The sequence below is a fragment of the Ostrinia furnacalis genome, unplaced genomic scaffold (genome assembly GCF_004193835.3).
Source record: "Ostrinia furnacalis isolate ACB-3 unplaced genomic scaffold, ASM419383v2 OfSCF3264, whole genome shotgun sequence".
Classification (NCBI taxonomy): domain Eukaryota; kingdom Metazoa; phylum Arthropoda; class Insecta; order Lepidoptera; family Crambidae; genus Ostrinia; species Ostrinia furnacalis.
In genome coordinates, this window is record NW_021133503.1 from 45,793 (window position 1) to 189,971 (window position 144,179).

Below are 144,179 nucleotides of genomic sequence, written 5' to 3' on the forward strand. Positions count from 1 at the left end.
CGATTTCACCCCCATGTATGTTCTACGATTTTTCGTAGTTTAGAAGTTATCGTTAATTTAGTGATTTTTTTCAAATTTTATGACCTAGTTAGAATTTCGATAACGTTTGAGTAAGAAGACCCGACTTAGTCGCAAAAATGTACAGTGAGCATATAGTTCGTGACATCCAAAGTTGTCAAAAAGTTGACAACACAACCTTATTCCAATTGTAACAAAGACGTGTTGCGAACTTTTGGCTACTTTGGGTGTCACGAACTATTTGACGCTGACTGTACAGTACAAAATCAACTCCAAAAGAGCTGTAACGTACGTGATGTGTACCAATAAATAAAGTATCAAAAATGCTGACGAATAATATGACAGAAAATGCTTGGAACGTGACTGCACCCGACATTCCAACAGCCGTGTAGCGAAACTGATGGTCTACAAAAGTAGGCCACACGCATCAGAACTTATATTTCAACATTGACTTATCTAACAAATTGGGCAACAATATCTTGGACAGCACACAAAATGTCTCATTTCCGTACGACTTTCACAATGACCCTAAAAACAATGTTTCGAAATGCATAAATTAATTAACAATGATATAACTGTATAACGTTGCATTACGTTACAAAACTCACCCTTAAAAATTCCTTTGCACACGTCCTTTTTGCACGAAAAAATAGAACACTGGCACACAAATAAAAAAACACTTCTGTCAGTGTCAGATAGTGAAAAGCGCGCGAACCGCAGTGGTCATGGCGTGGTACTATCGCAACCTCAAAATATGAGGCCAAAATGTAGTTGCATAAGATTATTACAGCGTATTACATAAAAAACGCTTCGGGCTACGTGTTATGCAAAGAGAAAGATTTTAGGTTATCCGTATCGTCCTTTTTCGTTTGACCTTGAAAGAAATAGGTTACGGTTTTGGCGGCAACTAACGGTTACGTTTTAACTGCAGTTAGTTTGGCATTCCTTCGCGGTTAAATATAGGCATCTATTGAAATAGTTTCTTACTATCAGAAAATAGAGCAATTATTTGGAACATGAATTGCTAATTACTTAACTGTTTATTTTTGATTACGCGAGTATAGAAAATGTTTAAGCATAGCATCTAGATTTATACGTCTAGTTATTTATACGTTTAATCTACTTAGTTAATTAATCACTCTGAATTTGCTATTATTAGTTTATTTGGAAAAATGCATGCAAACTTTTCCGTAACACAACTTATTTCGTCGACCTTTTTAACCAAAAAGTTCTAATTTCACACGTAACCCACAAAAAAGTAACACACACTGTAATAATTTTAGCAAATACACTTTTAAAAACTGAAGACTTGGCTCTATATATTATGCCTTTGGAAAGAATCAAACAAAAAAAAAATCAAGCTCACTTCACAAAATATCTTTCACTGCACGCAAAAGTTGGGAACTCGCGTACCGAATGAATGACAAAACGTAGCTGTACTGTCCGATTGTCCATCCCCACTTACATAGAAGGGGGGTGGTCAACTCAGCCGAGCGATTTGCAATGAACATTATAGACTAAGAGCTGGTGAACGCCAGCCCCACGTCATTTTATAAATGACTAGCGTCCGCCCGCGACTTGGTACGCGTGGATCCCGTTTTACCCCCTTAGGGGTTGAATTTTGCAAAATCCCGTCTTAGTGAGCACCTACAAGAAACCCCCATGCAAAATTTGAGACTCCTAGCACTTGTAATTTCTGAGATTTCGATTGATTGACTGATTAGTCAATCAGTGACTTTTCATTTTTATAGATGTAGATGAAAGTTTGTCAGCGTATGCTCCCAATATAGATTAGAATGTTGGTGCATCATGCAGTTTGGGTCATCGTGGCTTTGGTAGCACCCTCAAAAGACTATCTGGCAAGGAGTTGGAACTGTTAAAACTGTCTGGATGATGAGGAAACTACTTCTAATTATTGCCCAAATATTATTATAAATATCAGCTTTTAATACGTAAGTTGACAAACTTTCAGCTTTTATAATGACGTAGGTCTGGCGTTCACTAGCTCTTAGTCTATTAAGGTCGCATGCGGAATACCGCATTCAATATTGCGAAGAATTTGTTGTTTAGATTTACACGTACGAAATACCTGTACCTACCTTAATTTTGGTGAATTTTCTAATAAATAGGAGAAAGTGAAAACTACTCAGTTAGATATTTAACTAGGTACCTACCTACTGTCCTTACGTTGTCTGGTAGAGATAGCTTTATAGCAATAAGACCTAAATCTTTTATTATTGTGTATATTTATTATTCTGTGTATATTATACCAAATACGAGTATCCTAAAATACTCTTATCCTACTATATCATAAGTGTTGAAGCCATTTCACTGAATAAGTTTTATAGACGCTACACTAGCGCCTCCAGCGGCGTATTCTACCTGCGATATTCCCATAAAACGACATCTATGTTTTTAATATGAAAGCCAGTGTCTGCGTCTGTGGCCCGTGCTGATGCTTTTTGCAAAAAGAGGTAGTTTGTAAATCAAACAATAGATGGCACTGTTATAATGTCAAATTGATGATAAGCTGTTTTCATTTACAAATGTTAACTTGCTCTGTGATTGGTCAGAAAACGAATTCTTTCTGAAAATTAGCCAATCCCCTTGTTTTCAAGTGACATTGACAGTACCGATTAACATTCGATAAAACAAAACGTACTGATTTCGCGTATTGATTTTGATTTGGCTCCAATGTTGTTACTTGTTTTATTTTGAGAAATTATTTTGCTATTTTCTCGACTAACTAGCTGTTTTGAATTGAAATAAACAAGGTAATACACATAGCTTGATATTGTAAGTATTCTAACCATTGTAGACTTTCTAAATAAAACCTTTGTCAATATATAGGTACCTACTATATTATGTTATTGTATTGTGTAAAGTTCACGGGTTGCTTACATTATAATATTATGCATGCTGTGGTTATCGTTTGTGTGGGAGCAGTTAGCTAGAGACCTTTGGCTTAATTTTTTTAATTGTGTATAATACTGTATCTCATGTTGATAGCCCAATAAAATAAATAAATAAATAAATGAAACTGATGTTTATAAATTGCAAGTGGTTCTTCCACGGTTTTTACCCAAAATTAACCTTATTTTTTGTCTTTTCAGTACTTAAACGACAAGAAGATGCTTCCCCGCACCTACTACAACGACCAAGATATCCGAAAACGCCAAATCGACACGTTAAAAATCTTCAACGACAATGTCTTAGAAGTCACTGAAAATTCGGAATACAAGATCGAATTTTCTTCTGAAGGGAAGAACATGAGCCTCAATGTGGTCTTAGGGCCTGAGTTTCCTAACGAGAAGCCTTCGATATTCGTCAATCCAGTGATACCTCACCCGTGGATTGCAGAAAATTCAAACGAAGTCATTAGAGCTCCTGGTTTAGTCAATTATACGTTGCATTCCGACTTAGGACGCATAGTACAGGCTATAATAAGGGAATTTCAAAGAGCGTTACCTCATCTAGCCACTAATGATGACACACCAAGCGATGCGAGTCCCCAATCGCAAGTTATATCGCTGTCAATGTTGCAAGAACTGAACAATTTGTCTATCGATGAGCTTAAGGAAATATTGGACAATACTGACTTACAGGTATGTTATTTATTGGTTTATTCTTTGGTCCTAATAAAATTGCCTTTTTATTTGATTGCACCAGAAGGAGGGCTATGTTTTTTAAAAGTTTTTGTTGCTAAAAAAATATTAGAAGGCAACTACATTCTACACAAACATGATAAAAGTCACATACTAATATTATAAAGAGGAATGATTTGATTGTTTGTCTTTATTGATGAGGCTCCAAAACTACTGACTGATTTGAAAACTTCTTTCACCATTTTAATGCTTCTACGGTTCTAACCCAATTTTTTTTCTAATGAACATAGGCGATACAAGTTTGCCAGCTCAGCTAGTAAATTATAAATATTATCTTATTTCAGGACAAGCTCTTAGAAAACAACCCGCAACTCATAAAACTAGACTTAGAAACAGAAGAACTAATGAACAGCATCGAAGAAATCGCCCAAGACAACATCGCAAAGCAACAAATGCTGGACGAACTAAAGACAGATGTCATTGACCGTATTTCAACAATTGTTCAGATGAAGATGAGCTATGAAGAGTTGCATCGTAAACACCAGAAGTTGGCAGAGATGTACGATCCTCATCGGATTAGGGATTGTTTGAAGGAAGCTGCGTTGAAAGCCGATGAGGATGCAGAAGTTATAGCAGAGATGTTTTTGCTAGGTTCGTATAAAGATACTTAAAATATTTCTACTTTAAAGGGCTTCTGATTAATTTCGTTGCGGGTCCAATGACAGTTTAACATTCCCCCGGGACAAACTTGACCTTCACTGGTTGGGTTGTAGGCAGTCAAGCTGTAGATCCTGGCTACACAGGAGTTGCAGCGGTGGGAACGAGAGGTGGGAATAGTCCCAACAAATTCTGTTTATTGTATTCATATTACTTGATTGTTGTTGTAAATGATTCTGTTTACATGACATGTAACAAAGTTTAAAGTCAAGTTATGAATAATAAAATAGCAGGCATATGCATTTATTAATTGTAAGAATACACAATGAGTTGTTGTTTTTTTCCAAATTCTGTATTAATGTGCTTGAAAATTATATTTATTATTAATTGCATCTCTGGGAGTTATCATTACATGTTGAACTGACAGTAAAAGCCACAATCCTACTAATATTAAAAATGCGAAAGTTTGGAATTGGATGTCTGGATGTTTGTTACTCTTTCATGCAAAAACTACCGAACGGATTTTGATGAAACTTTACAGTATTATTGTTTATAACCCAGAATAACATATAGGCTATAATTTATGATGATCTGTGACAAACGAAATTTCGCGGGCCAAGCCGCGGGCAAAAGCTAGTGTGTACATAATCACCTAATGGCCTAGAGGTACTTGAAAATTATATTTATGAATTGCATCTTTGGGAGTCGTCATTACATGTTGAACTGACAATAAAAGCCACAATATTCAATAATTTCTTTTTTGTTACAGGTAAACTACCAGTAGAGAATTTCATAACAAAATTCGCGGAGAAACGTGCTTTAGGCCAAGCTAGACGCGCGAGAGAAGAGAGGCTAGCGCACCAACTAGCACAGTTGGATAGAGCGACCACTTAACTCGATCGTCTAACGCGTTGTGACAGAAACCGAGCTAGAAAGGGGTGGGGATATACTTATAGGTGGCGCAGTGAGAGTTGAGACCATACAGGCAAAGATTGTATCGATGATTAGGTACAACGTTGGTGGCCTTTTTTTCGTCCTAAAAAACCGCAACATAAAAAAAGCGACACATTACGTCGATGGATAGTTTTTCGTCCCGGGCCACAGCAGATATGCAACTATTAGATTGATATGCGATATTGCGACTGTATCGATGCAGTATCGCGACTTCGCGACTTCATGCGTTCAGAATTGCGCGTTTTAGCTACAGCTGCGTTGAGCTTTCGAAAAGCGACTCAATTGCCGCGTTGCGCGAAAAAGTTCTGAAAAAAAAGTAGCTAAATCGCCGATGCTGAAACTTGCGTATTCTGACTGATAAGTGTTTTGTCTCGCTTGCACACTTTTAGCAAGAGCGAGGTAGGTGTATTTGATATTTGAACTTGAATGTGTAATGTTTGTATTCTGTTCTGTATTAGAAATATTACATCAGCGTGAGTATGTGCTTGCCTCAACTTTTTTTACGCGATCTATACGCGCGGTTGCTTCAGAAGTATTGTAGATAAATGTATTGTTGAGATGAAAGGAAGTTGAGTAATGCAGTCACAGGCTTGTCAAGATGTTTGTGATGGTGTGTGGGCTGTTATTTGCAAATATATGTACAAATATTTTAAACTTGTGTTCTGTTGATATTGTAGTATAAATCTTTACAAAATTTGTTCAAAAATATTTGCGTAATCTACATGGAAGTCGTATTTACAAAGAATACTAACTTTCGATGGGGCAGCAAGGTTCTAAGTATAGCCACGTATCGGAAAACGCAGCGTGGGACGTCCACCCACAAGGTGGACCGACGACCTCATAAAGGTAGCAGAAAGGCGCTGGATGCAGGCCGCTACCAACCGTGCGATGTGGATATCATTGGGGGAGGCCTATGTTCAGCAGTGGACGTCCTGTGGCTGAAATGATGATGATGATGACTAACTTTCCTTTTAAACATTTGTACAAATCTGTGACTGGTATTAGAAAAATGTATTATTGAGATAAAAATTGTTTTATGAATTGAATAGGTCGAAAGTGTGAGACTCGCTCGTATTCACAAACGATTCTTGCTTAAGTGAAGCAGCAAATCGAACGCACAGCGTTGAATAGAGCTCTGTGATTGGTTCGTGTGTGACCCTGTGCGTCCACGCGCACTGTGAGACCTCATAGTAATGTTTGTGAATACGGGCGTTTATGTAAGATATTTAAAGATGTATTGTTCATACACTGATCTCGAATTGCGGACCTTTTAAGGTCATAGCAGACTTATCAACTCGGAAAGGGATCAACACCGTATCGCCTTTCGCGCGCTGTCAACCGCGAGGCGAGGCGTTTACGTTACGGTACGGATAATGTGCGTTGCAGTATGGAGTTTCATACAAAGAATACTGACCGCCTCCAGTTGATACGGTTACGATCCCTTTCCGGGTCGATTAATGTAGCTATAGTTCCAAAATAGTGAACTGTCCTATCGATGACACTGACAGTGGGGCGCCACCGTCAATACCGGATCGCTGGTTCCGATTTTTGCCATGTTTGGAAACCATATAGTTGAACGATGGTAGCGCCCCCCTGTCATTGAGTTTGGTGGGACAGTTCAGCGTGGGTCATCTCCATGAAGCTACAGATAAAAATGGAGGCCACACTCCGAATACCTACTTGAAGCACAAACTATGTATCACTATCTCGCTCTCTGTGGGCAGACTCTCTCTTTCTAAATAAACAAAAAATATAAATTTGCTCAAATTCAATGAAACTCAATGTAAAATCTTTATTTCTTGACATAGGTATCATTAAAAATGATAAGTGTAAATACTGGTAAAACATTTTAGGAAGAAATTATAGTAAAAAATGTGAAAAATGTTTACAATGATCCAATGTCGGAAATCACGAAATAAACACTTACGCGTGGAATCTTATGTCACTTCCAGGACACCACGTACTACCGCAACCACGCACTACAAAATTTTGCACCATTTCTTGTGATAAAACAATGATTATTTCCTGTAAACAATCTCAAACGAAATTAACTGCAAAATAAACAAAATAGTAAACAACCGCCATGATGGGCCGGATTGGGCCGATGTTGCCACATGGTACCGATTCCCCAGGAATTGGGATTTTAATTCCCTGATTCGCCAACACATTAAACCTAAACGGCCGACAATTTTGTGATTTTTAATTCAACTAGGTAATCGTAGTTCAAATATTTAATTATTTATTTGTTTAACTTCTGATTTGGTTAGTGAATTGGCTATTTCGAAGAATTTACTAGGAGATTAAAATCAGGAGATAGCAATACTACAGTCCACACTAAAAAGAGAGGTCGGCCCACAGAAAGCGAGATAGAGATAAGTAGGTATTTGACTCAAGTTTTTGTTCCAAGTCTGGCCTCCATTTTTATCTTTAGCTTCATGGTCATCTCTACGTCTTTTTGACACTATAACTTTTTAAACATTCGGCTGTTATTTAAACAAATACTTATTTTACGTTTTTATAAAGATTTAAATTTTATTTATTTGTTGTTCGTTATTTTACATTCCAATATTATTCAAATATAACGGTTTTTGGTCTGTGGTTTAAAATGTATCTACCGCGAATTATAATGTGGATAACAATAATAATTCTATTTAAAAATATTTATTAAAATCACAAAGAAAGTATAAACTTAAATGTTGGTATTTGTACTGTTTATAACTTTATAATCTTCATATCAAAATAATAATAATAAATGTAATCATAATGAAAATATTTTTATTTATTTCTCTTTTCCTAATTTTACAACAAAAATTAATAGTTGAATATGCTGTCGACTATAAACATCATCATCAGGTCATGTAGTCTCCACTGCAGGAGCACGACCCTCTAATTGACCAGAGGCAAGAGGATTTGTCCTACACTCCCCACGCTGGCCAGACGGGTTGGGGAGGCCTGATGTTCGCATGTTTGTCCCTTAAGGCCGATTCACACATATCAGTAAAGTCACAGTTCAGGCTCAGTACCGGCACAGTGCGAAATAATCTTTCATACAGTTTCGATGAACGCATCCCCACTTGTCAGTGTCAGTGACGACACGGGCAATCACGGATGTATAGATGACCCACGCTGAACTGTCCCGCCAAACTCAATGACAGGGGGGCGCTACCATCGTTCAACTGTATGGTTTCCAACATGGCAAAAATCTGAACCAGCGATCCGGTATTGACGGTGGCGCCCCACTGTCAATGTCATCGACAGGACAGTCCAGTATTTTGGAACTATATTCGTTGACGACGATATTTTTGTCGAATCTCGGACGCCGCCGCGGCATCAAAAACAAAAGAACTTACTTCATACATAGTTTCTAAACAAGAATATTGAAACAGCTCTCTGACATTTTAAAATATTCAAAATATTTCACTGACGCACTGATACTGAACTGAGCCACTGAGCGGACACTGTGACGGAACTGTGGCTTCACTGATATGTGTGAATCGAGCTTTAGTCGCCTTTTCCAATATCACAGGAAGTGTGGAATGGAAGTGGTCCTATTTCAACTCTGCCAAAACCACCCTGAACGTCGTTTGGTCCAGTGGTTCAGAACTGAGATATACTACATCAGAAGTCACAGATTCGATGGCTACTCAGTACAATATTTGTTTGATAATGTCAAAGTCGTTAAATTATAATTTAAAGCTGCACGTGCTGGACCGATAATAATAAATTTTAATTTGCTTAATCTACCTTAGCTTTTAATGATGCGATTGAATGGACAAGTTTTTCCTTATTGAGCCGTTGTTCCCACAGAGACATGCAAGAACTGTTTATTGCAGTATCCCGTTTAAGGCGCGTCCCGCAAAAAGCCGATCCGTTCGAATTTGAAATAAACACGTGTGTGTTGTATTACACACCAGTCCAGTTTTGCGGGATCCTACATTACCTACTATCCCGCAAACCTTTGTCACATCTGTCATCCGCTTTGCAATGGAGGGAAGTCGAACCTTAACTTCGAACTCCTCCTATATTCTTCTGATTAATTTCGTTGGTCCAATGACAGTTTAACTTTCCCCCGGGACAAACTTAACCTACATTTGTTGGGTTATTGGCGGTCAAGCTGTAGATCCTGGCTACACAGGAGTTGCAGCGGTGGGAACGAGAGGTGGGAATATTTAGTCCCGTTATCCCGCAAAACTGTATCTATTACCGAGGACCCTTAGGTTAAAGACCCGGGAATCGAACCCAGAACTTGCCAAGGCACGCGTTATTGTTGATCGCCATAATTAAATGCATCGCCACAGTTCATACAACGCGGAACAACGATGTAGAACTAGTACGGTTCTAATTCGCATATTCAATAAACCGGTCGGGTTTCAGTCACACCGAATGGTAATTTTAAAGAATATTTAGGGAAGTTTCCTGGGCAAAAAAGCAAGAGTTTTAATTAGTCCGTCAGTTAGCTTATCAAAAACTACTCGACACGTATTTTTCACTTTTTAAAACTAATGAAAATGTAAAGAGATAAATCGTGCCAAAGTTCTAAAGAAAAGGCCCGTGACGTCAGTGAGTGCGTAAAAGTGCAGCACTTTAGGACGTCACGCGGAACTTTAACGCACTATAACTTTGTAATTATTTCTTTGATTTACAATGAAAAATATACGTCTCCAATATTTTTTATACTAAAATTGACGGACTAAAAAAATTTCCTCACCATCAATCCCTAATTTTTAAGTGACCTCTATGAAAACAAATTTCATATTATTTGTTACCATAGGAGTCACTTAAAAATTAGGGATTGATGATGAAAACAGGCATTAGTCTACTACTAAAAAATGTAAAATAAAATAATAAAATACTTTGTTAAAAACAAGCTTTTATTCTGAAATGCAGTTGTTACTAAAACGAAAAAAATAATTGTATGCAAGGTTCAAATCATTTCGAAAGCTTGTAGCGCAAACATCATAAAAGAGGAATAAATTCCGTGCGCGATACAAGCTTTTGAAATTATTTGAACTTGCATACAATTATTTTTTTCGTTTTATTATCATGTGTTAACGGATTAACGATTAACGTTAACTTGCGTTAAATCTTGCTGAATGTAACGTTTTAACGTTTATCGAAGTTATTTTTTTTATTAACGGTTTAACGATTAACGAAGTTAACTATTTGATTAACGGTGCCCAGCTATGCTAGTAAATAGGAACAAGCTTTGCTTAGTTTGGGACTAAAGGCGCAGTGTATTCAAGGATATTCAAAAATTTCTTTAAAATTGGATTACTGAGGCCCCCGTGGACCCTTGGGCCAATGACCCGGATCACACCCAGAACTTTACTTGCCCAGGACGTTATTTTTGATAACCATAATTAAATACATCGCCACAGTTCATAGGGTCATTGCGCTGGTTTCCGTCCAGCTCCTGTTTTCGTCCATTTGACCGAGTTGCCACAACTAAGTACCTACGTAAAACTAGAATATTAAACCTACCTTTCCGTGCAAGTTTGGATTTGTTGCAATTTATAAGTTAACGTTAATCGTTAATGCGTTAACACGTGATAATAAAAGGAAAAAAATAATTGCACATGGAATTTATTCATCTTTTATGTTTGCGCTATAGGTGTACCAGAATCTCATGGCAAACAAAAATATTGGAAAAGTGTGTTTTTCATATGGCCATTGTCTATGGCTTTATTGTCACCTGTCAAAGTAAATCAAGAGATCTGTCAGCCGCTGCAGAAATTTTGTAATCTCTTCATGCCTATTTGTTATTTTTGTGAAAAAGACGAAAAAACTCAAGCAAGTCATATTGTTTCCAAAGTGTATTGTAAAATAAGGCATAATTCAAAGTCAATCTTGATTTTAAAGCGCGTCGTTGAGTTGACAGTAAGTTGGAGTGAAATGTTTTGATACTTACCTACATTTAGTTTATTACCTAACTGCGTCAGAAGGAGGGTTATGTTTATTTTTATATTATTCTTACCTAATAGCTGCTTTATCGGGGTTTTCAGGTGTATCTATTTCATGAATTGGTGCAGAGGAATGGTAAAAAGGTTATGACCATGTAAAGAAAATTGAAAAAGATTTCATCAAGCAAGTTTGAGTAATTGAAATGCTGAAAAAGCGATTTATATTATATTAATACCTCTTTAACTTGATCATCTATTTGAAGAACAAGAAATGCAAGTGGAGTTCTTAGAATCGTTTTCTAGTTCTGAATGAAGTGATAAGTTATAAGTATGATACTTAATAAAATTATTTACAGCAATATACGGTTTACTTATTTTTCAAGACATGTTCCTATGTTAAAAACCCGATGTATAACAACATTCTTCATACACATACATAAAATGTATAGGTAGGCATTCGTACTTCATGTTCATTAATATTAGTCATAAATAAAAATTAAACAGTATCAAGATCGTTTAATCCAATTTCCCCAGTATTGCACTCAACAAAGTTTATTTTCCCCATTTGCCATGAGATTCTGGTACACCTATACAAGCTTTCGAAATTATTTGAACCTTGCATAAGAACAATTATTTATTTCGTTTTTTAGAATAAACGCTTGTTTTTTAAAAAACGTTTTTTTTTTAATTTTATTTTACACTTTTTAGTTGTATCTCAATCTCAGAGCCTTGGTACAATGAGGGTTTTCGCGATTGAAAAATCCGCCAGATGGCAATACGTAGTCGCGAGGTCCAAATGCTGCATGATTGGTTATTTTTGACATGACATTGACAGATATGTCAAAATCCACCAATCACGAAGCATTTAGACCTCGCGTCTACGTATTGCCATCTGGCGGATTTTTCAATCGCGAAAACCCTCATTAGTCCTCATTCATCAGCTCAATGGTACCATAACATTGCATTGTCATCGTACTTACATAAGTATACCAAATTTCAGCTCAATCGGTTGAAGAGAACTCTGGACTTAAATTCAGTTGCAAGATTTGTCCCACACATACTACTTAACAAGTGAAGTCAATAATAAAAATATCATTTTTTATTTGCGTTAGTGATCTTGTTACAAAAAACTGTTGTTTTGGGTTCTGGAAGTTCTGAAAACCCAAACGTACTTGTCAGAACGCGTTTTTCTAGCGTTTTTCAGCGTGCCTGCTGTATCATTTTGGTAAATGCAGGTACACTGGATTAACGATTAACGGACTTAGGATAATTTAACGGAAATTAACGAGTCCGTTAATTTTTTTAAAGCTAACTTAAAAGTTAATCCGTTAATAGAAATGTTAACTTCGTTAATTAATGGTTAACGGATTAACGAGTTAATGCCCAGCTATGCATATCACCCACAAAAGAATTAGATAGTCATTGATGCCTCCGACTGCATTTGTGAACACTAAGGCTTGTTTTCATCTTTTTAGTTCATTTTTACGCAGTTGGGTTTTTTGTTTATTCAATAACTAGCTGACCCGGCGAACTTCGTACCGCCTTAGCGTAGAGATTTTCTTAATATTTTTTTCCGTAAGAACCATCCTTGGACTTCCACAAACATTCAAAAAAAAGAATTATCGAAATCGGTTCAGCCGTTCACACGTGATGCCGTGACAACGCGAAACGGGTTTCATTTTTATATATATAGATAATTTCTACACATGGCCATACTGTTAACTATCCATTTCCTTTTTGCTCTCGCTCTCATCAAATGATGATTCTTTGCGATAGAACGAGACGACATGACAGTAATGGATAGTTAACATTGTTGCCGATGGTATACCAGGACGAAAACCATTTTTTTTTTACGAAAACTAGCGAAATCGCCTCTTTTGCATAAAATATTTTTTATAAAACAAACCGTGATATTTACTTATTCTCATGTAATATTAACGTAAACTTGTCATCATGTGGTTAGACGGTGGGCGGGAGTTTGCATCGTGCGGTCTACACAGCTTATTTATTTATTTATTTATACAGGGTGTTAGGTAAATGGGTATATGAGCCGACACTAGCCCATGTTAACATGGGCATATAAATAGTATGGTGAAGTCAGAAAATTGATATCTTCATTTTATTTTTTTTAATTTTCATACAAAATAAATTTTGTAAAATCCGATTGTATGAAAATTAAAATAATTAAAATGAAGATATCAATTTTCTGATTTCACCATACCATTTATATGCCCATGTTAACATGGGCTAGTGTCAGCTCATATACCCATTTACCTAACACCCTGTATATTATGACCGCAGTCTGTCGAGGAACACTATCTGTGGTCGCGATCCTCATCAGTGAGGGACCGAGGAAGAAGAAGAATCAACGTAAAGTAGACTATATAAGGACTAAAACAACAAAGGATACATATATGTAAAGGTATTTCAAGATATTCATTTCGCATCACAAAGCTGGCAACTTCGCTAATTGGACGAGAACCAGCGAAATGACCCTACAACCCAAAACAACGATGTAGACCTATTACAGTTTCAATTCGCTTATTCAATAAACCGGTCCGGGTTCAGTCACACCGAATGGTAATTTTAATTATTATTCATTAAGGACTGTAGAAGAAAGGGACGTTGATTTTAAATTCTCAGCTTCTCAGCAGCTCACTGGCCCATTTATTGTCCTGAAGCAGTGGTAAGGTTAGTACTGGGACGTGTAAAAGTGCTTTTTTAAAGCCTACTTACAGAAATAAATGAGTTTTATCAACTACTAGCGGCCGCCCGTTACTTCGTACGCGTGGACCCCGTTTTACCCCGTATTAACCATTGGTACACTGTAATTTAAATACATACAATGTATAGCCTGACCAGGAACATAAAAACCCTCGCCATGTTGCGGAAAACTAATGGTACTAATTTCTTTTAATGGCAACAGTAACTGAAAACTTCATTGACATGTCACCTTGCATGTCAGTCTATTGTTGTCAAAGTGTAAACAAACTTTATTTTAAATGTGTGCAATTGATTTTGTGAATTAAATTGCTAAAATATTTTTATAGTCGTGAAAGAAAAGTGGTTCACGGTGTGTTAATGTATTTGTCGAAGAGAAATACTAAGGGTTCGGACAATATTTTCATTGAATAATGTTTCCGACAAAGGTTGTCAAATTGACTGACATGTTTATCATATAGTACAGTCCACTATGAAAATTAGCTGTAGTCTGTTTCAACTACCCATTTTAAAGTTTTTTGTTACTTTCTAAGTTTTGAATTTTATGGAATTGGGAAAGAAGTACCGAGTTTGAAGCGTTCATGAGCAGACATTGCAGTTGAATATTCAAGTTCTGAATTTGATTATTGATGAATAATAAAATAAATCCTACTAGCTCGATTGATGGTTTCATTTAATTTATTTAAACCAGGTTACCTTTAATAATATTTTTCGTTCATTTATGAAAATATCAAATTAGCCCGTAATCCTGAATCCTGATACATAAATTTAGCCTATTAATTTAACACATGTACGACTGTACTCAGTGTTGCACTATCAAATGCAATTGAAGCGCCTCTATGCCAGGGTTTTTATGTTCCTGGTCAGGCTATACTTACCTATTTAATAAAATTTCAATATTATTATTTACAAACGTCAAAAGCAGTAGTTTGAACAGTGCTTGATAGATGGCGTTGTACGGCTTCTTCGTTACGAACGTCAAAAGCAATATTGATAGATGGCGTTTTTTTGTAAATATTTCTCACGTCTTAAATACTGTAAAGTTTCGTCGAAATCCGTTAGTTTTTGCGTGAAAGAGTAACAAACATGTTGACATCCAGACATCCATACAAACTTTCGCGTTTATAATATTAGTAGGATTATAATCTACAACTTTAGTTTTTCTTACACTACGTGTCATTCCCAGCATGCTTTTTTCTTTCTGGTTCATTAACCTACGTTAATTAACTGCATACATGCGTTAGCCACACGTGTTTCCAGTGCATACTTATCTATGTTCTTGATAACCTTTCTGTCTGCCGCTGCGACCGTTGGATCTATGTGAACTCATAAGGTGACATACCTACTATAACTTAGCAAGACTTCTAAGTCTTGAGGAACATAATAAGAAGAATAGAATCTGAGAAATAACCCGTAGGAACTCGAAACGAAACGGCGGAATCGCACCGAAATTGGGTTCGTTGGATTTGTCTTTTCGAGCACTTTAGTGATAAATAATATAAATTAAAATCGAATCATTAATCCAGCTTAGGGCCGGGCCCGGAGATTGAGAAACCACTAAAAATTGTAAAATAAAATATAATAAAATACCCTTTTTTATAATTTTTCATTTTCTCTCGACTCTTTATTGGTGGAAATAGATAATTTATGAATAAACGGAGTCTTTATTGGGCTTAGGGAATGCAGAATCGGTTCTGGTTTGAGGAACCGGGTTTTTCGGGTCTGGTGGTCATAAGAACCGGGAGCCCCGGTTTTTTCGGTTCTTTCGGTTCCAAAAAAACAATATTTTGATTATGTTTTTTTTATTGAAATAACACTTCTTTGAATAGACTAGGAATAATCAACAAACATGATTTACAATATTTTTCTATTTTTACTAAATTCTACTCCCAAAAATAAAAAAAAAGTAAAATAATTAGTTTTCAATTGAGGTATTACACCACAATCAGTCTTTTTCATCCAACTTATCGATATATTTGACTATTTATATATTGACTGTCAGATGCAAAGCAAATAAAAGAGAAGGAGTGTTGCCAACTCTCACACAAAAATATCATCATCATCATCATTTAATTTTAAACCATAGGATAGGACGTCCATTGCTGAACATAAACCTCCCCCAATGCTTTCCATGTTGATCGATTGGTAGCGGCTTGCGTCCAGCGCTTCCCTGCTACCTTTATGATGTCGTCGGTCCACCTTGTGGGTGGACGTCCCACGCTGCGTTTTCCGGTACGCGGCCTCCATTCCAGGACCTTCCTGCCCCATCGGCCGTCAGTTCTGCGTCCGCGTCGGGCTATGTCCGCTGAGTCCGCTGACATAGAAATGAGGAGATCCGTAAATGAACTAAAGTCGCTACTTTAGTTCATTTACGGATCTCCTCATTTCTGATTCGATCTCATAAAGAAACACGCTGTGCAACTTTGAGCTTCTGTATAAGGCCTATAGTGAGAGGCCACGTTTCCGAGCCATAAGTCATCACTGGTAACACACATTGGTTTTAGACTTTCGTCCTCAGGCACTGAGGTATTTTGGATGAAAAGATGTTGCGTAGTTTCCCGAACGCTGCCTAGCCGAGTTGGATTCGACGATTGACTCCCTTTTCTAAATTGGACCTACCTAGCTGGATCGTCAACAATCTCGAGGATTGAGCTCCCAACCGAAACTGGGTAGGGCGCAACATGGACATTGGACATAAGCTTTGTTTTGTCCATATTCATCCTCAGGCCTACCTGTTAGGAAACTCGATTAAGGTCTTTGAGCATTGTGCCAAGATCTTACAACGATTCTGCCATGACCACAATCAGTATCGTGGGCAAACCGAAGGTGAGTGATGTACTCGCCATTAATGTTTATGCCGAATCCTTTCCATTCAAGGAGTTTGAAAGCGTCTTCCAATGCAGTGGTGAACAGTTTAGGAGATATAACATCTCCCTGCCTAACGCCTCACTGCAGAGGAATCGTCCTCGTGCTCTGCTCCTGTACTCGGACCGACNGTGTTCTAATATGTTATATTCGCATATATCTACCTAAACAAATAAGAAAATTATATCAGATTGTATGCTATTTAATAGAAAATGTATAATGTCATACAGGTATTACACTGGGCTCTGTCAGTTTACACTAGTAATTGGGACCTCATGTAATACCTGTATGACATTCAGATTTCACCATGGTTTTCGTAGTTTTCATACGTATTTCCACAATCAGTGATACTCAGATAATAAAACAGTTCAAATCCCAAAACGAATAATAACAAAGGCTTATAGAAATCGTTTATATTTTAGTAAAAATTTCATTATTACTAACCACTTGTTCCCGGTCGCGGCGCCGTCGCTAGTTCAATTAAAGATAAAAAAATATAAATGTCACTTCACTAGCCAATCACAGCTAAGAATGATGGACAGATGCACCATCTAACTAACTAACGTAAAAGTTCTGGTAAATTTCAACAGATAGCGTTGATTTATATTTTTTTGTTTTATGTAATAAATATATGACGCCAGGCCCCAGGAGGTTAAAAAATGTAAGAAAAATGCTTCAAATATTTACATATTTCATAAAAAAAAACAAAATACAAAACCAATAAGTAGGTAATCTTTATTAGTAGCTAATCTGATATCTTTAGGTTCTCTATACGTTCGCAATGTTCTTGTTACGACTCATGCCTAATACCTATAACAGATTTTTAGATAAATATGCAAAACCCGAAAGTACCGAAAGAACCGGGTTTTGAATTTTTAAAACCCGGTTCTTAAGCTGTCGAAAAAACCCGGGTTTTCCCGGTTCTTTCGGTTCCGGGATTACCCGGGTACAAACCCTAATTGGGCTCGCTCCGCTCGCAGTGGAAAACCCGCTTTAGAACGAGCAGTGATTTTAGTACTTGTACATGTATACCTCTATTTTGCAACAACATATAAATTGTAATGTGACATGCATTATACATTTGAATTTGAATTACTTTTCTTTAGTCTCCGGTCTTTGCCAATAAAGTAACTTTGTTTCTTGAGAAAATTTAGAAATGTTACCACAATGAGGGCTATCGTTTTTATACTGAACAGTTGGCACCCCTGACGATTGACAGGACCTTACTCTACAGGTGGCGCCAACTGGTGAGCGCTAAAACGATAGCCCTCATTATGCTGAATTGCACCACCTTACTTTAAACATTAACGGCTAATTTTTGTATGGAGTTTGACAGACTTTTGAAGTTTGTTAAAGTTAAAGTAGATGTTGCAACCCAGTCACCTTCTTACCTGATGGAGATCCAAGGGTAGGCGAGCTTCACCCGGAATCCACAACACAGAACTGGCCATCTACCTGCCAAAACACATCAACAAACAAGGAATTGTACTTATTAGGGTTCCATACCCAAAGGGTAAAAACGGGACCCTATTACTAAGACTCGCTGTCTATTATAAATGTCAACCCCCCCCATCCCCCCCCATCCCCCCCTCCTCTAAAAACTAAACTGTTAGCTTGAAAAATATGGAAAAATTCATAATAATTCTGCTTTTCATGAACTTTCAAGGAAAACTATAACGGTTAAGATAGATCAGTTCCTTAGTTTAAGAGTCATTTAACTCATGTATTATAAAATTTCTTANCTAAACTGTTAGCTTGAAAAATATGGAAAAATTCATAATAATTCTGCTTTTCATGAACTTTCAAGGAAAACTATAACGGTTAAGATAGATCAGTTCCTTAGTTTAAGAGTCATTTAACTCATGTATTATAAAATTTCTTAACTAATAAAAATTCCTTAGAAGAAAATATTAAAAGTGACTTTAGATGAAGTACCTAATTGCTTGCTTCTGAAATATATTGTGTTAACGCCGGACAACTACGGAACCCTACACTGCGCGTGGCACGACACACACTTGGCTAATTTTTTGCTTATTAATAACGGTACCAAACAGGTAGACGCTTGAAAGAAATAATCCCATACAACTACAAAATTGTCATACGGAACCCTTCGTGCGCAAGTCCGACTCGCACTTGGCCGGTTTATTGTAGCGAATTAGGTTAGTAAGAGGTCAGTCAATAATATGTAAAGTATTTTGCATTATTTTGGATGGCAGCGTTACTCAGTATTTATAAATAGGTACCTACCTAAGTAGGTCTAGGTCAGCGGTTCCCGAAAGGTGGTCCGCGGAACCCTGGGGTTCCGTGGAAAGGCCCCAAGGGTTCCGTAAAAAATATTATCCCAGGTTTCGTGACCGACGTTGTTCGCTCGCACCGACTTGTTTACGCACAAGGGAGGGGCAGGGCGTGCGGGCGGAGTAGTACGGGGGTTCCGCTAGGAAAAGTATAATCAATTAGGGTTCCTTGGCAAAAAAAAATTGGGAAACTCTGGTCTAGGTACTTACTCGAACTCAACCTATTATCATCATTTCAGCCACAGGACGTCCACTGCTGAACATAGGCCTCCCCCAATGATTTCCACATCGCCCGGTTGGTAGCGGCCTGCATCCAGCGCCTTCCTGCTACCTTTATGAGGTCTTCCCCCTTGTAGGTGGACGTCCTACGCTGTGCTTTCCACGTGGCCTCCGCTTCTGAACATTGCTCTTTCTCGACTCTCAATTCACAAACGATGCTTGCTTAAAAGAAGCAACAAATCGGACGCACAGCGTTGAATAGAGCTCTGTGACTGGTTCGTGTGTGACCCTGTGCGTCCACGCACGCGTACTGTGTGACCTCATAGTAATGTTTGTGAATACGGGCATTAAAATCTCAATTTTTTATTTTATAGGTATAAATAGAGATTGTTATTTTAAGTTTTATTGTTATCTAACTGCGATAATGGTTCATTGGCATTTTAGATAAGGTCGATTCAGATTTCATCACTCGTGTATAATTAATTTTATTGTATCGTTGACGTGGTTTTATTTGTTACAATGACGTGTCAGTTTCGCGGTCCCGACCTTTGAGTCCTCAATAACAAGATTTGCACAATGACTATTAAATAATTCATGATTTTTTATCCACAACAGGGAAATTCTTGGCCTATACGGGATACGGAACTATTCCCACCTCTCGTTCCCATCGCTGCAACCCCTGTGTAGCCAGGATCCACAGATTGACAGCCAATAAAAACCCCACCAGTGAAGGTCAAGTTTGTCCCGGGAAAAAATTAAACTGTCATTGGACCCGCAACGAAATTAATCAGAAGAACATAGGATAGTGGTGTTCGAAATTAAGGTTCGATTTCCCTCCATTGCAAAGCGGATGACAGGTGACAAACAAAGGTTTATAAACCTTTATGAAAAGATATTATGCATGCACCACGGACAATACTACGGTCAATGTTGCATTCTTCTTCTTGTCGTGTCGACAACAAACCTACACAGCGTCGGTTGCATTAAAATAATAATTAAAAACCTTGTTATAATTTTGTGTAATTTTTCTAATTATCTGATTAAAAAACTCGTATCAATTAGAAACAAAATACAATCGATCGTTGCTCAACCAGTCGAATGTTACGATTCGGTGTGAACGGTGCCTCGCAGTTCCTTTTTATCGTTTTGCGGTTTACGAAACGTGCAGATCGGATCAGCGAGACGTAATCAGTCTTGCTAAAGTTGCAGTTCAGTACGTCGCTTCCCTGAATAATAATAACAATTGATTCTATGCGCAAGTGATAAAAAAATAAGTTGTCAGTGTCAAAAATGGCGGGAAAAGTTTTTTCGTCATTTTTTATTTGTAATCTCGCAGTATTAGTGGCCAGTTACGAGTTGCAGCAAGTTTTTGTTCTAAGTAGGCATAATATTAGAGCTCCACTGTCGGAAGATCTACAGACGGTGACTACGTTGAAATGGCCTGAGTGGAACGTGCCAGCTTCATTTTTGACTGAAAAAGGTGTTGAAATAGAAGAAAAAATGGGTAAATACTTCTATCAGTGGCTGAAAAGTACTGCATTGTTAACAGACGAGTGTCCAAGTGATGAATCAGTGTATATTTACCCGAATAAAGTACATAGAACAATAGAGACTGCTGAGGCGTTCGCGAGGAGTGCATTCATGAACTGCAATGTTGTACACTATAAAAAAAATAATCAAAAAGAATTCATGTTTTTACCGATTGTAAGAAACACTACAGACTCTTTTAGAGAAGATTATGTTTTTCATATGAATGAAAAATTAGACAATTTGAAATTGAAAGACGCGTATCAAATTTTGAACCGAATAATGGACATGGAAAATTCGGATATTTGTAAACAACAAAAGCTATGCGATTTCATGGCAAAGGATTCTATTGTTTACCAAGTCGGCGAAGAGCCGAATGTTAATGGGCCTTTGGCTATAGGAAATTCTGTAGCAGATTTCTTCTTGATGAGTTACTACAATGGCTCGCCGATGGAAGACATCGCATGGGGGAAATTGGACCAAACAGACTTTGAAACTCTATTGAAATTGACTAGAGAAAACCAAAACGTGCGATTCAATCAGTCGTACTTATCAAGAGATATTTCTCGGCCGATGCTGAAATACATGCGCGACAAACTTTTGGATTCCCCCGCGTCTAAATTCACTATGTTGGTAGGACATGACTCGAATCTAAATAGTGTGATGGCGGCCTTGGGGTTCTCTCCATACAGTTTGACAGGTCAGCTGGAACTGACGCCGGTTGGCGGGAAAATTGTTTTTCAAAAATGGCGCGGCGATGACTCAAATTTGTATTTGAAGATCGAATACGTTTATTACTCTATGGAGCAGTTGAGAAATGGCGTCGATTTAGAGAAGCCTCTTTCAAAAACTATGGAATTGAAAGACTGTAAAGTGAACACAGAAGGTTTTTGTCCGTGGAGTGACTTTGTAAAGGTGCTTAATATAATGTAAACTAACTGAAAATTCTTAAAGAAATTATTAACCCCTGCAACTATGTAATTAGGATAATGTAGAAAATTATGTTTTAGAATAATCTAAGCCTAAATAAAACCTACCCAAGTACTACTACTACTACTACTTCCATGAATCGAACTAATTCCTTTTTACTCGACTACTACGGAAGGAGGGTTATATTTTTGATTCGGCACATACCTACCTACATTCCAGCCCCCATCGCATCTTGATATTACAACATGACCGAGTAAACGAGAAGGCATTAAATAAGTAGGTACCTACTTTTATTTCGAGCTAAGTAGGTACCTACTTAAGAATTCCAATAAGTTATTTTACTGTACTTCCACAAAACTTGGTGGGAGAGTTACAGGAAACAAAAGGTTGATATTTTACTTAATAACTAGTCACTTCCTATTTATAGTATCGTGTCGACAACAAACCTACACAGAGTCAGCCCAAAACTCAGCCAGAAGAGTGGCATTGTCAGTAGCCTTCATTAAATCTTTTTGCGTGCAGTTGTTTGAGCACGCAGGGCACGACATCTTAATCACTGATTTTCTATTAATATCAAGTCTAGCCAGTCGGTCATGAACTTGCTTGCACGTTATCAGTGGAAACGTGACGAAAGGCAGAGCTATATTATTTTAATAGTTTGCAAAATTAAATGTACATAGTTATGCAAATGATGTCGTGCTGCAAACTCAGTCAAATAATTTGTGTATGATCATTGCCCCTTGAACCCAATGGGGTATTTGTTTGTTTACTTGCCATAAAATCAGTGGCGTCTAAATAAACTACAATCCGAGGCCCGTGGCCAATTTTTTGCATGGAGCCCGTGGCGTACCAAGTCTGGGGCTATTTTTCAGAGGGGGGCCATGTGATGGACCTTGGGGAGGGTATATTTGTTCTGTGGGGAGGAGGGTTTAGGGTCTTAAGCCGTGGCATTTGCCAGATTGCCGTGGTATCTTGACCATAATAGATACTTCAATATCGTGTAATACAAGTGAAAAGATGTGACCTTGTTAGTCGCATTTGTAATTGAATGCGAAGGCAAATTTGGGACAGGATGGATCTATGCGAACCGTGCAGAAGCTAAACATGCTCAAAATGCAAAAAAAAAAATACCGAATACCGTTATTGCGTTATTTTAACGTTAACGCTGACCTGACAGACACTCGTAGCGCAGTGACAGTCGTTAAGATAAAAAAGTTGACATTTCATCGAATGTGTTGTGCTATGTATTACTTTTCTCTATGGTGTTGTGTTTTGTTTGTAAACTTTACGATTTTGTTTTCACTTTCGTTTATTGTTTTTCTTAAAGGTGATAGTTAATTAAAAGGTCTAGTTATCTTGAAGAATAATCATTAGGTAAGCAAACGTAGATTAAGTTATACATTGTAAGTGGCCGTTGTCCGTTATGCCTAAAAGTGTTACTTATGCAATCTACTCAGCTATACTTGTTTCTATGATGTAATATTTTATCAATCTCTCTTCGTATCTTCACTGCAGTTCTTTGTCTTTCGAATTTAGAACGCATATGTTATAAAAAGTTCTGTGTACTTTTACCTCTTTAGTATCTTAAAATGGGTGTAAAAACTTTTTGGTGTTGTTTTTTGCTGTTTGTGAGTTTTGTGCGTACTCGAGAGACCCAAGACCAAAGATTCAGTCTTCAACAAGTAGTGATATTAAGCAGACATGGATTACGAACTCCATTGTCTAAATATTTGGCCGATATGACTCCGAGAACTTGGCCTACATGGAAAGAAAAGCCTGGGTATCTAACTGCTAAAGGAAAGATTTTAGAAGGATATATGGGAAGATTTTTCTCTGTCTGGTTGTCTCAAGAAGGTCTACTAACCGAAAATTGTCCGTCCGAAGATATTTTCTATGTGTACGCTAACACAAAACAAAGGACACGAGCTTCAGCTTTGGCATTCGTAAAAAATGCTTTCCCAAAATGTAATATTACGATTCACACATCAAATACTGAAGTTGACCCAGTCTTTAACCCAGTTATACATAATAAGTCTGCGATTTTCAGAGATATTGTCATAGACGACATGAAAGCTCAATTTAAAACGTTATCTTTAAATAATTCATACAAAGATCTAGACCTTATTTTAGATTTTAAGAACTCTGAGATATGCAGAGATGAGCATAAATGTAATCTGGCTACGGACAAAAATAAAGCATACGTTGTGAGCGGAGAAAAGCCAAACATATCTGGGCCGTTGAAAATAGGGAACTCTGTTGTTGATGCATTTGTTATGCAGTATTACGAAGGGTTTCCGTTGAATGATGTCGCTTGGGGATGTCTTAAATCGCCTAAAGAATGGCAATCTTTGATGCGATTAAGTAGAAGCTACCATAATATAATTTTTAATTCAACGTTAGTTGCAAAAGATATCGCACAACCTCTAATAAAATTCATGTCCAATATTTTCCTCAACGATAGCGTCCCAAAGATTTCACTATTAATGGGTCACGATGCAAATATGTATACCGTCTTAAATAGCCTAGATTTCAAACCATATTCGTTGGAAAACCAGCATGAATTGACTCCAATAGGCGGTAAAATTGTATTTCAGAAATGGTTTGACAACATCAAAAAGGAGGAATTATTAAAAATCCATTACGTTTACCAATCATATCGATACCTCTGGGCTCAAAGGTCGTAAAGGACAAAGTACGACTTTTCAGGAGAAGCAAAAAACGATTTTTTATTTTTTTATTCGACAATAACTTTTTTGTTTTTTGAGCTATTAAAATATGACCTAAGAAGAAAGTGCTTAGAATTCACAGCATTTTCCGAGGAAGTATTGAAAAACTGGACTAGGGCAGTATTTACTGAGATAGATTTCCTTTACGCCCTCAAAATTACAATAAAAAGACCTTTACACCCCTCAAATATTCGTCCTAGGCAAGTTACTCAGGGCGTAAGTCTATTTTTATTTTACAAAACTACAAAATCAAGGTAATAAAGGACAATTTACAGAGTTTTATAGGTTTTCATAGGTCGTAACGGAACACCCAGGTAAGGTATTATGCAAGGGCAAATTGATAATTTAGCTTCAATATTTAATGTGTTATGGTATTTGATATGTAATATACCATTTCTTCACATATTTTTAATGAATTATAGTATTTTAAATGAAATCAAATTATTTTTCGTGGCTTCAAAATTTAATGCACACAATTTATGAAACTATTATTTAAGCAAGCAGAAGTTTTGATATCTTCGAACTAGAAGATACCATTTCCGATATAAGAGCGATTTTAGAAAATAAATATTATGACGTTTTTAAATAAAACTTCATAATAATGTCTACTTTACACGAAAAGCCGAAACCAATTTAATTTTATTTATTTATTTAATCATTATTATTGTTTCGAAAAACTACAAATGGCGGACTTAATTCTATAGGGCAGTCTGTCAACCAGTTGAACTTATGATACTGCAGATAGGATAGAATTATTAAGGACAAACGAAAACCAAACTATGATTATTCTAAATAGATTAAACATTGTTATTCATAATAGCTTGAAATTATGTCATTGTACTTGGTACAAAAGTAGAAATGTTAGGTAAGTAAGTTTACAAGTAGGAAGTTTTTCATTCCAGTAAAGTATATCCACTTACTTTACTCTTACATAATACAGTTTTTAAAAGCCAATTATTTTTATTATAAAAATATAACTTCGAAAAAAAGTGCATTCACGCTTTTTAGTTCATGAAGTCTCAACTGACACTATAGTACATATTTTCCCATGTTAAGCGTAAATATTTTTCCTACTAGTTATACTTTATTAGCTGATCCAAATAACTTTAGAAACTAGACTTATTTATTATAATTGTTACAGTCAAAACTCTAAAGAACGTTAGTCAAAATTACTAGGAAATCATTAAAAACAATTGTAAAGCGTAGCATTTGTGTGATTTATGCATACAAAACATACATACACTCGAAAAAACATAACCCTCCTTCTGCAGTCGTGTAATAATGACACCTTATGGTACTACAGTAAGGTGACTTCTTTTTCTCATCTAGCTTTTTCATTTTTCAAATTTGTATGATGACTATCCTAACTTAATTAGATAATACGTTATTTTATAGCATGTTTTCATTTTGTTAAATTATCTTTTACCTGACAAGTACTTAATTTCGTCATATATCATTACTTTACCCGATGTGGATAGATGTCATCATTTTTTAATGTACAAATCACATAATCGTTACACTCTAAAATAGTTTTATTACATATTTTTGATGATTTTTTAGTTCTTTCGTTTTTTCTAAACGCACATACTTAAATACAATATAAAACGTCTATAAAATTTACCTACTCAGTTGTTTTAATATCCTCTCTTTGTAGATTTAAAAAATATTTGTTTAGATAATCTAAGGGCGTAAAGGACAAATTATTTAGACTTTGGTATGAAAATTTGGGTTGTATAGGACAATAGATTATACTACATGTACATTATACGCCCAAAAATTTGTGTTTACTTGTTCTTTACTACCATGCCAACTGTACTAAAAAATCAAATGGTATTTACATCCCAATTTTCACGATGAATTCTGTTTAGCTTATCAAATATGATGGGTCGTAAAGGCACTTTTTTTGAGAATTTCGACAAACTAAATATACAGATCGATAGAGAATTAAATTCTGAGCACAACTGTATAAATAACTCATTTTCGGTATTTTGTCCTTTACGACCTTTGAGCCCAGAGGTATCGATATACGCAGCTAAGACAATCTTCAGAACTCAGTTTGGAAAACCCACCGCAGTTCAAATTACTGGAATTAAACCAATGTGAAATCGATGAAAATGGTTTTTGTTCTTGGAGTGACTTTGAAAAAATAATTGAGAGTTTAAAAGAATCTTAACAAAATAATTCTTTAATCCACAAAGAGGAAGCTCATGGCCTGCATCTCACCTGATGGAAAGTGATGATCAGGCTGAAGGTGGAAGTGAGCTTCACCTGGAATCCTCAACCACAGAGGAACTGGCTATCTTACCTCTAATAATATTTTATTCTTTACTACACTACAGATTTTTTGAGGCTTTACTTGTGTTTGTATATTACCTAACTAATGTATATTGAATTCATACACAAACCTGTTATGTGTAAATAATCAAACGAGTTGTAACAGTTTATGAGATTAATTAGATAACTTTAGTACCTTACTAATATAAAACTAAATTTTTCATTATGTACTAAAACATTTTACTTTTAGGTATTGTAAATTCTTAAAAGTTAAATAACGCAAAAAAATACATTGTGATTATCATCTATAGTTACCATTTGTTATTTTTATTTTTACAATTATTTTGGTACAATTTTCTAGTCAATGAAGAACAATGTTTGTGAATTTGTCATATTAATAAAAGTAACTAAATTACATTTTTTTAAACTTTTACATAACTTAAAAATACACTCAGCGGCACGGAATTTGGCCCAAGCCTAAACAACCAGATATGAGGCCAAATAGGTGTTGTATACCTAAGTTTCGTGTGACATGTTAACAGAACATTTGTTTTTGTTAATTTAAGAGGCTAGATTTATAAAAAAATGCGTCTGTTTAACTTTTTTGACTCAAGAAACGCATTTCGTTGTTGGAGCGTAAAGAGTACGGGTAAGTTTAAATTTGATATTAAATGTTGTAAGGGTTTGGCGTTTTGTTTTTTGTTTTTAAATTAATCTTAGGATTATTCTCGTTTCCATAATTTGAGAATAATGGCCATTACTCCAGCTCAAGTTGCTCAAATAGTGTTGCTTGGAAGTCAAGGGCGTATGCAGCGGGAGATGGCTAAAACTTTCAATTTATGGCGTACAAACTTAAGATACACGTTAAAAAGGCATGACCACACCGCCTTTTACCCAAGAAGACCAAGAAGTGGGGAATTAAGGTGTAAATCAGCGCGCGACGACCCGATTATCCTGCTTGCAATATCAAGAAATCGGGTTCTCACTACGTTTGAGATACGCCAGCGTTTACAAACAGCAAGCCCAGTGAATTTCAGTGAGCATACAATAAGAAGAATGATGGAGGGTCATAATCTGCATACTCCAAGACCAGCTAGAGGACCAGAACTTCTCCGATACCTTCGCGAAGTGCGACTTACGTTTTCTAGAGAACATGCAAAATGGACGCAAGGCTAATGGAGTAAAGTTCTATGGATCGATGATTGCAGAGTCACCTTAAGAGCTCCAGACGGCCGTGGAAGTGTATAGAGAAGGTGCGGAGAAGAGTTACTACGCAAACAGACAGTTTTCATAAAGAGTTTACTCCATTAGTCTAACGTCCAATTTGCATGTTCTCTAGAAAACGTAAGTCGCACTTCGCGAAGGTATCGGAGAAGTTCTGGTCCTCGAGCTGGTCTTCGAGTATGCAGGTTATGATCCTCCATCCTTCTTCTTATTGTGTGCTCACTGATATTCACTGGGCTTGCTGTTTGTAAACGCTGGCGTATCTCAAACGCACTACGTTTCTTGAGAACCCGATTTCTTGATATTGCAAGCAGGATAATCGGGTCGTCGCGCGCTGATTTACACTTTAATTCCCCACTTCTTGGTATTCTTGTGTAAAAGGCGGTCTGGTCATGCCTTTTTAGCGTGTATCTTAAGTTTGTACGCCATAAATTGAAAGTTTCAGCCATCTCCAGCTGCATACGCCCTTGACTTCTAAGCAACACTATTTGAGCAACTTGAGCTGGAGTAATGGGCATTATTCTCAAATTATGGAAATGAGAATAACCCTAAGATGAATTTAAAAACAAAAAACAAAACGCCAAACCCTTACAACATTTAATATCGAATTTAAACTTACTCGTACTCTTTACGCTCCAACAACGACATGCCTTTCTAGAGTCAAAAAAGTTAAACAGACGCATTTTTTTATAAATCTAGCCTCTTAAATTTACAAAAACAAATGTTCTGTTAACATGTCACACGAAACTTAGGTATACAACACCTATTTGGCCTCATATCTGGGTGTTTAGGCTTGGGCCAAATTCCGTGCCGCTGAGTGTATTATGCTACATTTTGCTATGATTTTGTACACTTTGTTAATAAAGCAATAAACTAAACATTTTTTGTACTGATTATTTTGTAAATTCCTTACACTTAAATTAATAAAATAATTTTGTTTACATAATATTGGTTAGTTTAACTTACTCCTATTACACTTTGGACGGGTCTTTAATCAGAGGGCCTAGTGTGAGTTTTTTTCAAACGCGCTCACTAGTGAGTGCGTCAAAAAATGACATTAAATGTATGACGGATTGTACAGCGCCCCTAGCGGGAAACTTTCAAAAACTAAAATTTTCATACATTTTTTAAACGCGCTCACTAGTGAGCGTTTGATGTAAACTCACACTCAGCCTGCAGTATGAACATTTCATACATGTTCATTACACTTTACACACTTTTCACTTCACTGCAAATTACATACCTACCTACTGTACGGCTAGCACGAAAAACTTTCGAGTTCGAATGCGTATTCGAATCGCCTTTAAAAGATTTAGTACGAAAACTACACCAGCGCCCTTGTGAACGTGTCGTAAAGTGAACTTAGTATGAGAAATGGTTGCACGAAACTTATTTAGAGAATCAAAATTGGCACGTTATCATTTAATTCGAAGGTTGACTATGGAATTTTGTCGAATACGCTAACGATTCGAAGACGAAAGTTGTTCATGCTAGAGGTACTGGTTTGTTATCGGCCGATTCCTCATACAAATTGGAAGCCTATCAAACTATCGGCCGACTAAACCTAGGCACAGACCACCGATTTTACGTCGGCCGATAGTCGGGCAGTTAATCAGTATGGGCATGTATGGAAGTGCGCACATTACACCGATTTGGTATCGGCCGATTCTTCATACAAATTAGAATCGGGCGATATAGTTAGATAGTCTACGGTACGAGAAGTCTTAGGCCTTGTGCAGAGTTCAGACACGCGTGATAACCGCGCGGTTTCTTATTGACGAGGCACTAAGGCAGCAATCATAAGGTTAGGGCTTGTTCCCACGGACATATCCCGTTTTTTGCAGGATCCCGTTTAGTAGTGTTTTAACGTTAACATTCAAACAAATGTCCCGTTTGCATTGTGCCGAAAAGAACTGATCAGTTTGAATTTTAAACACACGTGTGTGTAGGCACACACGAATGCGCAGTTTTGCGGTATCCAGTAATACCTGCAAAACTGGATTGCCGTGGGATCGAGCCCTTATGTACGTTTTGAGGCAAATGTACGAAGCCAGAAAACGGCTTTTCTTCCCAGCAACCGCGCGGTTATCCCTCTGTCCATACCAGGCTTTACTGTATTTCACAAGCATCAGTGCCAGCTAAAAACGCAGTGGCATACAAGCAAATACGCCGACGCCACGATCAAATGCCCGATCATGATCGGCAGCCCGACCCTAAGGAACCGCCCGAAGCTGAACTTGTAGCCGTGCTGTTCCGCCACTCCTGCGCAGACCACGTTCGCGCTCGCGCCTATGAGTGTGCCGTTACCTGAAACAAGACATATTAGTAGGTATTCAACACATACTCGTACCACCCACAAGGTGGACCGACGACATCATAAAGCAGGAAAGCGCTGGACACAGGCCGCTACCAACTGGTCAACATGGAAATCATTAGGGCAGGTTCAGCAGGTGACGTCCTATGGCTGAAATGATGATTCAATACATAAGCGGTTCAGTAGGTAGTTTTTCAGAATCCTAAAAATGAGCAGTTGCTAGGTAGGTATATTGATTTTTCTGACTCCATCTTTGAGTAGTTTAAAAACCAATGTCTCCAAGAAAGGACTTTATGAGGTAGGTAGGTTCTTTTTGTCTCAAGTCTGGCCGACTGGCCAAATGTAAAATGACGTATTACACATTTAAGACGCTACGCCTTTTTCGACTCTACCAAATGCCAATGTTTCTTCAACCTTTCTTCAGAATATCCACCTATAGCTATAATAATAGCGTACCTCCCAAGCAAGCTCCATAAAGTAACGCCCAGATCAGCGGCCCCATGGGCAGATTGAGTGCAGGGTTGGACCCTATGGAGACCACCACGCGAACCATCATGGTGGTCAGCGGTATGTTGTCCACGCACGCTGAGATCACCCCGGAAACCTGGGGCAAAGTTCAATTGATGTAGGCAGTCAGCGCCAAATAGTTCGTGACACCACAGAATAATAATAAGTACTGTAACACCCAAAGTAGCCAAAAAGTTGTCAACACAACCTTATTCCAATGAGGGCTATCGTTTTAGCGCTCACCAGTTTGCGCCACTGTAGAGTAAGGTCCTGTCACTTGCTAGTAGCGAAGACAGTGGCACCATCTGGTGAGTGCTAAAGTGGTAGGAGGACTATCGCATTTGCACTCATCAAGATGGCGCCACTGTAGAGTAAGGTCCTGTCAATCGCCAGGGGTGCCATCTGTTAAGTATAAAAACGATAGCCCTCATTGTAACAAAGACGTGTCATGAACTATTTGACGCTGACTAGTGACTGTACATCAAGCATAGCTTCTGATCAATTTAATAACAGGCTAGAATGTTTTCTGTAATATTTTTCTAAGGAAATCGAATGTTTTAGAACAAAATGAAGAGCTGGTTTTAATCAAAACGATGTTAAGAAACTACATCTACAAACTACTCTTTTATGTTACCAACTTACCCAAATAACAAGCAAGATGGCTACCGCCAGCCGGGACTCTTCGTTCACCCTTATGATCAGCTGTTCCATCAAGCCTCCAATGTATAAGATCAATCCGAGCTTAGAGAGAGCCTGAAATAATAACATAATCATCATCAGGTCATTTAGTCTCCACTGCAGGAGCACGACACTATAATTTCGTTCGTTTCAGCCAAATGACGTCCAGTGCTGGACAAAAGACCACAAATTTGAGAGGAGAGAAGAGGAAATGGAGGATTTGGGCCTACATTCTCCCAACGCTGGCCAATAGGAGAGACCTGAATGTTCCTGATATGTATACTTTAGTCGCCTTTTACGACAGCCATACAGGATGCACTAAAAACAACTAACGCCCGTATTCACAAACATTACTATGAGGTCTCAAAGTGCGCGTGGACGCACAAGGTGACACACGAACCAATCAAGAAAGAAAGAAAGACACATTTATTACAATGGACATCACACAAATACAGGCAATTACATAGACATGACAGTGGCACATAATAATGGAAGAAGAAAAAATAAAAACAAGAGTAAACTGAGCAGTGCCACCCATCCACCAACAAGATGCCCACTGCAACGGGACCCCACTCAGCATATGCCGTGGCCCACGGTGACGAAGGCCACGGCGCTGGTTTTCAGTGTGCCCCAAAATCACAGAGCTCTATTCAACGCTGTGCGTTCGATTTGATGCTTCAGTTAAGCAAGCATCGTTTGTGAATACGGGGGTTAGTATTCCAAAAGACTGGCACAATGCTTGTGTTCATTTTAGTTTTCCATGTATAGCCTGACCAGGAACATAAAAACCCTGGCATAGAGGCGCGTCAATTGCATTTGATAGTGCAACACTGAGTACAGTCGTACCTGTGTTAAATTAATAGGCTAACTTTATGTATCAGGATTCAGGATTACGGGCTAATTTGACATTTTCATGAATTAACGAAACAAATTATTATAGGTAACCTGGTTTAAATAAATTAAATGAAAACATCAATCGAGCTAATAGGATTTATTTTATTATTCATGAATAATCAAATTCAGAACTTGAATATTCAACTGCAATGTCTGCTCATGAACGCTTCAAACTCGGTACTTCTTTCCCAATTCCATAAAATTCAACACTTAGAAAATGACATAAAACTTTAAAATAGGTAGTTGAAACAAACCACAGCTAATTTTCATAGTGGACTGTACTATACGATAAACATGTCAGTCAATTTGACACCCTTGTCGGAAAAATTATTCAATGAAAATATTGTCCGAACCCTTAGTATTTCTCTTCGACAAATACTTTAACACATTGTGAACCACTTTTCTTTCACGACTATAAAAAGATTTTAGCAATTTAATTCACAAAATCAATTGCGCACATTTAAAATAAAGTTTGTTTACACTTTGACAGCAATAGACTGACATGCAAGGTGACATGTCAATGAAGTTTTCAGTTACTGTTGCCATTAAAAGAAATTAGTACCATTAGTTTTCCGCAACATGGCGAGGGTTTTTATGTTCCTGGTCAGGCTATAATACTTAGAAGAACGAATAAAATCATTTTAGCTGCTCATATTTTGGCAATGAGAGAAAGATGTGGCATGTTTTTAAACAACATTGTTGTTAACAGCATTGTTGTGTTCCGGCAGTTAAGAGGTAAGATAGCCAGTTCCTCCATGGTTAAGGATTCCGGGTGAAGCTCGCTTCTACCTTCGGCCTGATCGTCACTTACCATCAGGTGAGATACAGGCCAAGAGCTTCCTCGTTGTGGATAATAAAAACCCTGGGCCTTATTCGTAACCTCTACTTACTGTAGGTTTACCAACTTACCTCCATAAGCACAAATAGGGCTGCAAAGAACAGCAGCGTGGACCATTCCACCCGGTGCAGGATCGGCTCCAAGTCCTCTCTGTCTGCCAGGGTCAGCAGCAGGATAGCGCCTAAGAGTGCCGTCCAGGCTAGGGACACTCGATCTGAGGAATTAAGAAGGCTTTACAGTACTAGTATCGTTCGATCGTTTCAGCCAAATGACGTCCACTGCTGGACAAAGGCTCCACCCAAGGATTACCACCTAGTAGGTAAATAGTCAAAAGACTGCGGGCAACTTTCATATTCCTTGATCTAAAAAAAAGTAGAGAGACCCTCCATTATCATCATCATTCACCATTTCAGTCTCCTCTGGCTTAGCTAAAGAGTACGAGCTCCCACATGTTTTCCTATACCTACATTAGAGAGCATCAGTCCATCAAGCTGCGCCAAAGTGTTTTCCGAGAAGTGGTCCCACTTCCTAATCTACTAACCTGTTAGAAACCTATAGCTGGTTAGCTGATTTAGCGTACTTCGATTCGCTACAATAAAATTTATGTAACAAAATGCCAGATTCTAGTAAAGTATACATCGTTCCATCCACGAAGACGCGCCCCACTAATTTTTGGTAGAGGGAAGCGCGGGTGCGGTGAGTTTGATCCGAGCAATCCGAGCGTCATTATTATAGTATGCGTGGCAGTCATGGATAATTGAGCGTGTACCGATAACACTCAAACATTAGCGGAAGAATGGTGGGGCGCGTCTTCGTAGATGGCACGATTTATAGAGTAAAACTTACTTAGTTCAGGAATAGAGTGGAGAAAGAAGACGATGACGACGAACGCAATAGCAACAGTCGCCTTGATCAGCAGCACCTTGTCCCGGATCTTGTACTGGAATCAAAATTTTGAACGAAACCTTATCTACCTACAGAATAAAGTCAAAGTCAAAATTTCTTTATTTCTTAAGAGTAAGACTATTTAAATAGTACTTTTACAAATCGTCAAAGTGTCATAAGTGCCACTTGTGGTCTAAACTGAATAAATATTTTTGGTTGTGATTTTGATATTTTACCTTTTCCTTTAGCCCTTGCAGCGCCCCCTGAAAAGCCTCTCTCGGGCACGCTCTCCCGCTGCTCTCCTGCTGCAGAACCTTGAGCTGGACGTCCAGCTTGCTGATCTTTCTCTCCAGCCTCTCTCTTACCACACCCACCCCGTTGCTGAGGTGGGGAAGAGAGTCGGCAGCGCGACGCCATATTGAGATCTGGTGGCGGATTTCTGGAACACAGGGTTGGTTATAAGAAATAGAAAAACTTTAGTAAACATTGATTTGTACAGAACAGAAACATTTCAGCATTATTTTACTTTTACTTTCTCTGCAATAACTCGCCCATAATTTTCTAGCTTTTGGGCTACTGCGTATGTCTAATTTTTTGAAGTTACTCATGATTATAGATCGTTTCATCCACGAAGACGCGCCCCACCAATTTTTGGTCGAGGAAAGCGCGGGGTGCGGGGAGTTCGATTGCACATTATTGTAGTGTGCGTCTGCACTCATGGATAATTTAGCGAGTACCGATAACACTCAAACATTAGCGGAATAATGGTGGGGCGCGTCTTCGTGGATGAAACGATCTATACCGACCTGGCCGTTAAGGCAGGACAGTTCTTGAGTGGACCGGAAAACTTAGTGTTCTATCTGATATCCGAGGAGGGTCGCGGTCTATGCCACTTTGATCACCAGGATTAGACCAGTACCCAGGTGGTCACCGATTGAGGACTTCAGTCGACACTTTGGTGTCCTTTGATCACCCATGGATAAGAAGTCCACTTTGATCACCTGAATCAACCAGATGAACAGACATTCCGCGACCGATCTCAAACTCTCAGAGAGTTAAAGTACTTTTATAAATGAAACTGTTTTACCTTGAATTTCCCTCGGTTCAGCCAGCCTCAGCTTATTCGTATCACGGAACATGAATCGGATCTGAAGAGACGCCTGAATCGTCACGAAGACGATGCCCAGAGCCATGTGCGCTGTGAAGTTGGTGAAATTGATGCCCTGTGAAAAATAATATACCCATTATCCTTAGGTACAACCCGATCGAGTTAAATGTGTACCTGACAGCCGTGACGTCACATAGACGCTCGGTCGTCGGTCCTCCTTGTGGGTGGACGTCACACGCTGCATTTTCTGGTACATGGCCTCCACTCCAGAACCTTGCTGCCCCATCGGCTGTCTACGTACTATGCCCTGCCCATTGCCACTTCAGCTTGCTAATCCGTCGGGCTATGTCAGCGACTTTAATTCGTTTACGGATCTCCTTATTTCTGATTCGATCTCGTAAAGAAACACCGAGCATAGCCGCACACGCTGTGCAACTTTGAGCTTCTGTTAAGGCCTATAGTGAGAGGCCACGTTTCCGAGCCGTCGCGAGCATTTCCGAGCCCATCAATGTGTGTTACCAGACTAAAACCCGGTCGCCGAGCACGTAGAACTTCGTCCAATGACCCCAAGCTGCTGTCGCGCTTGCACACACACTGCGGCCACCCGTCGCGCGAGCGATAAGGATGGGTAGCTTGGGGTCCTTGGACGAAATTCTACGTGCTCGGCGACCGGCTATACCAGTGATGACTTTGTTAGTAAGTTCGCCATTTATCTAAGTAGGTAAGCATTGTTGGTAGACAGCTTTCCATATGATTGCACTTACTGCATCAATGACCGCCTTGTTCGAAGCGACGATCACATTCGGCGGGTCACCGACCGGCGTGGCCGTGCCGCCGATGTTGCTGTACATCGCCATGAACATCAGGATCGGCACCGGATCCAGGTCCATCACCTCGCAGAGTCTGAAGATGAAGAGGCATTTGGATGGAATGCTAACTAAAAAGGAATTGGATTACAACCAGTTCTAGCATAAAAATGTACGATAATTCAAAGAAAATTCAAGTTCTTTACTTTTCTAACAGTTTATCGTAACAATTTTAAAGAATAAATCCAAAATGTAATGGAGTGGATGCCGCGTACCGGAAAACGTAGCGTCCCACCCACAAGGTGGACCGACGACATCATAAAGTTAACAGGAAGGCGCTGGACGCATGCCGCTACCAATCGATTCAGCAGTGGACGTCCTATAGCTGAAACGATGATGACCCATCTGCTATTAATCATCTACCTACCTGATTGTAACCGGCGACATCAGAAGAACAGTCGTGACGTTGTCCAGGAAGGTGGAAAGGACTCCCGTGACGATGCAGAGGAGGTAGATCAACGGCCACAGCTTGCCTTTCGTTATCTAGAACGATAAGAACATTTTGAAAGCTGGACTAGAGTGCCTTGAAGAATTTCAGATCTTTGTTTTCATCATCATAAGGTCATTAAAATTTAGTCTCCATTGCAGTAGCACGACGACACACTATCCACGTCATTTCTCGACACCAGGAGTATGATCGACTACAATTTACTAGAGACAAATGGAGGAATTGGCCTACACAGCACGCATTTGGTAGCTTCATAGGCCTTCGTTGGCCGTGTGACTTCTATTCTTCCCGTGCATGTCGTAAAAGGTGACTAAGGGACAAATGCGAACATCAGCCCTCCCCAACCCGTCTGGCCAGCGTGGGTAGTGTAGGCCAAATCCTCCATTTGCCTCTGGTAAATTAGAGAGGATCGAGCTCCTGCAGTGGAGACTAACTGACCCGATGATGAGTAACTTATATTTACCTCAAAAGCATAAACAGCTAAGAAGTCAAAGATCCCAGTTTCCGCCATGATGGCTACTAAGATCATCATGCTGAAGAGCAGTACCAACGTCTCTTCGTCCAGCCATGAGATCACTTCAGGTAACGTTGGTCTCTCACCCGCTAGTGCTAGCACTGCTAAGGAGGTGGTAGCTACGGTTATTGCTGCCATTGTTCTGTTCACTATCTTTAAAAAGGGTAAAATTATAAATGAATGTTATTTACGGAACTGAAACGTGCGTCATTACTGAAGAAGGCTCAATAACAGCTACTGTCGATCAGAAATGAGGAGATCCGTAGAACAAAAATAATCATAGGGACTTAGCCCGCAAAATTGCCAAACTAGTAGCAGTGGGTGTGGCACTAATGGCCGTTGGGACAGAAAAGTTCTCGCGTGGTGACCACGGACTACACTTTACAGTCTCCCAGAAAATGTACGGTTTTGAAAGATACCACCACGTTTAATTGCGCAGATATGAGTATTTTTACGTGGGTGGTACTAAGGCTCACTCACTATACATGGACCGCTCTTGCAGTCATAGTCAATTAAAATTTCACTGTGCTGCCCACTGCCCACCGCCCGAAGCTGTCACAACTGCTCGAGCGGTTCCGTGTAATACTGTAGTTTACTATGCAACATCGATACTAGCTGCTTCAAGCAATCAGTGCATAGGGAATCTAAAGATCTAAAACTTACCTCGAATATAATCAAAATGTACAGTCCACAGAGCAACACAACCGAGTATATCACACCTGTAGTGGCGTCTATGGGGTTGACCATGTAACTCAATGTAAAAGGCATAGTACGAGACGCAGTCATGTTCATCTTCAAAGAATACGTTTGGTTGGAGTCTCTGTATGACTCTATTCTGAGTATGGTAGATCTTGGAACACCAATGTTGAAGTCCAGTGAGTTCTCATTTTGGAGAATTATTGACCAGGTTTGCGATTTCTGAAATGTAAAATATGCCACTTTAATAGGCGTGTATTTCAGTGCCAGTGCAGAGAAGAAGCAGCACAAGAAACTCATCATCATCATTTCAGCCACAGGACGTCCACTGCTGGACTGATGTTCTCAACCCCAATGATTTGAAGAATAGAAAATCACTTAGGTACTTATTATTGTCAGCCTCTCGTGTTAAGGTTTACAAGAGTATGTACTGGGAGTAGGTAGTTACTTACACCCGTATTCACAAACATTATTATGAGGTCTCACAGTGCGAGTGGACGCACAGGGTGACACACGAACAAATCACAGAGCTCTATTCAACGCTATACGTTCGATGCTGCTTAACTTAAGCAAGCATCGTTTGTGAATACAGGTTTTAGTATAAATTCCTGTACGAAATAGGCAAGAACAACTAGGAAAGGTTAATTAGCCCCACTTTTCATTAAAGTTGGTCATCATACTTAAAATGTGTTTTGACTATAGGTATTCAAGATTTGAATTGCTCTTGCTATTTAAATAACATATTTACCTCTGTATCTTCTCTAATACTGCTCAAATCGCTTCTTTCAAGCCACACCATCATCCTATGGGCTCCATCCAGCTGACTCTGATTCATCTTCATCTCAGCATTCTCAGTTAGGAATGGCCCAGTGAGTTTTACTAGCACTTTTGGCTCCCCATCGAAATGAAGCGTGTAATCTGAAAGGAGGTCAAATTTTTAGATGGGGCCTATTACGGAACTATTCCCACCTCTCGGCCTCACCGCTGCAACTCCTGTGTAGCCAGGATCTACAGCTTGACCGCTAAAAACCCAACCAGTGAAGTTCAAGTTTGTCCCAGGGAAAGTTAAACCTGGGGCTAAACCACAGTATACAGGTGTCCCAAAAAGTAGTGTCAATTTGTACAACGATCGGTCCTACGAATCCCGCATCCAGATGCTTCCTACAGATTGGCGGTCCACCAAGTGGGAGGCCTACCCAATCGCCACTTTTCTGTCTTTTCTGAATCAGCTCGACGAGCTATATGCTCCGCCCACTGCTACTTATGTTTGGCAATAGATACTGCGGTCTGTGTCATAATCTTCACCAGTTTGCTTCATCCCCAAAATCCCCTTCAAGCCTAATCATTGGGTACGGATGGTCTTATAGGTGAACAAGCACTTACAGGGCAGGCTGTATACCAACCTAGATTAAATTAGCATCTCACTTAGGTATCAGGTGTGATTTCGGTCAAATACCTGCCTTTTCCTGCATTAAAAAAAGTTCGCAGAGAAACTAAAAACATGATCTTACTTTTCTCCTCTCCTGGTACTATGGACGAAGTCCTCACTATATCCTGCTTCTCATTGTACATCAAGAATACAGCTGTGAAGAACATCCAGCACGCCAGTAAAATTGTCATCTTTGTGTAGTATTTCGCGTGGACTGTCTGAAATAATAATTAATAGTTTAAAAAACTAAAAACACGCTCTTAGTTTAGAGTTCCTTGGTTATCTCCCGACTCCATCATCAAAACCCTGGACATCATCTAGCACTAAAGTGCTCGAAAAGACAAATCCAACGAACCCAAACTCGATGCGATTCCACCGTTTCGTTTAGGAGTTCCTATGGCCACCTTCCAGTCCCATCATCAGACCAGCTTAATATTGTATTGTCATCTAATCTACAATTGTCGTTTCATGATGATACACGAATTAGAAGTGCGTGTAATTCAGATTCTTAGATTCCATTACATAGTTAGTTACATACACGACGACCTAATAAAAGCGTGTTAAAAATAAACTTTATGTCCTTGCCAGTTTAGTCATAGGTATTTATGTCACATTTATTTAATTGTCATTATCAGGTTTAGTCATCAAGTTATTTTAGAATCCACTGCAGGAGCACGACCCTCTAATTTCATCATCATCATCTCAGCCATAGGACGTCCACTGCTGAACATAGGCCTCCCCCAATGATTTCCACAATGGTCGGTTGGTAGCGGCCTGCGTCCAGCGCCTTCCTGCTACCTTTACGATGTCGTCGGTCCTTGCCAGGTTATTGTAGTCTTCACTGCAGGAGCACGACCCTCTAATTTACCAGAGGCAAATGGAGGATTTGGCCTACACTCCCCACGCTGGCCAGACGGGTTGGGGAGGACCGATATTCATATCAATTTAGTAGATGTTAGGATAACTTCAAAATACTTACCCTGGACGGTTTTTGTCTGATTCTAACGTTGTTAGAGCTGAAAATCAAAAGAAAAGTTAAAATCATTGGAAGGAAATTCAGATTGGATATTTTAAGTAGTTTTTTTCTTATTTACGATTACAAAATTAATAAAATCTCTCAACACTAGGGATTAAGTCCCCTTTCGAAAGAAAAACTAGATCAAAATCGGTTTATCAGCTTGGGAACTTTCGAAGCTAGTGATGGCTCACAGGCAGACTAGTCAACTAGAATGCAGGGTGTTTAAATAAAGACCCCTCTTTTCTGCCTAGAGTTATAGTGGTCCAACGTATAAGTCAGTCAGTGGCGGAGGTATGGGAGCGGCACAGAAGTTTTCCTACGTGATCGAATCAGAAATGAGGAGATACGTAGGAGAACCAGTGACTGACATAGCCCGCAGAATCGCTAAAATCAAGTGGCAGTGGGCGGGGCACATAGCTCGAAGAGCTGATGGCCGCTGGGGCAGGAAAGGAGTGGTGACCACGAGCCGGAAGACGTAGCGTGGGCAGGCCTCCCACTAGGTGGACCGACGATCTGGTGAAGGTCGCGGGAGGTGCCTGGATGCGAGCGGCGCAGGATCGGTCTTCGTGGAAATCCTTGGGGGAGGCCTTTGTCCAGCAGTGGAAGTCTTTCGGCTGAAACGAACGAACAGAAGGGGTGACATTGAGGGCCTACAAATCTGAAGTCTCGCTGACGTTTTACCGTCAATCACCCTCTCCCGTGCCCCTCCCATAACTCAGGCACTAAGTTAAGCGGTAGACCAATAAATCCACTTACATTTTCTCCTCACTCTTCTCACCCAACTCCTCAATAATATCAAAGGCATGTTTCTGACCGCCATTTTTGATTTCTTCGATTCTGCCAAGGGCTGGTGCTGAGTTGACCGCGTGCAAACGCTTCGGGTTCGATTCCTTGCTAGGGCGCAGCGGTATTTTTTCTCGACCTGCCAAGAAATTAATACAGAATAACTTTTTCACGAGCCATACGATTCGTCTTGGCAACATAATATAAAAGTTTTTTGTAGGTATAAGAATCATTTTTCACACAATTATGTGAACATAACATAATATGAGCTATTGTAATGCAATCCATGTTCACACTCATGGTCATCCATACATAGTTTTGTATTTAACTAGCATGAAATCATTATTGTTCGCTTACTAGCATAATTTGCGAACTTCTACAGTTTTTTGGTAGTTTGAAAATTATATTCTTGAGCGCGAAATAATGATTCATACTTAATGGCTAGCAGAGCTGATGGCCGATGGGGCAGAAGTTCTCGAGTGGCGACCACGGGTCGGAAGACGAAGTGTGGGCAGGCAGGTCTAGGTGAATCCCATCCATCCCATCGAGAACAAAGGGATAGGTACGAGTAGGTACTTAAAGTGATCTATACGGGGAACGCGGGTTCGAATCCCGCCGCCGCTCGACTATTGTGGTGAGCCCACTTGTGACACAAGCATCATTTAGCTTTGAAGGAGGGGCTAGCGAGACTATTGTTTTTACACAAATTACTAGAAATCTGTTTAAAATAAAAACACATTACCACTCCATTGCGACGAGCAGTCGGGTAAAAAACCAAAGATAAAATTAATTGTCGACTAAGTACTCACCATACATGCCACCTACTTAAGTAAGTAATATAAACCTTTGTTTGCGCGAAATTTTAGATGCCACCAAGTTTAGAACATCCGTAACATAATGCTATGGTATGTAGGTACTAAGCAAATATTGAAATTGGCAATAGCCTTATAAAGAACATACTAGGTAAGTAATTGTGTTTTTGCAAGTGCTCGGTAATTTGCGACTTGACTTGCGACAATAGCCCGAAATAGCCCCAGAGTGTTGGTAAAATCGGAATGTCGATTTGAGGGTTAATTTAGGGAGAAGTTTAAACGCTGGATTTTTGTGGTTAACTCGTTCGTTCGTTCGTTTCAGCCGAAAGACGTCCACTGTTGGACAAAGGCCTCCCCCAAGGATTTCCACAAAGACCGGTCCTGCGCCGTTCGCATCCAGGCACCTCCCGCGACCTTCACCAGATCGTCGGTCCACCTAGTGGGAGGCCCGCCCACTGCCACTTGATTTTAGCGATTCTGCGGGCTATGTCAGTCACTCTGGTTCTCCTTCGGACCGGTTCACTCACTCCTAACTTAAACTATTATTTAGTTAAGCTGACGAAGGAGTTAACGGGAACATAAAGCAAATACCTTAGGCATTTACTATGGTATGCTCTTTCTGTGCAGTGTGCATCCTTTTATTTTGGAAATAAAAAGACTACACTTCACACACATCGCATAATTTTTGTTGGATTAATTTAATTGACTCACCGTGCTCTTTCTCGTAGATCTGCCTAATCTGCTCTAGAGCAGGGTCATACTTGACTTCTTCAGGTAGCTCCAGCCATAACTGAAGAGTATCAGCTGTGACCTCACTGGTGGATACCAGAGAATACCTGTAGAAGAATCAAAGATCAGAAGAACATCTCAAGATGGGCGAATACCTGCAAGGAAAGTTCCTGAAGATGAATTTTAGACCCTAATGATCCTTCCAGTGATGACCTTATCATCATCAGGTCATTTAGTCTCCACTGCAGGAGCACGACCCTCTCTAATTTACCAGAGGCAAATGGAGGATTTGGCCTACACTCCCCACGCTGGCCAGACGGGTTGGGGAGGACAGTAATAAGTTACAGTACCACAGAATAATAATAAGTACCAGTACTAACAGAGATGAGGTACTTACGCCCGTATTCACAAACATTACTATGAGGTCTCACAGTGCGCGTGGACGCACAGGGTGACACACGAACCAATCACAGAGCTCTATTCAACGCTGTGCGTTCGATTTGCTGCTTCACTTAAGCAAGCATCGATTGTGAATACGGGTGTCTGTCTGTGAACATAACCCTAGTTTTGTCACGTTCATTCCTAGACCCACGTATCAGTTGCGTAGGTTCCTCTCCTCCCCAGCCCGTCTGGCCAGCGTGGGGAGTGTAAGTCTAATCCTCCATTTGCCTCTGGTAATTTCGAGAGGGTCGTACTCCTGCAGTAGAAACGAAATTATCTGAAAATTTACGTCTTCTTGTCGTGTCGACAACAAACCTACACAGCGTCAGCCCAAAACTCCGCCACAAGAATGGCGTTGTCAGTAGCCTTTATTAAATCTTCCTGCGTGCAGTTGTTCGGGCACGCAGGGCACGACATCATGTGCTTCGTCGACTGGGGAACAAAATCTGAAAATTTACTTATTTCCTACCTGCTTTTACTTAACTCCTGTTTTGAGTCTTTGTGATTTTTCCTGTTTTTGAAGCTGTTCCACAGACGATCCATCTTGAAGTACGTTATTTATCCACTGGCTGGGTACGTCATACTGGTTCTGTAAACAAATAATAAGTAGGTAATACTTAATCTATATCTATTTAAAAGCAAAAGGTCAGTGACTGACTGACCCACTCACTCATCACGAAATCTCAGAAACTACAAGTGCTAGGAGTCTCAAATTTTGCATAGGTGTTCTTTTTAGAAAGTAGGTGCTTACTAAGACGGGATTTTGCACAATTCAACCGCTAAGGAGGTAAAACGGGATCCACGCGTACGAAGTCGCGGGCGGCCGCTAGTAACGTTTGCTAGGCTGTTTTGTTGTACAGCGTCATCGCATCATCCTACTTCATTTGTTCATTAAATAACTAAATGAATGTTCTTAGAAATTGGCATCGACGAAATGACTATCGGAATTTTGATGATACTTAGTCGGCAACTTAGTAGTTACATCATAATTTTATTCAGCCATAGGACGTCCACAGCTGAACATAGGCATCTCCCAATGATTTCCATGTTGACCGGTTGGTAGCGGCCTGCATCCAGCGCTTTTCTGCTATCTATGATTTGTCGGCACCCGGGGCGATAGCTCACATAGCACACACACACACTAGAAGTAGAAGGTAGACAGAGAGGAGAAGAGGTTGTTGAGGTAAGACACCCCAGAATGGTCTTTTTTCGGGTTACGATTGCATGCATTTTATGTTTATGGTATCGATCAATATCACATGTTGATTTACTTACGATTAATGCATGAAATAATGTCGTTATCACGATCAACGTTGTAGTAACGTAGGTAAACGTACACAATTGTTGGTCCAGATAAACAGATAATCGTCATCATCATCAGGTCATTTAGTCTCCACTGCAGGAGCACGACTCTAATTTACCAGAGGCAAATGGAGGATTTGTCCTACACTCCCCACGCTGGCCAGACGGGCTGGGGAGGCCTGATGTTATTATTAGGCCTTGTTCAGACATGCCCGATGGTGCTCATTGGTGAGGTACTGAGGCGGTAAAACTGGGGTTCTTTTTTTATCCACAACGAGGAAGCTCTTGGCGTGCTCTTGGCCTGTATCTCACCTGATGGTAAGTGATGATCAGGCCGAAGGTGGAAGCGAGCTTCACCTGGAATCCTCAACCACGGAGGAACTGGCTATCTTACCTCTAACTGCCGGAACACAACAATGCTTTTAACATTGTTGTTATGGCGACAGACTTAGGTAAGATGGTGGTAGCTAGCCAGGCGGACTTAGAACAAGCCCTACCACCAACCAAACCGAACAGAAAAATCTGCCCCCACTGGGAATCGAACCCGGGACCTCTGCGTCTGAAGCAGTTGGTATTACCACTAGACCACAGAGGCGGTTAATGCCTAATTAAGTACAGTCAGCGTCAAATAGCTCGTGACACCCAAAGTAGCCAAAAACTTCGCAGCACGTCTTTGTTACTTTTGGAATAAGGTTGTGTTGTCATCTTTTTGGCCACTTAGGGTGAAACGAACTATTTGGCGCTGACTGTACCATAATCGTTAGAAGTCCTGACTAAACCAGACAGTTTGGAAAAGTTCTTCGAGAGTGGCTTATAAAAAATACGTTTTATTCAGTGGATGAATTCTTAAAAGTACAAAGAATAACTTGAAATGTTGTATGGATAATATGGTTGATGCATGGATTTATTGACTTATCATAATTGACATTATATTTAATTTTTCTCACTCTGTAACCACTCTGTATATTTGCATGTCATAGTCTATGACTAAATAGGTCTTAAGTAACATTATATGTAATCAAATAAGAACTACTCTGTAACCACCTATTTAAGGCGAATAAATGATTATTATTATTATGTTTGTACGCTTTGGAGCTCACGGGTCAAAAGTGGCCCGGTCCTTTATAAGGCTTGCGTGGGGATACAGATCCAACACGTAGAGGCCGTTTTAAGCGCAAAATAATCGACAAAAGTGAAAGTGGTGCACATGCTGGATCTAGTCTCTGACTATATCATGGGATGTAGCCAGAGACCATCCCCAGCCTGTGCACAGGAGCTATTGCAGTTATTGGAGAATGGACTAGGGTTATGGATGAAGGATGGATGGACTGGTTACTGGGCTATGGATGGAGACTACGGGACACCTGCCTGGTTCATAGTCTCGGACTGAAAAAATGGCAGGCGGTGACTAGCCAGCGACTAAATGGGCCCCCCCTGGCGTCATGGGTCGTATAGACCGGACTGAGGGGCAACATTGGCGTCTGCCAGCTCAGGGGTGTAGAGAGGTGTGCTGCGCTTTCTCCGAAGTTACTCGCGGCGTTATGCCCTTTAACACTTCCACCCCTGGAGCATATAGCTCTAGCGACTCCACTCTGGCCGGCCGGTTAAGGCAAGCCAGAGGTGAAAGTCCTGCAGACCCTCTCGGATTCCACTTCGGCAAGCCGAAGACGAGGGTCTTGACCGACTCTCGGGAGCACTCGGATTAACAACTGGCCCCGTGGTGTCGCTACTCACCAACAGCTCGCCACAAAGCTGCCCTGATTATTATTATTATTTTATCTGTACAAATTCTTTGTTATCAAGCGAAATAAACAGTTTATTGTGCGATATCTCAGTCTTTACGATCTAGATTCTAGATCTATAGATAGTGTACATCAAGCTAAATAGGGTATCTTTATGTAGTTGTATTAGCGCCTAAATGTTAGATGTAGGTACTAACATGTGCATGTACTGGCGAAATCCAGATTTATCCGGATGGTATTCACTAGACTTGACCACTTGAAAGAAAGAAATAATATTTATTTGGTACTAAACTTGTGGGCAAATTGTTTTTACTGTTACTTAACCGACTTCAAAGAAAAAGGAGGTTCTATATCTGTATGTGTATGTTTCTATCTCTATTCTACAATTAGTTCTTCTTCACCAACACTAAATGGCTGACCAATTATTCTGCATCGAGTAAAAAGTGACTAACTTGAAATAACGAATTATCATAACAATACTCCAACATAAAGGTGAGTTTCATTTTATCAGTGTGACCTTTTTTGCACTTTGTAGGTAATTTAGGTATATTTCGCGGTTTTCGTATGTTCATTTCATCATCAAGTTATGCAGTCTCCACTGCAGGAGCACGACCCTCTAATTTACAGAAGGCAAATGGAGGATTTGTCCTACACTCCCCACGCTGGCCAGACGGGTTGGGGAGGCCTGATGTTCGCATATTAGCTGAGTTTGTCAAATTATCATTTTGGACCAATCAAAGACTCGTCTATTTTCGACTGTAGACTCCATAGGATTTTGCCCTATCTTTTGCTAGAGATTTTCGCAAATCGTCACATGACAATGCATTTAAGTAATTGTAATATGTTTAAGAACTTCCTTTGTAAAATGATAATAAATGAAAAAAAAAACCTAGCTGGAGGACTTGCCGATTTTCCTGATTTTATGACATAAAAATATCATTATCAGTATCAGGAAGGCGCTGGATGCAGGCCGCTACCAACAGGTCAATCTGAAAATCATTGGGGGAGGCCTATGTTCAGCAGTGGACGTCCTGTGGCTGAAATTATGACGACTATTATTAGTATACGAAATCCTGGATAAAGCCTAGTGCTACTACCCTAATAACACTACGATATTACCCTTAAATTCTTGTGTAAGTAAACTTATTTAATCTTGTAGTAACTTACCAATTACCACTATTATTGGTCTCTACATAAACACTAACAAACAGCACACAATATTATTATTATCAAATATTCGTGAGTAGCCTCTATTACTCAAAAAGACTCAAAAAAACACTTCTGTTCATTTTCAAGACACTTGCAAACTACCAAAAACACTTTGGCGCCAAAATGGATGCGTGAACTCGTTATTTTCAACCGACTTAAAAAAAAGGAGGAGGTTCTCAATTCGACCCGTATGTTTTTTTTTTGTTTGACAAAATGGCGGACAGAACGCGTGTGGACTCTGCTCTGTTGTGCTACTGACTGACTAAACATAACGCTTTTATAATGTAAGAAGAATCGGTGAGACTGCTTCAATGGTAAATGTTATTTTAATTTTAATTCAGTTCTTTTTTGACTTCTTCAATGCCTCTATGGATGAACCAATGATCGTGAAAGACGGATATTGGTTCTCTGACTCTTTTTTTTAAACACACCTTTTCGTATATTGTGTAGTTTTTATTAATTTTTTTTGTTGTTTAATAAATAAATTGCCGTCAGTTTTGTTTCCAAGGCTTTGCATTTTTGTAAGATTTATTTGCAATCAATTTTTTGTCCCTTTGTCGAATTAAAGTTTTGTTTTAATCTAATCTAGAATGATTTCCTCGATTTATTTAATAATTATAAATAAATAAATAAAAAAACGTTTATTTATTTACTTTAAAAAAAGTACTTTTTAAAAATCTAACATGCAACACTCTAGGCAAATACAAAAAAAATGAATTTGGTACACACCTAAGGGCCCTGCCACACTGGCGGATTTCAAGCGTTTTCAAAGCGGAGCGGCGACGCAGCGAACACGCTGCGTGTCCGCGATGGAGACGCCACGGAAACGCCGCGAAAACTCGAGGCGGAAACGTTGAGAATCCGCGACTTGTTCGCTGCGTCGCTGCTCCGCTTTGAATACGCTTGTTATCCGCCAGTGTGACAAGGCCGTAAGTGAGCCTACTCTTTACTATTCAAACTGCGTTGCTATCTTGGCTCAATGACATTGAATTATATTTATATTTATCACAACGCACCGCTGCCGGTTGGTTACTATTTATTTTGCTAATTTAGGTTTAGATTATAAAATCATTATGCAAAAGACACTTCTTCAATCCTCCCCAAATGTTTTTAATAAAATTGACCAGTTCATCATCAGGTCATTTAGTCTCCACTGCAGGAGCACGACCCTCTAATTTACCAGAGGCAAATGGAGGATTTGTCCTACACTCCCCACGCTGGCCAGACGGGCTGGGTTGGTGAGACCAGTGTTAAATAAAATAATAATAGTATAATGTTTTATAACCCAGATAAAAAATCTTATCACCTGATAAAACTTCTGGTTTATTAGATTATAAAAAGAAAGTAATAAAATGCATTTCGTTTTAATTACTTTATTGCTATTATTACGTCATTTGTGATTTAAATTACTTATAATCTAAATGCTTACATAAACATTGTAACTGTAGTAAGGCGGTTTTTGCAAAAGCCGAACAAATAAACCACTGACTTATTTTTAAATTGTAATTTACTCTGAGAGTAGATTTAAATGTAATTCTACTCAAGTTATAAAAATTCAAAATTACTTCTGTTTTTTTTATACTTATTACGATAAAATTATTATTAGTTTCAAACCGCTTTTATGAACAGCTTCAGGTACTTAAAAAAAAGTAATTAAGAATAAAATAAAAATATGAAAACCTCGAATAAAAACCATTTAAAACTGGTTGTTATCACACACTCACGAGGTAATAATATAAAATATATAAAAAAATTAACAAATATATATAAAAATAATTAAAGTTTCTACATGCTTAGTAAAATCCCAAGATACACGACACTTCGATCACCAAAATCATTAATTTAAACTTAGTTACAAACATTAGCTTTAAATTATACTTAAGGTATACAAAAATAGGCGTTCTTAATTTTATGTATAAATATTGTATAATACTGGCGAATCTCACATAGCCATCTTAAAACTTTAATATTGTTTAATTTACTATGATTATATTATCTACATAAAAGTATGTATAACACCTCTGAAACTCTGTTTAAATCTGTATAAACTGATTTTTATGTAAATAAATAAAACTCAGTTTTTTTTGTGAAACTGCACTCATGAAGTTCAAAATTGTGCTGTGCACTGTGATTGATAAAAATAATATAAATAGTAAAATTCATGTTCATCATCATAGATCAACCACTTAATACCTATATCAATACATACAGATATATGTTTGGGATGTTCATTTGAAGTAATTTCAAATTATGACCCACATTCATGTACACTAATTCTTTTCAAATTTTCCCATAACTTTTTCTAATTGTTATATAAATTCACATTGACTGTAAAATTACGAATAAAAAACTCATAAATATAAAATAAATAGTGATAACTACAACAGTATAATAAAATATAATTATATTATAATATAAACTGTATTATTTATTTTATGGTTAAAACTAAGATTTTGTTCGCTAAAATACTGCAATATCACAATCATACTACCTTATTAGGAAACTAAGTTTAATTTTGCATAAAATATAAAACGGTGTTGTAAGTACGCTACTTTTTTTATTTATAATTAATGAGACAAATTGCCACCGCGATCTAATGTGCGATCAACGCCATCTATTGGCAGCAAGAAGGACTGAGCGCTTAGTGCAAGCTTAGATTATACGTCATCGCTAGCGACTGGGTATGACATATTATGAAATTAATGTACCTATGAGATTTTAGTTATTGAAAGCATCCACTAGGGGCGCTGTACAATCTGTAATACATTTCATATGTCATAGTACGCAGTAGCTAGCACATAATGTAAACTGGCGCTGAGCTTGAGCATTTTCAACTCTAAATACTTTAAACTTCATTTAGTGCCAAGTGAACACGCAGTGGCATAGAAGTAGATATCCAGAAGCGACGAAGAGGTGCCCGATCATGACTGGGAAGCCGATCTTGAAGAACTGCATGAATGTGAAACGGTAGCCATGTTGTTCCGCCACTCCTGCGCAGACCACATTCGCGCTTGCGCCTATGAGAGTGCCGTTACCTGATAAAAGTAACAGAATAGTTCATTAGTATTGTACAAATTACCCTAATCCCGTTAACTCCTCCAGCTTAGGTAAGTAAATGCCTCTATAACGCTTACGGGACTATTCCCACCTCTCGTTCCCACTGCTGCAACTCCTGTGTAGCCAGGATCTACAGCTTGACCACCAATAAAAACCCAACAATTGAAGGTCAAGTTTGTCCCAGGGGTAAGGTAACTGTCATTGGACCCGCAACGAAATTAACCAGAAGAACAAAGGAGGAGTTTGAAGTTAAGGTTCGACTCTATAATGCTTAATGCTTGTGTAATGTGGGTATACCACAATTGAAAATGTAATCTACATTAATAATTGAGCTATTCCAAAAGCGCTTACCTCCCAAACAGGCTCCGAAAGACAACGCCCAGACGAGCGGCGTCATAGGCAGGTTCAGGTTCGGGTTCGATCCCAGAGAGGTCACTATCCTGATCATCATCGTGGTCAACGGAATATTGTCCACGAAAGCCGAGGTTAGGCCGGATACCTGGAACAAGCAAAATACAATCAAAGGCCGGCAATACACGGGCCTCTTGAAGCAGTCAGGGTCGACAGCTTCAAGCTGCGACTGCACAGCGAACTGCAGAGTTCTATGGACGCACATACACGAACCGCTCGAGCAGTTGCAACTGATTCGGGCGGTCGACAGCACGGTGAATTTTTATCATGTGGTCAAGCAGTCGCCAGCCATACACTGACTGCCGAACTGTCGTCAGTGCTTCCTCTTCAAAATCCATGGTGCTACTGATTTGAAATTGCCCACCGCTCGAACTGTTGAACCAACTGCTCGAGCGGTTATCACTGGCAGCTTCAAGCTGTTGACTCTTGACTACAAAGAGTGGTCCGTGTATGTTGATCACTGACTAACTGCTCGAGCTGTCCGTGTATGGCGGGCCTAACTGACCCGTTTCTGTAAACCCCTCGTGGAAAGCTAAGGCCCGGTTTCCACCAATGCAGAGCGGTGCAGACATCAGACGAGAGATGTGCGGCGAAGCTGACAGACTATTTCTACCAAAGCGAAGCGGAACTAAGCGGAGTGGTGCGGAGACGAGAAGTGATAGTTGTGCGTAGCTGTCAGCTGTCAGTCTAATGCTATCTATGAAATACCGTACCGCTCCGCACGATCAATTTCCACCGAAGCGGAGCGGAGTGGAGATGTGTTAATGGAATCTGATTGGTGTTTCAAAAAACTTCTCTGCTCCGCTCTAAGCCGCTCCGCCTTGGTTAAAACCGAGCCTAAAATCCTTAAATTAGAATAGAATAGAATACAAGGTTATTTTTAGTATATACGAAACCTTAAAACTATTTGTTCAGAATCAGTATCTAATAGAATCCATCGCAATATTTTTTATATCATGTTACATTTTGACTAAATAATATTTACGGACATCTTACTAAAATGTTCTGCGCGTATGGAAAATGTTGTCAAAGCTTAACAAACATTGCGTTGTCAACAACGAAAGTGCCGCGCGCTGTACGATGTCTACACTCGCGTGCGGATAATGGGACAACAAATAAAGCTTGGAACTTCGTGAGTTTTTAAGGTATCATTTTAATTTTTTTTATACTGATTCTAAAGATTAAAATACGTGACACGTGTTTCGGCTTTCGTATATACAAAAAATAACCTTGTATAATAGTTTTTATTTGAAAGAAAGACATACAAGCAGGAAAGACATAGGTACGGTCAACAGCACGTCAACGTAAACACTGTGGTATCTTACGTAGTTGCGATAGGGGCGACTTTGCAACGAAAATGTATAGCTTGATGTGCTGTCGACTGTACATAATGAAAGAGATACACAAATGGACAGATAGCTGCTTGCGCCCCTCTGACAAAAAGGCTCAGTATACATCAAGACCGCGTCAGGGCTTGTCTCGTAACTGATTTTCAGCGTTACGAGAAGGTTCACCAGCTCCAGTCCAGTGGCGGCGGGGTTCGAACCCTCATTCCACCGATAAAAGGCGAGGCACACTTATAAGCCCGGAAACGGATCGTTACCGTATCAATCAAAACGAGGTGGTCAGTATTCTTTGCATGTACTCGGTTGACACTTGACAGCGCGGCGAAAGGTGTTGATCCCCTTCCGGGTTGATAAGTGTGCTATGTACCTATAACTGTGGTATAACCGTGTTTAACCACATACCCAAAGCATCAGGAGTATAGCCACAGCAAGCCGCGCGTTCTCGTCTACCCTCAAAATGAGAGTCTCAGTCAAACCGCCGATGAATTGTATCAGCCCGAGTTTTGATAAAGCCTGCAACAAAAATTTGAGTTAATTATGAAATTCACGCGTTAAAAATATGTCTATTCTTCTATCAGCTAATAAAAGCCCACTGCTGGACGTAAGCCTCCCTAGGGTAGGGAGCACAAAAGAGCACAATCCCCCTCTTTCAAAACTCACACTATGTACCTTGTGTAAGATCCATGTCACTTGCTTTAAAATAATATTGTTTACGATAGTGGCGCCAATTGGTGAACCCACCAGATTGGCACCAGTCTTAGCATTCGCCAGTGGCGCCTACCTACCTAAAGACGTACCTACTTTTTGGCTACTTTGGGTGTCATGACGAACCATTTGACGCTGACTTTACTTAATTGGGCACAACCCCACGGTTACTACCTCAGTGCCTCACCAATGAGCACCAATTGTCTGAAAAAGGCTTTATATGCGAGCATCGGGCCTCCCCAACCCGTCTGGCCAGCGTGGGGAGTGTAGGACAAATCCTCCATTTCATCATCATCATCATTTCAGCCACAGAACGTCCACTGCTGAACATAGGCCTCCCCCAATGATTTCCGTGGACGTTCCACGCTGCATTTGCAGTTACGTAGCCTCCATTCCAGAACCTTGCAGCTCCAAATACTTACGGAAACCCTTTTTAAAAACCAAAAGACGCAGATGCTTTCTTTCCTGAGCACTATAATCCGGGTCTTTTCAAGGCGAGAGTGAATAGGCAATTACAAGGCAGATATTATTATGTACCATCCTAGACTGCATCTCACTTAACACCAGGTGCGATTGCGGTCAAATACCTGCTTTGTCATGCATAAAAAAAAGATTGCTGTTCTTACCTCCATCAGCACGAACAGAGCAGCGAAGAACAACAGCGTGGACCATTCCACTCGGTGCAGGATCGGCTCCAAGTCCTCTCTATCAGCCAGGGTCAGCAGCAGGATGGCACCCAGTAATGCTGTCCAGCCGAGCGATATACGGTCTGATGATAGAATTTATGACATTTTAGAACCCTTGCACTTACAAGATCATAATCACACTAATATTATAAAGGCGAGTGAGTGTGTATGTTTGTTACTTCTTCACGTCTAAACGGCTAGAGCGATTTAAATAATTTTTTATTTATTTATTTATTTATTTAATAACAATCTTAGTTCTAACATTACAGGTTACCCCAATGCGATAGAGTAGATTAATTAGTACATATTTAACAATTAAGATTGCCGCTATGGCTATAACATAAAATAAATAATGTAACCTTTGTGAATTCAGTCAAAGAACAGCTGAATATGTCAACGGTTCTAGCTACTACATTAAGTGTACGCAATGTTCTGGTAATTGGCGCCTCTTTTAGCATATTAGTTCTTGCATTCGGAATAAAATATGGTATGGAATTAGCAGCGGGGACAGGGTAGGTGTTATGTGGGGCTCACCAAGTCAGAAGGACCTATTCTGTGGTTGAGTGCTATACCTGTAGTTTCTGTAGTTTTCTAGAGAGACTTTTTTTGAAAATCCCTTGTGAGAAAGGAAGATGACTTTGATTTCGAGGTATTTTGTTATACTTACTTAGTTCAGGAATGGAATGCAAGAAGAACACGGCTACTACGAAGCTTATCGCTACAGTCGCCTTCACTAGGAGTGCCTTGTCCCTGATCTTGTACTGAAACAAAAATACAATAATTAAAATACAGGGTGTAATTTTAAACCGATTTTAGTTGGTTCGATTCCCGGGTGTGGCAAGAAATTTTATGGAAGTCTGAATGCAGTTCTATCTCTTATCAAAAATAAAGGAATATTTTCCTTGAGTAAAATTTTCTATCTACAGTATTAAGAGTAGGTACTTTCCCTCCAGGTGGCATTACAAAATTCCAACCTGTAACATGCTTTGTTTTTGTTCTTGGCACAAAACTCAGATCACAGAAAGGACCTGAAGCACAAAATAATATTTTTTCTTTCTTTCTAATCTTACCTTCTCTTTCATCTCAGCCAGGGTGCTCTTAAACGTGTCTTTCGGGCACGCTCTCTTGCTGCTCTCCTTGACCATGGTCTCCAGCTGGACATTCAGCTTCTTCACCTTTCTCTCCAGCCTCTCTCTTACTACATGCTCGTCTTTACTGAAGTGGGGTAGCGAGTCGGCTGCGCGCCGCCATATTGCTATTTGCTGCTTTATTTCTGTAATAAATGGTATTAAGTTTAATTTTTAATTTCATTCTTTAATGGAGTGCAGGTGCGGTTTTGTTCCCCAGTCGATGAAGCACATGATGTCGTGCCTTGAGTGCCCGAGGAACTGCATGCATGAGGATTTAATGAATGCTGCTGACAACGCCACTCTTGTAGCGGAGTTTTGGGCTGACACTGTGGAGGTTTGTTGTCGACACGATAAGAAGAAGAAGAATGGTAGGTAGGCACTAAGGCTAATTTAATGCCATATTAAGGAAGTCTCTGCCAATTTTGAGTGGTTATACAGAAAAAAGTCTTGACCACTACGACGCGGTTTCTGCGTGGCAATTCTAGGAAATACATTCTGTTTAGTTATGTTGAGTTCTGTGAAGCTAAGAACGTGGTCTGATTGGCAAAGCTAAGAACGCCTTCTGACTGTCAAGGGAAGTCTTCTGTAAAATTAGGGAATAAGATTAAAAATATTTTGTGGAAACCATATTCCCATTTACCATTATTTTGCATGTAATTTCAAGTATTTTTCTGACCACATAAAAAAGTTGCTTACCCTGTATTTCCCTCGGTACATTCAGCCGGAGTTTGTTAGTGTCCCTGTATATGAACCGCAGCTGGAAGTAGGTCTGGACACACACCAGCAGGATCCCCAGGGTCATGTGGAACGTGAAGTTCGTGAAGTTTATGCCCTGGAAGAAAAGAACAGCTTTTAGCTGAGGGAATGTCAGTAATATTGATGGTAAGATAGTAGAACCAACCAAACCGAGTAGAAAATTATGCCCCCACTAGGAATCAAAACCGGGGCTCTTGGTCTGAAGCAGGTGATCTTACCACTAGACCACAGACACTTCTTTCTTTCTAATACTTTGTTACTTACGGACGTAGCTGGAGAACATGCGGAGTCCATGAAACACCTACTGTGCGAATGCGACGCGCTAACTAGAACTAGGATAAGTCTCCTGAGGTCGGCTTATCCAGCACTTTTTGCGGATGAGGGGGGATAGAGGTAAAGGGAACCGCCTCTGTGGTCTAGTCGTAAGACCACCTGCTCCAGACGCAGAGGTCCCAGGTTCGATTCCCAGTGGGGGCAGATTTTTCTGTTCGGTTTGGTTGGTGGTAGGGCTTGTTCTAAGTCCGCCTGGTTAGCTACCACCATATTACCTAAGTCTGTCGCCATAACAACAATGTTAACAGCATTGTTGTGTTCCGGCAGTTAGAGGTAAGATAGCTAGTTCCTCCGTGGTTGAGGATTCCGGGTGAAGCTCTCTTCCACCTTTGGCCTGATCATCACTTACCATCAGGTGAGATACAGGCCAAGAGCTTCCTTGTTGTGGATAAAAAAAAGTACAAAAGATTCCAATGAGTCGACGTGCACTGCACTCATTCGCGGTCCTACATAAGATAAGATACTTACGGACGTGACGACAATCTTGTTCGAGGCTATGATGACATTCGGCGGGTCTCCCACCGGCGTGGCGGTGCCGCCGATGTTGCTGAAGATCACCATCGACATCAGGATCGGTACCGGATCCAGGTCCATCACTTCACAGAGCCTGGTGACAAAAGACAGTTTTTACGTTTAAGTATCTTTAACCGTTAAATTTTTGATCATACAAGGTGATTTTGTAATCAATATCCATTTTTTTTATTGTCGTCATCATCATTTCAGCCATAGGACATCCACTGCTGAACATAGGCTTCCCCCCCTCCAATGATTTCCATGTTGATCCATTGGTAGCGGCCTGCACGCGTGCCAATTTTGAAACCGCGCGCAGCGGATAAAAATAATTAGATGTGAATACAAAAATGTTTTCGTTACAATAAATCGAATAAGTTACTGATTCTGAGTCGTCCCTAAAAAGGATACTGATTGCAAAACCCTGTATTCAACGACTGGCTTATAAGGCTTGTACCCAGAGCCGTAAAATATCTTTCAAAAGTTTATGTTTTGTTGTGACATTCACTCGTGATCTGTGACAGTTTGTGTTTGGGTGCGGTGCGGCGTTACAAATTCTGATTTATTTCCAATGTAAGTACAATATTTTAGCAATCTTAAGGTGTTATTATCATAATTGAATTAATAAAGCCGAATTTAATTCACGGTTTAGTGATTTTCTCAATAAATATTACGTAAATTGAAGTCAAAATGGTCGGAGGGTTTTGCCCTGTTTTCGACTAATTACTGCTTCAATTTACTTTGAATTTATGAAATATCGCAACAATAATGAATTTCAAACGATTTTGTCATAAAATAATAACATTATTGTATAAACAAATACTCGTAAATACGTATTGTAGGCAATTTGTTTGGCCTTGGCAGTTTGACATTAGTACAGTGCGCGTAAACGGCAGTCATATTGGAATGTTCGTGGTGTTTTTGACCTCTATTTATAGAGCGCTACGGTCGATTTCATGTGACTTATTGTTTTTATGCGAAACTTTTCGGTACAGTATACATGGAGTCGATAAAAAGTGTTGTAGCTAGTGTCGACAATAATGTGGTATCGATCGAATATAATCATTTATTTAATTGAGATATTATAAAATAAGACCACGGAAGACCAGCATGGCATTTTTTACCTACTAAGATGCTACGACACCATACAGTTAATAATACCTTTTCAGTATCATTGTGTATGTTACGAGTAAGGTAAGTGCCCCCTACTTCGGTATATTAAGGCTCTTACGACTTTAAAATTTTATTTAAAAATAACCAAGCATGATATCAGTATGAAAGCTTTTGTATGCTAAACTTTGGTCTTTTGACATTAAGTTAATACAAAATTTATAGTTATGTAGTTTGAACTTTTTTTTATATTAATTGTTCTGCGGACCTCTTGTTTGGATCCTGTTTCGTGACAAAATTTTGCTCTGTTTCTAAGTTCGTGAACTCATGTCCCCTATTTCGGGATAAGGTTTTATGCATCCAGTTAGGATATTTTAATAATGATTAAGGGTTTAATAAATTTAGAAACGATAATAAAAATTTAGAATAAAATAATGATGTGAAATTGACGATATTGCTTACCTGAAATATTCATAAAAAATAATGTGTCTAATATAATATTTTGATTTGTTAATTCTAACAAGTTAAGAGCAAAATGACGATTTGTAAGAACTATTTATTAGTCTAAACAAATAAAGAAATTTTGACTTTTGACTTTTTTTAACAATATGTGAAAATATTTATATAACCTTTAGAAATGTAGGGGGGGGGGGACTTAACCCCCCCCCCCCCCTTCGTACCCATAAAATTTTGATTTGTTATTTCTAGCGATATGTGAAAATATTTATATAACCATTAGAAATGTGGGGGGCCTTACCCCCCCCCCCTTCGTAGCCATAAAATTTTGATTTGTTATTTGTAACCCCCCCATGTTTCTTTGAAGTGAGGGTAGCCCCCCCCCTGAAAATAACCCCAGATACGCCAATGACTCATAATAAAAGTAAGTAATTAATTAATTTCTTAGGTAGGTAAGCATTAAAAACTAAAAAATATGTCGATTTCTTTAATGTTATGTGTCATAAAAGTACCTAACACCATACATTTATATATCACGAACTTGGAAAAAAGAACAATAATACGGTTCCTTGTTTCGTGATACTGATTATTCCAAATTCCCCAAGTAAAATTCATGGATTATTGTCAAAATGTGTCAATTAACTATTATCTATCCCATATACAATACAAATAAACAAAGATAAATAAAACAAATCGAAATAAAACCAAAATTATGCTGGTACTACTTATGCTAATTTATCTTAAAATTGGTCATATATGTGAACTTCAAACTCGTGTCATATAAATTCTAGTGAACGAAACATATACCGAATTTAGGTCATGAGAAACTTAAATAAATGCATTATTTGTTTCATAACTTACATTTAAATTATCATAAATAATTATTTAAAAACCAAGCATCAAAATGTTATCCATAATATCCTTGAATCGGTAGTGTCACGAAATAGGGGACACCCGAAAAATAATATGTACGCTATTTCGTGAGTCAATTAATCGCAATTTTAAAGGAATTCTACGTTTTCATATAACTTTTTTCTAAGCCAAATCAATTGTCAAGGAACACATGAAACCTCTATTACAAGTTTTATTTAAATGGACGTTCCTTCGCCTTTTTATAAGCTTAAGAAGTTGGAGCTCTAACCTTACGGTGAGAGCAACCTTTGCAAGCCGCACGGCTGTTTTTGGCTCTCTGAGAGTTTGAAGCTTCGTATTGCTCTCATTTTTGGCGCCACAATGTTGGTACTTGGTTTTTTAGATAGCTTAAATAATAGAGTTTTTGTAGTAATGAAGAATTTTTATAAATAATATTCCATTTGCTTATTATTTGAGCTAGAAAAAAAACTTACGAACTTACGTACTATCACGAACTAGTAGCCGTTTACCTTACATTTATTTTTAAAGTAGGTAATATGTCATGTAATGATAATATTGATTTTTTTTCTTTCTAATTGAAAAAGGTTTAGAGGTCTTATTGAACCAAAACATTACAATTTATTGATTTTACTAAGCATACAATATTTGTTTGGTACGCATTAGTGATGTAACAAATGTAATTTTTTGAACATTCGCATATTCGAATGCGAATATACCGTTTTTGTTCCGTTTGAATTGTTTTACTTTCTTTTATTTATTATTAATATTATTATTGACGCTCATAAGTAAAAATATTGGTCTAAAGTGAATATTTTTTTTAATTTTGTTCAAATAAATTTTAATTTTGATTTCATTTTTTCCGAGAATTACCGAGTTTATACGAGCGCACCCGATTTAAGTGTCATTTCGCTCGCGCTAGTATAGAGATGGGTAAGTGCTAATAATCCGATTAATAGCAATTGGCTAATAACGGATTAAAAGCAGTTATTAGCCATTAATAGCCAATAATAGCCGATTTCAGATGGTAACCCTGCTATTAATGTTATACTAATGATTAAACATATCCCTTCATAGTTTACAAATTTAGCACTTGAAATTTGGAAGGGACGTAGCTTAGGTACCGTAGAGGTGCATTAAGAAAGGAATACCCGAAATTCCCACGGGCACGGGAATTAGCGGGAAAATCCTTTTGTATGAAAAATCTAAACCGCTTAAGTTAGACGCTTGAAATTTGGCATGCAGGTACCTTAGTAAACTTAAAGCTTAGTTACAAGAGGATATTGCAAAATTTCCACGGGAACGGGAGTTAGCGGGAAAAAAGCATTTGTATGAAAAAATCTAAACCACGTAAGATAGACGCTTGAAATTTTACATGCAGGTACCTTAGTAAAGTCAAAGCTTAGTTACAAGAGGATATTGCAAAATTCCCACGGGAACGGGAGTTAGCGGGAAAAAACATTTGTATGAAAAAATCTAAACCACGTAAGATAGACGCTTGAAATTTGGCATGCAGGTACCTTAGTAAACTCAAAGCTTAGTTACAAGAGGATATTGCAAAATTCCCACGGGAACGGGAGTTAGCGGGAAAAAACATTTGTATGAAAAAATCTAAACCGCGTAAGATAGATGTAGGGGCTAAAACGGGATCCACGCGTACGAAATCGCGGGCGGCCGCTAGTCTAAATATATAAAAGGAGAAACTGACTGACTTAGTGACATATCAACGCACAGCCTAAACGGCTAAACATATGCACTTGAAATTTGGAAGGGACGTAGCTTAGGTACCGTAGAGGTGCACTAAGAAAGGAATACCCGAAATTCCTACGGGCACGGGAATTAGCGGGAAAATCCTTTTGTATGAAAAATCTAAACCGCTTAAGTTAGACGCTTGAAATTTGGCATGCAGGTACCTTAGTAAACTTAAAGCTTAGTTACAAGAGGATATTGCAAAATTCCCACGGGAACGGGAGTTAGCGGGAAAAAACATTTGTATGAAAAAATCTAGTATCTAGGCGGCCGCTAGTACAGTATGAGTCTTGAGAAAGTGCACATATGAAAATAGGCGGAACTACTAAACCTATTTTTATCGATAAAAAAAGTAAAAAATATCTGAATTTTATTACTTATTGACATTTTCTGGGTATTTTATGTATTTTTTTAGTATCGCCTGTTATTAAGCAATAGCGGCCGCCCGCGACTTCGTACGCGTGGATCCCGTTTTACCCCCTTCATCTATCTTACGCGGTTTAGATTTTTTCATACAAATGTTTTTTCCTAACTCCCGTTCCCGTGGGAATTTTGGAAAATTCTGTTGTAACTAAGCTTTAAGTTTACTAAGGTACCTGTATGCCAAATTTCAAGCGTCTAACTTAAGCGGTTTAGATTTTTCATACAAAAGGATTTTCCCGCTTATTCCCGTTCCCGTGGGAATTTCGGGAATTCCTTGTTGTAACTAAGCTTTCAGTTTACTAAGGTATCTACATGCTAAATTTAAGCGTGTAACTTAAGCGGTTTACTTTTTTCATACAAAAGGATTTTCTAGCTAATTCCCAATACCGTGGGAATTTCGGGAATTCCTTGTTGTAACTAAGCTTTAAGTTTACTAATGTACTTACATGCCAAATTTCAAGCGTATAACTTAAGCCGTTTAGATTTTTCATACAAAAGGATTTTCCCGCTAATTCCCGTGTTTAGATTTTTCATACAAAAGGATTTTCCCGCTAATTCCCGTTCCCTTGGGAATTTTGGTAATTCCTTTCTTAGTGCACCTCTACGGTATTTAAGCTACGTCCCTTCCAAATTTCAAGTGCCTACGTTTAGCCGTTTAGGCTGTGCGTTGATCTGTCACTAAGTCAGTCAGTTTCTCCTTTTATATATTTAGATTCTTTTTTAACTACAATGTCGTTTATATAAATTACATTGATGTTTTTTAATATTTTAGTTCTTTTTTGTTTCTTTGAGTAATATTTGATTTTAATTTTGATTTGATTTCAAAGGTGGAAGAAAAAACGTAAGAAACTATTAATAGCAGGGTTACTAGCCAATGGATGGCTAATAATGGCTATTAATAGATAATAATCAGTTATTATCCAAACTAGCTGGCTACAAACCCATCTCTACGCTAGTATTATTTTATTATTTTACTAGCAGTGCCCGCGACTTCGTACGCGTGTAACGCGTGAAAATAGTTTGAATAATATTTCTCATTTTTGCAATATTTTTCTTTACTACTCCGCTCCCATTAGCTGTAGGATGATGTTATAGCCTAAAGTCTTTCTCGATAATGGACTATCCAACACAAAAATATTTTTTCAAATCGGACTAGTAGTTCCTGAGATTAGCGCGTTCAACCAAACAAAACTCTTAATCATTATAATATTATTATTAAGTATAGCTTTATTATTATTATCATTCCAGATGGCGTGGAGAGTAGGCATTGAACCTCCCAAAAGTTACCTCCATCTTCTTTATGAACACGAGGAAGAGGCCATCGATCTGGGTGTGGATGTGATAAAAGAGGAAAGCGATGATGAGGAGGTAATACTTTCTTTTTACTTCTTAGGTAGGCCTCTCACTAGGTGGACCGACGATCTGGTGAGGGTCGCGGGAAGCGCCTGGATGCGGGCAGTGCAGGACCGGTCGTTATGGAAATCCTTGGTGGGAGGCCTTTGTCCAGCTGTGGACGTCATTTGACTGAAACGTACGAATTTTTGGTAGGATACAAAATCTATGAAAGTAATAAGATTATAATTTTATCGTATTTCATGTTTACGGCTCAATAGTGTTGAAAATGGCAATGACTGAATATTACTGACTGTCATTTACGGTCAAATTGGTCAAAAACTAGTCTTTCACTGTCAAAAATTGTCTTTTTCAGTCAGTTGGCTGAAGCTTAACCATTTTATCATTATTGTGTTTAATGCTTTTTTAAATAGTTTGGATATGGGAAAGTAAAAAGAAAGCGAAAGGTCGTGGGTACGATTTCCGCCTTGGCAGTTCGATTTTTTCAAGTTATTTATAATTTAGTTTGAGATGCGACTCTAAACGCTAAACTATTTTAATAACGTAAATGTTTTTTCTTATAGGATGTAGGTGAGTACGAGATGGCTACAGATGAGATGGCTCCAGATGAAATGGCTCCAGATGAAATGGCTCCAGATGAGGTGGCACCAGGCTCCTTCACAGAACACTTTACGTGAGTATACTTGACTTACGTTTTTTTTATAATAAACTAAAATTATTTATTATGTATCTGCATTAACTAATAATTCCTTCTTTCTTAACTGGCGAAAGTTAAACCTTAACTTCGACCTCCTCCTGTGTTCTTCTGATTAATTCTAGGTCCAATGAAATGACAGTTTAACTTTTCCCCCGGGACAAACCTGACCTTCACTGTTTGGGTTTTTATTGGCGGTCAAGCTGTAGATGCTGGCTACACAGGAGTTGCAGCGGTGGGAACGAGAGGTGGGAATAGTCCCGTTAATAATTCTTTTCATTTTGCAGAGAGCATCTGGAAGGAACGCGGTCGCGATCGCGGTCACCACACACGTAAGTGTTTTACAAGTTTTTTGGTGTTTCTTAGATTATTTTAATTACAGAAAATAAAAATTAACATTATTTCATATTTTAGATGGGATGATCCTATAACTCAGCACCCGTCTGAAGATATTCGTGGTGTGAAAGTATAACAAATTAAAATTATTAGGAACAATGCCACGACAATGCAGTGACTTATTAAAATGTTAGCAAATATTATGAACTGATAAATATTATCTTAAGGTCGTCGTAGCACACTTATTAACTCGGAAACGGATCGTAATCGTATCAACTCGAGGCGGGCAGTATTCTTTGTATGAAACTCCGCACTGCAACGTAAACACCTCACCTCGCGGTTGCAAGACAGAGCGCGAAAGGAGATGACAGCTCGCGAAAGGCGATACGATGTTGACCCCTTACCGAGTTGATTATGTCTGTTAAAGGCTTAATACGTGTAAATTTATATCACAACTTTATTTTCTAGGGTCACGGCGATCTACAACGAGGAAGGTGACCTCCTTGAAGAGCGGAAAAACTTCTACGACCCCGATGCCCACTCTCTATTTCTTCCGGTTGAGCAAAAAGGTGAAAGTAGAAGAATAAAAGAAGAAAATAGAGGACAAGAGAGTCGACGGGGACGTGGGCGTAGGCGATTGCCTGGTCGTGGTCAAAGAAGAGTGAATGTAAGGCGTCGATGGACTGTAGGCGATCCACTGACGGAAGTGTGTGTAGACGATGATGATGTCCCAGAAGTCTTGAAGACTATGGTGATGAATGTAATAAGGAACCGAATCCGTAAAAGGAAAGCAAGGAATAATATAAAGAGGGAAGATACCGATGATGAATGCGTGGACGACGACTTTTTAGACGTAGACCGTGAATTCACTTGGTCTGATATGGAATCTTTCGTACCAGAGGAAGAGGAATTCTTGCAAGACAAAATAGGGGCTGTGATTCCATCCCAGTCACCATACGAGGCCTTCAGGCGGTACTGGGATGATGAGATTATTGAACACATTGTCACAGAAACGAATCGGTACGCAACTTCAATAAATTCACAAAATTTTCAGACGGAATGGTTCCCAACTAATGGTGATGAAATACTCTGCTTATTTGCCTTTTGGATAATGTTGGGCATCATTCGAATGCCCACCATCAAAAGCTGCTTCTCCAGAGATCCCCTTCTACAGAGTAATGTTTTTCGTAAGATTTTCAGTTATAAACGCTATACACATCTGTCTCGCGCTCTTAATTTTTTTGATTTAACCGCTTCTTCTGACGGACAGATAGACATACTTTCAAGTATACTACCCATCATCGACCATTTGAATTCCCGTTTTCAAAATAATTACATTCTTGGCCAAAACATCTGTATCAACGAAAGCCTTACTCTGTGGAAGGATAAACTGCGTTTTAAAGAGTATATACGATCAAAGGCGACCAAATTTGGAATCAAGACTTTTGAACTCTGCGAGAGTGCGACGGGTTATTTGTGGTCCTTTTTTGTTTACACAGGAAAGGACACTGATGATGACTCGAAGCTGCTACATAAGAGTACAAAAATCGTTTTGAAATTAGTTCGTCCTCTTTTCAACAAGGGCTACAAGCTTTTCATGGATAACTGGTTTAACTCGCCACTACTAGCGCGATTTCTGAAGCGTAACGGCACCGACTGTGTTGGTACCTTACGCCCTTCTCGTCAAGATGTGCCACCTTTGGTGAACCTCGCCAAGCTCAAGCAAGGGCAGTTCATAGCGAGACATTCCGGTGACGTTTGCGTGATGGCGTGGCAAGACAAGAAAAAAATCACCACATTGTCCACCTGCCATGGGATAGCCACTGGCTTGTCTACTGTGACTTCAAGACCATCTAAACCGATTGCCGTTAAACCCCAGGTTGTCTTAGATTACAACCGTAACATGGGGGGCGTCGACTTGAAGGACCAGATGCTTGAGCCGTACTTGGTTGAGGGGAAGCGTTGCACCAAATGGTACATGAAACTTTTCAAGAGACTGTTAAACTGCTCCATCCTAAATTCTCGCATACTACTGCAATTTTCTAAACAGGCACATCAAGACCACTTAGCTTTCCGACTTAAACTCGTAGACGAAATTTTGGAGTTGCATCTCGAAAATACACCGAGATCTGTCCGCCCCGAATCTTTCCAAAGCAGTTCTTCAGCTTCATTCCATGGCCATTGGCCAATTCACCATCCCCAAAGGGAGTCCGATGCCAGCCGCAATAGGAAAACGCAGCAGAAATGTTATTTCTGCCTGCAAGCCGGGCGTAAGAACAGCAAAACAGCTTACCGGTGCGAAGCTTGCAATGTGTCTTTGTGCATTGAACCCTGCTTTAAGGAACATCATACAATCCGACCGAGTTGACTGCGCACCTAGTAACCGTGACGTCACATTGACGCTCTGGTAACGGGCGAACGCGGGAAAGTGAGCGAACGCGAGGGAGAGTCGCATTCCGAAGTGCGCAGTTACCTCGATGGGGTTGAACTTCGTCAAGAAATTATCATTATTTTCTCCGTTCCCCTTCTTCATATCGAAATATTCTGTGGGTTAAACCAGTTGTCCATCATTTTTATTTTGCTTATTATTCACTTGTCCATCCTACTAATATTATAAATGCGAAAGTTTGGATGTCTCACGCAAAAACTACTGAACGGATTTTGATATCCTACTAATATTATAAATGCGAAAGTTTGGATGTCTCACGCAAAAACTACTGAACGGATTTTGATGAAACTTTACAGTATCAATGTTTTTATAACCCAGAATACCACATAGGCACATAGGCTATAATTTATGACGATATGTGACAAACTAAATTTAACGCGGGTGAAGCCGCGGGCAAAAGCTAGTCTTCTATAAACCAGGACGTCTATAATCTTTTAGTCTTGTTTTTTTTTGTCATTTTCAAGGGTTCAAAAAAAGTTAAATTGCCCTACGTCCACGTCTCGTTAAGTCAAAAATTACTGAAAGATATTAAATAGAAAGATATTGAAACAAATCACTGTGCATCAATGTATTTTTTATGAGATGATCATTGTAAAACTAATTTCCCTACTTGTTACTCTATGTCAGAGTATTTCATAATAAGTTGAGCAGTGGCTACTCAAACCGAACTCTATTAATGTATTTGTGTTTACAAATATGTGAGAATAAAAAAAACTATATTCTTTTATTATTGTTTCATTTTAGCCACCTATGTATTATTTTTTTTTAAATTTATTTTTATTAATTATGCATTTGCTTAAAATTAACCTTAATCTTAAGTCGTCCGTCATATCAATCTATCAACAATCCCAACGCTTTATCTTATATCGATAGATGGCCAATGGTGCGAGGCGCGTCACTAGTAAAAGTTCGGCCAAACCAACGCGTGCAGCCTGCGTGCGCGATGACGATCAGATGGTGAGGATGACGAATGAGCGCTTAAAAAATGTCATTAAATGTATGACGGATTGTACAGCGCCCCTAGCGAAAACTTTCGAGAACTAAAATTTTCATATATTTTTTTAACGCGCTCACTAGTGAGGACGTATGATTTAAACTCACACTCAGATGTCGTGTTTGAATTTGTATTAGTTCACATCAACGCGTCCTGTCATTGGTCATCATCATCATTTCAGCCACAGGACGTCCACTGCTGAACATAGGCCTCCCCCAATGCTTTCCATATTGATCGATTGGTAGCGGCCTGCGTCCAGCAGCGCTTCATTGGTCGCGGTGATCTATGTAGCCCAAGCTGCAGCCCTGCTGATGATGATTTTAAGCAGACTTACCTTATCGTGACAGGTGTCATGAGCAGCACAGTAGTGACGTTGTCCAGGACAGTTGACAGAACTGCTGTTATCGCGCAGAGGAGAGTGATCAACGGCCAGAGCTTGCCTTTTGTGACCTAGAAGCAGAGAATAAGAAATAAATCCTAGATGGTTTAGGCTTTGCACTAAAGGGGAGTCGATCCTTAATTACAAACTCCTCGTATGTTCTTCTGATTGATTTTATTGCAGGTCCAATGACAGTTTATCTTTCCCCCACAAACTTGGTTTCTTGGTAACTAAACCTTCACTGGTTGGATTTTTATTGGCGGTCAAGCTGTAGACCCTGGCTACACATGGCTATGGACTTGTGAACAAATCCCACCACCACCCATGGTTCTTCCTGCCTCACGGCGTACGAACCGAATCTCGGGAGAGCGCGCGGGTACTTGCTCTGGGCTCTTTCCCCGGGCGCTTTGGGACTTGTGAACAATCGTTCGTTCATTCGTTTCAGCCAAAAGACGTCCACTGCTGGACAAAGGCCTCCCCCAAGGATTTCTACAACGACCGGTCCTGCGCTGCTAGCATCCAGGTACTTCCCGCGACCTTCACCAGATCGCCGGTCCACCTAGTGGGTGTTTAAGAAGGAATTTTAGAATAAATGAAGTCTTAGGGTGTTTTTACCAATCCTGATAACGATACTATTCCCACCTTTCATTCCCACTGCAACTCCTGTGTAGCCAGGATCTACAGCTTGACCGCCAATAAAACCTAACCAGTGAAGGTCAAGTTTGTCCTGAGGGAAAGTTAAACTGTCATTGGACCCGCAACCAAATTAATCAGAAATCGCTGATAGCCTATCAGGAACTAATCTGCCAGACACTATTAGTAAGATTATTGACAAGGGCTTACGAACTTCCCCAACAATATTTACCTCAAAAGTATACACCGCCAAGAAGTCGAACATGCCAGTCTCTGCCATGATGGCGACCAACAGCATCATGCTGAAGAGAAGCAGCAGCGTCTCCACGTCCAGCCAGGAGATGACTTCGGGCAGGGTCGGCCGCAGACCAGCTATGGAGAGCGCTGCGAGCGATGTGGTGGATATGAGGACAGCTGCCATGGTGCGGTTGATTACCTGGTGAAGATTAATGAGAAACTTTAGTTCAGTCTTTCCCAAAGTGGGCGATAACGCCCCCTTGTGGGCGCTGCAGGCTTAAAGGGGGGCGGTAAGAGACCCAGAAAAATATGGGGACGTTGTGTAGAGGCTTGGGAGGCGTCATCTACTAGGAGGACTCTTAGACATCGACTGAGCTCGACTCTTGACTACAAAAATGGGGGGCGCTAAAAATAATTTATTCTCAAAGTGGGCAGTAGACTAAATAAGTTTGGGAACCACTGCTTTAGTTGGTTAGCTCTGGTTTGATATTCGTTCGTTTCAGCCAAATGACGTCCACTGCTGAACAAAGGCCTCCCCCAAGGAATTCCACAAAGACCGGTCCTGCGTTGCCCACATCCAGGTACTTACTGCAACCTTCACCAGATCGTCGGTCCACCTAGAGAGCCTGCCCTCGATCAAATCAAATATATTCTAATTCGTTTTTAGTATGTAGGCCTTTACAGGGCTGGTGCTGAGAAGAAGTGGCGGAAGAAAATCGGTCATCTTTGTCAACGGCGTTTGGATGTTTGGATGTCTGGATGTTTGTTACTCTTTCACACAAAAACTACTGAACGGATTTTGATGAAACTTTACAGTATTATTATTTATATCCCAGAATAACATATAGGCTATAATTTATGACGATATGTGACAAACGAAATTTCACGCGGGCAAAAGCTAGTGAAAAATAAATCACTTTATAATTTAGTTAGCCTATCTATTCCGGACAAACAGCCTATTTTAAAATCTTGCAATAACCAGAACCCAACCACATTCTTGAAATAAGTAAAGTAAATCTATGCCCTTTTGTAACTGAACCTGAGATTTTTAACACCTCTTAAGGTGCTAAAGGTCTCTATTCGACAACTATTGCAATAGACATAATGTAATTAATAAACATACCTAACAATTATCACATAACCCCAAACATGACAGTAAATTATCTTTAATCACTTTGATATACCTAAAGACCATACTCATCAGATGATCGTTGAATACATGTAAACATAAATAAAATATTATTACTCGTATGTATGATCGTTAGTGATTTTATGAATGTACCTACGCTACACTTCCGTTTGAGATGACACTTGCTGATAAACTGGCCATGCAATAGATGTATATGATTTTCATATCATGTCGGTTCAACAAGCATGTTCTGTACCTCTAGCATGAACAACTTTCGTCTTCGAATCGTTTGCGTATTCGATAAAATTCGATACTCAATCTTCGAATTAAACGATAATGTGTCAATTTTCAACCGACTTCAAAAAAGGAGGAGGTTCTCAATTCGACCCGTATGTTTTTTTTTTTTTTTTTTCTATGTTTGTTACGCGATAACTCCGCCAATTATGAACCGATTTGAACAAATCTTTTTTCGGCGTATAGGTAATACCTCAAGGGTGGTCCCATTTAAATTTAATAATAAAAAAAACAACCCCCAAAGGTGGAAAATTGGGGATGAACTTTTTTATACGCAATATCTCCGCCGATTATAAACCAATTTGAACGACTATTTTTTTGTTGAATAGGTATTATCAAAAGGGTGGTTTCATGCGAATTTGAAGAAAATATTTCAACCCCAAGGGTGGAAAATTGGGGATGAACTTTTTTATACGCAATATCTCCGCCGATTATGAACCAATTTTTTTTGGTCTCAGTGTACTGCCTACCTTCAGTGGTAACATCAAGGTAATAATTAGTTAACTAAAAAGCAAGAAATAAGTAAAATTTTATAAAAAAAAATAAAACCGACTCCAAAAAACCTACACTAAAACGTAGAAAAATAATTACTAATTACCTACTTATTTATTAGGACGAATTATTAATATTTATGTAGGTATACCATGATTGATACTTCTGGAGTCGGTGCCAAGATTATGAAACATGTAAAGTTTGCCTGCACCGACTCCAAAAGTATCAATCATGGTATACCTACATAAATATTAATAATTCGTCCTAATAAATAAGTAGGTAATTAGTAATTATTTTTCTACGTTTTAGTGTAGGTTTTTTGGAGTCGGTTTTATTTTTTTTTATAAAATTTTTGATTCTCAAAATAAGTTTAGTGCAACCACATCTCATACTAAGTTCACTTTACGTCACGTTCACAAGGGCGCTATTGTAGTTTTCTTACTAAATCTTTTGATGGCGATTCGAGTACGCAAACGATTTGAACTCGAAAGTTCTTCGTGCTAGCCGTACTGGGCACTGGGCAACGATAGGACTAGTACTTAACTCCGTGAGTGTCTGAGGTATGGGAGCGGCTAGGGTGATTTTGTGACGGTCAATCGTCAGCGGGAATTCAGATTTGTATGCCCTGCTGTCACGTCATAATATGTCATAGTCACTCCTCCCTTGCCGCTCCCTTACCTCAGGCATTGACTGAGTTAAGTTATACGATACCCTCTCGACTGTCATCATCATCATTTTAGCCACAGGAATATAGGCCTCGCCCAATGATTTCCACATCGTCCGGTTGGTAGCGGCCTGCATCTAGCGCCTTCCTGCTACCTTTATGAGTTCACTGTACTTGGTTTATGTTTCTATCGTTTCATGATCATCCACGAAGACGCGCCCCACCACTCTTCTGCTAATGTTAGAGTGCTATCGGTAGGTACACGCTAAATCATCCATGAGTGCGCACGCACACTACAATAATGACGTTTGGATTGCTCGGATCAAACTCCCCGCACCCCACGCTTCCCTCGACCAAAAATTGGCGGGGCGCGTCTTCGTGGATGAAACGATCTATAACAAAACTCACCTCAAATATAATCAGGATATACAGCCCGCACAACAGCACACACGCGTATATAACGCCAGTGCTGACATCTAGCGGGTTCACCGTGTACTTCATGCTACACGGCGTGGTTTGTGAAGCATTAGACCGCATGCGCACGGCGTATACGGTCGTTTGGTTTGATTCCGAACCAAACACATGGGTTACATGGAGGGTTGAGGATCTGGGTTCTCCCTCGTTGAAATCCAGTTCTTCCTCGTCCTGGAGGATTATAGACCAGTGTGGTGATGACTGGAAAGAAAGAAATGCTTGTCAATATAGGGAATTTTCGTACGTAAAAGATGCTAGAGTAGGTACTTAAATATTCCGATAAGCAGATTGGTATGCCAAAAATTAAAAAAATTTTGGTTATGGGTACAGACTTAGGTAAGATGGTGATAGATAGCCAGGCGGATTTAGAACAAGTCCTACCGCCAACCAAACCTTACAGATAAATCTTCCTCGGGAACCCGGGACCTCTGGGTTTGAAACAGGTGGTCTTACCACTAGACCACTGAGGCGCTTTACTACAAAGTAATGAATACTATATTTTGGGAATAGCATACACTAGCGGCCGCCCGCGACTTTATACGCGTGGATCCCTTTTACCCCCTTAGGGATGGAGTTTCGTAAAATCCCGTCTTAGTGAGCACCTACGTTCTAAAAGTAATCCCCATACAAAATTTGAGACTTCTAGCACTTGTAGTTTCTGAGATTTCAGGATGAGTGAGTCAGTCAGTGACCTTTTGCTTTTAATAGATTAAAAATCACTTACCACTCTAACTGTCGTATCAGCCTCCACCGCCTTTCCTCCAGGCTTAAGAGTCCACCGTTCCAGCCAGACCTCCAGCTTCCCATGACCTTGGCTGGCGTTCAGCTTCTTCTCACTCTGCTCAGGGATGAAGGGGCCTGACAACTCTATCAGGACGGAGAGCTCGTGTTCTGACCTGTTCAGGATGTAGCCTGGAATTGCAAGCAGTGGAAAGTCATAAGGTATAAGAAAATTGACGTCATAGTAGATATTAAATATGGCGACGGCACCCCACAGGCTATACCCTTGTTTATGGTTCCGATAGAGTATACTAGGACTAACAACCCCCCTCTTTCCGTGGATGTGGTAAAAAGCGATTAAGGCCCGATTCGACCAAACTTTTATCCGAGAATAACTCCTGGTATTATAACTGGCACATTGACAGTTTCAGTATGGGAAATAACGTCAGAACTGACGATTTATTCTGAGATTAATATTTACTCTTGTTTGGTCGAATCTACCATAAAAGAGAAATATGCGAACATCAGGCCTCCCCGACCCGTCTGGCCAGCGTGGGGAGTGTAGACCAAATCCTCCATTTGCCTCTGGTAAATTAGAGGGTCGTGCTCCTGCAGTGGAGACTAAATGACCTGATGATGATGATTGGCGGGTTACCGGTCAAATTTAAACTACCGTTCAAAAATCACAGTTCAGGACTATTCCCACCGCTGCAACTCCTGTGTAGCCAGGATCTACAGCTACAAAAACTCAACCAGTGAAGGTCAAATTTGTCCTGGGGGAACGTTAAACTGTCATTGTACCCGCAACGAAATTAATCAGAAGAACATTATCATCATTTCAGCCATAATAAGACTATCACTGCTGAACATAAGTCATCCCAATGATTTTTATAATGACTGGTTAGTAGCGGCACTAGCGGCCTGCATGCAGCGCCTTCCTGTAGGTTTGTTATGAGGTCGTTGGTCCACCTTGTGGGTAGACGTCCGACGCTTCCAGAAGAACATAGGCGTTCAAATCACACTTACTTTTAACTTCTCCCGGTGCTATAGAAGTGTTTCTGACGATTTCTTCCTTCTCGTTGTACATCAAGAACACCACAGTGAAGAACACCCAGCAAGCCAGGAGCAGTGTCATCTTGGTGTAATGTCTTGCTTTTGCCATCTAGAATTGAAACAATAAAGACCATGAGTTAAGTGCTGAGGAAAAATATTAACATTTTTTGGAACAACAAACGATTTTCATGATTTTGAATAAAAATTACTCAAGAATATGTGAGACTAGCGGCCGCCCGCGACTTCGTACGCGTGAATCCCGTTTTTCCCGCTAATTCCCGCTCCCGTGGGAATTTCGGAAATTCCTTTCTTAGTGCACCTCTACGGTACCTAAGCTACGTCCGTTCCAAATTTCAAGTGCCTACGTTTAGCCGTTTAGGCTGTGCGTTGATCTGTCAGTCAGTCAGTCAGTTTCTCCTTTTTGTTTATTTAGATAGTTTGTGTATCTCAAGCACACAATTAAATTAGTATTATAGGTATATCTAGCGCTTAACTCAGTCGGTGCCTGAGGTATGGGAGCGGCACGGGAGGGGTGACATTGACATGACAGGGCAAACAAATCTGAAGGGTCCGTGGCCGAGTCCCCCAGTATTCGACGCACCCGTGGTTGAAACCCCCGATTTAAATAAATTTAATATCATATTTTTTTCGGCTTTTGCACTAAGTACAGTCAACGAAAACCATGCATGTTTGACGTTATTTAAAATGATGTATTTAATTTTTTGTTAAAAATACTTAAAACTTTTATAATTAAAACTTTTATTAATTGTAGTTAAATGTAGAGAGAGTAGAGTTATTTTAAAGACTGATTGTTACAATTATTTTGATTAGGTAAAACGATTTACATGTTATTATAGGTAAATGAAACCTATGATAAAATATGATAGGTTAAAATAAAACCTATTATATTTTTAGGTATCACTATGGTAAAATAATATTAAACATTTATTTGTACGATCAGTATAAATATTTATTCGTTTATAAATATTTTTGTGACTGACTGTACATTTGATTAAAAATTGCTTCTATCTGATCGGGGGCGTCGACCACGGGTGCGTCGAACACAGGGGGACTCGGCCACGGACCCAATCTAATCTGAGGGAGTCTCGCTGACGTTTGACCGTCACAAAGTCACTTGCCGCTCCCATATCTCACGCACTGAGTTAATTGCCAGACCTATACCTATTTAGTACCAAAAATTGTATTACCTAGATAACTTACTTTTGAAAGAAGCTTTCCTCCGGATACATTTTCGAGGCTGAAACAAAGAAAAAAAAATTAGCCAGTCAAGTGTGAGTTGGGCACGCATGCAAAGGGTTCTGTACGTGGAAGTAACAGGGGAAAGAGAGGTAGCACGGAAGGGCATTAATATTATGTTGTCATGACAATTACAGCTCTACGATTACGATATTTATTGGTGCTTGATGTACTGTTAGATCGTTTCATCCACGAAGACGCGCCCCACCAATTTTACGAGGGAAGCGCGGAATGCGAGGAGTTTGATCCAAGCAATCCAAGCGGCATTATTGTAGTGTGCGTGTGCACTCATTGATAATTTGGCGTGTACCGATAGCACTCAAACATTAGCCGAAGAATGGTGGGGCGCGTCTTGGTGAATGAACGATCAAAAGAGAAACTATAGTCAGATCTGCGAGCACGTAGAATTTTGTCCAATGACCCCAAGCTACCCATCCTTATCGCTCGCGCGTAATTATGTCGCTGTCGCGCTCGCACACTCACTGCGGGCGCACGTCGCACAGTTGCGATAGCAAAATAATTACGCGTGAGCGATAAGGATGGGTAGCTTGGGGTCATTGGACAAAATTCTACGTGCTCACAAACTGGGCTTTACTCACATCTGCTTCTCCTTCCCAATGTCATTGATCTCTATCCCCACTCCGGCGTCGTCAACGTGCGGCGCGTTATTGACGTTATTGTTCAGATGCGGCGCGGAGCTCACGAAAGGCAGACGTTTTGGTCGCGAGCTGCCATTTTGGCGACGAGAATTGATGTTTTCCACTTTGCCTGTGAAATAAAAGTAGGTTGTAATTTGTTAAAAGACATAATGGACTGTATAAGTTATTTGACTTTTATTTTGTTCATATCATGCATGGTGATATTTGCGACAATATCTGTGGTCCATATGACAATAATAGGCTAGATGACAAAATTTCAATTATTTGTCCGCCAGAAAATATTAGACTCATATTTTTTATTTTCTTTCATAATTAAATAATAACAGTGCTACATCGAGTTAAAATGGCTTACTACTTATCGTGTTATACTGTGAACGCACAAGTCGTTTTTGCGGGATACAGTAAGTAATGCAGTAAAGAGCCTTTCGACCGCTGAGTAAATAAATAGCAACATATTTTAGAACTGTCATTGACCACCTACTTAAAATGACATTTATTTGCAATCATAATAACATTTGAACAGCTGTAAGTATTATATCAAATTGGCATCATTTCGTAATTTGGTATCATTATTAAAATTGAAAATTGACAATAGTATCATTATTGTATAATGATAGTAACTTCCTCTTATAATAAAAGGAAAATTATTTTTGACCTTGACTTATGAACTAATTCGGAACGCCACTGTGGTCTAATGGTTTGAGAGATGGCTTCTTGTGTTCCTTAGGTCCTGGGTTTGATTTCCGGATAAACTTAAAAGATCCGAACTTACCACTTAAGGTAAAATTATACTGGGACGTGTAAAAGCGCTATAAAATTACTATCGGAACACCAGGGTCTAGTCGTTTGAGAGGAGGCTTCTTTTATTCCGTAGGTCCTGGGTTCGATTCCCAAGTAAACTAAAAACAGTGGTACAGTTATAAATACTGGGACGTATAAAAGTCTATTAGCAGAAAATAATATCATTTTTGACTTTGAGTAAATCACTATGTCAGAGTTCGTTCCCTCGGCAACCCAGATCCAGTTCCTAATTATTGGATCCCGCAGAACTGGACTATCGTGTGAATCTATTACTTCTATATCTATACTAATATTATAAATGCGAAAGTAACTCTGTCTGTCTGTCTGTCTCTCTTTCACGCCTAAACCACTGAACCGAGGAACCGGGAAAGAACAAAGGATAGTTTTCATCCCGGTTTTTGAAACAAGGACGCGCGCGATAAAGTTTTTCTGTGACAGGACAGACAAAATTCCACGCGGGCGAAGCCGCGGGCAGAAAGCTAGTATACTTAATAAAATGTGATTGAAATTCAAATGCATTGCTTTTTTGGCGGAACTGCAAACGGGATAAAACGGAATCCTGCAAAAGCAGTTCCTGGAAAAAAATGGATGTCTACGTGGGAACAATAAATGACAGAATCAACGTCATTGTCCAATCATTTTTTATTTCGCTTCATCAAAGACCCTACTGGGATTCGAACCGACAATATTTAGTATTATAGCCCGTATATCTAACGAACTAGAACAACAAAAGCAGGCGCAGGCGGCTGCGTATAAAATTTTTGACTCTAGTCTTGTCTTCAGGCATTTTGAAATCTATTTCTTTACGAACAAGATACAGTTCAGCTTAGCTGTTATTTAGTCTGAACTGGATCAAGCCAGACAGATCTATTTTGAGCTGGTTAAATCCGGTTTGAAACACATATAAGACTAAAGGTATGCGCTTTGGCGAAATTTTTGTTTGTTGACCATTTTTTTCACGTCTGGCCAGTGGGGAGTGTAGGCCAAATCCTCCATTTGCCTCTGGTAAATTAGAGAGGGTCGTGCTCCTGCAGTGGAGACTAAATGACCTGATGATTATATTAGACCTCACAAAGGAAGAAAGATTTTGTTAAATCACTTGGTCTGTCAAAACTCATGTGAGTTTAGATAAATCATTTTGACTGTGTAGTCAGAACTGTTCCTGCGTTGGCCAGAAGGGAAAATAATTAAATAAACAATTTTTAAGTAACTTTTCCTCTACCTAGGGACTTCCCTGCATAGTTCTAAAGGTGATAGAGACAGGGAAAGGTGACTTTGAAACATATTATCGTCAAAAAACAGAGGTGGAATTGTGTAAAGCAATCGTAATCATTTGACAGTTCATAACGTACGATAAAGTCAGATAAACAAAGCGTTTGACAGAATAATCGTAAGTTATGAACTGTCAAATGATTACGATTGCTTTACACAATTCCACCACAGGTTTGTGGGGGTTAACTCAGTTTTAACATCAGCACTTGAAGAAAGAGTAAAACTTTATTGCATGGATTTTCATATTTTGTTGAAAGTACATCTGCTTACAAAAATGTCATTTCGCGATTGTGGAACACGATTGTCGAGTAATCTATACTTTTATTATAAATGCGAAAGTAACTCTCTGTCTGTCTGTCTTATGCTTTCACGCCTAAACTACTGAACCGATTTTGATTAAAGTTGGCTTATCTCTATAGATAGATTGAGTCAACAGTGACACAGTATGTTCTGTGCCGGAATTATAATTATAATATACTAGCTTTCCGCCCGCGGCTTCGCCCGCGTGGAATTTTGTCTGTCACAGAAAAACTTTATCGCGCGCGTCCCTGTTTCAAAAACCGGGATAAAAACTATCCTATGTCCTTTCCTGGGACTCAAACTATCTCTGTACCAAATTTCATCAAAATCAGTTCAGTGGTTTACGCGTGAAAGCAAGACAGACAGACAGACAGAGTTACTTTCGCGTTTATAATATTAAGTATAGAGATGCCATAAATAGTAAAAAAGTTTTCTATTTCTATACTATCTCAAGAACTCTACCTGTTGTTCGTATCTCAATTGATTTTGAATCATACTCTAAAATTATAAAGCAGCAATTGGTTTTTTTTAGCAGTTTAACTTCTGGCAACTATATTATGATTAGGCTCATTAAATTATTCACGTGCCAAACAAATGTTTAAGACAAAAAATATTGGCTAAAAACCGAGGACGAATATAGAGTCACAGAATTGGACCGATTTCAACTACGCATTCTTTATTATCTTTTACTAGCGGCCGCCCGCGACTTCGTACGCGTGGATCCCGTTTTACCCCCTTCATCTATCTTACGCGGTTTAGATTTTTTCAAACAAATGTTTTTTCCCGCTAACTCCCGTTCCCGTGGGAATTTTGCAATATCCTGTTGTAACTAAGCTTTAAGTTTACTAAGGTACCTGCCAAATTTCAAGCGTCTAACTTAAGCAGTTTAGATTTTTCATACAAAAGGATTTTCCTGCTAATTCCCGTTCCCGTGGGAATTTCGGGAATTCCTTTCTTAGTGCACCTCTACGGTACCTAAGCTGTGCGTTGATCTGTCACTAAGTCAGTCAGTTTCTCCTTTTATAAATTTAGATAATTTTAATCTTTAGTTCATTATGTTTTTGGCGGTCTACTGGTTATACGAGACGACACTGAAAATTCGATTCAGGCCTTACAGTCATCGTCAAATAGTTCGTGACACCCAAAGTGGCCAAAAGTTGACAACACAACCTTATTCCAATTGTAACAAAGACGTGTTGCGAACTTTTTGGCTACTTTGAGTGTCGCGAATTATTTGACGCTGACTGTACACATAGACATTTTGCAGCAAAAGTAGCTACCACTGTCATAATAATATTAATATTATGTAAGTTGCTAAAAAACAATGTTAATAGCAATGTTATTTGACTTATTTCGGCTGTTGGAGGCAGGAAAATTTGCTCTCACTGGAAATCGAACCCCGGAGAATCTGAACGGTGTTCTTACCACCTTTATCTCTAAAGGCCATAGCAGACTTATCAACTCGAAAATAAATCAACACCGTATCGCCTTTCGCGAGCTGTCATCGCCTTTCGCGCGCTGTCAACCGCGAGGCGAGGCGTTTACGTTACGGTGCGGATAACTGTGCGTTGCAGTATGGAGTTTCATACAAAGAATACTGACCGCCTCGAGTTGATACGGTACGATCCCTTTCCGGGTTGATAAGTGTGCTACGTCTTGAAGGCGAATCTAAAGCTTCACTGCAATCCAAATGGTAAAAGACAATCGCATAGCAAGCAAAAGAACAATAATAAAGAAAGAAAGATACATTTATTACAATGAACATCACACAAATACAGGCAATTAACACAAATAATGAAAGAAGAAAAAAAAACAAGAGTAAACTGAGCAGTGCCACCCACCCATTCACCAACAAGATGCCCACTGCAACGGGACCCCACTCAGCATATTTTATGCCGTGGCCCACGGTGACGAATGCCATGGCGCTGGTTTTCAGTGTGATAGGTAATAGGACCATGAGGAACTGTATAGACTTTCTGGTAGTCGAACCCGAGGAAACAGGGAGCAGGAGACCATATACGGGACTATTCCCACCTCTCGTTCCCACCGCTGCAACTCCTGAGTAGCCAGGATCTACAGCTTGACCGCCAATAACCCAACCAGTGAAGGTCAAGGTCCCGGGGGAAAGTTAAACTGTCATTGGACCCGCAACGAAATTTATCAGAAGAACATAGGAGTTCAAAGTTAAGGTTCGACTTCCCACCATTGCAAACAAAGGTTTCATCATCATCAACAGCCCTTTACAGTCCACTGCTGGACTATGAGCCTCCTTCACTATAGTGGAGGGTTTTGCCATAATCTCCACGCTTGGCAGGCGGGTTGGAGATCGCAGTTTAAAAGATTGATGTTTTTCAGAGAGCGCTGCTGCCCGTTCTCTGTTTGATGTGTACTCCCTAAGTCGCCTCTTACGACACCCGTCGGAAGAGTAGGGGTTGGTGACAAATGTATTCTACTCTGCCGTCACCACACGGCTAAACAACGGTTTAGTAACATGAAAAGACATGCACCAAGGACAATAAACATCAAGAAGACTATACTAAAAGACTCACCAAGTTCCTTCTCGTACAGCTGCCTTAGCGACGCCAGGGACGGGTCATACTTGACTTCAGCAGGCAGACCGATCCACAGCTGCACCGCCTCAGCCGTCAGTTCTCCATTCGACACCAAGGAGTACTGACTCCTCGTCAGGTCAGGGCTGGCCTTCCTATTCGAATCAGTCCAAGATTTCACACTCTTCACAATTTTGTCCATTATTAATATTTGGTGCCTATTTGAAGCACACAGTTTTCGCTAATGTCGAGTTTAAAGAGGCACGGTCTCAATTTTGTCCATAATTCTGTCTTTTAGATTTAAAACACTTGATTTTGGTGGGAGCTGGTCAAAAGGTTTGATTTGACAGTTTGACAGTGATTGCTTGTGACAAGTTCCGTTTAGGAATTCGCGGTTAGATTTCAAAGAGGTTGAGTTTTGGCAAGGTACCCTTATTTTTGAACGATGCGACCTCGAATCGTATAATACAATCGTCTTCAAGGAAGAATTTGAGAGTTTTGTAGTTGGCGATTCGCTAAAGAAATGATAATAACGCGTAGATTAGTCTTTTAAATATCACCAAATCGAGACACAATATGGTTCTATGAGTTAGTTAAGCTTCTGATATATAGCCCACAAAACAACGTAAAATATTCGTACTACAACGCCCTTACAACGCTTAAAGAAGCAATAAAGCTTAAGTTTGTATAAGCGGTAGAAAAATTCAATCAAACGTGCTAAAGTCTTTAAACGTGCCTATAAGAGTCCACAAAACAACGTAAAATATTCGCACTTAAACACTTTAAAAATCACAAATAATATTCTATTCAAAATCCACTGATTTCTTCAACTACTTTTGAATGACTGATGCTCTAGAAAGGGCTCTATAAAGGGTAATAATTAATGAGTCGCTCTCATTAAAACCTAAATAGTTAATTAAATTTAAAGATATTGGACTAATACCACAGAATAATAATAAGTACTACGGGTATAGATGAACAGGCCTGCTAATACTCTTACTCATATGGCTCTTTAGTTAAGGACCATTATAAATGTTTAATTAATGTAATTTTGTGCAATGCATTAATAATCAAAATGGTGTTATAAAGAAGACGTTACAATTTTAAGATCGTTCCTATCCTATCTTACTAATATTATAATGCGAAAGCACTACACATTGTTGTTAGCAAGCGACAGAATATTAGTAGACTGAAGTTTCAAATTCAAATTATTGAATTTATTATTGAATATGAAACTTCAGTCTACTAATCTGTCGCTTGCTAAATACATGTTTAGTACTTTCGCATTATAATATTACTAAGTACTTACTTACTTCTAGATTATAAATAAATACCTAATGTATTTATTAGTTTTCATATAAAATGCTATTTACTGCATTTGATATTGAGTACTATGCACATAATTAGTATGTTTCATTGACACAAGTTACGAATAACTTTACATTACTTATTTAGTGGTTAGCGGAATTACGATATTTTGACCGATAAAGTCTCTTTTTAAATAACCTTTCTTCTTTCTTGATTTATAAAGAATACTAGCGGCCGCCCGCGACCTTCCTACGCGTAGACCCCGTTTTAGCCCCTAGGGATGCAGTTTCGTAAAATCCATTCTTAGCGGATGTTCACACTCTCTTTAAGGAACCTACCTGCCAAGTTTGTAGGTGTCATATAGTTTCGAAGATTTCGTGATTAATCAGTGAATGGTATATCGCTTATAAAATAAGTATACCTACATAGATTTGTATTGGACAAATTACTAATTAGTCGAGTAAACCCCTCGTGTTTAAAAAAATGGTAACACATCGTAGCTTTATGAATAAAATTACAAACAAATAAACGATAAACTTTCACATTAATCATCATATATTTTACAGTCATCAGAAAAAAATAACAATAACAAAAACAACCCATTCAAGACTATCATTGAAAAATACACTAAAAACCTCCGAGATAAGAAACTAGTAAACATTTGAAAAGTGGCTTTTAGGTGCACTGAACTCGTTATAACCAGTCTGAACCAGATCGGACCGGTTTTGCGACGAGTCAAAAGCAGGTTTTGCGATGGATATTTGCATAAAGCAGAAAATGGCAGACAGAGAGACCTATAAAGTATCCAATAATCTAAATTTTTACACTAATCTATCTATATCTATAAAAGCGGGGTCACTGACTGACTGACTCACTCATCACGAAATCTCCGAAACTACAAGTGCTAGGAGTCTCAAATTTTGCATGGGAGTTTCTTTTAGAACGTAGGTGCTCACTAAGACAGGATTTTGCAAAATTCCGCCCCTAAGGGGGTAAAACGGGATCCACGCGTACGAAGTCGCGGGCGGCCGCTAGTACCTATAGGAGAAAAGCGAAATACCACTCACTGAGTAATCATGAAATCTCAGAAACTATAACACCTGCGAAATTTGGCAGGTAGTAGGTAGGTACCCTTATAGGGTGTAGACATCTGCTAAGAACGGATTTTACGAAACTCCACCCCAAAGGGAGTTAAACGCGGTCCATGCGTACGAAGTCGCAGGCGGCTGCTAGTATATTAATCCTTCAAGGCCCGCGAATCTAGACACAATAGATAATCAATTGTTATGGCATTAATGTATGCCGTCTGGGAAGGTTAATAAGGATAGGGGATAATATTCTTGTAAAAGAGGGATACACAGACCGATATTCCTATCATCACCATTTCTGCCACAGGACGTCCACTGCTGAACATAGGCCTCCCCCAATGATTTCCACATCGCCTGGTTGGTAGCGGCCTGCATCCAGCGCCTTCCTGCTACCTTTATAAGGTTGTCTGTCCACCTTGTGACTTTATATTTGTCGCGAAAATGTTTTACCTACTGAAAAATGAGACGAAAATGAAAATGTACTAAAAATGGCTTTTTATTTTTTCCTATTTGTGTGGATTCGGACTTCTCTCTCTATTTTTGTTGTGTAAATAATAGGTCATACGTAATGTCTAGTGAGTAACATGGGTGATTATTTATTTACTTATTATGAGTAATTGTACGCAACTATTGAGTCAACAGAAATTGCCTATAATTTAGTTTATTTAAGTGAAGCTGTTACTGAAGAAAATGGATAGCAACTATTTTTTTCTTACTAATTGGTTTAACTTTATTTATGAGGAAACTATAAGTAAAAACATAACCCTCCTTTTGGTGCAGTCGGGTAAAATGTGAAAATCACTCTATCTGTCACCTTTTAATGGTCCACCTTCAATGTTTTATTAAATTAAACACCAAATCAACAAAAATCTACTCTAAAATCTTGGAGTGGGCCCAGTTACCGGAAGAAAAACATTTAAAAATCAATCCGGCGACTTGGCCCGTGGACCAAACTAAAAGTGGGCCAAGTCACTGCAAGACTCCAGGTAAACTCTTTGTGTAATACCTAGGCCAAAATTAATAAGGGGGCGTCCATAAATTACGTGAGGCTTTTAGGGGGGGGAGGGGGTCAACAAAAACCTCACCAAATCTCACGTGGGGGAGAGGGGGGGTTTCGGGAAATATCACGTATTTTTTTCCACAAGAAATAGAGAAATAGAGTTTGCCAGAAAACTGGGTTAAATCTTAAGTAAAAAAATTGGCCAAGTGCGTGTCGTGCCACGCGCAGTGTAGGGTTCCGTAGTTGTCCGTCGTTATCACAATATATTTCAGAAGTAAGCAATTACTTCATCTAAAGTCACTTTTAATATTTTCTTCTAAGGAATTTTTATTAGGTATGAAATTTTATAATACATGAGTAAAACGACTATTACTCTTGAACTAACTGGTCTATTTTAACCACTATAGTTTTCCTTAAAAGTTCATAAAAGGCACTATAATCTTGAATTTTTCCTGATTTATCAAGCCAACAGTTTAGTTTTTAGCGGGGGGGATGCCCTACTCGGACAAAAATTGGCACTTTAAACTTTAACATTTTGCAAACGGATCCCTAAATCGAAAAATGGTCTTAGAAACCCCTAAGCCATTTTAAAAGACCTATCCAACGATATCCCACACGATGGGGTAGAAGACGAAAAAAAAAATCATCCCCACTTTACATGTAGGGGAGCTACCCTAAAAATTTTTTTTTTTTAATTTTATTCTACCGTTTTGTCGGCGTGATTAATATACATACCTCTACAAAATTACAGCTCCCTAGTGCCAATAGTTTCCAAGCAAAACCTCGGACAGACAGACAGCCAGACATATCGAAACTATATTAAGGGTTCCTTGTCAGCAGGACTAAAAAATGATATTTGTATGATGATAATGTCATTTAATTCTATACAGTCTAAACAAATAAAACTAAAAATGCTTCCGTCTGCATGTGTGAATACTAAAATGCAGAATAAATGACGAAATTAAGAAAATTATAAAACAAGTTCTTTTTTTATCAAAATCGATTTTGCTAGATTAGTAATTTTGTAGAAAGGAACAATTAGACTAGTACTAACCGCTGTCACTACACGTGTTTTTCTGGATCTATTCGTAATCAGTGGGCTTAGTGCGACTTTACACAATCGTCATCCGCTAGCGACTGCGTAAAAAATGACATACATTAAATGTATGATGATTGTACAGCGTCCCTAGCAGATACTTTCAAGAACTTAAATCTTTAACTTTATAGATCTTTTTGATGCACTCGTTAGCGACAACGTTAAAGCACACAAAAAAAATGTTTCTCAGTTATATTACTCCAAAACTATTAAATTTCGGATTTTTTTTAATATCACGTGAGATTTGGGGGTGGGGGAGGGGGTCAGGCAAAATCTCACCAAATCTCACCAAGGGGGGCGGGGGGTTGAAAAATAGCCAAAATTGTCTCACGTAATTTATGGACGCCCCCTAAAGCCAGATTGCAAGCGAAAGGTCGTGGGTTCGATTCCCGCCTTAGGCAGTTCGATTTTTTCAAGTTGTTTATTTAAATTAATTTAAAAGCTAGTTAAAACACGTAGGTTTAACTATACTGCACGCAATAAAATTTTTAATAAATACAATAATCAAATACATAACAGATGCAAGATACATACCCTGATATGGAAAATGTTGTATCCAACTCAATGTCATCCATTTTTCACTTAGTTTTTCATATTTCACTTAATTTTTCATATTTTCACTTGAAACTGCGGTGAACATTATTACATAACAAGTAATGGTTTACTGGATTATTTATATTAATTTGAAAGCCGTTATCATTGAGGAATATTAATTATAATATATTAACCGGAAACGTTATGTTATAACATTAATATTTATCTAAACCACAGGACGAATTTCATGCATTTTAGAGTTATGTATTTCACTCTTTTGAGTTATGTAGGACCTCTAAAGAAGATACACATTACAACTGAAGAGGTGAAATTGTATATGAAAAGTGCGGAAAATATTTCGTGAAAATTTCTCTAGTTATAGTAAATATTTTTTTTTTGTATGAAACAATTCAAAGATGTTTCTGAAAATTACTTTTAGCAGTCAGTTAATGAACTTTTTTCACTCTCAAGGGTTTTAAGTACATTTTCAGGTCAGGACACACAATACATTTAATGCACAATGCATTTTCCATTTCAGACTGCATAAGATTTGGGATGCGTAGATTTGGGAACTGCCTAGCTCGCATAAATATTTATAACTACGAGTAATATGTAGATATTTTAAAGTCTGTAAACCTATGAAAAAGAGGCTGACAATAGGGACTGAGTTTCTTGCGCTGCTTCTTCTCAGCACTGGCCCATTTATTGCCCTGAAGCAGAGGTAGGGTTAATACTGGGACGTGTAAAAAAGTGTTTTTTTAAAGCCTATTTGCAGAAATAAATGAGTTTTTTTTTATTTGTTTGGTTAAATTACGTCAATCACAGGAAATACTGGTCCGACATGAAAAAAGTATTTTGGCGTTGGATTTATAATGTCCCATTTATAGAAGAAGACCTTTAGACTACTTAACATCACCCTACAGCCAATAGGGGCGGAGCAGTAAACAAAAATTTTGCACAAACGGGAAAATTATTCAAACTATTTTCACGCGTACGAAGTCGATCGAGGCACAGCTGGGTATTTATTATAATAATCATCACAGTGCTTCAAAAACTACAAGTAATACTTTTGTAATATTCATCGCAATTTCAATCAACTAATTTTAATACTTTTTCTCTTGCTCAAAGACAACTTTTCTAACTTGTAAGCGTATGTCGATGTGAAAGTAACTCGTCTGGCTTGACAGGTATGTGAAAATAGTGAAAATAGGTACAGCCGCCACCAAAAGCTGAAGTTGGAAAAAGTGAAAACTGGCTAAGTGCGAATCGGGCTCCGTAAGATCTTTTCTATAATACTAGCGGCCGCCCGCGACTTCGTACGCGTGGATCCCGTTTAACCCCCTTAGGGGTGGAGTTTCGTAAAATCCTTTCTTAGCGAATGCCTACGTCATAACATCATCTACCTTTTTTTTTCCTGCATGCCGAATTTCAGCCGATCCGTCCAGTGGTTTGGGCTGTGCGTTGATAGATCACTATGTCAGTCAGTCAGTCACCTTTGAGTTATATGTATATTTCTATAATATTTCTTTCTATTTGTGCTAAATAATACTTATATTACGTGATAGTGGTGAATATTATTATTTACTACAATTTAGTGTTCGTAAAAAGAAATAGTGCAACACCACTTCAAATACTTTTGATACAAACAAATTAATGTAGGTACATAAATTAAGTTATTGCTAGATGCTAACTTTATGCAGCTAAATCCGCATGGTTTAGCTAGTAGTGTATCAGTACCTCTAGCATGAGCAACTTTCGTCTTCGAATCGTTTACGTATTCGAGAAAATTCGATACTCAACCTTCGAATTTAACGATAACGTGACAATTTTGATTCGGAAAATAAGTTTCGTGCAACCATTTCTCATACTAAGTTCACTTTACGACACGTTCACAAAAGGCTGTTGTTCGTACTAAATCTTTTGATGGCGATTCGAATAGGTACGCAAACGATTCGAACTCGAAAGTTTTTCGTGCTAGCCGTACTGTACCTATCAATGTCAGTGTTGTCACAGTCTGGTCACCACATGACACTATACATAAATAAACTCTGACATTTATGACCACAAAACCGCATGTCTAAACCATCTTTTGACCATTACTCATCATTTAGTACGTAATATTATACATTACGAGGAAATAATAATTTACACTAGGTAAATAATGTATAAATTATGACATTTAAACCTAGTGAAATTAGTACCTTTAAATTAGTAAGCTGAAGTGGCAATGGGCAGCAGGGCACATAGTACGCAAAACTGACGGTCGATGGGCCATCAAGGTCCTGGAGTGGAGGCCACGTACCGGAAAGCGCAGCGTAGAACCTCCACCCACAAGGTGGACCGACGACCTCATAAAGGTAGCGGGAAGGCGCTGGATGCAGGCCGCCTCCAATGGCCATTGTGGAAATCATTGGGGGAGGCCTATGTTCAACAGTGGACGTCCTATGGCTGAAAATTAAATGATGATGATGAAACAAAATAAGTAATCAAATCTATTTTGTTCACAACTGTACCCAAAATCGTAAAATCAATACAATAGCCTATGGTTAAGATAAGAGATTGCATCATACAAGAAACTAATGAGCAGGTGAGAACTGAGAACATGACTTTTACTGTAAAATACTTTTAAATGACTTTTAGGGGGGATTTACATAGCCCGATAGTGTGACACGGCTTTTTAACAGAATGATTTTTTTTAAATACCGGGATTTTTTTCTACCGTTTGAAATTTCTTACAGTGTGTTCTACCCATGAATGAACAACTTTCACTATGAGATGAACTCTGAAATCACGAAAAAAATCAGCTGTTTTCAAGTTGCTCTGTATTGGTTTTTTTGGTACTTAAGAAACATTTTTTTCCTTTTTTATTGCTCGCGTGGATAAGTATTAGTTTTCGGGAAACTTTCTAATTTTCCTCTACATAAAAACTTAAAAACATCCTAGGGTTCCAAAAAATTAGGAATAAAATGGTTCCTAATTTTGTTCTAGTCTTCCTCGAGTTGTGCGCTTATAGCAACACATTTAAACGTTTCCTAAATAGTTTTGCTTAATACTGTGTAGTTATATCAATTGGTACCAAAATTAAAAGAAGAACATCTCATAGAAAACATCACAAAGTTCAACCACTTAAAGTGCCACAGTGCCGCCACCAACCGACCATTGTGGAAATCGTTGAGGGAGACCTATTGGACGTCCTATGGCTGAAATGATGATGATGATGAAAGTGCCACAGTCCCTAGATAGCTTGATCAAAACAAAGTTATGTTTTCCTATTCAAAAGTTTAAGTAGTTAAGTATTTTTCCTTTGTCGGAACAAGATATCAGTAATCAGTAGGTAATTGACATTAATACAGACTGAACAAATGTTAAATTTTTATCACAAACATATTAATATTGTTGTGTTTGTGACACATTTCCGTTAATTACTAAGATAGCGGAATTCTAATTAAAAGAAATTGTAAACATATTGATACTTCCCACGGAAAATTTATTCAAGTTAACGTCATAAAGTTATTATTCCTACGGATTATAGCAACAACCACAAACTGTCAAAAGAAACCACTGGATGTTATTTGTGTGTCAGTTGTCAGGATTATTGTGATTTTGTACATTAAATCAATCACTCAATTATGATTGCCACCGCTACCAACCGTGCGATGTGGAAGTCATTGGGGGAGGCCTATGTTCAGCAGTGGACGTCCTGTGGCTGAAATGATGATGATGATTATTATTATTATCATCAATCAGCCTATAGCAGTTCACTGCTAGAGTAAGGGGTCTTCCTACTTAGAGGCAAGAAAAAAGAATTTAATTTTAAAAATCCTTCTTTGTTTTTGTTAACTTTTATTTTTCTCCCAAAAGTCGTGCTGTATAAACCTTTCAGTTGATCGCATTTTAATTTTCGGTTGTATTACTATAGATTGTAGGCTTTAATGTTTAAAAATACGGAATCATTTCTATGATACAGGTTGTATTAAAACATTGGCCAAGTGCGTGTCGTGCCACGCGCAGTGTAGGGTTCCGTAGTTGTCCGTCGTTACCATAAAGTCACTTATAAGGATATTCTCTTCTAAGGATTTTTTATGAGGTATGATATTTTATAATATTATATCAGTTAAACGACTATTAATTATTCTGAAACTAACTGATCTATCTTAACCGTTATAAAGTTCATAAAAAACACTATTTATTACTATGAATTTTTCCACATTTTTCAAGCCAACAGTTTAGTTTTTAGAGGGGGGGGGGATTGGAGAGGGCCGTGTTCCTTGTAAGGGATACCACATGACCTGATGATAATTAAAATCATTTTTTTGATACGGAACCCTAAAATTTATACTAATATTATAAATTCGAAAGTAACTCTGTCTGTCTGTCTTGCTTTCACGCCTAAACCACTGAACCTATTTTGATGAAAAGCATAGAGATAGTTTGAGTCCCGGGAAAGGACAAAGGATAGTTTTTATCCCGGTTTTTGAAACAGGGACGCGCGCGATAAAGTTTTTCTGTGACAGACACAATTACACGCGGGCGAAGCCGCGGGCGGAAAGCTAGTTGTTTGTAAAAAAAATCTTTGCGAATATAAGTCACATTCCATTGTTTTCAATTAGTTTTGGCTGATAATTCCTATGTGGTTCCATGCACATTCCATGTTAAATACATACATACACGTGTATTTACTTGTTTTGATATGTAAATTGAGATTGTTGTTTGATTTTTCAAGGTTACTCTTGGCCAAAGAAAATAGATAGTATAACTCAAAGGTGACTGACTGAATGACTGACATAGTGATCTATCAACGCACAGCCCAAACCACTGGACGGATAGGGCTGAAATTTGGCATGCAGGTAGATGTTATGACGTAGGCATCCGCTAAGAAAGGATTTTACGAAACTCCACCCCTAAGGGGGGAACACGCAGTGTCTGCTTTCAATGGAAAATTCCAATTGTTTATTTTGAAACGTATTTTTGCTTATTGCTACTCTGGTGTCATTTTATTGCAGTGTCTGTCTGCATTTCTAGGCAGCTTTTTGTACTTGTGTGACTAATAAATAAAGTTTTAGTCGGTAGACTCTGTTTGTCTTTTTTTGTATAAAAATAAGGCGAAAATACTCTATTTGTATTTTTTTCATAGATATAAAATTAGGACGACAAAATTATAAACTAACTGAATTAAGTATATTTACTAACGAAAAAATTGTTTAAAAAGTCATAATTTTAGCCCTGAAAGAAAAACCAATTCACCTATGAAGTATGTAATAAAAATTTTGAAGAATGAAATTTTTAACTGACTTAATAAGAAGTTGTTTGAAGAAATATTTAATAAATAAAAATAGCTAAGTTTATCTCGGAGGGGACTCCCTTAGCCGCAATACCTAAGCCTGTCATTGAAGGAAAACCACAAATAGGGAAAAACAACAAATAAATAAAAAAAACGAATAAAAGGCATGTTATATTTTCGACCGTAGTACAGATTTTGCAGAGAAGTCCTGTGTGGAGATTTTTTTTAATGCGTAACAAGGCGATTTGAACGATTAAATGACTCATGATGATGAATCGTGATTAAGTTACACTATCCTTACTAATACATCGAACCTGTTGAGGCGGTTTTTTGTTAGGTACTAAGCTCTTTTTTTTAATGATTTTTTTGCCTATCCGATATTATTTTTGAGCAGTTTTTTTACTTCTTTCGGGCTTACTGCACCATTTACCACTTACCACTGTGCCACTACATGCATCAGACTTGTAAACAAACAACCACTCCTACACCAGCTCCATACTAATGGCGCACGTGACTCTGATAACGATGTTATGTTGCAGCACAAGTGGGGAATCGGACATTCTTAAAAAAGGCTAAGTGGGTGTTAAGTATTTATTGAAAAGTGTTAATTATTAACGTTGGGGAGGCCTATGTTCAGCAGTGGACGTCCTATGGCTGAAATGATGACGATTTATCATCCTTCGTCCAGTCCTTTTAAAAAAAGTTTTTCTTTTACATATCACGTTTTTTTTTATCTTTCATAAATAAATTATTTAATTATAAAATAAAAGGGACGCGAATAGGCGACATGACCCTAATAATAAAATAGAATAAGGTCTATTTTTTAAATGAGAATTACAGCTTAAGCGATGAGATGACCTAATTAATAAAATTGCCGCCCAGTTTTTGAATTGAGAATTACAGCATACTTCAACGTTCTCATTTTTACTCAAGGAAGAATTTAATATGAAAAGTTCATACTACAAAACAAAAAAAAAAGCCAAAAACTAAATTCAGAAAACAGGCCTAGTTTTAGGAATGTCTCAAACGTAGTGCCGGGATTCCCAACTGCATAAACAGCAGTTTATTTGTCTGCCATGTTTATTTATAAATACTTGCCTCAGAGTTTTGGCACGACACGCTATAATAAAACAGGAACGAGTCGCACTCTGATAAGTGACAGTGTTTAGCAATACGTTTGTTAGTAAACAGGGACTTAGTTCTCTGTCTAAAGTATAATCCAGCATTTTTAACACGTTAGGTGATAATTTATGATTATTTATCACATGCGAAAAAAACAAAAAGAACTGCAATCATTTGACTGGCCAATACACAACAAAAAATTGAATTAAGTAATACATTTTTATTTATATTAAACTAGCTTTCCGCCCGCGGCTTCGCCCGCGTGAAATTTTTCGGTTTTTTATGTAACCTATGACACTCAGCAATAATGTGGGCTAATGTGGCTTTCTATTGGTGAATGAATTTTTAAAATCGGTTCAGTAGATCCCGAGACCCCTTACTTGACAAATATCAAACACACAAACTTTACCTCTTTATAATACTTAAGGGAGAGTCCGCTAATTTGGACCAGTTTTTTTCAATCCCATTTTACACATAGTTTTCTTTTGTTTTTGCTAATGTCCATGGTATATAATAAAAGATACATTATTCAACTTACTATTTCATAAGTATTAATTAACATGACTGTTGTATATTTAGCACAAATCAACAAAGTACGAGTTCAGAGCTTCGGTCCAATTTAGCCAACCGGTTCGATAATTTGTACCACAGGGTTACTAAATTGGTTTTCAATAAATTTCAAGCCTTTAAAAAAACTATGGCAAAATATTATACGATACATTCTTAACAAATTAGGAAACGAAGAGGAACAGTAGTTTATAACAAAGACACTCGATATTGTTTTACACGTTATCACGATTTTGAGTACAAGTTTTGTAATTCCAATTATCGTAACGCACACTTGTACCTAATCTACTTTGCCAGTCTTTTGCTTTCATTTATTGTTAGTCAAACATAACTACGCTATTATAACTTCAAAATATGATTTACTAAAAAAAAAATTCAAAATCCTTTGGTAAAGTTCCATACAACTTGATGTGGTACAATTTAGCCGACTAGGTGATAGTGCTTTTAAAAAATCGGTAAAAAAAATAGCTTATAAATACCGAAAAATGTTTCAAAAAATTATAATCCACACTAATTTACGCTTCTAAATAATATATTAGAAACACCCTGTGATTAAATTTAACAAAATTACAATCTAAACATGTATTGTCAAAAGTTACTTGAAAACAATGAAAAAATACTTTTCAAAATAAAACACACGTGTTTGTTGTCACGGCAAAAACCACATGGCCGATATTAATTGATTTTAGTTGTGTATCGCTGACTGTTGCAATTACAGACATTCAATAAATACTTTACAAAATATGAGGGTGGTACAATTTACCCGGCGGTACAATATACCGAACTCTCCCCTATATTAGTACAGATAAATATTTAAATTTTTCTCCAATTTCGGAAATTCGTATTTTGTGTGTGTATAATTTGTTTTATTTCAGCCGCCTTAGGATTTCAGCATACTCAGCCTGCTGGTACCTAAATCCGCCACACTGACCACCCAATTCACATGACTTCTTATGAACGAAAAGGCGATTTGTCCAAATACTTATTATTTTAAATCCACAGAATTTGTAAGCTAATTGAAAACAGATTGGGTTTTCAAGGCTAGGAAGTATTTTTAGATACGAAAACTGTGACTTGGTTTGTTGTTGTCATTTACTGCAGATGTTACTCTACCTACGCATTAGAAGTTTTTAATGTGTGCGGTGTCCCAGATGTTAAACTGTGCAAAAAAAGAAATACTAGTTCAAAAGAGCACAATTTAGGGACATTATTCTTCTTTGGTCTCCTTAGAGGTCTTTAAAAAAGTTCTTCACAATTTATTTTTAAATAAAAAAATAAATTGATTTAATTAAATATTTTTTCTGTGGTTTTCAATATCCACAAAGCCAATAATTTTTTTTAAGTAAAAAATTCAAAAAAATACATACAACTTGAGGAACAACTGAATTCACAGTTCACCAGCGACATATTATTATGTGTAAGTGTGTATGAATGAATGGGCTTGGATGTGTTAGCATTGCGTTTATCTTAATTATTTAAACTGCCATTAACTGTATTTCACGTGTACTTAAGTTTTAGAATGCGGAATGGTTTATAAGAATTTAATGGAAATTTCAGAAATATCTGGAAACATTTTTTTTAATTTTATGGAAATTTCAGAAATAACTGACGCAGAATGTGAAGTTTAGGGTCCGTGGCCGAGTCCCCCAGTATTCGACGCACCCGTGGTTGAAGCCCCCGATTTAAATAAATTTAATATCATATTTTTTTCAGCTTTTGCACTAAGTACAGTCAACGAAAACCATGCATGTTTGACGCTATTTAAAATGATGTATTTATTTTTTTGTTAAAAATACATAAAACTTTTATAATTAAACCTTTTATTTGTAGTTAGTTAAATGTAGAGAGAGTAGAGTTATTTTAAAGACTGATTGTTACAATTATTTTGATTAGGTAAAACGATTTACATGTTATTATAGGTAAATAAAACCTATGATAGGTTAAAATAAAACCTATTATAATTTTAGGTATCACAATGGTAAAATAATATTAAACATTTATTTGTACGATCAGTATAAATATTTATTCATTTATAAATATTTTTGTGACTGACTACATTTAATTAAAAATTGCTTCTATCTGACCGGGGGCGTCGACCACGGGTGCGTCGAACACAGGGGGACTCGGCCACGGACCCGAAGTTTAATTCATAAAATTGTAATCTATCTGCTAAGGAGCAGTAATTAGATTATAATTAGTATCTAAAAAGATAAATCATTCGTCATCATCATCATCATTTCAGCCTACGGCAATCCACTGCTAAACTTAAGCCTCCCACGTTTTAAAATTACTTATTTTTAGAATATCTTAATTTATCTTTTGATAACCTTATAAAAGTCTTCATGATCGTCATCATCAGGTCATTTAGTCTCCACTGCAGGAGCACGACCCTCTAATTTACCAGAGGCAAATGGAGGATGTGGCCTACACTCCCCACGCTGGCCAGACGGGTTGGGGAGGCCTGATGTTCGAAATTGTCTTTTAGTCTATTATGACATCTTGGAGAAGCGGGATAATAGAATTTCTAGGCCAGAACTTATACGGTTAAAAAAATATGATCAAGGTATTTCATTTTCCTTTTGTGGTTTTCCTTCACACTTAGGTACACCTAAGGGGTAGCTTAGGTATGTCTCCTCGGTAAAACTAGCTGTCTATTTGAATTTTTTTAATGTTTTTTTTTTCAGTATCATCGACAATATACTTACAACCAAGACATAACATTATTTAATGAGAAGAATAATTACAATGATACTTCTAGTAGATATTTTTGTTTCGTCATTTGGACGCAAACAGGTGACTTGACCCTATTATTAGTAAACAGTAGCCATATAAAGCTCTCGTTAAACAAATCGTCCCTTAAAGTTAAGGTAAAATATTTGTTTTAACCTAAAGTTTCGGCCTTGCCTGCCTTTATAAGGATAGAGTAACTTAAAGACAACCGTGGGAGTATTATTGCAAGGTTGCTTATGGTTTGGACGTGTCAACAAGCCCATAAAAAAGATCCTACTAAGGCTGGTTTTAGTGCCGTCCGGTGCGGACCCGCTCCGCAGGGCCAATCTGTAACTTTTAGGGAGCATTTTAGAGTAATGCGGTCCGGAGGAACCGCCCGCTCCCTAGCAGTTCATACAGATCAGCTGTGCGGAGCGATCCGCACTGACAGTCCGCGTGACACTAAAACCAGCCTAATTTATATAATATTATAAATGCGAAAGTTTGTATGGATGTCTGGATGTCAACATGTTTGTTACTCTTTCACGCAAAAACCAATAAAAGGATTTTGATGAAACTTTACAGTATTGTTGTTTATAGCCCAGAATAACATATAGGCTATAATTTATGACGATCTGTGACAAACTAAATTTTACGCGGGTGAAGCCGCGGGCAAAAGCTAGTATACATAATAATGGCATTTCAAGCTAAATATTGTGCACTTTAAGACATTGTAATAAGTACTATTTTCAAGCAAAAATGTTTTTACTACGAATCAACATCTTTTATAGTGTAGCAGTCTTCTGAGAACTTAACAATCTGGGGGCACGGCAGTGCCCCCGCCAAGTCGAGCGCGAAGCAAACACTGCCGTACCATCCTTTACTGGAACCATTTCGCCGCATTTTCAGGCCCCTATTTGAGAACCTCTGGATAAGACCAGAACGCTGAAATTTTCGTTATCTAGTAAGCTATAATCACAGACTTAAAATCCAAAATTTCAAGTCTGTAGGTCATTTAGTTTCGAAGTTAAGCGAAAGCAAAGTTTCGCATTTATGACACTCACTCACTGATGATCATCAAAATAGAACTAGTACTTCCCATAAACTCAGAGAGCTGAAATTTGGTACAGAGTTAGGGTTTAATGGCCACATTAAGGGAAAACTATAAAAACTAGGAAAATCGAAGATCTGGAGTAACACCATAATTCATAATCAATACTACTAGCGCCACACCGGCATCGTGGTGTTCGCCTGTACCGCTCACCGCTAGATGGCGCTAGCACTTTGAGCGTCGATTTTCTGCACCGCGGTGTCCAGATTTTTTTTCCTTTCTAGACCCCCCCGTCGATTAAGTTGAATGTTGTGTAATTTATTTATATTTACATTTCGTTTATTATATCGTAAGGTTCGCTAAGGTTAAGGTTATGATATTAAAACCATTCTGATTCATTGTCCATTTTAAAGGTCGTTGAGTTTATTTGTGTTTAACTGTTTAATATCGTAAAAAAATGTCGATAATATTTAAAGACGACGACGTTAAATAATTATGCCACATTCTACAAAAAGGAGTGAAATCCCACCAAAAACATTCTGTAAAAAACTAGCCAAGTCTCGATGGAGCTGCTTGTTTATCTCTAAAAAGTAATGAAATCTAGACAAAGTCGTGCCAAGTCTATGGTTCCTTACTGCGATTTCTTTATTATTATNGGCGACAGATTGGTGCAATGGTGTCATAGAGCACCTGGTTTTGTACACTTCAACGGCCAAGTCACACAACATTAACTATAATAATAAAGAAATCGCAGGAAGGAACCATAGACTTGGCACGACTTTGTCTAGATTTCATTACTTTTTAGAGATAAACAAGCAGCTCCATCGAGACTTGGCTAGTTTTTTACAGAATGTTTTTGGTGGGATAGTAATTTACACTAACTATACATATATGTATGAAGAGGTAAAGTTTGTGAGTTTGTCTGTGAGCACTCTTTAAAACTACTGAACCGATTCAGATTATTCCTAAGGGTTTTCCTTTTAAATAAATAAATTATAAATCTCCTTAAACATTTTACACTGCGCCGCTAGTCCCAAACTAAGCAAAGCTTGTACTATGGGTACTAGACAACGGATATAAACTTAAATTTATACTTTTTTTTTTGTAAATACATACATAATACATAGAAAACACCCAGATCCGTCACAGAAACTAAAATTCATAATTTCAATTTCTGCCCGATCGGGAATCGAACCCGGGACCACTCGGCATAGTAGTCCGTTCTGAACAACTACACCAAACGGCCGACTAAGTTTTAGAAAGTAGGTGTTTACTAAGACAGGATTTTGCAAAATTCTACCCCTTAAGGGGGTTAAATGAGGTCCATGCGTACGAAGTCGCGGTCGGCCGCTAGTATAAAATATGTGCGGTTCGTCATTATAAAACTGCTATACATAAATAAAAATAATGAAGCGCAGTGATTATAACCCGATAACGAAGGTATGCGCCCACGCATTGTTACTGCTAGGAAGTTGTACAAATAACACATATGATTATGTACAATAATGTTTTAATATCGCACTTATCACAACTGCTTAAGATGCTTTAATCTATATCTATAAAAGCGAAAGGTCACTGACTGATTGACTGACTGACTGACACACTCATCATCATCATCATTTCAGCCACAGGACGTCCACTGCTGAATATAGGCCACCCCTAATGACTTCCACATCGCACGGTTGGTAGCGGCCTGCATCCAGCGCCTTCCTGCTACCTTTATCAGGTCGTCGGTCCACCTTATGGGTGGACGTCCCACGCTGCGTTTTCCGGTACGTGGCCTCCACTCCAGAACCTTGCTGCCCCATCGGCCGTCAGTTCTGCGTACTATGTGCCCTGCCCATTGCCACTTCAGCTTGCTATTCCGTCGGGCTATGTCAGTGACTTTAGTTTGTTTACGGATCTCCTCATTGACTGACTGACTCATCACAAAATCTCAGAAACTGCAAGTGTTAGGAGTATCTTTTGCAAGGGGGTTGCTTTTAGAACGTACTTGCTCATTAAGACGGGATTTTTGCAAAATTCAACCCCTAAGGGGGTAAAACGGGGGTTGGAAGTTTCCACGCGTACGAAGTCGCGGGCGGCCGCTAGTATTATAAATGACTGTACACACAGATTAGTTTTCTATCGCACTAGTAGTTACAGCGACTTTGGTAAGATTTGGTAGCTAATCCGGTGGACTTAGAAGTTTAGAACAAGCCTTCTCAACCAAACTGAGTGAATTTTTTTGCCCCTACTTAGAAATCGAACCTGGGACCTTTGGATCCTTACCCCTAGATCACAGTGGTTATGGAGCAATCAGTGAATGCCAGACCTACGTTATTTTATAAAAGCTGAAAGTTTGTCAGCGCATGCTCCCAACATAGTAGGTAAGAACATTGGACCTTCATAAAGTTTGGCTTTGACTTTATAATTTTCATATTATCGTTAACGTTCATGCCTTATTTCACTAAAAATGCACCAAATCTGTAGTCTTAGACTAGCCGCAGCCACCGACTTTTAGTTAGTCGATAGTTTGCCCCGATTCTAATTTTGTATGAAGAATCCGATAACAAATCGGTGTAATGTGCGCACTCTCATACATCTCCATACTGATTAACAGCCCGACCCAACTATCGGCCAACTAAAAATCGGTGGTCTGCGTCTAAGCTTATAAAATATGACCTTTTTCTAGGTCCAATCTATCTATCACAAAATTCATCAAAATTAGTTTGGTGGTTTTAAAACGAAACAGACATTACTTTCGTATTTCATACTTGTTTGTCATATCAGTATTGTTCATTTATTATTTGTGATTGGCATAATTTATTACTTACTGTCTGAAGCCTTAAATAGATTTTAGCCCTGTTATACAATGTAATAAATGTTTTCATTTATGTACCTAGATCTTATCTTATTCGTTCATTAAACTTGAACTAAGTGACTCACAGGACTCGAACTCAAGACCGCGTAGGAATTGAACCATAACCATGAAAATTGGTTTATAAAGTAAAAGTAATTATTTTTTTTGCAAAAAGCGCCTTTACATGTCCCAGTATTAGGTACTTTCACCCTACCACTGTTTCGGGGACAATAAATGGGCCAGTACCTCTAGCACGAAAAAGTTTCGACTTCGAATCGTTTGCGTATTCGAATCGCCATCGCGCCATCAAAAGATTTAGTAGGAAAACTAAAACAGCGCCCTTGTGTAAAGTAAAGTGAGCTTAGTATGAGAAATTGCACGAAACTTATTTTGAGAATCAAAATTGTCACGTTATCGTTTAATTCGAAGGTTGAGTAGGTATCGGATTTTGTCGAATTCGCAAACGATTCGAAGACGAAAGTTGTTCACTGTGTGTGACTGTGCAGCGCAAGAAACTCATGCCCGTTTTCACCATAAATCCCTAATTTTTAAGTGACCCCTATGAAAACAAAATTCCTGATAAGTGTTACCATAGGGGTAACCTAAAAATTAGGAATTGATGGTGAAAACGGGCATCAGTCAACTTTGTAGGTCTACCTTGAAGAAAGAGCTCTTCAATCCTACAGAATCTAGACTGGTTTCAAACCAGTGTTAGCTGGGATTCGAACCTCGGCCTATCCGATTAGCACTAATTGTGTTAGGGGTGTTTTAAGGTCACGGTTGTATGGGGTATGTCACGAAAAGGTGGGTTTTAGGTGTGTTATAAAATACATAATTAACACGCGATTTTTTACACGAGATTCGTTTTTTATTCAGAAATGGGGAAGCTCTTGGCCTGCATCTCACTTGATGGAAAATGATGATGATCAGAAATTCAACCCTATTGTTTGGAACTGTTTTTTTTTGTTCGTGAGTGTTATTGAGATACACATTTATTTATTTATTGTTTAAGATTTACCAACATGCAATGGAAGCTAGTGGAGTACTCCAATTGCAGAGCAATGATTTAGTTTGTGAATTATGTTGATTGTAATTTGTTAGTTCCTTAAGTTTGGTTAAATTCTTTTAGGTGATCGACTATATGGGTAGGTAATGTAGGCTTTGAAGCTTTTTGGTGTGTCTTCTTTTCTAATTATGTCTGGTAGATTATATGGGTTGATATTTAGCAAGCGAAATGTCATTTCATGGTTATATCGGGCTGAAGCAAATCTAGGCACTGTGTTAAGAGGTGTTTCCAAGTTTGTGGAGTCTGGTCATCGCAGGGACAGCGGTCATCTGCGACGATATGGAATAGATAGGTATTCCTTATGATTACCGTGGTTGGTTAAGACCTGGGTGGTGGCAAAGTCCGGTCGGATAATCTTTATAAACTCCTGCATGGTGTTGTATGTTGGCAGGAGGGATCTTGTATGGACGCAGGTGTTCGGGTTCATATACAAAGTTCTGGCCGAACAACAATGCTGTTAACATTGTTGTTATGGCCACATTACTTTGGTAAGATGATGTTTAGTTACTTTTAGGCTTAAGAAAGACAAAAAAACTTTTAGTACAGTCAGTTAAATAGTTCGTGACACCCAAAGTAGCCAAAAAGTTCGCAACACGTCTTTGTTACAATGAGGGCTATCGTTTTTATACTTAACAGTTGGCACCCCTGGCGATTGACAGGACCTTACTCTACAGTGGCGCTAACTGTTGAGCGCTAAAACGATAGCCCTCATTGTCACAAAGACGTATAGCAAATTTTTGGCTACTTTGGGTGTCACGATCACGAACTAAGTATTTGACGCTGAATGTACTTGTATTTTCAGAGTTGCACCAACTTATTTTAACCGTAACTATAACAATGACCGGTGTTTTTTGTATGGAGTTTGACAGATTTATGACGTTTGTTAAAGCTAACGTAAGATGGTGCAACTCGGCCTAAATGTCAGACTCAATAACAGTGATTGAATCTATCTACTATATAAAAATAAGTCGGGTTTTCCTCCCTGACGCTATAACTCCAGAATGCACGAACCGATTTCCACGGTTTTGCATTCGTTGGAAAGGTCTCGGGCTCCGTGAGGTTTATAGCAAAGAAAATTCGGGAAAAGGGGGTAAAACAGGATCCACGCGTACGAAGTCGCGGGCGGCCGCTAGTACTTCTATACTTTTGATATTATAAATGCGAAAGTAACTCTGTATGTCTGTCTCTTTCACGCCTAAACCACTAAACCGATTTTGATGAAAGGCATAGAGATAGTTTGAGTCCTGGGAAAGGACATAGGATAGTTTTTTCCTCGGTTTTTGAAACAAGGACGCGCGCGATAAAGTTTTTCTGTGACAGACAAAATTCACCGCGGGCGAAGCCGCGGGCGGAAAGCTAGTAACAAAATATTGGTGGCAGTAAGTATTTTTTTTTTAAATTACATTGACCTTAGTTACATACTTAAAAAGATTCATACAAAAAGATAATTCAGTCACGTATTTACTGTTGAAAAAGACCTTCGTGGTTTTTCCCGTTGACCTATAGGTAAATAAATAATTTTCAATAGTTATTTGTAGGTAAAACAAACATATATAAAAATATGCCTATGTTCAACAGAATAAAGTTCGGATTTTAATGGTGAAAGAATTTTTCAAATTGGCCCAGTAGTTTCGGAGCTTATTCAATACAAACATACAAAAATCTTTTGACCTTTTCTCTTTAGCATTTTTCTTACAGAGTTTAGGTATTTCAAGTACCTATGTCTGTGTTTTGTTTGTTTCGCGCCTGAGTCATTTACATACACCATTGATACAATAATTAGCATAAAATCATTAGAGCTATACCTATCGTACGTTCGAGAATTTTTGCATCTCTTAACTATGTCAACACAGGTATAATATTTACCATGATAGATAGATAAAAAGTATTTATTTGTCTCAAAACAGTTTAATTATGCCATAAAACCCAACCTCTTTGTTCAAAAGTAAAATAACTCTCTTTGTGGAATTATCACCGTGTTTTTATCACAATCAATACAAACTGTATTTGCCACAACAAAGAACTTCACAAACTTTTTGGAACACAACTGTCAATAAAAAAATACAACAACACTGGCCACAACACTTTTAGGGGGAAAAAAACAAAAGTTTTGGCCCAATCACAGCGCGTCACCTTGTTTACATTTGAATTAAATTTAGAATAGAACGCAAACGTTCGTTCGGTTGGATGCGCGCGCGCGAACTGACTATTCATACTGCATTATCAACGCGTTCCTTATCTATGTAGGCGAATAAGGCGGAATAAGAATCTAATTAATATTGACACTAGCATGTTTGTAAAAGAGTTTAATACTTTATTTGGCACTGGCTACTTAAGTATATTAGTCACCAAAACTTGAAGCCAACGAACCCAACATTATTAACTGCGAAAGTAACGAGTTTGATTAAATTTGGCAAAGTGATTGTTTGAGTCCCGGGAAAGGACATAGGCTAATTTTTATCCCGGTTTTTGGAACAGGGACGCGTGAGTTAAGGTTTTTCTGTGACAGATAAAATTTCACGCGGGTGAAGCCGAGGGCAAAAGTTACTTTGTACCTATGTAGTAGTAGCTTTATGGAACTGGCTAGACATTTAAAATACAAAAGTACCTTATCATTTTTATCATCATCATCATCATCATTTCAACCACAGGACGTCCACTGCTGAAAATAGGCCTCCCCCAATGATCCATATTGCCCGGTTGGTAGCGGCCTGCATCCAGCGCTTTCCTGCTACCTTTATAAGGTTGGTCATCATTTTATCATAAGTTCGAAAAGCAATTATATTGTGGCTCATACAGTTTTTCGGGATTCAGTTATCCCGCAAAACTGGACTGTTCTATGAACACACATGTATGTTTGAAATTTGGATTACAAATTCCGACGGATCGGTTTTTCGCGGGACACTACAAACGGGATGTTCGCGTGAACGTTACAAAGACAAAGACATTTATTTGCAAAGAATAGGTTGATACAGATAGTGTTGTAAATACAAAGTGCTCTATTCTGCTAAAATACATTAACATGCATTGTCCAGAAATTCCTGAACACTGTAAAAGCAGGAAGTGGTTAGCCATTCCCTAAGCTTTCTGGTCATTACTTTTGCAGGACCTATTTTAAATCTTTCAGGAATTTTGTTATAAACCTTAATGCACATAGAATAACAATTTTTATGACAAAGTGCGATTTTTGGGCAGAAGTCAAATACTAGTTTATTTGCTGACCTTGTGTTTCTCGGGTATACCTCAGCAGCAGTTTTAAACAATTTTGGATGTTGTGTTACAAATTTGTAAATTTCAAGTAGGTATGTACATCCCGGGAACAGTGAGTATGCCTAGTTTCACAAATAATGGTTTACATGTTTCAAAGGGCCCTTTACAACATAGAGCTCGTATGCATTTTTTCTGAGCTATGAAAACCCTTTGTATATCGGTACCATTTCCCCAAAGTATGAGCCCATAGCTTATAACAGAAGCAACATATCCGTAGTAGGCACTTAACGATACACTCAGAGAAGTAATTCTAGTCAATCTTCGAAGGACGTAAACAAATCTATTAATTTTTTTACACACATTGTCAACATGGCATGAAAAGTTTAAGTTTTTGTCCAATAAGATACCTAAAAATGTCAAATTATTTACGTGGTCCAAGGTTATTTCATTATTATAATTTATGTCCATTTTAATTTCTTTACGTCTGTGGCGGCTTCATACATCACTACGGAACGCGCACAACACTACAAACCAACGAGCATCGATCTCCATAGCAACGAGTCCTGTTTTTTCGTCTTTTCTTTTATCAATTTTCATGTGGGATTGAATATATTTTCCTGAAGGTTCGCAGTGGTTTTATTGTAGGGAAAACCCACACGTCCTTTTACTTTGAATTGTATAATATTTCGTTTTAGCTAAATTAGCAGTCAGATTATTATGGTTTAGCCATTTCATTATGTCATTTATAGTATTGTTAATGTCATATTCATAGAGATTTAATTTGTCAGCGTTACATTTGATTATTACGGAAAGATCATCTGCAAATAAAATACACCTATGTTTGGTAGCAGATGGTAAGTCGTTTATATAAAGTAAGAAAAGTAGCGGTCCCAAGACGCTGCCTTGGGGTACACCAAATCTGTTAGATTTGTAAGTAGATCGGCATGTGCTATTTTCGTGATTTGATTTGGTTATTTCAACACACTGGTGTCTGTTCTCCAGATATGATTTAAACCACTGTAGCGCGTTTCCACGTACTCCATATGCTTCTAACTTATCCAGCAATATGTCATGAACTACCCGGTCAAAGGCTTTAGACATGTCAAAAAAAAGCGCAGTAGCACATTGTTTTGAATTTAGGCCAAGGACAACTTCATGGACCAGGTTGAAGCAAGCTAGAGTAGTGGATTTTCCTTTTTGGAAACCATTTTGTTCTGGATTGATAATGTTAAACTTTAGACAAAATTTCATTAGCCTAGCTTGCATAGCCTTTTCAAATATTTTTGATAGCACAGGTATCAACGTTATAGGGCGATAGTTACCAATTTCAGACGTGTCCCCTTTTTTGTATATGGGCTTAACTCTAGAAAACCTCAATTTTTCAGGAAACTGTCCTGTCTCAAAAGATAAGTTAATGAGATATCTTAATACAGGAGCTAATTCATGGCTACAGTATTTTAAAATTTTTGTAGGAATTTCATCATACCCACATGCATTAGAATTTTTAAGAGACTGGATTAAATTTATCGTCTCTTTTACATTTAAAGGTTCCAAAAACAGGGAGTTAGGAGTAGATTTTAAATTAGTTAATACTTTTCTTTTTCTTTCGTTGTCATAAATAAATTTGTCACCACATATGTCAGTATAATAGTCGTTAAAAGCTTGAGCTATTTTGTTTGTATTTGTTATTATATTACCATTTAAGTCAATCTTTGAAATACCTAGCTTCAGTTCGCGGTTTTTTGTTTCATTGTTAATATTAAAACACGTATACTACTAAACGGGATAGGCACTGCATAAAGAAGGACCTGCAAAAACCTGGATGTCTCAGTTGTATCAAGCCCGAAAGGAATAAAGGACTTAAAACAGATTTAATTGAACAAAAAAGTCAAGAACGATTTTTGGCGGCCATCATGGTCTGGTAGACAGTGACTAAGCGAAGCGAATTCGATTTGAGCCAAAAAATAGACCTAGTTTTCTAGTTTAGCATTCAAGTTTTATCGAATGTTCTAGATCTATTAGATAATTAATAATTCTAAACAAACGAGTACTTAAAAACCCCATTTTGTTGTATTTCTCAATCGTACCTATGTTTCAAAACTTTCAAATCATAGGGGAGATGGGCCCAAAGCGGGTAACTTAAGGTTTGTGTCAATAAAAAAGACGTTACTGCAGTTGCAAAGTTATATATGTTTAATAATTCGTACAAGTATGTATTAAACTTTGTAATAAAAACTGAAAATCACTTCTCTTGTAACAAATCACTTCAAAAATTTAAGAACTAATCAGTCGGTCATTTTACCCGGTTTGCCCGCAGGGGGTGCCCAAAGCGGGTATGGCCCCTGGGGCAAAACGGGTCGAGACTGGGCAAGGCGAGTTACTGACGTTGGCTTTGGCTTTCTTAATGTTAGTTGGGGATATCTCTTTTCAAAGGCTTTCACCAATCTTCTCCAGCAGTTTGACTTTTGAAAGGGTGCGGAATTCTATTGCTCTCTGCATATTGATATACGTGAGATAAAAAACCGATTTTATCAGAGCAAAAAAAAGATTATCCATGTGAAACAAGACTTCTATCAATTCAGATTCTTGTTCAGCCGAAAAAACAAAAATTACCTATGAAACTACCATTTTTGTATCCATATATAATTAGAATAAGAATAAGAAGCGGTTACCCGTTTTACCCATACCCGCTTTGCCCAAAAGATACTTTTTCACGTTTTGTAAAATAATCTCAAAATCTTTATCAGAAATGTTGCTCAAACAATAAGAATTCTACGCTGTTTTAATGCAGAATAATACACAAGTAACAGATTCAACACAACTGTAAACAGAATGAAGTAATTCATATTCACATATCTTGATATTTTTTTGTGAAACAGGCAAATAAAAACATTCGCGTCTCGGAGCTCCGCCGCGCGTCGCCGATGTTTCGGCCAAACTGATTCGTGTCGAAACAAGTTCGGGCGTTGCCACGAAACGCACACATATGCACAATCGGCTTGTATACTAGAATAACGAAGGCTACCCGCTTTGGGCGGTATACCCGCTTTGGGCTCACCTCCCCTAAATAAATATGCTTGCATAGTAGGTAGGTACCTACTAAAGATTATTCGAACGTTGAGTACTGATACCGCAGTGGATAATGAGCACATAATTATTTTGTTTACTTTGTGTGTGTGAATTTCTAATGCGACACTCCCGTATTCACAAACGATTCTTGCTTAAGTAAAGCAGCAAATCAAACGCACAGCGTTGAATGGAGCTCTGTGATTGGTTCATGTGTCCACGCGCACTGTGAGATCTCATAGTAATATTTGTGAATACGGGCGTTAGTTTCGAACTCAGAGCATTAGTTGGCATTTATCTATATCTCTATGGCATCAACCCTAACCAAAAACCAAACGCTTCTTATAATGCCCCTTGCTGAAATCGAATCCAGAACCTCAGAGTCTCAGGGCCTAACTCTAACCACTGAGCCATAAGAGCGTTCTAGAAATATAGAGTGATGTAATATTATGACATTATAATCGTAAAGAAGACAAACATTTAATGCTTTAATTACTATGTATGAGTTTGTGTAAATAAAGTTTTTAGAGCTACTTTTATATGTCACTAGCGGCCGCCCGCGACTTCGTCCGCGTGTTCCCGTTTTACCCCCTTAGGGGTTGAATTTTATATAGTACGGGACTATTCCCACCTCTCGTTCCCACTATTGCAACTCCTGTGTGGCTGTGTAGCCAGGATCTACAGCTTGACGGCCAATACCCGACCAGTGAAGCTCAAGTTTGTCCCAGGGAAAGTTAAACTGTCATTGGACCCGCAACGAAATTAATCAGAAGAACATAGGAGGAGTTGGAAGTTGAGGTTCGACTTCCCTCCATTGCAAAGTAGATGACAGGTGACAAACAAAGGTTGAGTGGGAGGACTGCCTACACTAAAAATACATGCATCAAACCATTACCCTCTTTTTCTCGATTAACCAACTCAATTTGAATTCTAATTGCAATAAATAACTAAGTACACAATGTAAACCGGTTATGCGAACACACGTGTTTCTAATCGAAGTTGATTTAATGATAAATATAATAAAGTAATAAAGATTATATCGAAGTAATTAGTACGATAGAAAATATCCTACGAATTCCTCCTATGTTCTTCTTATTCATTTCGTTGCGGGTCCAATGACAGTTCAACTTTTCCCCGGGATAAACTTGACCTTCACTCTTCACTGGTTGGTTTTTATTGGCGGTCAAGCTGTAGATCCTGGCTACACAGGAGTTGTAGCGTTGAACGAAAGGTGGGAATAGTCCCGTGCTATAGCAAATATGAAGTCTCCACTGCAGGAGCACGACCTCTCCAATTTACCAGATGCAAATGGAGGATTTGTCCTACACTCCCCACGCTGGCCAGACGGGTTGGGGAGGCCTGATGCTCGCATATCTGTCCCTTAGTCGCTTACGACATCCACGGGAAGATTGGAGGTGGTCTTATTCTACTGGAACCACACAATTCCACACTGTAGCACTAGTAGTATAGTATTTTGGTTCTATCTTCTTCTGACTCTCTCTGATTGACTCACTCATCACGAAATCTCAGAAACTGCAAGTGCTAGGAGTCTCAAATTTTGCATGGGGGTTCCTTTTAGAACGTAAGGTGCTCACTAAGACAAAATCCAACCCCTAAGGCGGTAAAACGGGATCCACTCGTACGAAGTCGTGGACGCCACTAGTTCTGAATAAAATGCTGTTTTGTAACAAAAATATTATATGAATCACTGACATTGTATTCGTCGGTACATTACTGGTTTTGATAAGTCGTTAACCAGTCGGCACTTATTAATAAATGGATAATAAGATAATTAATGCTGATTATCGACACTTAATGATAAGTTATGATGATTAAATATTTAGCGATAATAAGTGGAATTTAATTGCTATCTACTAGTTTTACCTGCCACGTTTGATACTTGATAATCATCAATTTCTTTGTCCTTCTATTTATCAATATCAATAAGAATTTGCAAATCATTGATTACTTTGTAAACTTATGTAACTAAAGTTTTTTTTTTCTGAAATTAAAATTCTTATTCTTATTCAATAGACCATGAACGCCACAGAATCAGAAGACAATTTCTTCTCAGCACTTGCCATTATGTTTGTCTCGAAACGCTGGTAGGGCCCAAAAGATAAGGAGACATGTAACGTGCCCCATAAGGGCTACCTTTTCTTTTTTCTTTTTTACTACATTTTGACGTTCATAAGTGCCACTTGTGGTCTAAACTGAATAATTTTTGATTTTGATTGATTTTTTGAAAAGTTTCGTTTAACTTTGAAAGGGGCTATTTCCACTTTGGACGATTTTTGTCTTAAAATCCCGTTTCAGAATTTCAGATCCCATTAGACCTTAATGCTCAAGTTTGATCAAAAATCCTATTACACCCTTAGATTAATAAAACCTAGATAGATAGTCAGTGCACGAAAAGTGAGGCAGTTTTTAGGGAGCCGGCACGGCTCACCCGTAAACGTCACATGAACTGTCAAAGTGAAAAATTGGTAAACGCGTCCGACGAATTTTAATTAATTAAAACGGTTTGTGCTGTGAAAGGGTGTCTTAAATACATCAGAAAAACGAAAGAAAGTGACCAGTGTTACATTTCATAAGTAAGTACTACAATTCGACGCGTATTTTGCTTGAATTTGGCTTTCAAAAATTAAATACGGGAATGATACCAGTAACAAGAAAATTTATTTCCCAATTGTTCGCCGTACAAATACACTTCCTTTTTTATGAAATCGAGACTTTTAAGTCGATTTATCTTATTGTTATTAGGTAGGTACTTTGAATTCAATAAATAAGTAAGTACATGATGCGTTTTGTTTTTGTTAATTATAAAATAATTAAAAACGTATTAAAAATTTCCCTACATTCGGGAAAATCGCCTTGACTGTCTACACTCCCCAACAAAATTGACACTAATGACATAAGATTTTTGCCTCACTCTTGACGAAGCGTTTGTATGAAGACTATCCATCTAGGTTTTATTAATCTAAGATTACACCTTTAAAATTCTCACTTGTTCTGTTCAAAAAGTGTTAAATTATGATCGACTTACTGTAAGTTTGTTTGAAGAAATCGCCCTTTTTTAACTGACGCTCCTCATTTTTTCAGTTATTTTGATTTAAAACTAAGCTGCTGTACGGGTCTTAATAGCATCGCAAAAGCATGAACGAATAGAATCCTATAAATAAAAAAAAAACATACAGCTGTACTAAGAGCATCCTCTGTCATGGAGTCGGACAAAAGTGAGTTAAGACTAAAGGTGGATTCGACAAAACAAGAGTAAATATTAATCTTAGAATAAATCGTCAGTTATTCGACATTTTAACATATTTCCCATACTGAAACTGTCAATGTGCCAGTTATACCAGCCAGGAGTTATTCTCTGATAAAAGTTTGGTCGAATCGGGCCTAACTAAGTTGGAGCAGAATTGCGTTATACCCACGTCTAGTTTATCAGTTATTTCCAGTAATTTAATGCCTTATTAGTAGAGATTAAACAAATTGATACCATAGTACATATATTAACTCTGCACCGCGACTGATTTGATAAACAAAATTCAAACTTACGGTCTTAATATTAGAGTATGTTATCATTAAGTCTATTAAAATAGGTATTAGTAATTGAACTCGACATTTGTAGTAATAGAAGAGAAATGTTATCATTTATCTTATGGTTATCTTAGTTTTTCTTCAGTATCAAAGTGCGATTTCTTGATAAATAAGGCAAATATTTTCTTTATATTGTAAGCTTTAGCACAAGAATTACGCGCGTGTATTCATAAAACATACGAGTATGACATTACTAGCGGCCACAGGTGACTTCGTATGCGTGGATGCAGTTTTACCAGCTCGTCTTAGTGAGCACCTACGTTCAAAAAGGACTACGTGCAAAATTTGAGACTCTTAGCACTTGTAGTTTCTGAGATTTCGTGATGAGTGAGTGAGTCAGTCAGTCAGTGAATGACCCCTCGATTTTTTTTATAGATACAGATTCATAGAATAGAATAGAACCTCCACTCTTCCCGTGGATGTAGTAAAGGCGACTAAGGGACAAATATGCGAGCATCAGGCCTCCCCAACCCGTCTGGCCAGCGTGGGGAGTGCAGGCCAAATCCTCCATTTGCCTCTGGTAAATTAGAGAGGTCGTGCTCCTGCAGTGGAGACTGAATGATCTAATGATGATGATAGTTTAGTAGCACAGCATTGCATTGGCTTGAATGTAGTTAATCGAATAAAGAATAAGTACTTAACTAAAATCTTAAGAAGGTTCAAAGTCACCTAAAGGGCGATGGAACATGCTATATCGTGCTATGCTTGAAGTTTCCCTGCGTGATCGAATCAGAAATGAAGAGATCCGCAGGAGAACCAAAGTGACCGACATAGCCCACAGAATTGCTAAACTCAAGTGGCAGTGAGAAAGGCACATTGCTCGTAGAGCTGATGGCCGTTGGGGCAGAAAAGTTCTTGAGTGGCGACCACGGGCTGAAAGACGTGGTATGGGCTGGCCTCCTACTAGGAAAACCGACGATCTGGTGAAGGTCGCAGGAGGTGCCTGGATGCGGGCAGCGCAAGACTCGTGAAAATCCTTGGAGGAGGTCTTTGTTCATCAGTGGACGTCATTTGGCTGAATTGAAAGAACAAACTGAATTTTAGAACACTCATTGGTAACAAAAGTATCTACATTTGCAGAGCAACTAATTGTCAAAACAAATACAAACTTGACCTTCACTGGTTGGGTTGTTGGCAGTCAAGCTGTTTATCCTGGCTACACAGGAGTTGCAGCGGTGGGACCGAGAGGTGGGAATGGTCCCGTAGCAACTAAGTATTTTTTAAACAATCTGAGTATTTTAATATATTTTTGATTTACAATGTCATATCATTGCAGATGTCTTTAATGACTCATTAAACTCGCTTCATGAGATCTCAAACTACTGTCATAAAAACTGTTGTTGCTGCTGTGACGTCACAGCCATTTGCTATACACTTAAAGAGTGAAATTAAAACAAGAATAGGTAAAGTCTTTGACATCATAAAGGTTACAGGAAAGCGCTGGACGCAGGCCGCTACCAACCGGGTAACATGGAAAGCATTGGGGGAGGCCTATGAGTAATGTATAAAGTAATGTATAAACTAATAATAATTTCTCAAATGTTATAGTGTCATGCTTCTCAATCTGGACTGTTACTTAGCTTTAATATTAGTTTTTTTTTAAAGAGATAACTTGGAATTGTCATTCTCACTAAAATGTCTCTGGGGTGGTGGCGTAGTGAGGCGGGTCGTTACATTCCCTCCAATATGGTCGAGTGAAGCGATGGCTGGTTCACTCGTCATGTCTGTGAACAGGCGCTGCTTTCGGGGACTGGTCAATCCAAGTTATTCAAATTTATGTATGCGAGTCATTTCTACTAGTATCTTAATATGTAAGTCTAGATATTAGCACGTCACTACCTTGTTTAATATACCACGCAATCTTGTATACCCATTCTTATAAGATACACCATACAAGAATGCATGGTAAATTCAGTGAACTGCTCCTGAATCGAATGTACCTACTACCTACTACTATTTATATTTATTTATATTAACCGGCAGACAGTGGTGACTGAGTTTGTTGCGGCGCTTCTTCTCAGCACTTGCCAAATGTTGGTCTCGAAGCGCTGGTAGGGTAAAAAGATTATGAGACATGTAGAGGCTCCTTAAGAGCAAAATGACGATTTGTAAGAACTATTTATTAGTCTAAACAAATAAAGAAATTTTGACTTTGACTTTTGACTTTATGTTCAGCAGTGGACGTCCTGTGGCTGAGATGATGATAATGATGATGATGAGGTAAAGTCTGATGACATTCCTTTGGAATAAAGCAACAACCACCAAAATCGGTTTTGTTTGAAAGCTCGTGGTTGTTGCTCTATTCCGAAGGCATATTAACTTTATGGTTATAACATTTCCAACTTATTTTATCTTCTACTGCAAGGAGTTTACTTACCCAACTTCTTCGATGCTAGAGTTTCTCTTCCAAACCATTTTGACACACCTTTCATCTAAGCTGTGACACTTCTGTATTCCTTGACAACACGCGTAAGAGCTGAGCTGCTTTCTTTTCTCGACTGAAAGAATACAGGGTGGAAACGATAAGTAATATTGTGTGGTTGGCATACATTTAGTATAGAAGCTGAAAACATTGAATTGAGAATGTTACTAGGTATGCAAAATCACTTGAAACCTTTGTTACAGTTAAACTTTCACATATACAAATACATTTGTTTTTATTTCATTCAAAAATACCCAGTAGTTATGATTTTATAGGCATTCAAAGTTCGCTTAAATATCGAGTCCCGCCGACGGTCACGTGACCCCGCGTGACGTACATTCACAGTGTCCGCTCACTAGACAACGGATATAAACATACTTAAATACATTTTTTTTTGTAAATACATACATATTATACATATTAACACCCAGAACCATAACGGAAACTAAAATTGAACCAAACCCAAACTTGATGCGATTGTGTCGTTTTATTGCGAAGTACCTTCCAGCTCCATCATCAGACCCTGATTTTATATAGAATTGAAGTACTCGTCAATACAAAACGAACGAGCCCAAGCTCGATGGAGTTAAGTCGTTTTATTATGGAGTTCCTATGGCCACCTTCCAGCTCCATCATCAGATCAGCTCCATGTCATCATAATATTGCATGGTCATCCAAATTACATGTGTATGCGAAATTTCAGCTTAATCGGTTGTCCGGAAGTGGGTCTTAATTCAGCTTGCAAGATTCCACCCATACAAATTTGAGCCAGTCGCTGTAATATGACGTCACGCGCATAAAATGGCGGGCCGGCCGCCGCCCGCACTTTTAAAATTCAATATCTTGGAAACTAATTGACGTATCGAAATAATTCTTTCACATGTATTTTTTATTTTTAACAGAGAATACAGAAAGGTAAAAAACAAAATTAAGGAACATTCTTCATTTTCGGATAGTTTCCGTTTATTCTGTAACCTATTATTATTGGTACCGTTTGAAAGAGCTCGTGAAGCACTTACAGGAACAGTAACCAGTTTTTCGATATCGATTTCGGTATAGTTAAGAAATAATCAAGTGAGATCCCTTATCGTTTCCACTCTGTATAATGTTACATTACATTGTTAAAGTTTACATTTATATTTGTTGCAATTCACGAAGGCGAGTGAGCGCGTGGCTCGCCACTGTCAGTTGTTTTTCAAAGTTTTGATAGAAATTACACTAACGTTATGTGCATGTACGTACACGTACACACACAAGTAAAGCTCACTCGCCTTCATGAGTTGCAAGAACTATAATTGAGTCAGTGCCTGAGGTAGGTATGGAAGCGGCACGGGAGGGTGTTTTTGTGATGTCAAACGTCACGGGACTATTCCCACCTCTCGTTCCCACCACTGCAACTCCTGTGTAGCCAGGATCTACAGCTTGACCGCCATAAAAACCTAACCAATGAAGGTCAAGTCAAACGTCAGTGAGACTCAGATGTGCTTCAGACTTGCACTGTCACGTCATAAATGTCATGTCACCCCTCCCGTGCCGCTCCCATACCTCAGGGACTCAGGTGTTAGACCTATAATGTATACGATCCCAAATTATGCAGTGATCATGGTATAACTCCACTCGGCATGGGGCACACTGAAAACCAGCGTCGTGGCCTTCCTCACCGGGGGCCACACCATATTTTATGCTGAGTGGGGTCCCATTGCGATGGGCATCGCTGTGCGACAGGGTGGCACTGCTGTTTACTTTCTCTTCTATTGTCTGTTTTATGTCTTGCCTCTGTCTTGTTTGCTTTTTTTTATTTACCTCTTTTGTCTTTTGTGATGTCCATCCATGGCCATAAATGTTTCTTTCTTTCTTTCTTTCTTTAACTGGGTAACGAATAAATGAACTGAAATTATATTCAACTCACAAGGGATGTGTTTTCGTGGCGTTGTGTGAGCGTGGCGTTGTCTTCGTGGCTTTATGTCAGCGTGGCGTTATGTGATCGTGGCGTTGTGTGAGCGTGGCGTTGTCTTCGTGGCATTGTGTCAGCGTGGCGTTTTGTGATCGTGGCGTTGTGTCATCGTGGTGTTTCATACGATTCGACAGCCGAGGGCGGGGCGTAGAGTCGCGTAGCGCAAGGAGTCGGCTGTCAAATCGTATAGTAGTTGTCGTGAGAGTTAAATATTTGACAATTATAACAAAATAGTATAGTGTTACCAGTCTATTTAACAACATTCATCATATTCATCATCATTTCGGCCACAGGACGTCCACTGCTGAACATAGGCCTCCCCCAATGATTTCCATAATGACCGGTTAGTAGTAGCCTGCATCCAGCACCTTCCTGAGTACCTGCTACCTTTATGAGGTCGTCGGGCCACCTTGTGGGTGTCCTATGCTTCGCTTNCACATGTATTTTTTATTTTTAACAGAGAATACAGAAAGGTAAAAAACAAAATTAAGGAACATTCTTCATTTTCGGATAGTTTCCGTTTATTCTGTAACCTATTATTATTGGTACCGTTTGAAAGAGCTCGTGAAGCACTTACAGGAACAGTAACCAGTTTTTCGATATCGATTTCGGTATAGTTAAGAAATAATCAAGTGAGATCCCTTATCGTTTCCACTCTGTATAATGTTACATTACATTGTTAAAGTTTACATTTATATTTGTTGCAATTCACGAAGGCGAGTGAGCGCGTGGCTCGCCACTGTCAGTTGTTTTTCAAAGTTTTGATAGAAATTACACTAACGTTATGTGCATGTACGTACACGTACACACACAAGTAAAGCTCACTCGCCTTCATGAGTTGCAAGAACTATAATTGAGTCAGTGCCTGAGGTAGGTATGGAAGCGGCACGGGAGGGTGTTTTTGTGATGTCAAACGTCACGGGACTATTCCCACCTCTCGTTCCCACCACTGCAACTCCTGTGTAGCCAGGATCTACAGCTTGACCGCCATAAAAACCTAACCAATGAAGGTCAAGTCAAACGTCAGTGAGACTCAGATGTGCTTCAGACTTGCACTGTCACGTCATAAATGTCATGTCACCCCTCCCGTGCCGCTCCCATACCTCAGGGACTCAGGTGTTAGACCTATAATGTATACGATCCCAAATTATGCAGTGATCATGGTATAACTCCACTCGGCATGGGGCACACTGAAAACCAGCGTCGTGGCCTTCCTCACCGGGGGCCACACCATATTTTATGCTGAGTGGGGTCCCATTGCGATGGGCATCGCTGTGCGACAGGGTGGCACTGCTGTTTACTTTCTCTTCTATTGTCTGTTTTATGTCTTGCCTCTGTCTTGTTTGCTTTTTTTTATTTACCTCTTTTGTCTTTTGTGATGTCCATCCATGGCCATAAATGTTTCTTTCTTTCTTTCTTTCTTTAACTGGGTAACGAATAAATGAACTGAAATTATATTCAACTCACAAGGGATGTGTTTTCGTGGCGTTGTGTGAGCGTGGCGTTGTCTTCGTGGCTTTATGTCAGCGTGGCGTTATGTGATCGTGGCGTTGTGTGAGCGTGGCGTTGTCTTCGTGGCATTGTGTCAGCGTGGCGTTTTGTGATCGTGGCGTTGTGTCATCGTGGTGTTTCATACGATTCGACAGCCGAGGGCGGGGCGTAGAGTCGCGTAGCGCAAGGAGTCGGCTGTCAAATCGTATAGTAGTTGTCGTGAGAGTTAAATATTTGACAATTATAACAAAATAGTATAGTGTTACCAGTCTATTTAACAACATTCATCATATTCATCATCATTTCGGCCACAGGACGTCCACTGCTGAACATAGGCCTCCCCCAATGATTTCCATAATGACCGGTTAGTAGTAGCCTGCATCCAGCACCTTCCTGAGTACCTGCTACCTTTATGAGGTCGTCGGGCCACCTTGTGGGTGTCCTATGCTTCGCTTTCCGGTACATGGCTTCTTTATCATCATCATCATCATTTCAACTACAGGACGTCCACTGCTGAACATAGGCCTCCCCCAAAGATTTCCATGTTGTTCCCTTTATAATATTGGTGTAGAAATATCCCCAAAACCTTTCAGACATTCCAAAGCAACTATCTACTTACCTTTGTCTACTTCATTCGATTCGCTCTCCCTTTCTTCTTTGTTTTCTTCGTCTTCAATTGGTTTCGACTCATCTCTTGTCACTTTTGACACATGCTTGTCACAGCTGACAACACCCGTATCGACAGCTTTATCGTCTTCAGCTTCGTCGTTTCTGAAGGCTAAATTGATATTTCCACTGTCCTTTTCCACAATAGGTATAGACATTGTTCTGTAAAGAGAATGCTTGAGGTGTATTTGCTTGATAAAAGTCAGTTTTACAAAAGTTATATGGTGGGTCAGTTTTCCTAAAGATTCAAAAGCTACACAATTTCAAAGGGAAGTACCTAGTCAGTGAAACAGTTGTCATCATCATTCAGGTCATTTAGTCTCCACTGCAGGAGCACGACCCTCTCATTAACAGAGGCGAATGGAGGATCTGGCCTACACTCCCCACGCTGGCCAGACGGGTTAGGGAGGCCTGATGCTCGCATAATTCGTCCCGCACCTTTTACGACTAGAGAAAAGTGGGAGTCCTATTCTACTCTGACGAAACCACACGGCTAGAAGCCACGATAGCCGAACGGGGAAGGGGACGGACTGGCCGACTCGTGATCCGGGGAACGCGGGTTCGAATCCCGCCGCCGCTCGACTATTGTGGTGAGCCCACTCGTGACACAAGCATATTTAGCTTAGTAGGAGGGGCTAACGGGACTTACTAATCATCTTTTCTAAAAAAAAACACACATCTAAATAAAAATCAAACAGAGCAATAATGATGGACCGTTTCCATAAAAAATGCAGCAAATATTTTAATACTTACCTACTTTGTTTATATTAATCCGCAATTTCACTGTCACGGCGAATGATTAATGCCCCACAAAAGTTCGATTGTGACTGAATCGATTATAATAACTTGTTATTTGAAACATTCGAAGACAATACCCCTTGGTATTTCATAATGTAAACGTTTACGTTTAGGGCGCCTTCAAATTAGAGGTGAGGACGTTAAGTGGCACCGAAGTGGCACCAAAGTGGCACCAGAGGGCACCTGTCCACAGCTTTGTATACCTAATAAAACAAATAAAAAATGCTACCAGTAGTGGCACCGACGCGGCATCAAAGAGCATAGAGTTGTTGGTTAATAACTCTATGTCAAAGAGGCACCAAAGTGGTACCAGAGTGGCACCAAAGTGACACCAAATTAGCACCTGCACCTCAAGCACGAAAACCTTTCGACTTCGAATCGTTGTCGTTTAAAAAACTAAAACAACGCCCTTGTGAACGTGTCGTAAAGTGAACTGTATGAGAATGGTTGCACGAAACTTATTTTGACAATCAAAATATCGTTTAATTCGAAGGTTGAGAATCGAATTTTGTCAAATACGGAAACAATTCGAAGACGAAAGTTGTTCATGCTAGAGGTACTGTCCTGTTTTGTATACCTAATAAAATAAAATAAATAAAAAATTGCACCAGTGCCACTAGAGCGGCACCAACGCGGTAAAAAAGTATGTAGAACCAAAGTGGCACCAAAGTGGACGTGCCTGAGTGACTGAGTGGCACCATAGTAGCACAAATTCTTTCGTGTGATGTATTCGTCGTTAAAGAAAATGACCATTAAAACAAAAAGAAATAAAAATACTTACTTCAATTTAAATGTTACGTGTATGTGTAATATTAAAAAATACTATAAAACCAACATTTTTAACTTTACCGAAACATCTTTTCACTCGAACAAAGCATAGCCAAAAACCGGCCAAGTGCGTGTCGGACTCACGCACAAAGGGTTCCGTACCATTGATTTATGAAATTATTTTTTTTTTTAATTTAAGTTATTTGTAAGAAAGATTACGCGGTAATAAGCGGTTTACGATTTACGAGGTATTAAAAAAAACTACTTACTAGATCTCGTTCAAAACAATTTTCGTTGGTAGTTTTTATAGTAATGGTACATCATATGTTTTTTTTAGATTTTTCATTTTCTTATTTTAGAAGTAAGAGGGGGGGGGGACCAACTTTTTTCCACTTTGAAAGCGTCTGTCAGACCTCTCCATAGATACCTCACACGTATGTGTTTGATGAAAAAAAAATTTTTGAGTTTCAGTTCTAAGTATGGGGAGCCCCCAATATTTCTTATATTTTTTTTTATTTTTGCATCAAAATCTTAATGCGGTTCACAGAATACATCTACTTACCAAGTTTCAACAGTATAGCTCTTATAGTTTCGGAAAAAAATGGCTGTGACATACGGACGGACAGACGGACAGACAGACATGACGAATCTATAAGGGTTCCGTTTTTTTCCATTTGGCTACGGAACCCTAAAAATCACCATCATTATCACAATATAATATTACAACTTATTTAATAAAAAACACTTCGATTAACGAAAAAAACTGAACTTTGGTCTTTTCGTCGGTCGAAAGTCGGTTACTTCAACAAAAGGAGGTTCTAAATTCGGTTGGTATTTTTTTTTTACTAAAAATAATGAGGTATTTAAGTCACATTTATTTAATTGTCATCATCAGGTTTTGTCACCACGTATTCACAAACAATGCTTGCTTGAGCAGCAAATCGAACGCACAGCATTGAATAGAGCTCTTTGATTGGTTCGTGTGTCATCCTATGCGTCCACGCGCACTGTGAAACCTCATAGTAATTTTGTGAATACGGGCGTTTATGTGTACATTCGTATTTCCACATGTTATTTTCTTTTTATTATTATAAGAGGTCCTTTTACAATAATCCTAGAAGGACCTCTTTGCAAAAATGTCTCTATCTAAACGTATAAGCAATAAGAATGTACAATTAGTATTCATAAGGCACTGTCTAAGATCAGAAACCATAAGGTTATTATTAATTTGAAAAAAATCTAATGTTAGCGTGAAATAAGAACGCACAGCGACATCTAGCGGAGGCCTTTCAATAGTTTCACGTTGTAGCGAGAAGTCGCAAGACTCAAGAGATTATGTATAATCAAATATTAATAAACTGTGGAATAGTAACCAAAAGTGCCTTTTACTGTGATGCTTTATTTCATACTAGCTTTTGCCCGCGGCTTCGTCCGCGAGGAATTTTTCAGGTTTTTTATAAAACTCAGCAATAATGTGGCTTTCTATTGGTGAAAGGATTTTTAAAATCGTCAGTAGATCCCGAGAATATCCCTTACAATTTAACAAATATAGAATTACACAAACTTTACTTCTTCAAATAGTAGTAACAATGTTTTTTCTATACGCGGGCTACACGCATCACACAGTAAATACACTAACGCCCGTATTTACAAACATTACTATGAGGTCTCACAGTACGCGTGGACGCACAGCGTGACACACGAACCAATCACAAAGCTCTATTCAACGCTGTGCGTTCGATTTGCTGCTTCACTTAAGCAAGCATCGTTTGTGAATACGGGTGTAAGTATTCGCAAACGTCTTATGCCCGTTTTTACATCATCAATTCCTAATTTTTAAGTGACCCCTATGGTAACACAACAGGAATTTTGTTTTCATAGGGGTCACTTAAAAATTAGGGATTGATGATGTGAAAACGGACTTTAGAGAATTAAAATAACGTACGAGTACACGACATAAACAAAAATGTGCAACATATTTTTATCAATATTAATAAAAAAAGGCAGTTTTTCATGTAGATTAAGGAATATTATACTTTTAGAAAGTTCTCTGAAGTCCGCATGAGTTTTCAGTAAGTGTTCTTGTATCAGACTATTTTGAACTTATTTTGCCCTCGTCATCGCTGGCGTTAGGTATTTATGTATAATTTATAAGAGATCCTTTTACAATTCTTTTTTAAGGATCCCTTTACAAAAATTACAGTTATAGAGGTCAGTACGCCACGTCACGCCTAACGAGTCGCTAACACTTGTTATAAGGCACAATCTGACGTCGGAAACATTAAAGTTATTATTAATTTAGGAAAAAATACATGACATCGTGAACTAAGTCAGCACAGCGACATCTAGTGGAAGCGCTTGAAAACAGATTGTACGTTGTTGCGAGTTGACTTCGCTAGTCACCAGAGGTCGCGAGTCTCTGTACCTTTAAGGAGCAGTTACACTATGTGCGAAGTTGATCGGACACAAGCGCGAGCAGTACGGAAATATGGGCGACACACGGCGAAACGAACTGGAACTGTGTGTTTACACTATCTGAGTCGAACAACTTCGCGCATTGTGTAACTGCGCTATTACACGACAAGAATCGGTCTTAATGTGACGCCTCGTAAGTTAAATTAATACGGACGTATGTCTTGTCAAATAATAATCTTATTTCTTCTTTTCTTTCGCCATTTTCTTGTAAACCACTTCCCTGTATCTGTTGATGAAGTCGTACTCTTCCCTCTCTCTCTTCAAGTAAGAGTTAGTTATGAAGAAGTCAACGTATTCTTGGTAATCCTAAAAATAAATTATAATTCTCATTTTCGCACAAACAAAATGATTTCAAAAACGCATGAGCAGCGTGCTGCGTGACTCAAGCGAACGTCAGTCGTGCTAGCATTCGTCCGAGACAGTCCCAGATAACGCGTACGTGAGCGGTGTCTATGTGTGCGTAGTTCGAGCACGCTTAGTATGGAGTTTACCTTCTGTTATATTTTGTGACCACGGGCTGGAAGACGTAGCGTGGGCAGGCCTCCTACTAGGTGGACCGACGATCAGGTAAAGGTCACGGGAAGAGCCTGAATGCGGGCAGCGCAGGACCGTTTATTGTGGAAAACTTTGGGGGAGGCCTTTGTCCAGCAGTGGACGTCATTTGGCTGAAACGTACGAAGTACCTATAAAATTGCTTTGTGTGTTATTATGTGGATGTATTTACCTCTATAGTGACAGGTTCGATTCCCTCTTCAATCAACGGCTCCAAGAATTCTTCTGGAGATAGCGGAGTTATATGCAACCTGTAGAAAAATCATTTATTTTATAATCTGGGCTCAATTTATTGACATATTTTATAAATGGGATTGATAGTTTAGGTCATAATCTTGTTGTCAAACGTTATGATCCTTCCTAACTGATATTCTCTCTCTCTCTCCCTCACTATCTCTCTCTCCTATTAATACTTCTCCGTTGTAAAGTGCTAATTTAATTGATTTTGTACCTGAATCTAAAGGCTTACCCTGGGTTGCACTATCTAACTTTCTATACGTTGAAAGTCTTCCAAACTCCAAACAAAAGCACCAGTTAAAATTATACTTACGGTTAAAGTAATGCAATTCAGTCAATACAAAATCCAGAGGTTATTCAAGTACCTGACAATCCTAAGGGGGTTCATGATCTTATCATACAGCTCCGTGATGATCCCGAATCCATACCCTTGCATCAACTGCGCCAACGCCTGCACGCAGTAGTCGCGAGGCATGCTTCGGATGCTAGAACGATACAAAAGACCACCTGTGGTCTAGGCTTCTTCCTAATCTTTTGTCAACAACCCCCTTATGAAATCAAGCATAATTTTATGGACGCCCTTAACACGTTGAGTGCGAAACCAGTAGGCCTAAGATGCGCGCCGCGATAAGCGGTTATCACGCCATTTTATCGATTTTGTCCATACATTTTAACGTCGATAAAAGTTATCACGGCGCGCATCTTAGGCCTACAGGTCTATAGACCTTGTGTACGTCTCGCTTACCGTGCGGCTAAGAAAATTATAGTCTTCCTTGTCGTGCGAAAGGCATAACTTCAATTGGGTCCGGTGTAGGAAAGTGATGAATATATGTCTATGATGTATTCTTAACCCATTAACGCCCGCCGTACAATAAATAGTACACAAGTTTAAGTTACGATAAATCTGGTTTAGTGAGTATTTTTACCCTGGAAATAATTACAATCGGTAAACAAAGGTCTATGCATTATATCCTGAGATAAAACAGACCATAATTATACAATCTTAAGGGAGTATTTTGCGATTTCGTTTCAGTGATTTTTTCATGTCTTCTAGTGGGTAGGTACTTGATAATTTTTTATGCAAGGTTTAAGTTACACAAAATACCAAATAAGTTGTTTGTGTATTAGCTAACAACATATCCTAATAAAAAATACATAGAAAAGTTTATTTCATGGAAAGTTTTTCATGCTATAACTCCCAAAGTGATGCTGTACAAACTTTAGTACAATGGGCGCTTGACACGTTACGTAAAATAGTACAGTAACGACATTATTATTAGAGTGTTTACTTATTTCTTCATAGTTTTTATGTGTAATCATTGTTTTCTTTTTCCAATAACATGGCTCTTTATTTATGGGGTTACAGACAACAAAAAGAAACATTTTGTTTTCCCAATTACGACCTATTTGTCGACCTAAAGAGACTTAGTTACATAGTTTTTGGAACCACACGTGAAAACAGAACCAAAAGGTATCCTTTGATTACTTATAAAGATGTTCACAAAAAGCCTAGAGACAGATTCGACAAGGCAAACGTAATTTTATTAACATTGATTGAAAGATAATAATGTGGGTACCATTGAAACAAATGTTGACGCTTTAGAACCATTGGGAAAGGTCATTATATGGGGTCTCTTGATAAAAAAAAAGTAGAGTTAGGTACCACAGGGTGTCCAGCTCTAGTATAATAAGAAGATCAGTGGGTTAGATTAGATGACTAGTCTATAGAACTTTACCAAATTGAGGAAAAAGGAAAAAAAGCGGTGGATGGGTCTTGTTCGCTTATATGGTGGAAATGACAATTTCAAATGCATGCAGACTGCACTGCATAGTAAACCCATATAGTCGCTTAGATCAGCTAGCATTCCGCAAATATATAGTACGCACATATTTGACCTATAAAAGATAAATAAAAGTAGGTAGTCTTGCTCTAGTTGATGGAGAAGAAATATGAAATAATGGTTATAACCAAAATAAACCAGCAAACAAGCTGATTTGATAGCTTAAAATTACTGTGTGTTTCAATAGAGTCAAAACAGCTTATGGCAAGTGCCTGAAAACACTGTGCCAGGATGAAGAAGGCTTTACTCAATATGACTCATAAGCGCCCATTGTACTAAACTTAGTAAGTACACCCCTGAAAACCTAACTTCTGATTTTGATTTTGGTTTTCTTTGTGTTTAGTATTATTTCTGAAGTATTTTTATAAAGAAAATAAACATTGGCTATGGGAAATTGACCGTAGTTTTCATTTGGGCGTTAATGGGTTAAAATAGAATCCAATGATGTACCTACCTTAATACCAGGTTTTGAGACCTGGTACCGCACGGAAGTAATAAAATGTCTTCACAATGCGAAACCAGGTCGAAGCACCTTGTACCCTGCGCACCTGGTACCGCACCCCACGCTAGCTTCGTGCAGCCAGTGTTGCCTCGCATTCGTAAGAAACGCACATGTCGACATGGCGTCAAGAGAAACAAACAAAATCAAAACTGCAAATTGATTATAATTTAATTTGCTACACGATTTATTGCTAATTTAAATAATGTTTTTCGTGACAAACATTTGAAGTTGTAACTTTAACACGTTGAGTGCGAAACCAGGTCTATAGACCTTGTGTACGTCTCGCTTACCGTGCGGCTAAGAAAATTATAGTCTTCCTTGTCGTGCGAAAGGCATAACTTCAATTGGGTCCGGTGTAGGAAAGTGATGAATATATATCTATGATGTATTCTTAAAATAGAATCCAATGATGTACCTACCTTAATACCAGGTTTTTAGACCTGGTACCGCACGGAAGTAATAAAATGTCTTCACAATGCGAAACCAGGTCGAAGCACCTTGTACCCTGCGCACCTGGTACCGCACCCCACGCTAGCTTCGTGCAGCCAGTGTTGCCTCGCATTCGTAAGAAACGCACATGTCGACATGGCGTCAAGAGAAACAAACAAAATCAAAACTGCAAATTGATTATAATTTAATTTGCTACACGATTTATTGCTAATTTAAATAATGTTTTTCGTGACAAACATTTGAAGTTGTAACTAAATGTTATTAAATAATAATATGTTTTCTTTAAATATAGCTTATTTAAGTATTTATGCACGTATGTCTTATTTGTAAAATATTTAGACTAAATTATTAAAATATCTTTGTTACTTTTTTAAATTTTTATTAAAACTTAATTTAAACTATCGATATTTGTATTTCACATCCCTAGAATACCCACCAGACTTCCCTACTTCAGTGCGGCACAGGGTGCATAAGCCTTGTATTTTGAATATAGCTATAATTTTTATACTAAACAAGTTATTCACGAACGCCTTCAGGTGTATGTCAATAAATGCATTATTATTAATATTCAATGAAAAAAAACACAATATCTATTAACATGAAGCCAAAAATAAAATTAATATATCTTAAATATTACAAGGTCTTTAAGCCTTGTGCCGCCACAATGTAAGTTTTAATACCAGGTTTACTGACCTTGTACCGAAGGAATGGAAAGTATTAGAAAGTTACTGCCGCAGCAAAGGTGTTAATAAAACATCAGCAATAAATTTCTGTTTTTGCGAGACTTTTGGTGGCATTTATTTATGACTAGCGACCCCATTTTACACCCTCAGGGGTTCAATTTTGCAAAATCCCGTCTTAATGAGCACCTACGTTCTAAAAGGAACCCCCATGCAAACTACAAGTGCTAAGAGTCTCAAATTTTGCATAGGGGTTCCTTTTAGAACGTAGGTGGTCACTAAGACGGTATTTTGTAAAATTCGACCCCTAAGGGGGTAAAACGGGATCCACGCGTACGAAATCGCGGGCGGCCGCTGGTATACTATTAAAATTTAGTCTACATACCTTTGTAGTTTCTCATAGAAGAATCTCTGAACAGTTCCATAGTCAGTTCTAGGCACCAGGATCACCTCGTCGAACAGAGACACCAACGGCTTCGGCTGTGCCGAGAACGGGTCGGAACATGTTGCTAAAAATATCCAGATACAGTATCTAATTATTGCCAACCATACAGCTATAATGGTTCCCTGCGTGATCGAATCAGAAATGAGATCCGTAGGAGAACCAGGGGGACTGACATAGCCCGCAGAATCGTTAAAATCAAGTGGCAGTGGGTGGGGCACATAGCTCGTAGAGCTGATAGCCGCAGGGGCAGGAAAGTTCTTGAGTGGCGACTACGAGCCGGAAGACGTAGCGTGGGCAGGCCTCCCACTAGGTGGACCGACGATCTGGTGGGGGTCGCGGGAGGTGCCTGGATGCGAGCGGCGCAGGACCGGTCTTTGTGGAAATCTTCGGGGGAGGCCTTTGTCCAGCAGTGAACGTCTTTCGGCTGAAACGAACAGCTATAATGGATAGAGAAGCTATGGTAAGCAGAAGTCTTGCTCCATTTTGGAAAGAAAAACTAAAGTTCTCTGTAGCGTTCAAATATTATTAGTTCTGTCGTCTAAACATGCAGAGCTAAATCGCTTACAGAGCGTGTACAAAATGCAGTAGATACACGGGACTATTCCCACCTCTCGTTCCCACCGCTGCAATTCCTGTGCCAGGATCTACAGCTTGACCGCCTACAACCCAACCAGTGAAGGTCAAGTTTAACTGCATTGGACCCGCAACGAAATTAATCAGAAGAACATAGGAGGAGTTGGAAGTTGAGGTTCGACTTCCCTCCATATCAAAGGTTTCCACCAAAAGCGGAGGATGACCCTCTCTAATTTACCAGAAGTAACTGCATGAGGACCACCCTTTCTAATTTACCAGAGGCAAATGGAGGGTTTGGCCTACACTCCCCACATTGCACACCAATGGAATTTCGTTATCTACCTACGTTCTCGTCTCCACTCAGCTTCAATAAATAGAGTTGAATAGAGTGGAGAGGAGATATGTGGCGATACCATTTAAAATACGTCACTCTGAACAGCGATTACGTCATGAGCGATAAGTCCATAAAAATAATGAGAATTCTTTATCCCAAAAATATCGTTCGCGCTTAGGGTACATATATCTTTCGCGCTTGTGGATTCGCTCAAGTGTCTTTGGCGAAAGTCCTTGTGTGCTCAGAAAAAGAAGGCTCTACCTACTTAATATCTCCTCTCCGCTCCATTTTGGTGGAAATAATTACTTCTCCGCTATGCCGGTCAAGAAAGAACTCACCTATAAAAATGATTTTATCTTCGATCAGCATGGTCTTTAGCAACTTCGTCAATGCTGCTTTATATACTTTTGCATTCAGGTATTTATCTTCTGGTGGCACCTACAAAGGATATCGATGTGATTTAGGCATTTTATGACGGAAAGAAAGAAGACAATAATTTTGGTGACAATAGATGCGGTATAGGAGTGGCCGATTCGTGATCCGAGGATCGCTGGTTTGAACCCCGACGTCACTGGACTATTGTGGTGAAACCACATGTAACACAAGCATACTCGTGTTTAGGTTAAAGAGCCTACCAGTATTAGTAATTTAATTCTGCAATAGAAAGTTATGTGTTACCTACAAAGGCAACAGCTGTCACCGATTAAATGATCTACCAACATATTTCAAATCGCTCCGGCATCCGCTAAGTGTTTTCCAAAATTCACCCCTTATAGGGATGAAAGGGTTCAAAGTTTGTATTATGGAGAAACTAGGGATTGTGTTCCATCTACGTGAGCGAAGCGCAGGCAGAAAGCTAGTGGTTAGAAATAAGTAGTCAAAAATGCAACTTATATTCCAACAATTTGGTATTTTCCCAATTCACATTGCAAATTAAATGTTACCACGACGTAAAAATAACTGAAATTTGGCAATCTAAATAAACGTACAAATATTTGTGTCTCGTAACACTAAATTTTAATAATATTATCATTTCTTATAGACTAAGAGCTAGTGAACACTAGACCTACGTCATTTTATAAAAACTGAAAGTTTGTCAGCGTATGCTCCCAATATAGGTAAGAATGTTGATGCATCATCAACTTTGGGTTGTCGTGGGCAATGTGGGCAATAATTAGAAGTTGTTTCCTCATCAGTCAGACAGTTTTGACAGTTCCAACTCCTTGCCAGACAATCTTTTTAGGGTAGCTGCCAAAGCCACGATGACCCAAAGTTCTTGATGGACCAGAATTCTAACCTACCTATATTGGGAGCATACGGTGACAAACTTTCAGCTTTTATAAAATGACAAGCGGCCGATTTTGCAAAATCCCGCCTCAGTGAGGAGCGCCTACGTTCTAAAAGGAACTCCCATGCGAAATTTGAGACTCTTAGCACTTGTAGTTTCTGAGATTTCGTGATGAGTGAGTGAGTCAGTCAGTGACCTTTTGCTTTTATAGATATTGATGTAGGTCTGGCGTTCACTAGCTCTTAGTCTATAATGAAAACACACGTGACACCTCCACAAGGTTAAGACTCGAACCTTAATAAATGTTATTACAGTTAATACTTTCAACAAATATTGGAAAAGTCAACACACTTAGATGATACGACTATTTTTGGAGTTAAAATTAATTTGTTTGGCACTTCATTCATTCACTCAGTCAGTGCCTGACGTATGGGAGCGGGACACCCTGTTTTTGGAACGTCAAACCAGGGATGTTATGGGTATCCGTAACCGTAACCGAAACTTTCGGATATCCGAAATAAAAAAATACCCGAAACCGTAACCGATTCAAAAGTTTCGGAGAGTTTCGGATGTAGGCAGTTTAAATTGTTTTTTGTATAGCATTAAGTATTGTATAAAGGCATAACAGCCTGATTTACCTTTATAATGCCATCTAGTACCATTTTTTATTTTTTATTTACTTTTTATTCGATGTAAAGTGTGCGGCCATGTATGAACCGTGTTGGACAACTATTGCAAATTGCATTCTAAAGCACAGATATCCGTAACCGTAACCGAAACTTTCGGATATCCGAAACAAAAAAATATCCGTAACCGAAACCGGTATAATATTATTCCTATATCCGTAACCGTATCCATGACCGAAACTACATAATTATCCATAACATCCCTACGTCAAACGTCAGAGAGGCTTCAGATCTCCTTCAAAATTTTAAGCTTTGTCACGTCATAATATGTCAATGTCACCCCTCCCTTGCCGCTGCCATACTTCAGGTACTGACTGAGTTGAATGCTAGACCTTATAATATAATTTGTTTGACACATTATCATCACTTAAGATGCTAGTTACATTAGTGCCGTTTTGAGGGCGGTGCCTATGACGTCATGACCCCACCTCTCGTCATCACTGCAACTTGATTATTTAACCGCATTTAAAACCTCTTTCAACATCATCAGGTCATTTAGTCTCCACTGCAGGAGCACGACTCTCTAATTTACCAGAGGAGGCAGGCCGCTACCAATCCGGCAGCATGGAAAGCATTTTGGAAAAGCCTATGTTCAGCAGTGAACGTCCTATGGCTGAGATGATGATGATGATGACGAATGGAGGATTTGGAAAGAAAACGGGTCGGAACATGTTGCTAGAAACATCCAGATACAGTAATGTTTGCAACCATACAGCTATAACGGTTCCCTGCGTGATTGAATCAGAAATGAGGAGATCCGTAGGAGAACCAGAGGGACTGACATAGCCCGCAGAATCGCTAAAATCAAGTGGCAGTGGGCGGGGCACATAGCTCGTAGAGCTGATGGCCGCTGGGGCAGGAAAGTTCTTGAGTGGCGACCACGAGCCGGACGTAGCGTGGGCAGGCCTCCCACTAGGTGGACCAACGATCTGGTGAAGGTCGCGGGAGGTGCCTGGATGCGAGCGGCTTAGGACCGGTCTTGGTAGAAATCCATGGGGGAGGCCTTTGTCCAGCAGTGAACGTCTTTCGGCTGAAACTAACGATAGCGTTTAACTCAATCAGTGCCTGAGGCATGGTAGCGGCACGGGAGGAGTGACACTGACATATTATGACGTGATAGAGCATACAAATCTGAAGGAGATCTGAAGTCTCGCTGACGTTTGACGTCACAAAAACACCCTCACGTGCCGCTCCCATGTTTTAGGCACAACGATGCTTGCATAAGTGAAGCAGCAAATCGAACGCACAGCGTTGAATAGAGCTCAGTACCACTAGCACGAAAAACTTTCGAGTTCGAATCGTTTGCGTATTCGAATCGCCATCAAAAGATTTAGTACGAAAACTACAACAGCGCCCTTGTGAACGTGTCGTAAAGTGAACTTGTATGAGAAATGGTTGCACGAAACTTATTTTGAGAATCAAAATTGTCACGTTATCACGTTATAATATAAAATCTCAAGCAATATGAGGGTAAACTCACCTTTTTAGCGAAAACTCTTTCCACATTCCTCATGTATATGACAGCAGGTTGGAACACCTTTGCGATTTGAAAGACTTGGGTCAGGACCTTGGCTGGCTTCTCCAGGACAGCGCTGAACACCTCTGGAGTGATGTCGATCTTCACAGCTTCTGTAGAAAAATATTTAAGATGATGGCACTTTGTCTTAACAACTGTTAAAATAACCATAACGGGACTATTCCCACCTCTCGTTCCCACCGCTGCAACTCCTGTGTAGCCAGGATCTACAGCTTGACCGCTAATAAAAACCTAACCAGTGAAGGTCAAGTTTGTCCCGGGGGAAAGTTTAACTGTCATTAAACGCGACGAAATAATCAGAAGAACATAGGAGTTCGAAGTTGAAGTTCGACTTCCCTCCATTGCAAAATTACCTTAAGCAATAAGTCAGCTCTACGAGCTATCTGCCACTGCCACTTGGTTTTAGCAATTCTGCAAGCTAGGTATATCAATCACTTTAACCACGGGCTGGACGACGTAGTGTGAGCAGGTCCCCTTACTAGGTGGACCGACGATCTGGTGAAGGTCGCGGGAAGTACCTGGATGCGGGCAGCGCAGGACCTGTCGATAAGGAAGTCCTTGGAGAAGGCCTTTGTCTAGTAGTGGATATCATTTGACTGAAACGAAAAGTTGTGACCACGGGTCGGAAGTATCGGTAAACCCCCCAATAGATGGACCGATGATCTTGACGGGAAATGGGAAAGAATTCCACAATGACCGGTGCTGTGGAATTCTTGTTTTAGTTTTGATTTAGTTAACTCAAATTCAAATAGTTTATTCAGTACATAGGCTCTTTCCAGGGCACTTATACACGTCCCAAATATAGCTTGCCCGACCACCACTTCGGGACAACATATGGGTTGGTGCTGAGAAGTGGCGAAGAAACTCAATCACCTTTGTGTAAGCCCGGTCTGTGAGCACGTAGAATTTTGTCCAATGACCCCAAGTTATCCATCCTTATTGCTCGCGCGTAATTATATTGCTGTCGCGACTGTGCGACGGGCGCCCGCAGTGAGTGTGCGAGCGCGACAGCAACATAATTACGCGCGAGCGATAAGGATGGATAGCTTGGGGTTATTGGACAAAATTCTACGTGCTCGCAGACCAGACTATAGTTGAATATTAATGAACACTTACTCAGTTCCCCAGCTACCACATCAACCAGGAAGCTCTTCCCATTCCTGGGGGGTCCCATCAGCATGACGGCTTTGTTCCTGGTGGCGCCAGGGTCCATCCCGATCCCGTAGATGCAGGAGAGGGTGACGCGGTTCTTTATGTCCCCGTATCCTGGTGGGGGGAATCTGGGAGGAGGAAAAGAGGTGAAGATCGAAACTAGACGAACTAGACTGAATTTGTGGTATTCCAGTCACCCTTTTTAGCTAAGAGTTTGCTTGTGCTAAGCGTGAGTCCACCACAATAGACCAGCTCCGTAAGGTTCCTAACTAGTTGAAGGTCAGTCAGTGCCTGCGGTATGGGGGCGGCACGGGAGGAGCGAAGTTTACTTTTGTGACGTGACAGAAGATAATATAAACCTGAATTAGATCTGAAGTCTCGCTGACATTTAATTTTCACGTTACAAAAACTTCCCGTGCCGCTTCCATATCTCAGGCACTGGCTGAGTCAAGCGATAGACCTATACCTTTCAAATGGACACTCTAATGCTGATACCTTGGGCTATTTTGTCACTTACAATTTGTGAGTCCTGCGAATCAAACCCTGTACTATATAGTCCAACTATGTAACTCTAACCACTAGAGGAGATAATTACAGGCTAAAAAAAGGCTCCTAAAACTCCTCGAAAACTTACGTTGCATTGGGGTCCCGTATGTTGAGGTCGTAGGCAGCATAGTTGGTGTCACCGTACACATCCTTCATCTTGGCTGTAGGCTTGCTGATGATGCCTAGGTCGAAAACCTCCTGGAAAGGAAATAAATAGTTTCTAAGCAATGAGGTCCTCACTCCAAAACGATTTGTCCGAATATTGAAGGAGCGAAGTCATAGGTTGATGTCAAACAGTATGGTGATATTTGACCAGACTTGCCGCATCTATGAAATATTTTAAAAAGAAAAAGGACAGTTTCTAGCAATTTCCACTATAGGTACTCGTCGCATCTAATGCGAATAATTCCATGCTCTTGGTATTCAAGCTGTAGGTTGTCAGTGGCTACTTATGAGATTTTCATTAATTGAAACTAGAGGAAGCTAAGTTATTATCTCTATAATAATTAACATGCCTTGTATCCAGCATTATTATATTATGATAGATTTTATTATTATTAAGGTTTAGACTCACAAAATGCGGTGGTGGGAAGAGACAGAAATATTCAGTCACTAAGAGCAGGTACATACTCGTATATCGACAATAGACCTACCTCAAACTCCTTCAGCAGTGCGTTATCCACGACCAAGGGCTTGGGCACCGAAGGCTTCTTGGGCTTGGGCCTGGTCCTCATCTTAGGAAACTTCCAGCCCACCTCCTTGTACATTATTTGCTGCGCCTTGATCAGCAGCTTTAGGTCTATCCTAAAAAGTGTTAAAAGATCTTTTAAGCCTATAATCATCATCATCATTTCAGCCACAGGATTTCCACTGCTGAATAGGTATCCCCCAATAACTTCCACATCACCAAAAAAGTCCAGGTTTCGCTTATTTTGTGTGCAGAGGTATCACAATCTTCACTGGACCAACCCCCGGTTTCTAAATTAAGCTTGAGCTTGTCATTTTTTACTTAATTAAGAACTTTTGGGAGTATCCCATAACTCGCTACTGGGTCCTACAGTCACATAATATGAGTATGTTCACCATAATTGGTCTAGAAAACAATTTGCCATGGGCACAACTACGGGACTATTCCCACCGCTGCAACTCCTGTGTATCCAGGATCTAAAGCTTGACTGCCAATAAACCCAACCAGTGAAGGCCAAGTTTGTCCCGAAGGAAAGCTAAACTGTCACATGGGCACAGCTGACCCTACATACATACCTCATGAGCTCATCCACGTATTTCCTGGCATCCTTATGTAACTGACACATCAGTTCTTCCGTCAGCAGCCCGTGGATGTACCCGTAGACCACGTCAGCGCACGTGTCAGGTGGAAACCTGTCGTAGATGGACCAGGCCGCGCGGTAGTTTTGGAAAGCCTAAAAGATTTTGTAAATATGAATCGTCATCCATCATCATTTCAGCCACAGGATTTCCACTGCTGAACATAGACCTTCTCAAATCATTTCCAGATTGGCCGGGTAGAGGTTAAATTATAAGTCTAGTAGCGCATAGCTGTGTGCACGGGAGGGTGTTTTTATGACATCAAACGTCAGCGAGAGAGAACAGCGTTCAGATGTCCTTCAGACTATCCTCTTTATTAATAAAAAGTTACACCTAGGATGAACTCTGGATTACTAACACAATAAATGATTGTTTGATTTGATTTGGTTAAAATTGTTCAACTTGGGTGTAACTTTTATTAATAAGGGGGTATATGTATGCTCTGACGTCATAAGTCACGTCTTCGCATGCCGCTTCCGTGCCTCAGGCATTGACAAAGTCAAGCGCTAGACCTGTAATTCTTCATCTTCACCTCACCTATACCAACAAGTTAGTGGACTGACAATCTGGTGAAAGTCGCGGGAAGTGCCTGGACGCGGGCAGCGCAGGACCGGTCGTTGTTGAAATCATGGGGAGACATTTGTTCAGTGGACGTCATTTGGCTGAAATGAACGAATGAGGCGCTGGATGCAGGCCGCTACCAACCCGGCGATGTAGAAGTCATTGGGGGAGGATGTTCAGCAGTGGACGTCCTGTGGCTGAAATGATGCTGATGATGATCGAACGAACTCACCTCAAGCAAGCTCCCTTTCAGCTCTGATGTCTTGACTTCATATCCAGGATCGGACATGGGATTACATCGCAACTTCAACAGCTGTTCTGCTTCCTTCTTCGCCGCTTCTTTCGCCATCTCGGCTCTCATCAAAGCGTCTGCTTTCGCCTGCTGTTTCTCTTGTTTTAGCTGAAGAAGTACAGAGTGTTACAGAAGAATTAATTAGATTTAGCTTAGCAAGGGTTCACCCTCTAGATGACCTTGAACTTCTTTGAGGCCTACCACGTTTCCGTTCTGTGTCATCACAACATATACTGGCCATCTTTGTGTCTTGTGACATTGCCATATTTAACAAAATACCACACAACCTTGTCGAGTTGCCAATAAACAAATTTAAGATACAAATAAAAAATACCCTTATATGTCCAAAGGGTACTACAACGTTCGAAACTATATTGATGACAAGGATGCGTGGTCAGTTCAGTCTGTACATATTTGATGTACTCGAATTTGGTTATTCTTACCGTTAGATAATTCCTGGCAATTAGTGGTGACTGAGTTTGTTCCGGCGTTTCTTCTCAGCACTTGCCATATTATGTTTGTCTCGAAGCGCTGGTAGGGCCCAAAAGATAAGGAGACATGTAAAGTGCCCCATAAGGGCTACCTTTTATTTTTTTATTATTTTCTATAATAATATTTTGACGTTTATAAGTGCCACTTGTGGTCTAAACTGAATAAATACTTTTGATTTTGATTTTTGCGTTATTTCGGTTCGGACGTAAGCTTACCGAACTTACCACGTGGCTCCGTCTCAGGCTGCTCACCTTTCTAAGTAAATTAGACCTGTGAACCATGCTCACTTTCCCCTCATTCGAAAAAAAAAAAAGCTAATGCAGCATGCAGCTGAATCGATTAAACTATAGCTACGAGATCGCCTTGATGAAATCGCTCTCCAAATAGAAATATCCGTTTAAATATCCGTATAAATCCGTATAATTCGTATAAATCCGTTTCGAGAGCTACGATGCCACAGACAGACGTATGTGATACAATGTCAGATTAATTTTATAAAACCCATTTTGGTATGTGAATGGATAGCAAAGTACACCTTATCAAGAGTTCTTTCAAACCATTTCTTTCGTTTTCCCCTTGGTAGCAGCTAAGTACTTCTCATCTTCATCCTTCTTCTCCTGGATGGTCGGGTAGTCGCCCCTGATGACCATCATGGTGCCCCCTTCTACGTCATAAGGGAACTCCGGGAAGAATCCGTATCCGTAGTACCTGGAAATAACGACTATAATATTCACTCTCTCTGTCTTTCTATTTATCTCTTTCTTCAGCCGTTCCCACAAACCAAATGAAGTCCACTGTTGGACAAAGGCCTCCTCCAGGACCGTCCCCATCCAGTCCAGGTACTTGCCACTACCTTCACCAGATCGTCGGTCCACCTAGGGAGGCCTGCTCACATAAAAGAGGTTAACTAGGTATAATCATTTTTGAAATTAAATTTAATTTATACCTTAGAAACAATTATGATACATACCTTTAGTTTCTCCCAAATCACTGTAACAACAAAACAAGATAGATTTTAAGTCTTCTGGCCCGTGGTTGCCATTTGAGAACTTTTCTGCTCCAGCGGCCATCAGCTCTACGACCTATGTGACCTGCCTTAGGTTTAATATTTTTAAATGCTCTACTTCTCTGTCTCTACTTTATGGTACATACCATTCTCTAAACCAGACCCTGACTTGTTCCGTGATGTCATCGATCTGGTTCTCTTTCTTGAATACTAGCAGTCGGATCTTCTCTTTCTCCAGCTCCTTTAGGAATATCCCTTGTAGTTTCGTTCTTGTTTTGCGTCGTCTCTCGTAGATCTGGGTCGAAAATGGGAAAAAGCTTTAAAAAATAGCATCTACGTACCTATCTACTGCTCCCCGGTCAATAACTGCGCACTTAGCTGGAATACGACTCTCCTTCGCACTCACCCGCACACCTGCCCGCGTTCGCTCCGTCAGTACCAGATCGTCGGTATGACGTCACGGCAGCCAGGTACGCAGTAAACTCGATCAGGTTGTAAGTACTGGCCGTGTCACATATTATTTTTACTAAGGTATAGAGTGATTAGAACTTGGCTTTACATGCGTTCTAAAATTTTTTTCACAATGCGGACCATATGGGTATCTTGGCAACACTTTACATGAATACTTTTAGTGGGATTACGGGAGTATTCCCACCTCTCGTTCCCACCGCTGCCACTCCTGTGTACCCAGGATCTACAGCTTGACCGCCTACAACCCAACCAGTGAAGGTCAAGTTTGTTCCGGGGTCAACTGTCATTGGACCCGCAACGGTGGGATTTGGTGAGATTCTTTATTTATTACAAACTAGCTGACCCGGCGAACTTTGTTCCGCCTTAATACGGGATAAAAAGTATCCTATGTCCTTCTCCTGGCTCTAAACTACCTCCCTGACAATTTTCAGCTAAATCGGTTCAGCCGTTCTTGAGTTATAAGTGGAGTAACTAACACGACTTTCTTTTATATATATAATATAGTTATTATTACTTTATTGTTCTCTGTTTCAAAGTGCAAAGAATCCGCCCAAGGGTTGGGGATGAGTCCCAGCATCATATCCTTTCTTGTATCCACCACTCGCTGTCTCTTTACCTTCATAAATTCCCTGAAAAGAAAGTGATAGGAAGAACACAAGAAGACTCAACGTGATCAGTAGTATCTTGACATCCCATGTGCATTCCAGAAACATTTGTTTCCAAAAGTAAAGTTGGTTTTTAAAATAACCCTAAGTAGGAAATTATTGTTTCCCCATAGGATGAAATTCACCCCCTTTAACATTTTTACGCACTAAAAACAATCAAATTAATGGTCCCGAGTGAACAGTGATAGAATTTATACCAGGCCTGTTCATCTCCGCGAGTTTACATCAAAAACAAAACACGCACGATGGCCCACCTACAGGATACTATTCGACAAGGCCTTACATACGAGCGTACATTGACTCACGCACGCGTATTCTTGTGTATGATGGAAGAAAATAAAGAAAATGGTGTACTAAATATGTGCAGTAAAAACACAGAATGTACTTTTTTAAGTTGCCTCAAGACACTGAGAGGTAAATAAGTAGTTATTATTCATGATAATTCATGCTAAATCATGTATTTCCTCCGCCATTTTCCGCAGTTTGGCACCTCACGTCACATCATTTTACCGAAGTCAGCCCTATAGCTTCGGCGCAGTGCCGATCACTGACGTTTGTCAACAAAATGGTGCTTGACTCTTGAGACAGGCTAAATTACACCATATTGTTAATGACATTGAGCATACATTTTTTTAAATACCTTCGCGAAGTAAAACTTCTGTACGTAGTACTTATTATTATTCTGTGTTTATACTAATATTATAAAGCTGAAGAGTTTGTTTGTTTGTTTACTTGAACGCGCTAATCTCCAGAATTACTGGTCCGATTTGAAAAATTCTTTCAGTGTTAGATAGCCCATTTATCAAGGAAGGCTATAGGCTATACAACATCACGCTACGATCAATAGGAGCAGAGCAACAATGAAAAATGTTGCGAAAACGGGTTGTCACGCTTACGAAGTCGCGGGCACAGCTAGTGGATAATAAAACAGTATTTGTTATCTACTTATTTCCCTTATCTTATCTTTCTCTCTTTCCATCTCTTTTTTCTTACCTGTATATTTTCTGAATTAGTGTGGCAGCCTTGATTTTCATTTCCAATGGCGCCTCTTGAACTTTGTCCGCGAAATATGTTTTCCGTCTGTTACATTTCGATCTGTAGTCAGCAATGTACCATTGTCTGAAAGAAAATCATCATCATCATCATCATCAACAGAACGTACAGCTGGACAAAATCGCTGCCCGTATCCAAGTGCTTCCCGCAACCTTCACCAGATCGTCGGTCCAACAAGTAAAAGGCCTATACTATGGGCTGAGTGTGAGTTTTTGAACGTTTCCCGCTAGGGTCGCTGTACAATCCGTTATACATTTAATGTCATTTTTTGACGCACTCACTAGTGAGCGCGTTTGATGTAAACTCACACTAGCCCCTCAGAAACTCAAGTGCCCTTTATTCGGTAGACATTAACCGACAAGAAAAACAAAAGATTTAATATTTGAAACAAAATATTTCGATTACCTACCTGAATCTTTCATGGGCCTGTATTATGTTTGCCTGGATGTATTCTTCTGGTATCACCGTATGAACACTTTCCTCTGAAACTGATACACAAGAAATAAAATCTTCATTTATGGACACGTTATTAGTGACGCTTATGCTAACGTAAATAAATTCTGACAATAACAGTCTCTATACTTTTTAAGCTATATGTATATCTCTGAAAAATTTACGTTACGTCCTTCTGAAATCAGTAATATATCTGGTAGTTAGTATGCTGTAGTCGGTATGTTCTTTTCAATAATTTTCTAATATTATACAACGGCGTTAAGTTGCTTCATGCATTTATAGAGTCAATACTCCAATGAGTTTCTTTTAGTCTTATTTTGCCATAAAGATGGTTTCCATAGATACTTACCATCTTCTTCTTCTTCTGACGACTCTGATGCCGCTTCCTGCACATCTGTTTCTGAGAACATCCCACTCTTGGCTGCTTTTGATGGTTTTTCCTGAGGATTTTAATTATTATTTTATTGAATAGAAAGACTAGGTACCTATTGGTATGTCCTACCATTATTTCTATACTACGCTATCATTTTGCTTTGGTTATCATGATGATGCATGAGGTGAAATCCGGGATAAAATTATCCTGTTTTGCCAAAAACAATGTTGTTTTTAGGTTCAGTAACTTAATCGTAAAAGGGTCATAGGTACACGGACAGACTTGGTTTGCTCGGTAAATTAGACAGAGCCATGAACCTACAGTGAAGAGTCAGAGACTAAATTTTAATGACCTTACTGTGAATGTCATATTTTATTATAATTATGAAGGTGTAATATTTTATCAAACTAGGACTAGAAAAATAAAAACTTCGTGAATGTTACCTTTTTGGGAGGAGCGTTCTTTCTTTTGTAAGATTCAGCCCACATCTTTTGCAATAATTGCTCGGTGGATTCGTTTCGGCATTCCAGAGGGAAGTGGTATGGGATCACTATCTGGAATTGGAGGTACCTGACTTACTGAAGCGAAAAAGAGATGACAGTAGATTTTAAATGTTGTAAAGTGTGACGTATGAACAACTTCTTTGAACTTATTATTTTGAATGGAACGCGGGTTCGAATCCCACCGCCGGCGCCGCGCCGCTCGACTATTGTGGTGAGCCCACACGTAACACAAGCTTAAGGGTTAAGACCCGTGTCTTACTATTTTAGTCTTACAGGCAAAAAAATTTATTAGGTTTGAGTATCCGATACCTCAGTTAGACACGTCATCGGATGATTACCTGAATCTGATCCGGAGTCAGTCTGTACTGTATCAAGCCACTGTCTACATAGATGTAGTCGTTCACGATCAGATGGACTATCTCGTTGCGTAGCTCGTATAATCTGGAACCATTATCTAACTAAGTAAGAGTTCAAATTGGAAGTTATTAGACCATCGTTTCTACCAAAACACGACTAGTGCTGGATAAAGCCTCAAGGACTTCTAAAACTATCCTATTCTTCCGGTGGATGTAGTTGAAAGCGAGTCACTAAGGGACAAATAAGTATGCATATGTCAGGCCTCCCCAACCCGTCTGGCCAGCGTGGGGAGTGTAGGACAAAACCTCCATTTGCCTACTAAATTAGAGGGTCGTGCTCCTGCAAAACTAAAAGACCTGATGATGCTGCATGCTGGTGATGTCATTACCTCTTTAAAAGCACGCTGATGATCTGCAGCATATACGGCGCCCTCTGGAGGTGGACATTGTTCAGATACGAGTCGTACATTCGGTTGATGACGTCACAGTACTGCGCATAGTTGCGGCCTAGGACTTCGGCTGGGAGGTTCCTGTCTTTCAGACGGAGGCCTTTGGCTGCTTTCTCCTGGATTTGGAGGAAAAAGTACAGACAGTAGCAAGATTAAAGATCGTGTCATCCACGAAGACGCGCCTCACCGTTCTTCCGCTAATGTTTGAGTGTTATCAGTACACGCTAAATTATCCACGAGTGCACACGCACACTACAATAATGACGCTCGGATTGCTCGGATCAAACTCCCCGCACCCCGCGCTAACCTCGACCACGCGTCTTCGTAGATGACACGATCTAGGTATACTTATCTAATTCAACTGAATTTCTTCAGTTGATTTCGATTTGAATCTAAAATCTTAGACAGTAAGTTTACAGTGTGTTTTAAAAGTATCATTTGGTGGAAAGTAAATAATAATTTCTGTCACCTTTTGAAGACAAGACGGAAATCACAGGTAGATGTGTTTCAAAAGGTATTTCTTTGTTTCATATGTCTACTACTCGAGTTGTGCTATCTTCTTCTAACATTTTTAACTTCTCTGTCTATTATGAATGAATTTTGTTACATTACCCTTAGAAAAGCCAAAAATATTTCTCTCGAAAATATATTTTTCTAATGGGACTATTCCCACCGCTGCAACTCCTGTGAAGCCAGGATCTACACCTTGAACACCAATAAAAACCCAACCAGTGAAGGCCAAGTTTGCTTCGTCTATAACTTTGGCTTGATACTCTTTTTTGTCTCTTTCTCTTGTCAAGTATTTAGCAAGTTATTACGGTTAAAGACATTTTAAAGTTTCTCTTTCAAGCAAATCTTATTATCTATAAAGGCGAAAGGTCGCTGATTGACTGACTCACTCATCACGAAATCTCATAAACTACAAGTGCTAGGAGTCTCTTTGCATGGGGGTTCCTTTTATAACGTAGGTGCTCACTAAGACGGGATTTTGCAAAATTCAACTCCTAAGAAGGTAAAACGGGAACGTACAAAGTCGCGAGCGGCCGCTAGTTTCTTATATTAACATTTCTTCAGAAACTTACCTGTAAATCAATATCTTCATCTACCAACTCCTTAGCTTCATCTAGTAACGTCAGCCATTTCTTATGGGCATCGATTGTTAACGTCAAATTGGGTGGAATCTTTACAGGAGGCATATTGTCATCTCAAAAGTTCTTAGACTTATTAATATATTTCCTTCTTCTTCTTTTCTTCTCTCTATACAATCCAACCGTTATTGACTGACTATCAACACACAACTCAAAGTACAAAACGGATTGCGCTGAAAGGCACGCACAAGGCATCCGCTAAGAAAGGATTACCCACAATTCAAATCCTAAAGGGATGAAACGGGGGTCCAAAGTTTGTATGGAGAAATAAGAGTTTGTTCACGAGGGTGAAGGCGTAGGTGCCGTAGGTGTCAAGGTAGATGCTTAACTTAATAATCCAGAGTAAAGAGTGTCCCTTGATAAATATTTACTACAAGTTATAAAACAACTAGATTTGATGATGAAGTTTCATTTCTTCTTCTTTGGTGGTAGTTGAAGTAAAAGTACATAGGTAACACAGTAAATTTAGCTTTGATAATATTTTTGAGCTTATATTATCACATGATAGAAATCACTGGAATTTAGAATTTATTAAAGTAATTTAATTTCTAATTTAGTATTTCTCTGAAAAATTTGGACGGGAATTTTGACATTATTGTGGAAAAATGACAGTGGCAGAACTTTTTTTTTACTTTTATTCTTCTGATGCTTGCAACGCAATGACGCAAGTTTTTTCACTAACTTTTGCTCGAGGTTTCGTCTGCGTTTGCGTGACCAATCTACGTCACTAATAGAAATGACTTTTTTTTACCATATCCCCCTTTCAGAAACCGGGACAAAACTGAGCTGCTAACTCTCTTTGTCTTTTAAATTAATCTTCTAAGTTACCAATCGTGGGACGTCCATCCACAAGGTGGACCGATCTCATAGAGATAGCAGGAAGGCGCTGGATGCAAGCCGCTACTTACCGGGCGATATGGATAGAAGTCATTGGGGGAGGCCTATGTTCAGCAGTGGACGTGCTGTGACTGAAATGATGATGATGAAGTTACCAATCAACCTAAAGGATAACTGGTTGGTTATCTCATGTTGGTAGGGACTTAAATAATTAATCAAACACAATGTTAATAATAACCTTCATTTTATTAATTAAATCACAATACTTTGTGGAGTACGTTTGACCAGTAGGTCTAAGAAAACGACGATGATAATATTTGATTTGATACGACGCAGAAAAATTGTATTGAGTTACAGACAAAAAGCGAGCTGCGAAGTACGTGAAAACAATTGACAGCTTTTTTTCCTTTTTTTCTTTTTTTTATAAAAAATTATCGAATCAGCCAGTATGCTGAGCATGGAGGTATTAAACATACCCCCCCACTTGAAATCACTTAGGGATTTCAAAAAAAAGTAAATTAAACCTCTTCAAGAGGAAAAGAAGAAATAATAAAACACTGCACGCATTCTTACAGAGACAGTGAAAATTAAATTATATTGCACTCTAGCAACAACTTAAAAGTCGCAAGGATAAGTACTTGCATTAAAACAAAATTAATGAATGAATTAATTAGGAAACTAAAACAAAACTTCCTAGACCTATATACATATTATTATTATACACCTCAAAGCGGGAAAAAACTTAACTATTAATAGGCAATGGACAAATTTTTGTAACCGGCCTACGAAGAATACCCGTTGCCGTTCGGAGCGTAACTACGCGCACTACATTATCTGCTCCCGGATGTAGCTCTACTACCCTACCATAACGCCACTCCAAAGGTGGTAAGTTTTGTTCGACTATGATAACAATGTCGTCAAGTTTAACGTTAGGCTTATTTTGAAACCACTTATTCCGTTGTTGCAATGTATGCAAGTAATCACGCGACCAAATGCGCCAAAATCTTTGAGTTAACTTCTGTATTAATTGCCACCTTTTGCGAGGAGGTAAGTAAGCGTCGTCAAGATTCGGTTCCGGTAACGAAACTAACGGTCCGCCGACCAAAAAATGACCAGGCGACAGAATATCAACCTCACGTGGATCTGAAGAGATCGAGCATAGCGGCCGTGAATTAAGAACGGCTTCAATCTTAGTAAGAACCGTCGTGAGCTCCTCGAAGGTGAGAATCTGAAGGCCGACTACGCGTTTAAGATGGTATTTCATTGACTTAACGCCGCTCTCGAATATACCACCAAAATGGCTGCCCGTTGGCGGATTTAGTTGCCATACAATGCCACGTTCAGTGAAATCTTTATCCAGATCGGATTGATTTTCTAACAGAAACCTTTGAGTTTCGTTAAGATACCGTTTCGCTCCTATGAAATTTCTACCACAGTCACTGATTATGAGCCTGCACAGTCCACGGCGTGAAACAAACCTATCAAGGGCTGCTATAAAAGCTGGAGTCGACAAGTCAGTAACAAGCTCCAAATGAACAGCCTTAACTGCCAAGCAGACCATAATGCAAACGTAAGCCTTATAAGTGCGAGCGTTACGTCTAGTGCTTTCTTTGACAGTGAAAGGTCCGGCGAAATCTATTCCAATATTTTGAAAACAACGAGCTGGTTGTACTCTCGGACCTGGAAGGTCTCCCATCAAGGGCTGTGCTGGTGATGGCTTGACCTTGAAGCATGTGACACATTTCGCAAGTCTGGATCTTATCATATTGCGAATACCAAGAATCCAGTATTTTCTTTGTACCAAGGACTGAAGGACACGCGGCCCACAGTGTAAGTATACCCGGTGGTAGTGATCAATAATTAGCTTCGACAAATGACAGTGCTTCGGAAGCAGAAATGGGTGAATCGCTGTTAATGGAAGCTGCGCATTACGCAAACGCCCCCCCACACGCAGTAATCCAGCTTCATCAAGGAATGGACTGAGCTTGAGCAGCGATTTGTTACATCTGGAACTGGAGTTGGTAGCAAAAGAGTCCAGGACTTCAGAAAAATGGCGTCTCTGTTCATTATGAATAAGAACAACCAGTGAGCTCTCAAGTTCCGTGGTAGTCAAATCCGTGTTATGTTCACGGTCGTCCCTTTTCTTTTTCAAGTTGCCGATGAACCGAAGGCACCATGCGAGAACACGCTGAGAACGTAAAAAGGATGAAGATCTTTCCACGAGCTCGCTAATCGCATCAATATTAGTTTCCTTTGACGCAGTTAAGGTATGAGAAGCCGCCGGTTTCAATTCGGGTACAATATCTGGAGGGCTGATATCAGTTTGCACGGGCCACAACGATTTCTCAGTCACAAGCCAAGCAGGACCATGCCACCAAACTTGGTGAGAAACAAGCTGGGAACAGCGAAATCCACGGCTGCATAAATCCGCAGGGTTATCATGCGTTGCTACGTGCTTCCAGTTATCAACACTGAGATCATCCGTAATTTTTACGACTCTGTGAGCAACGAACATTTTTAATTTGTGTGGTGCTGTATTCAACCATGTAGTAGAGTGAACTACTTGCCGAGGTATACTGATACTAGATAAAGGACATCATCCACGTTTCATATATTTTTGGTCCAAAATCAAAAGAGCCGGCCAACAAAAAAAAGTGCTGTATTCTGACAGAATACGTCTGCCTTAGCATTTGTTACTATGGCACCAAAGCCGTAGCTCCACTGTGCGTCGAGTATTTGAGATCTAAAAGTCATCGATTATTCATACATTTTTTGTTCAAAATAAAAAGTGACGGCCAATAAAAAAAAAAGTGCTGTGTTCTGACAGAATACGTCCGCCTTAGCATTTGTTACTATGGCACCAAAGCTGTAGCACCACTATGCGTCGAGTATTTGAGATCTAAAATTCATCGACGATTCATACATTTTTTGTTCAAAATCAAAAGTGTTGGCCAATAACAAAAAGTGCTGTCTTCTGACAGAATACGTCCGCCTTAGCATTTGTTACTATGGCACCAAAGCTGTAGCACCACTGTGTGTCGAGTATTTGAGATCTAAAATTCATCGACGATTCATACATTTTTTGTTCAAAATCAAAAATGTCGGCCAATAAAAAAAAAAGTGCTGTATTCTGACAGAATACGTCCGCCTTAGTATTTGTTACTATGACACCAAAGCTGTAGCACCACTGTGCATCGTAGTATTTGAGATCAAAGTCAGTCGTTTCATATATTTTTAGAGCTCAAATACTACGATGCACAGTGGTGCTACAGCTTTGGTGCCATAGTAATAAATGCTAAGGCGGACGTATTCTATCAGAATACAGCACATTTATTTTTTGGCCGGCACTTTTGATTTTGGACCAAAATGGATGATGTCCTTTGTCAGTTTTCGTACGAAATCTTGCCATTTCTGTAACATTTCAGTAGAAACTGGTTCGTCCCAGTCCAGTTGTAGACGCCACAGTTCTTGTATAAACATCTTGGCCAATAATACCACTGGCGTTAGCCATCCGAGTGGATCATAAATTCTTGCCACACTCGAGAGAACAATCCGCTTGGTACAAGCCGGGTTCATTTCTAAATGAGTGTAAGTAAACTTGTCATTGAGTGGGTCCCACTGAATGCCCAGAATTTTGAGTGTACATTGATTTTCTTTATCACAAAACGCTTTAGGTGTTTGACGATGATCAGCTGGAAGATGTGAAAGAAAATCAAGAGAATTACTGCTCCATTTACGCAGCTCAAATTTTCCACAATCGAGTAAGTTTATTAGCTCGTCTTTTATTTCTAAGGCAACGTCCACCGACGGAGCTGTCACCACGATATCATCCATAAAGGCGTCTTT

General features: G+C 39.1%; 7 protein-coding genes across 18 annotated transcripts; 4 read left to right on the forward strand and 3 right to left on the reverse strand.

Moving 5' to 3' along the window:
* Nucleotides 1-2,663: 2,663 nt before the first annotated feature.
* LOC114357583 (vacuolar protein sorting-associated protein 37A) lies at nt 2,664-6,081 on the forward strand. 4 transcript variants are annotated; one of them, XM_028311285.1, is made up of 4 exons: nt 2,664-2,814; nt 3,147-3,623; nt 3,968-4,274; nt 5,050-6,081. In XM_028311285.1, exons 2-4 carry the CDS (start codon nt 3,150-3,152, stop codon nt 5,172-5,174), a joined length of 906 nt encoding a protein of 301 aa, XP_028167086.1. In that variant the 5' UTR covers nt 2,664-2,814; nt 3,147-3,149; the 3' UTR covers nt 5,175-6,081. The 4 variants fall into 4 exon arrangements, with proteins under 4 accessions (XP_028167086.1, XP_028167085.1, XP_028167087.1 ...); XM_028311284.1 differs by having other exon boundaries at nt 2,665-2,814; nt 3,132-3,623; XM_028311286.1 differs by having other exon boundaries at nt 2,665-2,792.
* A 14,238-nt stretch (nt 6,082-20,319) lies between these two features.
* LOC114357587 (glucose-1-phosphatase-like) lies at nt 20,320-22,147 on the forward strand. Its single transcript, XM_028311291.1, has one exon. The coding sequence runs from the start codon at nt 20,524-20,526 to the stop codon at nt 21,691-21,693; it is 1,170 nt and encodes a 389-aa protein (XP_028167092.1). The 5' UTR covers nt 20,320-20,523; the 3' UTR covers nt 21,694-22,147.
* An 806-nt stretch (nt 22,148-22,953) lies between these two features.
* LOC114357588 (glucose-1-phosphatase-like) lies at nt 22,954-26,926 on the forward strand. The gene is made up of 2 exons (XM_028311292.1): nt 22,954-24,349; nt 26,445-26,926. The coding sequence occupies exons 1-2, from the start codon at nt 23,280-23,282 to the stop codon at nt 26,587-26,589; spliced, it is 1,215 nt and encodes a 404-aa protein (XP_028167093.1). The 5' UTR covers nt 22,954-23,279; the 3' UTR covers nt 26,590-26,926.
* A 1,957-nt stretch (nt 26,927-28,883) lies between these two features.
* LOC114357584 (P protein-like) lies at nt 28,884-47,273 on the reverse strand. 2 transcript variants are annotated; one of them, XM_028311288.1, is made up of 18 exons: nt 47,093-47,273; nt 43,344-43,463; nt 42,416-42,540; nt 40,866-41,031; nt 40,071-40,107; nt 39,174-39,309; nt 38,411-38,580; nt 37,630-37,884; nt 36,916-37,119; nt 36,372-36,487; nt 35,903-36,041; nt 35,118-35,253; nt 34,267-34,469; nt 33,992-34,085; nt 33,217-33,359; nt 31,378-31,488; nt 30,685-30,832; nt 28,884-30,221 (listed from the first exon to the last, which is right to left on the reverse strand). In XM_028311288.1, the coding sequence occupies exons 2-18, from the start codon at nt 43,415-43,417 to the stop codon at nt 30,043-30,045; spliced, it is 2,436 nt and encodes an 811-aa protein (XP_028167089.1). In that variant the 5' UTR covers nt 43,418-43,463; nt 47,093-47,273; the 3' UTR covers nt 28,884-30,042. The 2 variants fall into 2 exon arrangements, with proteins under 2 accessions (XP_028167089.1, XP_028167088.1); XM_028311287.1 differs by having other exon boundaries at nt 30,043-30,221; nt 47,086-47,273.
* A 1,247-nt stretch (nt 47,274-48,520) lies between these two features.
* On the reverse strand, nt 48,521-101,276 carry hoe1 (OCA2 melanosomal transmembrane protein hoepel1). 6 transcript variants are annotated; one of them, XM_028311257.1, is made up of 17 exons: nt 101,032-101,276; nt 79,409-79,733; nt 74,427-74,595; nt 73,792-73,828; nt 72,544-72,679; nt 71,522-71,709; nt 70,732-70,998; nt 67,740-67,943; nt 66,830-66,945; nt 56,020-56,158; nt 55,159-55,294; nt 54,403-54,605; nt 54,000-54,093; nt 53,273-53,415; nt 52,344-52,454; nt 50,536-50,683; nt 48,521-50,162 (listed from the first exon to the last, which is right to left on the reverse strand). In XM_028311257.1, exons 2-17 carry the CDS (start codon nt 79,608-79,610, stop codon nt 49,984-49,986), a joined length of 2,472 nt encoding a protein of 823 aa, XP_028167058.1. In that variant the 5' UTR covers nt 79,611-79,733; nt 101,032-101,276; the 3' UTR covers nt 48,521-49,983. The 6 variants fall into 6 exon arrangements, with proteins under 6 accessions (XP_028167058.1, XP_028167063.1, XP_028167062.1 ...); XM_028311262.1 differs by having other exon boundaries at nt 49,984-50,162; nt 101,106-101,276; XM_028311261.1 differs by having other exon boundaries at nt 49,984-50,162; nt 101,075-101,276.
* On the forward strand, nt 56,478-65,648 carry LOC114357573 (piggyBac transposable element-derived protein 4-like). 3 transcript variants are annotated; one of them, XM_028311265.1, is made up of 6 exons: nt 56,478-56,634; nt 61,918-62,037; nt 62,586-62,695; nt 63,004-63,048; nt 63,131-63,174; nt 63,521-63,846. In XM_028311265.1, exons 2-6 carry the CDS (start codon nt 61,918-61,920, stop codon nt 63,637-63,639), a joined length of 438 nt encoding a protein of 145 aa, XP_028167066.1. In that variant the 5' UTR covers nt 56,478-56,634; the 3' UTR covers nt 63,640-63,846. The 3 variants fall into 3 exon arrangements, with proteins under 3 accessions (XP_028167066.1, XP_028167064.1, XP_028167065.1); XM_028311263.1 differs by having other exon boundaries at nt 56,503-56,634; nt 63,131-63,178; nt 63,521-65,648; XM_028311264.1 differs by lacking the exon at nt 63,131-63,174 and having other exon boundaries at nt 56,504-56,634; nt 63,521-65,648.
* Nucleotides 101,277-118,981: 17,705 nt separating the features above from the next.
* LOC114357590 (IQ and AAA domain-containing protein 1-like) lies at nt 118,982-139,933 on the reverse strand. Its single transcript, XM_028311293.1, has 21 exons — nt 139,431-139,933; nt 138,289-138,464; nt 137,882-137,984; nt 137,484-137,594; nt 137,017-137,107; nt 136,624-136,702; nt 136,155-136,280; nt 135,011-135,125; nt 134,172-134,320; nt 133,577-133,727; nt 132,468-132,635; nt 131,612-131,769; nt 131,002-131,152; nt 130,437-130,546; nt 129,767-129,930; nt 128,594-128,742; nt 125,478-125,577; nt 124,173-124,296; nt 120,680-120,799; nt 120,250-120,328; nt 118,982-119,831 (listed from the first exon to the last, which is right to left on the reverse strand). Exons 1-21 carry the CDS (start codon nt 139,542-139,544, stop codon nt 119,703-119,705), a joined length of 2,667 nt encoding a protein of 888 aa, XP_028167094.1. The 5' UTR covers nt 139,545-139,933; the 3' UTR covers nt 118,982-119,702.
* Nucleotides 139,934-144,179: the final 4,246 nt, after the last annotated feature.

Bases quoted from the DNA above. Each gene is read 5' to 3' on its own strand.
- LOC114357583 (XM_028311285.1), top strand. From the start codon at position 3,150: ATGCTTCCCCGCACCTACTACAACGACCAAGATATCCGAAAACGCCAA. The intron at 3,624-3,967 runs GTATGTTATTTA...ATCTTATTTCAG, and splicing joins TGGACAATACTGACTTACAG to GACAAGCTCTTAGAAAACAA. The intron at 4,275-5,049 runs GTTCGTATAAAG...TTTTTGTTACAG, and splicing joins AGCAGAGATGTTTTTGCTAG to GTAAACTACCAGTAGAGAAT.
- LOC114357587 (XM_028311291.1), top strand. From the start codon at position 20,524: ATGGCGGGAAAAGTTTTTTCGTCATTTTTTATTTGTAATCTCGCAGTA.
- LOC114357588 (XM_028311292.1), top strand. From the start codon at position 23,280: ATGGGTGTAAAAACTTTTTGGTGTTGTTTTTTGCTGTTTGTGAGTTTT. The intron at 24,350-26,444 runs ATACCTCTGGGC...GTATCGATATAC, and splicing joins TACGTTTACCAATCATATCG to GCAGCTAAGACAATCTTCAG.
- LOC114357584 (XM_028311288.1), bottom strand. From the start codon at position 43,417: ATGGATCGTCTGTGGAACAGCTTCAAAAACAGGAAAAATCACAAAGAC. The intron at 34,470-35,117 runs GTAAAACAGTTT...CCTGTGTTCCAG, and splicing joins TGAACCGAGGGAAATTCAAG to AAATCCGCCACCAGATCTCA. The intron at 30,222-30,684 runs GTACGCTATTAT...GTCTTGTTTCAG, and splicing joins TTATGGAGCTTGCTTGGGAG to GTAACGGCACACTCATAGGC.
- LOC114357573 (XM_028311263.1), top strand. From the start codon at position 61,918: ATGGCGTGGAGAGTAGGCATTGAACCTCCCAAAAGTTACCTCCATCTT. The intron at 63,049-63,130 runs GTAAGTGTTTTA...TTCATATTTTAG, and splicing joins CGATCGCGGTCACCACACAC to ATGGGATGATCCTATAACTC. The intron at 63,179-63,520 runs GAAAGTATAACA...TTTATTTTCTAG, and splicing joins TCTGAAGATATTCGTGGTGT to GGTCACGGCGATCTACAACG.
- hoe1 (XM_028311257.1), bottom strand. From the start codon at position 79,610: ATGGACAAAATTGTGAAGAGTGTGAAATCTTGGACTGATTCGAATAGG. The intron at 73,829-74,426 runs GTGAGTAAAGCC...TCTTTGTTTCAG, and splicing joins ATTGGGAAGGAGAAGCAGAT to CCTCGAAAATGTATCCGGAG. The intron at 70,999-71,521 runs GTAAGTGATTTT...CTTTCTTTCCAG, and splicing joins CTGATACGACAGTTAGAGTG to TCATCACCACACTGGTCTAT.
- LOC114357590 (XM_028311293.1), bottom strand. From the start codon at position 139,544: ATGCCTCCTGTAAAGATTCCACCCAATTTGACGTTAACAATCGATGCC. The intron at 136,703-137,016 runs GTAAGTATCTAT...CTTGTGTATCAG, and splicing joins GTCAGAAGAAGAAGAAGATG to TTTCAGAGGAAAGTGTTCAT. The intron at 131,770-132,467 runs GTGAGTTCGTTC...AAAATCTTTTAG, and splicing joins TGAAAGGGAGCTTGCTTGAG to GCTTTCCAAAACTACCGCGC.